Source organism: Rhinoderma darwinii, chromosome 1 (genome assembly GCF_050947455.1).
Source record: "Rhinoderma darwinii isolate aRhiDar2 chromosome 1, aRhiDar2.hap1, whole genome shotgun sequence".
NCBI classification, from domain to species: Eukaryota; Metazoa; Chordata; class Amphibia; order Anura; family Rhinodermatidae; genus Rhinoderma; species Rhinoderma darwinii.
Window position 1 is genome coordinate 127,770,883 of NC_134687.1, and position 144,179 is coordinate 127,915,061.

At 41.6% G+C, this 144,179-nt stretch overlaps 1 protein-coding gene across 4 annotated transcripts; it reads right to left on the minus strand.

Moving 5' to 3' along the window:
* Positions 1-10,587: 10,587 nt before the first annotated feature.
* Positions 10,588-115,961, minus strand: DCLK2 (doublecortin like kinase 2). Of its 4 annotated transcripts, XR_012883018.1 has the most exons (18): positions 115,019-115,960; positions 98,454-98,788; positions 62,939-63,041; positions 61,582-61,677; positions 58,241-58,291; positions 54,054-54,148; positions 51,598-51,664; positions 48,464-48,572; positions 46,891-46,948; positions 40,170-40,289; positions 38,827-38,973; positions 33,166-33,299; positions 32,756-32,833; positions 29,399-29,495; positions 28,118-28,198; positions 25,305-25,418; positions 19,479-19,567; positions 15,290-15,374 (listed from the first exon to the last, which is right to left on the minus strand). XR_012883018.1 is itself a non-coding variant. In XM_075860362.1 (17 exons), exons 1-17 carry the CDS (start codon positions 115,431-115,433, stop codon positions 15,231-15,233), a joined length of 2,244 nt encoding a protein of 747 aa, XP_075716477.1. In that variant the 5' UTR covers positions 115,434-115,959; the 3' UTR covers positions 10,588-15,230. The 4 variants fall into 4 exon arrangements, 3 of the variants coding, with proteins under 3 accessions (XP_075716477.1, XP_075716478.1, XP_075716479.1); XM_075860362.1 differs by lacking the exon at positions 19,479-19,567 and having other exon boundaries at positions 10,588-15,374; positions 115,019-115,959; XM_075860363.1 differs by lacking the exons at positions 19,479-19,567; positions 58,241-58,291 and having other exon boundaries at positions 10,588-15,374.
* Positions 115,962-144,179: the final 28,218 nt, after the last annotated feature.

The window sequence follows — 144,179 nt, forward strand, 5'->3', positions numbered from 1 at the left end:
GGTGGAGGAGCCTTAAGAATAATTTTAAAGAACTAGGCTACAAGCTGAAGGGAAGGACCTCCAAGGTTGTATTCTCAGGAATACTGCCTGTGTCATGCGCATCACAGGAAAGACAGCGGGAACTCAGGGAGTTAAATGCATGGCTTAAGTTTTGGTGTAGAGGAGAAGGCTTTGGGTTCCTAGAGCACTGGCCTGACTTTTCATTTGGGTACAAACTGTATTCTGCAGATGATTTGCACCTAAATGGAAGGGGGTCCGCTGTGCTGGGGGAGATAATTCTAGCTGGGGTGGTGGAGTATTTAAACTAGGGCTGAGGAGGGAGGTCAATGTAGAAAAAAAAAGGGGTAGTCCGGTTAGAGAGGGGTCAGACTATATTGGTGGGGGGAGAAACAGACTGTGGGGAGAGGACTAGACAACAGGATAAGGAGATCCTTTTGTTACAAAACAGCAGTATAAATAAAAATTCCAAAATAATGTCAAATCACATTTCTGATAATAAAAGTGAAAAACTGAAAGGCAAGTTAAAGTGTATGTTCACAAATGCCAGAAGTCTAGCAAGCAAAATGGGGGAGCTGGAGGCTTTGGTACTGGAAGAAAATATAGATATAGTTGGTGTTGCTGAAACATGGCTGGACTCTTCACATGACTGGGCTGTAAATCTACAGGGTTTTACACTGTTTCAGAAAGACAGGACAAATAGGAAAGGTGGTGGTGTATGTCTGTATGTGAGAAGTGATTTGAAGGCGAGTGTGAGAGAGACAATAGTGAGTGAATACTGTGAGGAGGTTGAAACCTTGTGGGTGGAACTAGAAAGGGAGGTAATCACTGAAAAAATTACTTTTGGTGTAATTTATAGACTCCCCAATATAACTGAGTAGATGGAAGGTCCGCTATATAAACAGATGGAGCGGGCTGCACAGGCGGGTACTGTAGTAATAATCTGAGATTTTAATTTCCGGGATATTAATTGGTGTCATGGTTCAGCTTCAACTGCAAAGGGGAGACATTTCCTCAACCTGTTGCAGGAAAATGTTATGGGCCAGTTTGTGGAAGACCCGACTAGAGGTGAAGCTCTGTTGGATCTGGTCATTTCTAATAATGCAGATCTTGTTGGGAATGTCAATATTCGTGAAAACCTTGTTAACAGTGATCACAATAAAGTTACATTTTACCTATACTGTAAAAAACAAACACAGGCTGGGAGGGCAAAAACATTTAATTTCAAGAAGGCCAATTTCCCCAAGATGAGGGCTGCAATTCAGGATATAGACTGGGAAGAACTAATGTTAAATAATGGGACAAATGATAAATGGGATATTTTCAAATCTACTTTGGGTAATTATAGTGCAAAATTTATTCCTACAGGTAACAAGTATAAACGACTAAAATTAAATCCCACATGGCTTACACCTTCTGTGAAAGGGGCAATACATGACAAAAAAAGGGCATTTAAAAAATACAAATCAGAGGGTACATCTGTAGCCTTTGTAAAATATAAAGAGCTTAATAAAATCTGTAAAAATGTAATAAAATTAGCAAAAATACAAAATGAAAGGCAGGTGGCCAAGGATAGTAAAACAAATCCCCAAAAATTCTTCAAGTATATAAATGCAAAAAAGCCAAGGTCTGAACATGTAGGACCCCTAAATAGTGGTAATGGGGAGTTGGTCACAGGGGATCAAGAGAAGGCAGAGTTACTAAATGGATTATTTAGCTCTGTATATACAACAGAAGAAAGAGCAGCTGATGTAGCCGATGCCAGTGCTGTTAATATATCAGTTGATATACTAAATTGGATGAATGTAGATATGGTCCAAGCTAAATTAAACAAAATAAATGGGCACAAGGCCCCCGGGACCAGATGGGATACACCCTAGAATTCTTAAAGAGCTTAGTTCAGTTATTTCTGTCCCCCTTTTCATAATATTCAGAGATTCTCTAGTGACTGGTATAGTGCCAAGAGACTGGCGCAGGGCAAATGTGGTGCCTATTTTCAAAAAGGGCTCTAGGTCTTTCCCGGGTAAAAAAGGGGGAGAAGAAGCCTCCAGCTCACCTTGTGTGTAGACTTGCACTATTGACTGCGCACGGGTCCTCGTGTCGGCACACGATGAAGAGATAGTGGAAAGGAAGGAGTTGGATCCAGCGCTGCTTTGAATAAAACGGAAACTAATTCCAAGTTTAATTCCAATGTTAAAACAGGATAAAAAAAGAATGATGTCCTGAAGTGCAGGGAGAAGTTACAATGGTATAGGAAGCCTACGCGTTTCAGACGCCTCCTGCGTCCTTAATCATGGCTGGGTTACACCATGCCATGATTAAGGACACAGGAGGCGTCTGAAACGCGTAGGCTTCCTATACCATTGTAACTTCTCCCTGCACTTCAGGACATCATTCTTTTTTTATCCTGTTTTAACATTGGAATTAAACTTGGAATTAGTTTCCGTTTTATTCAAAGCAGCGCTGGATCCAACTCCTTCCTTTCCATCTTCCCCGGGTAATTATAGACCAGTAAGCTTAACATCCATCGTGGGGAAAATGTTTGAGGGGCAATTGAGGGACTATATACAGGATTATGTGACAAAAAATAGTATTATAAGTGACAGCCAGCACGGTTTTACTAAGGACAGAAGTTGTCAAACTAACCTGATCTGTTTTTATGAAGAGGTGAGCAGAAGCCTAGATAGAGGGGCCGCTGTGGATATAGTGTTTTTGGATTTTGCAAAGGCATTTGACACCGTCCCTCATAGACGTCTAATGCGTAAATTAAGGACTATAGGTTTAGAAAATACAGTTTGTAATTGGATTGAGAATTGGCTCAAGGACCGTATCCAGAGAGTTGTGGTCAATGATTCCTACTCTGAATGGTCCCCGGTAATAAGTGGTGTACCCCAGGGTTCAGTGCTGGGACCACTATTATTCAACTTATTTATTAATGATATAGAGATTGGGATTAATAGCACTATTTCTATTTTTGCAGATGACATCAAGCTATGTAATATAGTTCAGTCTATGGAAGATATTCGTGAATTGCAAGCGGATTTAAACAAACTAAGTGTTTGGGCATCCAGTTGGCAAATTAAGTTTAATGTAGATAAATGTAAAGTTATGCATCTGGGTACCAACAACCTGCATGCATCATATGTCCTAGGGGGAGCTACACTAGGGGAGTCACTTGTTGAGAAGGATCTGGGTGTACTTGTAAATCATAAACTAAATAATAGCATGCAGTGTCAATCAGCTGCGTCAAAGGCCAGCAGGATATTGTCGTGTATTAAAAGAGGCATGGACTCGCGGGACAGGGATGTAATATTGCCACTTTACAAAGCATTAGTGAGGCCTCATCTAGAATATGCAGTTCAGTTCTGGGCTCCAGTTCATAGAAAGGATGCCCTAGAGTTGGAAAAAATACAAAGAAGAGCGACAAAGCTAATAAGGGGCATGGAGAATCTAAGTTATGAGGAAAGATTAAAAGAATTAAACCTATTTAGCCTTGAAAAAAGACGACTAAGGGGGGACATGATTAATTTATCTAAATATATTAATGGCACATACAAAAAATATGGTGAAATCCTGTTCCATGTAAAACCCCCTCAAAAAACAAGGGGGCACTCCCTCCGTCGGGAGAAAAAAAGGTTCAACCTGCAGAGGCGACAAGCCTTCTTTACTGTGAGAACTGTGAATCTATGGAATAGTCTACCGCAGGAGCTGGTCACAGCAGGGACAGTAGATGGCTTTAAAAAAGGGTTCGATAATTTCCTAGAACAAAAAAGTATTAGCTCCTATGTGTAGAAATTTTTCCCCTTCCCTTTCCCGTCCCTTGGTTGAACTTGATGGACATGTGTCTTTTTTCAGTCGTACTAACTATGTAACTATGTAACTTAGATCTGATCGGTAACAGCTCGATCCTGCACCTACTAATTTAAAAGGGGTCGGCCGATGCTGGGGGGCCGGGAGTATAATGCAAGGGGGGGGGGGATCTGGGTGTTTTACTGACAGCAGCGGGCTCTATAGGGGGAAATAATCCCCCCATAGAGCCCTCACTAGTTACTATACTGAAAGTTTAGGGGGGTCTGAGCCCCCCCTATAGAGCCCATCTGCAGTAAGTCAGAGACTCAGACCGCCCCCCCCTGCATCCCCCTATTCTTCCATTATAATAACGTGAGGGCTCTATGGGGTGGATTATTCCCCCCCATAGAGCCCTTGGCTGCTAGTAAAATGCCCAGACCTCCCTTGCAGTATACTCCTGGGTCCCGGTCCCCCAGCTACGGCCGACCGACACCTTTTGAATTAGTGAAGGCAGGAGCGTGAGTGCTGTAAGTGGCGCTCAGTTTTTAATACAGGCCACTGCTCACCTCGTGCATCTCGTCACTTCTCTTCTCGACCGCTCCTTCTGCAGACTTGCTCCTCTCTGGCGGCGCGTGCGGTGTACAGAGTCAGAGAGGAGTGTTCTTACAGACGTGCCCATCATGCGGCACGTCAGGTAAGTAAAATAAGGTATGCCCCTTACCCCCGGTCCAGTCCGTCCCTGGTTCAAAATGCCGCCCTCCATTTTCGGATAGGTGGCGCCGCCTGAGGCTGTCGGCTCACCTCGCCTCATGGCAGGTGCGGCACTGCCTCTATCCTTTCATAATACCCCCCCCCCATCTAGCATTTATCACCTGTATAGATACCAGAATACCCCATCAAAACTAAGTTTAGCTAGGTTTTGGGATTACCTAATGACTGACCTCCTCACGCTCTAGAATTAACCCTTATGTGTCCACACAATGATGGGGGGCATGATCTGTAATCAGGAACCTTAACCTGGAAAGACATGTCTGTTATTTGCTCATAATTAGGTCACACCTGTGTGGGACCCTGCGCAGTCAAGTGTTCATACCTCCCAAAGGTCACAGATCCAGCGGGACAGTCCTGGATTTCAAGTGCTGTTCCACTGTCCCAGGAGGTCTGCCGCATGTGTTGCTGCGGTCACCACTCCCCTCTCACCCTAATACTGTGCTGCCAGCGTGAACACGTCATGCTGCACAGTTTGTATTTCCGGCTGCCTGCTCCTGCCGCAGTTCTGAGTTGAGGCCATCCGCATTGGATAAGAGGAGTGCTCTGTAAAATTATTTTGACATTGGTCTGCTGGAGGAAGCTAAGAGCAATTGGGTGTGCTTGGGCAGGGATTATTGGTGGCTAGAGATGTGGCTTAAAACATTGCCACGCCGCAGTCTTTTCTCCATTCATTAAAAGTTGGGCGGTATAACTATGGGGGCACTCTAATTCATACAATTATTTTTTGGGCATTATTACTGATTGATGCCAATATTTGCAGAGACAAATCGTGACTGGAAGGACTGTTCATGAGGGGGTCTAGCCCAAATTGTAGAAGATGAAGAAAAATCAGACAATCAGCGAAGATGTCACCTGTGGGTCACTGGATGTAATTGTTGTGTATTTTGCCTATAACTGTGTCTGATCAGTGGTGTACTCTCCTGTATGTTCTGTAGCGCTAAATTAAATTAAAAAAGTAATTTTCATCCAGGAACCATGTCTTTTAAGACCCTAAAAAAAGCCCCTGATAACTTACATACTATTTCTCCAGGATCCTGTGACAAGATCTCAAGACCCTCCTAAGTTACAACAGTATGTCTCCTACGCTCTAAAGTGGCCCATCCCGGCTGTACGGCATATCACAACATCCCATAATGACCAGATGATGAGACAGAAGAACTCATATGCTAATTCAGTAGTTGGAAATGGGGAGAATGTGCTGCTGTGGGGGAAATTCTGCTATGGGGAGAAAAAGATGTGGTGTTGGGGTAAACGTGATGCTTCCAGGGTAATGATAGTATGTGATTCTGGGGGAGTGAATGATATCCTAACAGAGGTAATGGGAGAATATGTGTTGCTACTAGGGAGAATGTAGTGCCAATTGAAGAAAATGAATGTGCTGCTGAGGGGGGCGGGAGAGTCTGTTACTGTAAGTTCAAATAGTTACGAAGCTGCGAAGAAAATCACATTATATCAAAAACTCATATATTTTCTGAAAGTAGACACCTTGCACATTGTAAAAATGCCACCCAAACTCATGGTTGCCTTTACGCTTTGATGCAAAATTGCTTTATGTTGTGTAGAAAATGCACACAAAGTCATGTTTGAGACACACAACAACTCCTAAAAGTTAAGATGTGCAGAGTTCATACATGTCATTTTAGTCTATGTTTACATGCACATACAGTATCTTCACATATTCCCCAGAACTAAATAGACCAAAAATATCGATCTAGATCCCGATAAACATCCAAGTCACGGAGTTGTCAAACGTCCTTATTAGGCACAGAAGATGATTCGATGTACAACTGCTTATCTTCTCCTAGTAGAAAAAAAAAATACACCCCTCCCTAATGTGACAATCAGAGAATACATTTCCTCTCTGATTGGTAATATGGCTGATAGCATTAAGAAAAATTCCTGTATGAAAGATGACAGTAACAGCTTCCTCTCTCCCAACTCCCCTTACAGGTAAACAAAATAACCAATACAATATTTTCACCTTGCTCTCTGACTTCAAACGAGAGCTGTGCCATAAATAGTGCACCTAGAGCTTTGGTATTATTTGAGAGCTAAGATCTGAGCTGTAGCCCTTATATTTTAGTTGCTGCAAGTGTTAAAAGACATGACATATTACATATGTCCTTGGCAGTGAAAGGATTAAGGCTCCAGAACAGGTGGTGACATCACAGGCGATGAAGTCACAGTACTCGATTGGTAACATTACATGTGGTGCTGGCCCTATAAATTGTGCTCATGGACCCACAGCTGTCAGACAGGTACGGTGGTTACACCCAGGAGCAGGGGTGTCCATACAGGAAGGAAGGTTTGCCCATAGTACCATACCGTGTAATGGCATTGCAGGCAGGCATGATGTCACAAGGACCGTCACCCCTTATGATGTTATGGCGGAAGGTTGTCAGGCACGTTCTTATATTCACACTGTATGGTGCTATGAAATACATATAACTGCTCGTTTTGTGAGTGTGTCTTATTGATTCAGAGGAAGTGACACATTTGCTGTGGAATGTCAAACCTGTCTGCACCATGGACACTTTTAATCTGGCCCTATTTGGTGGACTATTGAAAAAGTAGAGCAGAGGGGGAAAAAAGTTGTTGCTGAAGGAATTATCCACTATTGTGTTACTGTGTACCTGTGATATTTGCATTAGATCAAATATTTTATTCTTTGGTTAAATGTGTTAGAAAACAGGTTTAGAGAATGGGACTGTATAACTGATTCACTATGTCTAGGCTTTAACTCGGTCATCCCATAATAATGAATTAAATTAATAACTAATATCCGCTTATTAATGTAACAGTCTCCTTAATGGCTCATGCACACAGGTGTATTATGACTCTGTGCATGAGTTGTATTCTGATAATATAGCAAGCAAGTCATAGAGAATTCAATTTTCTGTAACTTCCCTGACAGCAACCAGCAGAAACAGCCAAAGTCTACTGCTCCATAGACAGGTTAGGAATAAAAAGCTGTAGCTGCTGCTAAAAAAAAAAGAAAGATCCCAATATTTTCTGATGTGTTATTCATTTCTCTAGTACAAAAATTACAGCAACACGACATATGGAACCCAAATATCTGCAAACTCTGAATTAAAGCAACTCCGTATAGGCTTGTTTATGTATCGTACTGAGCAAAAGTTAGAGACCGGCCTTTTCTTTATTTAATTCCAGTAAAAATGTCTGTTAGGAATTCTTCAGCATCAATAAACAAAGCAGAAACGTGTTTAACAGAATGTTTATACAGAGGCCTCAACAACTAAATGTAATATCATTTATCAACATTTTGTGTCCACTCTTTGCCTGTATAACAGTCTCTTTTTTTTTCAGGAGATTTCCCCTAAGTTTTCTGCAGAAATCTGCAGGACTATTTTTCCATGTTTCTTGGAAACATCTACAAATGTTTTGTCTTACAAGTTATATGTTCCTTTTGCTTCTCATGATCCAAGTAATCCCAAAAGATGTTGTGGTCTGAGCTGTTAGTGACCAGTCCATTGTTCTGAGAACACAATAAGATTCTTTGTTTGAAACGTCTTTATCACACTTGGGGTCAATTTCTTTGTATAATAATTTTTTATTACTGGAGATGGTATTGTACAATGTATTAAAGAGGACCTGTTACATCTCCAAATAAATGAAACTGGCAGTATACGTTAATTTCTTCCTGACCCATGGTGCACTTTATTTTCTGTGTGCCTCCATTCCTCTGGTATCCTTCCTATTATTTTTTGCTCCCACTATGCAAATGAATGAATAAAGAGTCTACACAGCCCAGAGTGAAAACCTGAGTTGCTCTGTCACTGTTCAATCAACTGGCCAGGTCTGGGCTTCCATTATTGGGATGCAGATCTGTCATTTGACATAAACAACTTTACAAGGACTGCACTCAACAATGACCGAAATAAATCCAACATGGCAGATTAACTTTACCACAGATATCTGTCATCGATCAAAAAAGGAAGATACAGGCAGCACATCTGAAAAGTAGGAACTTTATTCACCCTTTCATGTTTGAGTAAGGCTTCGAGGAGCTGAAACGTTAGATGGGTGAATAAAGTTCCTACTTTTCAGATGTGCTGTCTGTATCTTCCTTTTTTTACATTGTGTGGGACGGTTGGATCCAGTCCTGTTGGGCTTGCACTCATATTTTTTTCTACTTATCCTGTTTTTTTCGGCTGTTCAAAATCCCTGACCACACCAGATAATCGGTTGAAAAGGAAGAAATCTGTTGTTTTAAAGGGAATGTGTCACTAGAATTTTTTTTTTTTTCAGTTATGCAGTTAGTATATAAGTGATTACACATTGTTTTAATTTTTTCACAAGTCAGGAAATATTATAAATTAGATTCTAACATTTCCATGTGCTGGTCACTAGATGGAGCAATTCCCAAAATTGCAGCATTGGCAATGTGGTAAAGCAACCTCGCTCTAGTGTCCTCACACAATCCCCCCTCCCTTATCCTGGCTAGTGCCAGGAGAAGGAGGGGGTTGAATAGTCAAACCTCCTACACTGTGTGCCGCCATTTTCTGAGCGAATTCACAGTGCAGGAGAATTAGATACAGTGGTAATCAGACAGTATAACTCAAACATAATACACACATCACATACACAAACATAACTTACCAGCTCCTGCCGCCGCCTCCTCTCCTATACCTTGCGTCTTCGTTGCCTTGAACATATGGCCGGAAGCCGCGACCGGAAGTCGTCATCTTACTGTTCGGCCTCGGCTTCCGGTCCACATGAAAATCGCGCCGGATTTCACTCTGCCAGAGACCTTCCTTTTGGTCTGTGTGGGAAAGGCGCTATAGTGAATGGAACGGCTCCCGTTCGCATTCTCTATGGGGATGTATGTGCCGTATTCCATCTCTGTATGTGTCGTTAATCAACACATACAGAGATGAAAAAAAGTGATGCTGACCAGTGGGCATTTTGTGGCCGCATAAAAGATACGATTAGCCGATGAATGTTTGTTTGCTCATTCATTAGCTGATTTTTGCCCTGTTTACACAGGGCAATGATCGGGAAAGAGCGTTAGAATAAAGGCTCGTTCAACAGATCATTGGCCCATGTAAAAGTTCTTAAAGGGTAACTAAACTTTCAAAAAATAGTGACATGTCAGAAGTTTTGATCGGTGAAGTCCAAGCACTGAATCCCCACCGATCGCTTAAACGAAGCAGAAGAAGCACTCAAGTGAGCGCTGAGCTGCTTAGTTTCTGATTGGCTTTTCCCGGAAACGTTGTACGGGCTCAATGGGAAGTCTATGAGCCCCTACACCAATTGCTCGGCTTTCCAAGAAAAGCCGATCAGAAACTCAGTGGCTTAGCACTCACCTGAGTGCTTCTGCTGCTTCGTTTTAACGATCATGGGGGTCTCAGTGCTCAGACTGTCAGAAGTTTTTTGAAAGTTTAGTTATCCTTTAACAGTCTTTCTGTGTTTAGAAAGGAGTATATATGCCATGTGTGACGTTCAAACAGGTTTTATTCATATCTGAAGCAAGAGTGATGCTTCTGTTTTTTCTCATATTTTCTTATGCCTTTCCTTATGTAAATGAGTTATCTTATATCTAATCTCCTTAGAAACATCCACATTAGCCATTTTCACATTAGGAAAATATTTAAAAGCAGCCAAAGGTGCGTTTGGGTAGTTGCTTGTGTGAATGTGTCTCTGAGTAATAGAATGTCAGTGAGTGGGTTTAAGAGTCAGTGCACAAAAGAGTGGGAAAATTAAATATTGACAGATTTGATATACTTACTTACATTGGAGGCTTTTTAAGGTTGCATATGGATAGATAAACCATAAAATATGTCATGCCCACAAGTATTTAATTTTTCACTAGTCTGTTTGTAAGTCTATTCATGGAAAAAATCTTCTGTTAAATATTGATTTGTTTTATGGTTTTACTAGGATAGCTATGTTGTATTGTGTTGTTTGTTATTTATAATAGAGCAATGCCTCTCACGATCACTGACCACAAATATTGGAATAATCTATGCAAAACAAACAATAAAGAAATACAAACATTCTTCCATGAACAGGATGTTTATTGGAAATATTTTACATCTCTAGTACAAAATGAAAGCCATATACTGAGAGGTTCTAAAACATAATGTCCGCAAAAATGAGTAGCAAATACATGAACAGATAATAATACCTTGTGAAAATGTACCTGTGCACCCGAAAAGTGCAATACTGGCTAAAATAAACAACCAAATGACTAAAACGAAAACATTCATATGGAGAATCTTCAGACAATATTACGGCTTTCTGCGGCGCCCGGCTTATTATAAATTGATACAATCAGACTGGAGAATGGTTGTTTTTAGAAGAGGCTTGACCTATCTTATGGGACTGTTGTTTCTGGTAGGTTAATTCCTAGATACATTTTTATTTTTCTTGTTTTATTGGTATTGTTTTATTTTATTTTATTGTTAATCAGCAGGATGAGTCTTATAAAGTGCAATTTACATTATCAAGTATATTGGAGATACTGTAAGAGATCTTATCTTTTCCAAGTGAAGGTATGGTTCATAAATCGACCTCAGTAACTTCTACTTATCAAAAATATTGATGTGCCCAAACTGAACATCATCCAGCATGTTCACTGCATTAGGAAACACGGTCAATTATATGAGCAAATTGCTATTTTAATAAATGTACGTTTTCTATCTATTTCCTTATTAAAATATGAAGAAAGAAGTTACAGTTAGGTCCAGAACTATTTGGAAAGTGACACAAGTTTTGGCATTTTAGCTGTTTACCAAAACATATTGAATATACAGTTATATAATCAATATGGGCTTAAAGTGCAGACTCTCCGCTTTAATTTGAGGGTATTCGCATTCTAATTTGAGGAAGGGTTTAGGAATTACAGCTCTTTAATATGTAGCTGCCTCTTTTTCAAGGGATCAAAGGTAATTGGACAATTATCTAAAAAGCTATTTAATGGGCTGCATGGGCTATTCCCTTGTTAATCCATTATCAATTAAGCAGGTAAAAGGTCTGGAGTTGATTCCACGTGTGGCATTTGCATTTGGAAGCGGTTGCTGTGAACCCACAACATGAGGTCAAAGGAGCTCTCAATGCAAGAGAAACAGACCATCGTTAGGCTGAAAAAAAAATGTGGAAATCCATCAGAGAGATAGCACAAATGTTAGGAGTGGCCAAATCAACTGTTTGGTACATTCTTGGAAAAAAAAGAGCGCACTGGTGATCTCGTGAACTCCAAAAGGCCTGGACGTCCACGGAAGACAACAATGGTGGATGATCGCAGAATCCTTTCCATGGTGAAGAAAAACCCCTTCACAACATCTACCCAAGTGAAGAACACTCTCCTGGAATTAGGTGTATCAATATCTAAGTCTACTATAAAGAGAAGACTTCATGAGAGCAAATACAGAGGGTTCACCACAAGGTGCAAACCATAAATCAGCCTGAAAAATAGAAAGGCCAGATTAGACTTTGCCAAACAACATCTAAAGAAGCCAGCCCAGTTCTGGAACCGCATTCTTTGGACAGATGAAACTAAGATCAACCTGCACCAGAATGATGGGAGGAAGAAAGTATGAAGAAGGCTTGGAACGGCTCATGATCCAAAGCACAGCACATCCTCTGTAAAACATGGTGGAGGAAGTGTGATGGCATGGGCATGCATGGCTGCCAAAGGCACTGGGTCACTACTGTTTATTGATGATGTGACTAAAGACAGAAGCAGCCGGGTGAATTCTAAAGTATTCAGGGATTTACTTTCTTCTTAGATTCAACTAAATGCAGCAAGGGTGATTAGACGTCACTTCACAGTACAGATGGACAATGACCCAAAACATACTGCGGAAGCAACCCATGAGTTTTTTAAGGCAAAGAAGTGGAATATTCTGCAATGGCCAAGTCAATCACCAGATCTCAACCCGATCGAGCATGCATTTCACTTGCTTAAGACTAAACTTAAGACAGAAAGACCCACAAACAAGCAACAACTGAAGACAGCTGCAGTAAAGTCCTGGCAAAGCATCACAAAGGAGGAAACCCAGCGTTTGGTGATGTCCATAGGTTCCAGACTTCAGGCAGTCGTTGTCTGCAAAGGATTCTCTACAAAGTATTTAAAAAAACCAAAAACATTTAATTTATGGTAATGTTAATTTGTCCAATTACTTTTGAGCCCGTGGAATGAGGAGGCCGTGTAGAAAAATGGTTGCAATTCCTAAACGTTTCACGGGATATTTTTGTTCAACCCCTTAAATTAAACCTGAAAGTCTTCACTTCAATTACATCTCAGTTGTTTCATTTCAAATCCAATGTGGCAGAATGCAGAGCCCATGAAGATTGTGTCACTGTCCAAATAATTCTGGACCTAACTGTATGTATTGGTAGGGATCTTGTGCACAACCTTTGGACATTATCTGACCACAATAGTCAACCTATAGAAGACCTGTCAGATAGGCTGTAAATCACGTAGCATATAATTTATTTTATTTTGGGGGATTTTACATAACTATAAATACAATTTTTGTCAAATTTAAACTTTCGTGCAACGAAATATTTTTTTAATTTGTGATTAAGCGAGTCATCTTTTTTTCTTTTTTTATACTATATCTACGAAATATTCAGACTTCTGAGGAGTTGAAAATGACACACAGTCTTGGCAAAATAACAATGAAACAGACCTTTAATTATTTATTGTATGGGCAGGCAAATTTTTTTAAGAATGTATTTGTATTAGTAGAAGACATTTTTGAGTTGGATTGTATCCATATGGGTGTTCCTGTTTAGCTCTCTGCCTATGATTTCACTCATGTTCCATGGCCGCTCTGCTATAGGCATGCTCCTCTGCTCCTGCCATGTTTATAGACCAGCAAAGACGAACCTGGTTGTACTGCTAAATGCAGTTACAATGTAAAGTAAGGAAACCTCTGTCTACTATATTCTTAAAAATATTAAAGGAGTGATACACAGATACATGAACAGAGAGCTAAACAGGCATACCTATGGATACTACTAAAAAAAATCATTTGAAATTTGAAAATTCTCATTAGACCCGCTATGCTTATGGCTCCCGTTCAGCCTTCGAAGATGATTAGACCCAAAGGCCAATAGGGTCTATGACGTTCCCATTATAGTTACTATAACTAGTATTAAAAGATAATGGGGCAGATTTATTAATACTGTCTTAAATTTAGACAGCATAAAACTAGACGGTGCCAAATATATCACAGTAGCGTAACCTGCTTGGTAAATTTGATGCACTTTTCTCTTCCACTTCCATACGCCACTGCTTAGCTTACATACTTCACACCAATATTTTTTTTTAAAAAGGCACACGTCAATAATAAATCTGGTGCATTTTACGACTCCCCTTACCCACGTACTCTTTTCTAGACACTTTTCAAAATTGTCTAGTAAGGGCAAAAAAAGCATCTAAAACACAAAATAAATCTGCCGCATGGCATGTATGCCTGTTATTTGGCGCAGTTTGAGCCAGAATTCGGGCACAGTTTGCTTAGTAGATCTCCCCCATTGAATGTTCTTCTCCATTCCAAGTCGATCTTTACTGAAAACCGTTTTACAGCACACATACTCTACAATAGCAAATCAGATGTCCAAACTTTTTTGGCCATTGTAGCATGTGAGGGCAAATCACCCATGATTGTCTTTACCTCTTTAATATGTAGTGATTGGCAGACTCCTATGATAATTTGTAATAAAAGAAGGCCCCCATGTATATAGTAGCACAAGTACAAACCATGCACTGCAGCCGGCTCTAAACAGGTATTGAGTTCACCAATTTGTGTTGCAAGTTGCACAATATGGATGTGTTAAAAAAGCATAACTATATGCTTATGTATGTTTAATGCTAGAGTTTCCTATCCAGTATGACTATGAGAGGCTAAATTAGCTCAGCCCCTTGCACAATCCCACTGCTTATCTGGATATTGAGCAGTATTTTAGATAGAATTTTTATTTATTTCAGTTGCATTTCTTTTGTGGAGATCAGGTTTTGTACCTGGTTGTTGTGACATGCAGCAAAATTCTACATTCCATCCTGTAACAGAATAATTAGCAAGTTATTTTTACATAAATAATTGTAAGATCCAAACAAAGAAGTCAATGGAGGAACAAATCTTCAAATAAATATCCACTTGTTAAAACCATGTACCCTTTTCACCAGCCAAGGTCCTGGAATACTGCAGAATGGTAAGACTTAGCCCATTACACTGTAGCATTTGTAGAATCCGGAGTCTGATTTTATGATTTCTTAAAAAACTAAAACTATTAGTTGAAAATAAACAAAGTGAACCCGGGAATACTCTGTACTGCCCACCCAAAAAAAAAAAAAAGAACTTCTATTGTCAATGCAGAAAAAAATATGTGCTGCAGAGATCGTCTTCATAAAAGCTTAGTAGTGTTAACAAATCAGTAGCCATTTGACTAGCACTTCAACTTCAGAAACTAAAGTAGCTATTCCTTTTGCCCAATGCATTCTTCAAAAGTCGGGATTGCTCAAGTCCAATTCTAACACACTAATGAAACCTGGTGGAAGCCAGTAAGTGTTTCTCAGAAATAAAAAAGCAAACGTGTCATAATGAGAATAGCTATCGCCCGCAGGGTTTGGTCATCAGTTAACCTTATGGTAGGTGATCACACTGCCCAGTAGACAGTCCTCTGCTGCAGGCTTGAATCCCTCACATCAATTTGGTAGACCCCAAATCCAGGTGAAGGTCATCAGCCAATGCAGTCACCGTGCTGGTTTTCTTCTGGTCAGTGGTGCCATTTTTATCACAGCGTTTACAGCAAACAATCTGCCCTTGTTTATCAAGAGCTGTGTTCTGTAGAAAGAAATGGAAACAGAATTAGAAAACATGAACATTTCATAATATTATGGAGACATTGATTATACGCATGCAAAAGAGAAGGAAAAATAATAATGAAAGACTTCCAAAAAGATCTTTGATGTGATCTAACCAATCTCTTTAGATGACTCTGGTTTCAGTCTGATCTCCTTGTGTAGTTTTTTTGCTTGGACAATATTTCAATATTGGACACTTTCTCTGTATCTAATCTTAGTATTAGATAAATTCACAAATTATTAGATTTTGCTCCATTTCATCCAGAGATGATTACATATACAGGACTGTGAAAAAGTTTTAGGCAGTTGTGGAAAAATGCTGCAGTGTAAGAATGCTTTAAAAAATAGAAGTGTTAATAGTTTTTTTTAAGTAGTACAATACAAAGTGAATGAACAGAAGAGAAATGTAAATCAAATCAATATTTGGTGTGACCACCCTCTGCCTTCAAAACAGCATCAATTCTTCTAGGTACACTTGCACACAGGTTTTGAAGGAACTTGGCAGGGAGGTTGTTCCAAACATCTTGGAGAAATAACCACAGATCTTCTGGGGACGTAGGCTTTCTCAAATCCTTCTGTCTCTTCATGTAATCCCAAACAGACTCGATGATGTTGAGATCAGGGCTCTGTGGGGGCCATATCATCACTTCCAGGGCTCCTTGTTCTTTTTTACATTAAAGAAAGTTCTTAATGACATTGGTCGTATGTTTGGGGGTCATTGTCCTACTGCAGATTAAATTTGGAGCCAATTAGACATCTCCCTGATGGTATTGCATGACAGATAAGTATCTGTCTATATTTCTCAGCGTTGAGGACGTCATTAATCGTGACCGAATCCATTTGCAGAAATGCAGCCCCAAACTTGCAAGAGACCTCCTCCAAGCTTCACTGTTGCTTGCAGACACTCATTATTCTACCGCTCCCCAGCCCTTTTGGCAAACAAACTGCCTTATGTTGCAGACAAATATTTTAAATTTTGACTCATCAGTCTAGAGAAACTGCTGCCATCTTTCTGCACACCAGCTCCTATGTTTTTGTGCATAGTTGAGTCGCTTGACCTTGGTCGCAGTTCTTCCATGAAAACCACTTCTGGTCAGATTTCTCCGAACAGTAGATAGGTGTACCTGGGTCCCACTTTCTGCCAGTTCTGAGCTGATGGCACTGCTGGACATCTTCCGATTTCAAAGTAAGTAAGCCTGATGTGTCTTTAATCTGCTGCCCTAATTTTCCCTGGCCGACCACTGCGTCTACAGTCTTCTATATTGGCCATTTCCTTGTGCCTCTTCAAAAGACACTTGACTATAATCCTACAAAATCCATGACTTTGTGCAAGTGTACCTAGAAGAATTGATGCTGTTTTGAAGGCAAAGGGTGGTCACACCAAATATTGATTTTGTATTTTGTTAATGAATTAAAATTTTGAAAGCATTCTTACTTTGCAGCATTTTTACACAAATGCCTAAAACTTTTGCACAGTACTGTATATTGTCAGAACTTTAAACTGTGAGTCATTTTATGGGACACTTTAATTTGTTTGGTACTATATATACTATATGTATACTATATATTTTTGAGAAAATTACAAAAGTGTAAGGTCATAAAGAACATGCCATTAAACATTTTGGATGGGAAACAAATTCTCATTAAACAACGTGACACTGATCGTTTTAATGGAAGAAACATGAACAGGTTGAACTGACTAACAAAGCTGCAGCACACCTTCATGCGACACAATACATTAAAGGGGGTTTCCAGCTTCAGCAAAAAATGTTTATTCATCGTATAATAAAAAGTTATACACTTTTCTTGTATTAATTCATTACATTTTTCAAGATCTGCTTGCTCTTAGAGAATTGGATACTTTCAGGGAATGAAAATCTGTCCTGGTCAAGTAATAGAAACATAGGTGAACGAATCGCTACAATTACAGATATCAGGACTCTTTCTTGTAACGATCCCTGCACTTGTGTGACCATCACATGATCAGGACCAGGTTTTTGTCCTCCAGAAGTAAACGATGAAAGTTCCCTTTCATTGACAACAAGAAGAGATCTTAAAAACTGTAAAGTATTGATACAAAAAGTGTATTCACACTGAGTTTTTTGCAGGCGGAATTTCTGCCTCAAAATTCTGTTTGGAAGTTTGAGGCAGATTTTCCTCTCCCTGCACGCCAATTTTCGCTGCGTTTTTCGCCCGCGGGCATAACGCCGCGAAATACGCTTTCTCTGCCTCCCATTGAAGTCAATGGGAGGTCAGAGGCGTAAACGCCCGAAGATAGGGAATGCCGCTTCTTTTTCCTGCGAGACGGTTTTACCGCTCGCGGGAAAAAAGACGCCTCCGCCTCCCATTGAAATCAATGGGAGGCATTTTCTGGCCGTTTTTGACGAGTTTTTTGGTGCGGTTTCCACGTCAAAAAACTCAGTGTGAACATAGAAAGGTGGATAATTTTTTATTGTACAATGAATGAGCTCTATTTTCTAAAACCAGGAAATCCTAATAACACAAACAGCACATCTAGTCAACAATAAATAATGGCTACTCACATAGGTGCCATGCAAAGGGTAATATTAGCAGGAAAGCCAACAAGCCACTTCTCTTCAAGTGAAACTTGACATAAGGTATGCCGCCTGCAATTACGGTTTTATCCACAGGGCGGAAAGCCATGCCCACTGCAATGCTTAGTGTCTGAATCTGGGCCTTGAGTTGTTTTATATCATCATTAGCCAAAGAGGTTTTCTTTCTATTCAGAATGAATGGCTTGACAGTAAACCTCTGCTTGGGGCTACGTATTTTTATGATCTCACAGTTTATATACTGTATACGGTCATTATTATATCTCCTTCTTTCTAGTGGTACAGGGTATTATGTTATGCATTTATATAGCAGATAAAGCATTGCAGATGCAGTTAGTACATACCATTGTCCTGGACCTATGTAGAGGGGAAGCAAGGCAGGCATTTGGAAACAGGAGGGATGCAGGAAAGAAGCAAGGGATAGAAACTAGACTTACTAAAAGCAGAGTCAACAACACTGAATAAAATAGAAACAACAATGTATTCACATGTATATACAGCACTACCAGTGCACCATCCTAACCCTAACAAAATGAAATCGCACCGTGTGTTGATAAGATAATATGTAGTGTCTGTCCAATGTAATGTAATCTAATACAATTAATAAAACTGTGTCGGGAACATCCACTGCTGGCAATGTCTAAAAAACATAAATGTATGTAACCATAATTTTAACAAGTAACAATACAAAAATTTACCGTATAAAGAAATGAATAAGAAAAAAACATAACCAAACTATGATGTACTAGGGCACAAAAAATAAGTGTACCCCTCGCTTGAGTGGCTGTAATTTTACCTAGCTGGCAGAAGTAACTTTATATAATCATTCTATTTAGGGGGATTTTAGACTTTTTTTTCACAACACAGATCAATCTTAACTGCAAACAAATAACCATCTCATCTTTTTTAAGCCATGGACATACTTTTATGCTCTTTAGAGAAGGTGTCCTGCTTCCTAGCTTTCTACAGGTATGTAGACAACTGTCCTTCAATCTTATGGAAACAGATTACACAGCAAGTACTATTACTAGTTATTAACAACAAAATATATCATTACTGTTAAATTAAGACCTGCCATTCTCTTTTCAATGGAAATAGGTGGAAGATGATGCGCCAGGACACGTGACAAATGTTGGCTGTATCGTGATGCGTCGGGGCGGGATTGCAGGACGCAGTTGGAAGAGGGGGTACATGTGTTCATTAGGTGGAAAACCTCTTTAAATATAAATACCAGGTATATAAACTGACTAGATAGTTGGCTATTAATACAGGGTATTAAAGAATAAAAGAGAACGTACAGGTGGCAATTATATGATAACGATGAAATCTGTTCAGCATCCATAAATTCTGTTAAGTTAGCAAAAAATTATTTTCGCAGACATTTGTGAAGAAAGTGGTGCCAATTTAGACCTCCCGCTGCAAGAATTGAAGAGCAATGTGAAAGAAATAAGCAGAGAAAAGGGGCATGCAGAACAGTTCTTATTATAGTGTAGTACAATATATCTGTATACCAAGCCTCTGCTTCCTTCTCATCGTCACTGGCCCAATGTTAATGCAAGATATGGAGGTCAGAAGTTCCTTGTTACAAGTCAAACTCAAACTGTGAAATGAAATGTAGACAGCATCATCTGAAAGCTTTTCAAAACTAAATAAAAATAGTTTTTTTGTTGTAGTTGCTAAAAGTTTGTGTCCTTAAAAAAAGCATGTATGTACTGGTATAAAAATATTGGTATGTGCACTGAACTGTGTCTAAAATGTACAAATTGAAAAATAGAATTGTGGAAAAAGGAAGCTCTGTGTAGGGTAACACAGCCCATAGGAAAGGTGGATAGGTCTAGTCTGACTTGGGCTCTCCTAGCAGTTGTGTGAGCTGTCTGTATTGTGTGAATGCTTGCCTATATTGTGTGTATGCTGCCTCTTTCAATACTACATAGAAAAAAAAATCTTCACGGTTCATTTACATGCCCGTATTTTTTGTGCATACTAGGACTGGATCACAAAGGAGTGTAAATTTAAAAAAAACATTTACCTTCCATAGTCCCAGCTGTATTTTTTTTTATAAACCAGAAATAGGATTGGATACCACCATGGGCAAGACAAAAAAAAAGTGCAGACAGGAATACAGGCCATAAGAATGGGTTGGGGGTCACACATGGTCATTGCAGAGTGGTGCATGATCATTTAGCATTATAAATATAGTAAATATTCTTACTCTAACACTCACTGTGGCCATACAGTATATAGAGGAGAGTTTAATATCTGTTTATGTGAGTGCAGAACTGTGTGGCAGCCTTTATTGCTGCAGTGGTGTGTTTGCAGGGTGTAATGCCATGGCCGGCCTTAGCTACATGCTGTAAGGGGGGTGCCAGCGGGTGAATTTCTCCCGCTCTGCGGCTACTGCTCGGGGCGCCAGCGAGCAAAGTGTCACTCACTGTCCTCACTACTGGCTTCCCCGTCCCGCTCCCCCTCCTCGTCTTACGTCCTGAGTGATGATTAGGCGTGATGACATCACTCAGGACGCAAGACAGGGAGGAGACTATCTTACCATGCGTTCCTGGTCTGGCCATTTTCCCAGGGCTCCGCTCCAGCAGCGTCAGCGTGCACAGTGCACTGTAAGAAGCCCAGCAGGTCAGTCAGACTGTGGGCTTTGGTTGTATGGAGGCACTGATGGGGGTCTAAAAATGGCAAATGGGAAGAGGATTCAGTGCCACCTTGGTGCCTATTTGCTACTTATTGCGCCTTTAGTGTCCTGTTCAGTGCCCCTTCAATGCCCATTTGTCATTTATTGTTCTTCTGTGACAGAGGGTGCTAAAGGGGCAGTAAATGGCAAACATGCAACAAGGGGGAACTGAACATAAGGACACTAAAGGGGAAATAAGTGGAAAATGGGCACCATGGTGGCACTGAACGACACTGTTCATAAATGGCAGATGGGCACATTGTTCAGTTGCTTCATAGTGCACATTTACCATTTGTTTCCTTTTTAGACCCTGTGCACATTACGTTAAAGGGGTTAAAAATAAATTCTGTTGAAGCAGTGGAGAAGTTAAAATAAAAAAGAACTTATACGTACCTTTCTCCTCCCAGACGTTCCTGCGTTGGGGGCTCCCGTCACCTCTGTTCACTGTTTGTAAACAAAGCAGCTGCAGCGATGATGTACGGTCGGCGTGATGTCACCACTGCAGCCGCTCTGTATACAAACCGAGAATAGAGGTGACGGGAGCCCCCAACGCAGGAACGTCTGGGAAGAGAGAGGTAAGTATGGGCTGCTTTCTTATTTTAACCCTTTCAGGACTGAGACATTTTTTGCTTTTTCATTTGTTTTTCACTGCCCGCCTTCCTAGAGCCATAACTTTTTTTTATTTTTCCGTCAATAGGGTGGTGATTATGTTTTGCGGCATGAGTTGTAGTTTCTATTGGCACCATTTAAAGTACCATATGATGTACTGGGAAACTGAAAAAAATTCTTTGTGGGCTGAAATTAGAAAAAAACTGTGATTCCTCCATAGTTTTTTTGATTTCGATTTTACAGCTTTCATAGTGCGGTAAAAACGACAACTTAAAGAGGCTCTGTCACCACATTATAAGTGCCCTATCTTGTACATAATCTGATCGGCGCTGTAATGTAGATTACAGCAGTGTTTTTTATTTAGAAAAACGATCATTTTTGAGGGAGTTATGACCTATTTTAGCTTTATGCTAATGACTTTCTTAATGGACAACTGGGCGTGTTTTACTTTTTGACCAAGTGGTCGTTGTGGAGAGAAGTGTATGACGCTGACCAATCAGCGTCATAGACTTCTCTCCATTCATTTACACAGCACATAGTGTTCTTACTAGATCACTATGTGCAGCCACATACACACATATTAACGTTACTCAAGTGTTCTGACAGTGAATATACATTACCTCCAGCCAGGACAGGATGTCTATTCAGAATCCTGACACTTCGCTAACGTTTGTGTGAGATTTACAGCAAGGCAAGCACAATCTTGTCTTAAATAACAGTTTACAGCGTAATCTCGCAAGATTATGTTTGCTGTGCTGTAATCTCACACAAACGCTAGCGAAGTGTCAGGATTCTGAATAGACATCACGTCCTGGCTGGAGGTAATGTATATTCACTGTCAGGACACTTGAGTAACGTTAATGTGTGTGTATGTGGCTGCACATAGTGAACAACGCAGGATCACTATGTGCTGTGTAGATGAATGGGGAGAAGTGTATGACGCTGATTGGTCACTGATTGGTCAGCGTTGTCCATTAAGAAAGTCATTAGTATAATGCTAATATAGGTCATAACTCCGACCACATTATGTGCAAGATAGGCCACTTATAATGTGGTGACAGAGCCTCTTTAACTTTATTCTGCAGCTCAATACGATTACGGTGATACCAAATTTATATAGGTTTTTTTATATATTTTACAACTTTTACAAGGAAAACTATTTGTTAAAAAAAAAATGTTTCACCACATTCCGAGAGACATAACTTTTTTTTATATTTTTTTCTAAGCGATGTGAGAGCGGTGCAACTTTTTGGTAATTTTTTATGACGTTTTTTTAGAGCTAATGTGAACAAAAAAAGCGATTTTAGCTATTAACTTTTTTTTTTTACGGCCTTTACAGTGTGAGTTAAATAAGAAGTAATAAAAAGTACCAACATTGCCCACTTGGACAGCCGTTTTAATAGTTTTTCCTGTTATACAAAAGATAGCCTTTGAGTAAACGCAGTAAGGGCCAGTTCACACATTGTGTAAATTCGTTGCAGAAAATCCGCAGCAAAACAGTAGTAGCAAAGTGGGTGAGATAAAACAAAGCTCATCCACATGCTACGTAAATACTGAGCGTAAAAAACTGACCTGCGGTGCAGAGTTTTAGTCTGCAGCATGTCAATTGTATTTGCGTAAACGCACCTTATTTGTTGCGGGTTTTCCCCATTGTATTCAATGGGAGGTAAATTCTGCAACAAATAGCAGTTGTTGCGTTTTTTGCAGCGGGTTCGCAGCGATCCTGCCGCAAAAAACGGCACTAAGAAAACAAACAATATATTATACTTACCTAGGAATCTGTGTTTTATCCTCATGTGACCTCCGCTGCAGCCAATCACAGGCTGTAGCGGTGGTCACATGGATGAAACGTCATCCCAGGAGGCCGGCCCTCTGACATCATCCAGGCCGGCCTCCTGGGATGACGCTTCATCCCATGTGACCGCTGCTGCAGGCTGGCTAAGTGCTGCAGTTTTCCGCAGCAGACATTCCAGGTGAGACACTGCCCCACAGTTTGGTGCGGTTTTTCACCCAAAATTCCCTGCGGAGCACAGGGCGGATACGCTGCGTTCTTTTACACAGCGTATCTTCCCCGTGTGAACTCCGCCTAAGGCATAATTTACACGAGCGTTGCGCACCTCGGACGTGAAAAACGGCAGCTTTTCACGCCCGAGGTGCATCCATGATCGGCGCTGCGGGACGCGATGTCTCGCATCCCCCATTGATGAGTCTATGGAGGGATGCGTGAAAAAATAGGACATGGCCTATTTTCTCACGGACCCTTCACACGGTCCGTTGAAACAACGGCTGTGTGAACGGCCACATTGAATTACAAAGGTCCGTGGGACGGCTGATGTTTCAACGGCCGCCACACGGACGTTTAACACGCTAGTGTAAATAAGGCCTAAAGGTAATTTCACATTACATCCTGCCCATCCGTGTAATGTATGCACCGGGAATGCTCCCAGAACGTAAGGTAAACCGTCCCATACACCTGATGGAGGTTAAAAAAGCCTCAGTTCGGGTGGTACTGTGCTATTTTATGTAGTGGTGTCCAGTAAAAAAAAATTATACTGCATGTTTTTTGTGTCCATTTAATGTATGCGCCAGGAGCTTTTCCGCCGCATATGATAAATAGACAGGCAGGACGTAATGTGAAAACAGCCTTACCAAAACATAGGCCTTGTTCACACTGTGCCAAAAACGGCAGAAAAATCGGAGGCAGAACGCTCCAAACATCTGCCCATTGGGAAAACGGCGTTCTGTTCTGACGGGGCTTTTTTTACGCGGCCGTTTTGAAAAACGGCCGCAGAAAAATACGGCCACGAAAAAGAAGTGCATGTCACTTCTTGAGCCATTTTTGGGGCCGTTTTTCATAGACTATAGAAAAACAGCTCCAAAAACGGCTGTTAAAAACGCGACTTTGAATAAAAAAGGTCTAAAAATCAGGAGCTGTTTTCCCTTGAAAACAGCTCCGTATTTTGAGAAGTTTTTTATTTTGTGGGTGAACATACCCTTAAAAACACTAGTGTTTTTGTTAAGTTCTTTTTAAACTACAGGCGCTTTTGACGCGTATTCATCGCGTTTTTTGCACGGCTTCGGCGTGTTTTTTTCCCGCTCGATCAGAACTCCCATTGACTGTAGAAATTAGGTGAATTTTCAGTGCGTTTTACGTGCAAAAGAATTGACCTAACACTTCTTTTTTTACGCGACACATTTTTAAACAAAACGCGTCGCATGCACTTTCGGCGCGCTATATCATTGATGTCAATGGGACGCTTAAACCAAGCATTTTTTAAGCGTTTTTATGTGTGACAAATGCGCAAACAAAAGCACCAAATGCCGACAATACAGAACAATGATCTATGGAGTGGGGGGGGGGGGGGGCACCAAAGGGCAATTCCGCACAGGGCACCCTGTAGCCTAAGGCCGGCCCTGTGTAACGCTAAGTGACATAGATGTTTAGCCTGGGTACGGACCTACTTGAAAGATGTTACTATGAAAAGGTAAGTGGCTTTATACAGTTTGATCGAATGCTGTACTAAGAACCTCATGTTTATAAAAAAAAAAATATTATTTTAGTAATAACAGCTATTTTTTTTTTCTCTTTATCAGGTGTTAAAAATTTAGTCTGGGTTCACAATTACTCATATACCCTCAAATGTTACAAAAATTAAGTGGTGCGCTGACCATTTTATATCCTCTAATTTTGGCCATTTTTGCTGTACACATAAAATAATGGTTTGCCGCTTTAAGATGTTTAGAGAGTATGTTTATTAATGTTCACATCTGCATCAAGGCTTTCCAATATTCTGCTTCATCAACGAAAAACAGGAGCCACCATGAGTTTTCGTCACTTTGCCTGCTGCGCTATTTTGTTCGGGGACAACAATAGAATCTGTGACAGTGGCTCCTGATGGAGCCTCCGACACAGATGTGAACAGAGCCTTAGGAGAAAAAAATGTTTCACAGAAACCGACATCAACTTGTAGTAAATGCATTGTTCTTTTACATGTAAAGCTAATAGACACATGCGTCATCGAGCCAGCCTTTAAAGAAACAGACTCACCATAATCACAGACACTGCAGCGGAGGTGTTATTATCCTTCGGTAAGGAGTTAAAATGCTGTTTTAATTTACCTGTGACTTCAACCTGCATATTATTACCCAGTGAGGCATCATCCTGTATATAAAAAAAAACAACCAGGAATTATTATATGGCATTGTAACCAAATATATAGCTGCTGCCCACACTCTAGTTCACACGTTTGATATAATGTATATTAAAGTGGATCTATCTTGAACATATACTGCCCAGGATATTATCATGACAGGTCCGACTAAGAATTATACCAAATGGCACAAGAAAATAAAGTGCCATTGGGATAATAGCCAAAAAGAAAGAATACAGAGGACACAAAGTTATGTGTCTGCTGTATTCATGTGCTCGGCCACCCCTCACCAATGATTGATGGCTACTGATGAATCAAATTGCTTCAGTCATTGATGTGGGGGTGGGTGAAGTGCCAAGCTCATGAATAGGGTGGACTCGTGTCTATGAGTTGGGTGTATTTTTTCTTAGCCGCGATTTTCCAAATGGCACAATATTTTCTTTTTACTCTTGGTATAACAGCTAGACTGACCATCATGTTTATATGCTGCCCATTGAAAGGGCAGCATATTTTCATGACAGATCCGCTTTAAAGCTAAAAATGTACAGAAAGTTTCTGTTACAAATGAACCATTTGTTAACATTTCATTGCGAACTTACATCAAGGTACTGGATGTGCTATTATTTAGAAATGCTATAGCACTGTTGTTTTGGACGCCATATGCCACTGTTATATGGGCACTTTATGATATTATTTATTATTTGGGCAGAATTTTTCCCCATTTTTATTCTTCCAAAAATGGCAGGAGGCACAGTGTACCCAGTGACCTCCACAGAATATTTCCACATCTTGTCTGCTGCACTCCACCGCCTGAACTTTTCAAACCCCCAGCAAATTATTATGTAAAAGATAACCGCAACATCCATGAAAAAAATGTATCAAGGCCTTCATGAGCCCCTGCATGTACCAGGACTGGAGGCTTACCAGATACAAAAGTACAAACAGAATATTATGATAGTCTATAGTGGATGTCACAATTACTTTTATGGGACCAATGACCATTTATTTTCTTTTTAGGGTTTATGTTCCAGGCTGTTAAGTGGTTAACACTAGATGTCACACATTTGTAAATATAATGTACTCTGAGACTGGTCTTACCTGTTAATATTGTATGTCTGTCACATTTACAAATTTCTTTATTCCTAATATTCCCTAATGATCAGATGGGTTTATACATTCCCTTCAGTTAAAATCTTAGTCCATGCTTTCTCCTAGCTTAGAACTTGTTTTCAATGGACACTAAGATTTTTACAATATTGTTATCTTTGGTCTACAGTTATGTGAAAAACTAAGGACACCTAATGTTAAGTTTTTTTTATTGTTTATTCTATTGTATTTATTGTGTAGTATAGGTAGAATTTCAGAAAATATTACTGTGGAAGTTTTAGTCCAAAGCTGGCTATACACTTAAGATTTGGATCGGCCACAATGTGTAATAACTATCTGGCCGTCAACATGCCAGACTGAAATGGTAGATCAGGGACAAAGTTAAACAAATACTGTGGTAAAAAAAACAGAATGCTTTTGATAATTTTGGACGACTTTCATCTTATGTGTATGGTCTGCTTAAGTTCCTATCACTAAAGCGCTAATTTATATCAATAAGCCCCAAGGATCCTGGTTAAATGATAAAATTAGACTAGCACGCTTGCCTTTATTCATCCCGATACCGAGCTAACTACCTCATAAGCTAGACCTCCCATATCTCTGCTTGAATCTTCTATGCAGGATATCCAGTGTTGGCAGTCTTTATTTAGATTCAGAATCTGAAATTCCAGATAAGCAGTTGAACACATCTGCACATCAAAATTCACCCCGATATGGTTGTTCAAATAAATATTACATAACACAAACGCTACACACTTTGGCGTGTGCTATGATGTAGGAGTGGCTATAAGATTATTGGAGAGTAAAACTGGGCTACTGAATTTCCCATTTAGTATTTCTTCACTGAATTTATCTCAGATGTCCAGACTATTAATACCACAAAGTACTAAAAAATGAGACGGTATTCAGGTGGTTAATAACTAACTTATAACCTCAAGTATATTGCCAGTAGAATTCAACCCCAATACTAACTCTTCTACAAATGTGACCTATGGTCTGTGATATTCAGTATACGGTATGCTCTTGGGAGTTATCAGGGAGAAGTAGTAACCCAGACAATTCTTCCAACTTTTTGTTTTTTAGCACTTTTATGTGTGTTCTGTGACAGTTTCTCTACTATAGTTTAATGAAATATGTACATTAAAATGACTCAACGAATTCTTGAATATGTTTATCATTCTCTTTATTTTTTAAAACATATTTTTGGTAATGGAGTAATGAAGATTATTTCACTATTTTGCCTTTCTTTTTTCTTTATCTGAAGGTCCAATTTTTTATAAAACAGGTTGTCAAATTTCTAAACTGCTGATGAAAATCATTTTGTTAAAGGTAACTCTGCAAACCTTTCTTCTCTGTTTCTTTACCAGACGGACGCAATGTTTCGGGCTATACACCTGTATGAACATTCCGTTAATTACATGTTTGTAAGGAAAGAATGGGCAAGAAACTAAGCAACAACTATTCCATGTAACTCATTTACACTACATTACATGATGCAAAATGGGAAAACAGGAAGGGATATATATATATATATATATATATATATATATATATATATATATATATATTTTCTTAAATAATATTATAAGGGGATTGTACTCACAGACACCCAGGGGTGAGAGAGGATCTGATCTGCTGTGAACCTGTCTTCTACATTTACTTGCAGCATACAACTGATCAGCTCCTAGAAAAAAAATGTCACCATTACTTTTTGTAATACTGATTTCAATGTGTGAGACCTGCAGTCCCCTACATTAATATCTGGAGATCACATTGTTGACAGCGGGCCCCATTCTAAGCAAGCCAAGTATCACGTGCACACGATAATGATACTAGGATGGGCAGATTTCTTTGCTGATCACTCTGTATGGAACCTCCGCATAAAACTTGCACCCATTCTAAACTGAAATTGATAGATTTCTTGACCACTAACTTAGACAGATCAGATGATTAGATCTTTTACTTCCTGTTATTTGATCTGGTTATAAATGGAATTAAAACAGTTGATGTTTCCGCATTACTGTAAATAGCTTATTTTATTACAAAAATAAATATACAGGGCGGGGGTGTCACATTTTAATCCTAGTTTACTTATTAGGCACAGGAGTTCTAAGTTCAGACCCTTTGGGTTGATCGGATGAAAATTGAAATTCTTCTGGCGAATTCTACTGAGATTACAGGTTGCCATACAACAAGCTACAGTAAAGGCTTCAGCACCTATTTTGTTTCCTGCAAATAAAGGATATTTGTAGGTAGGTGTCTATCCAAATGTAGAGTACAAAAACTAAAATGCACAATTATTGGGCTAGAGCTACCAGACACAGAAATGAGTTCAATTTGGATTTCTTTGCGGATACTGACATGCACTGTGCAAATTAAAATAATCCACATAAATGACACTATGATGAATGCAGATAAAAATATATGCATTTAAATCAATATTTCCTGGCATCCCTTGTAGTTAAGTAATACCAAATAATTATAAATGACTGATTTTGTACACAATGGAATCACATGCGGGCACGTCAAATGCTCATTAAAAAAATGACTGATGACAAACCAGCGGTCATTTCCTATTCCAGTCTCCTTAGGCCTCTCATAAACATTAGACATCCAATTGCTTGAGGTCATGGATGTCACATCACATCTCCAGACAGCCATCATATAAGTGACTGAGGCTACAGACTGGGTCTTGCACACATAATACAGTGACCTATAAGACCATATTCGGGTATGTGCAAAACGTGAATTTTTTGGAGAAAACCAGTTAATACAATTTTTTGCTTACATGCACTACTTAAATAACTGGACATCTCTATAGTATTAGTGTCTACTCTGGATATTGAAGTTATTCATTTCGAAATCCAATATTTTAAACTCAAACCTTTGCAGTGTCCGTAATGTTATCCCAGTAAGGGGAGGGGAATTCCAGCTTTCCAATCAGAATTTGATCAAAAAGATCTTCCTGTAGATTATTCTCACTGTGAAGAAAATAAATAATCCATAATTCTGAGCAAAGGTTATGACATTTCACATTATGACATTTCCAACTCTACACATAGGGCTACTAAGTTGTCTTGTGATGTCACTATCTCTAAGATATTAGTTCTGTCTATATACCAGGACGGTTCATTGATTCCAAGTGATGCTTCTAATCCACTCTGAAATGGTTGCAGACTGATATGATCAGACATGTTTCTTAAAAAATGACAACAGAGCTTATCTGTCAAACTCCGTAGTAAGACTCAGAAAAGTATAATCTATGTATATATATATATATAGTAAATGTCTGTGCTACTAGCACTATGTAGAACAATGGAATAGACTATTTGCAAAAATAATAGACCTCATTTGCAAAGTTAGAATTGTACATATATATATTTTGTGTGTGTGTGTATATATATATATATATATGAGTGTGTGTGTGTGTGTATATATATATATATATATATATATATATATATACACACACACATATACATACACACATAGGAGTGGGCGTGTTAGAGGAGAGACAAGGCGGCCAGGCAGCGCAGAAAATCTTAGAGTGAAGGAAGAGGTGTGCACGACGAGATAGGAGGAGGGGGGCGTGTTCTATGATTGATGACGCTACGTGTCTTTGCTAATACAGCACTTCCGACTGTGTAGAGACACGGCGCGTCATCAACTACCTTTAGGGTCTATTCAGACAACAGGGTCCGGCGGTTTTGGTCCGTTTTCTCGGCCATTTTGCATCCGTTCCGGGCCATGCTTCCTTTTTTAACGGCCGATTTTAACCCGTTTTGCATCCGTTTTTTTCTTTGTCCGTTTTGAAAACGGATGAATTTCATTTGTAAATTTTCTGCCACACACTTCCCTCTGTAGATAATGCCAAAACTACCCTCTGTAGATAATGCCACACACTACCTTCTATAGATACTGCCACAGACCCCCTGTAGGTAATGCCACTCAGCGTCCCTGTAGGTAATGCCACACAGCCCCCTGTAAGCAATGCCCCACAGCCCCCTTGTAGGTAGTGCCACACAGCCCCCTGTAGGTAGTGCCACACAGCCCTCTGTAGGTAATGCCACACAGCCCCCCTGTAGGTAATGCCCCACAGCCCCCCTGTAGGTAGTGCCACACATTCCCCCTGTAGTTAGTGCCACACAGCCCCCCTGTAGGTAGTGCCACACATTCCCCCTGTAGTTAGTGCCACACAGCCCCCCTGTAGGTAGTGCCACACAGCCCCCTGTAGGTAGTCCCACATAGCCCCCCTGTAGGTAATGCCACACAGCCAGCCACCCTGTAGGTAATGCCACACAGCCCCCCTGTAGGTAATGCCACACAGCCCCCTGTAGGTAATGCCATATAACCCCCCTGTAGGTAGTGCTACAAAGTGCTTGTACATAGTCACCCCCCATAGATGGCACCACCCTACTTTCCTGTAGGGGATGGCTCTAGGAGAAATCCCTCACTTCGCTGTCCATATATGGACAGTGAAGGCAGGGACTTCTCCTGGAGCGGAGTCCCCAGCCACATCGCTGGGGATTCCGCTTCAGAAGTCCCTGACGTCACTGTGTCCATATATGGACAGTGAAGGCAGAGACTTCTCCTGGAGCGGAATCCCCGGCCACATCGCTGGGGATTCCGCTTCAGAAGTCCCTAACGTCACTGTGTCCATATATGGACACAGTGAAGTCAGGGACTTCTCCTGGAGCGGAATCCCCAATCCCGGCCACAGCGTTGCCGAAGCTGTGGCCGGGGATTGGGGATTCTGCTTCTACAGGGAGCAAAAAAATACCCTCCTCCTCCTCACATGCACTTCGCACTGTGAGGAGGAGAAGGAGAGAGTGAGCGACGGCAGACACGGCTGTCACACTACACACCGACACCAAATAGTTCAAATGTGCGCATGCGCAATGGAAAATACACGGCTGCTGAAGACGCAGCCATATCATTTAACAGAGCATGCGTGGTGGGGTGTGTGTCAACCACGCATGCTCTAAGCAGATGGGGAAACACGTGGTACAGTTACGTCATTTGTGATGTAACCGTACACTGTGAAAGCCGGAAACAGGAAGTTAGCTAGCGGAGCGAATGGACGGGTTTGCACAGGAAGTGCAAATTTTGGATTACCAAGCGGTCACATGACGGAAGATGGGATACGCCACTACATTCATCTGATCAAACGTAAGTACATTGCAAATTTATATGTTTTCCATTGTTTAGTTTAACTAAATGTAATTTTTTGCTTCCGGAAAACCCCTTTAAGGATTATTTTCTTTAGACCATCCAGAGCTGCTATTCTTTGTCAAGGAAAGAAACTTACAGGAGTCCATGGTTTTTCCTCCAAGTGTGAAGGCAGACACAGGGACAATAAATGCTATTCTCAGGACCCATTAATAAAGTCCTAATATCCCCAATTCTTGGAATATAAGATGGAGGCGTTCTAACACTTTCCAGTAATTTTTAAATGACAAATCTTCTGCATTATATACTTTCTGCCATGGAAGGAAATAAAGGGCAGACGTGATAATTATCAGCAGCATAGTCTAATTTTTCACAATTGAAAATTGGATTCACACCCGGCAGATTTTGTTGCAGAAATTTCTGCAAATGATAAACAGTTCCATTTATCAAAATGGAACTTGCAGAAATCCCTGTGCTTGCTGTAGAAACAACCACATTCAGATGAATGGAACTGATTTTCACTCGCAGAAATTTCTGCAACAAAATCTGCCGCGTATGAATCCACTCTAAAACTGCAAAATGTTTGAAATGATCTACATTTATTAGACTGTTTATACTTTTAGGTAGGGCTGGGCGGTTATGACCTAAATAAAAATCATGATTAATTGAACATGTAACCTCAATTACGATTAATTAGGCACCACCCCTCGTTGCATACCACGCCCCCTATTTGCATGCTACGCCATTGAATTAATATTTATCCCCTGAGCCTGATGTATAATACTGTACATAATATACCCCCTGACACTGCCTCACAGTATATTGCTCCATAGTGCTCCTCACACAGTATAATGCCCCATAGCTGTCCCAAAACAGTATAATGCCCCTACAATCTTCAATAACTTTTATGAAAAGTGACATTTGTGTGGACTACACAAAAGTTGCAGTCAGCCTAAAGAAAGATATTTCTACCACTAGAAAATATATGTCATTGTATGCATTGAATACACTGTCTGAAAGCATTAGTAATTCAACATTTTACCATAACAAAAGAGAAAATAAAAAATATTACCTTCGGAAAGGTGGGAATCCACAGAGTAAGATATATGTGATCACTCCAGCTGCCCATATATCAACTTTTAAACCATACCTAATAAAGATAAATAAAACAAAGCGATTCACAACAACTCTCACCATCCGAATAATGCATAACCTATGAACTATGCAGGCAAGAGTAGGCAGCAAGAGTCCATGATTACAACTATACCATATGAGCATGGTACCTATAGCATGCAGTGGATAAAAGGTTAGGAACTAGACTCACTAGGATAGCAGCTGTTATGTCTGCTACCCAGATAGTAAAACCATGGCATGGTCAGAATCTCTGTCACACACATTTTATTCCAAAAACATGCAAGCATCCCAGTAATCCCCATAATCCTTGAATCATGCAGCAGACATGTTACACATTACTGAACTTACCCAGTCTCTGCAATTATTTCTGGAGCAACATAAGTTGGTGTACCACAGACGGTGTAGAGCGGCCCATCCACTATTGTCGCCAATCCAAAGTCTCCAAGCTTTAAAGATTTAGTTTTATCAGGGTATTCACAAACCTCAATGAAAAAGAATACATTAGCGTAAAAAAAATAAAAGAATTTTAAATCCAGTCTCTTTTTGTTATACTGTAGGTCTTCATTATTTCACCACAATGCCCACATTGCCTCTCATTGTAAATGACTGAGAGAAGTACCCTTTCTAAGGGTATGTTCACACACAAACTCAAAAACATAAGAAAATATGGAGCTGTTTTCAAGGAAAAACAGCTCCTGATTTTCAGACGTTTTTGAGCCACTTCCGATTTTCGCAGCATTTTTTACGGCCGTTTTTGGAGCTGTTTTCTATAGAGTCAATGAAAAACGGCTCCAAAAACGTCCCAAGAAGTGTCCTGCACTTCTTTTTCCAAATATAGGGTCTGGGCTATTCAGACCAACACATACAGGCCACCTGCTTAGTATAAATGTTCTCTGCCACACACAACTTGTTTTTCTCTTGTCTGAAACTGCTTCCAAGTTCTCTTGCTGCTAGGCAGGTTCTGGTTGGCAAATGGAGCACACTTCTGTTTGCCAACCAGAGAATTAAAGAGGGCACAACCGGTAGAAATGCATGGAAGATGCAGATAAGGCAGAAGAATTAACATACCAGAGGACTGACAAATACTTTTTTTTATATACTTTATATTTTTCAGCCCATTACAAGTGAATCAAAATAACAAGTCAATATATAAATTTCTTCAAGTAAATGTTCGCTTGTGGGAAATACAAGAGAGATAACATACAAAGGGTTTATCTTATACAACGTAACAGTTTAATTTGCTTATAGAAGTGGATTTAAAGATTCTTATAAGTCTACAGTTCTTCAAGAGATCAATGCTGTATCATTAAAATGATGCGTAGAAAATCCCTCCTATATCCTCCAAAATGCCAATCACAGGGCATAAATCCAGGCTTGGTCTCTAAATAATCCATTTAGGATTTATTTTTAAAATAGTATTAGCCCCTATTTAAAACTAACTCCAGTTATCTTCTTATAAACTGTCACTTTAGTTTAGTACTTAATACAGCCAATGCTTATCAAAGAAACCTGTCTCGATCAAGTCACGCAAAGTCTGGAAAAACATCAAGCTAAGGGCATGTAAAGTACTGTAAATCCCGAAACTTCTACAAAACGGTAAAAAATAACATTGTCGAGAATGTGCAAAACACTGATTATTTGCTTAAAAGGCAATCTGCCCACACTGTTCAATATCAGAGAGGGCACAGATCGCCAGGCCTGGTAAACAGCAGGACCATTACAAATGAAATAGTTTTTGTATTTTTTATTAGAGAACTGCTAAACCACATACTGAAATAATAATCTGACTTCTTCATCAAGTGCTTTTCTACAGAAATAAATTCACGTCTGCTGCGGCTGGTAATATAATAGTGTTCACTGATTATTCTTCATGAAAAAGGCAGCGGTAACAAATTCTCAGCTTTAACAGAAATTAGAAATTCAGCTACAATGCATGAATACATGAATTCTATGGGCTACCATTGCGTACAATAAATACATGAATTATATGGTGATTTTGTAAAACTAGGACTTGGTTTTGACAAAGGACCTGACAAAGCTACAGGTTTAGCGAAACCTGCATCAAGGTATTCGGTCTTCTCGATTCCACACACAGTGAGGGATGTCGATGGGTGAGTTTCCTGGAGATTGGTGAATACTTTTGGTGCCTATTAGGCATAGTGGCTTTATGCGTGGACACTAAATGTGTCTTTAACATTGTACTACTGCTTAAACTCACCCATGATCTGTTAGGGCATTTATTTATTTATGGGGCCACATGCCTTTGACATTTTGATTTAAATGCTATACACTATATGGGCACAATGATTTTATATGGTCATGTGCCTCAGATCTGAGTCACCATATGTTGACAATGACTTTTTATGTATGTAAGCTATTATTAGCATAAATCTAAACTATATATATATTATAACCGAAAAACACAGCATGGATCTAAATAGCCCAACAGAAGTACCCTGCGGCTGTCAGCAAGCAAGAAATTAATTGATGTAATATGAGCTAGATCCTGGGGCGTGTACCCACATAAGCATCCAAAACATAAATATATAACCTACAAAAGAAGATGCCTGAAGACGAGAAGTATATGAAATTGAGAAAATACTTTATTGAAAAACAACATATAGACGTACAAGGATAAAAAACGAATCCATAAACCAACAGGTTAAAAGGACATACAGGCCATGCAGCTCATAAGGTAAGTAATGTATAAATATAGATGCATGAAAAAATGCCTGGTAATGGACACTATCGCTATAACATTTATCACTATGACAAATGAACCCCTGCCCAACACAGTTAGTATCAACATAAAGTAAAAAAAAGCATAATGAGATGATTGTTAAAGCAGGTAAGTGTGAACAAGGCAGAAGGAACACATTGCTAATAAATGAACGAATTGTGATGGGAGAACGTACCCATAATAAGTCCAGGACTGGAAGCACAGCAGTATGTCCACCCCAACGCGCGTTTCGGCGCTAATGCCTTCGTCTGGGGGTAGTGCTGGACAATGTACGTGCCACTTTAAAAAGGGGGAGGCCAGCCAATAGAAACAGAGTAACCAAAGTGAGGGGTCCCAAGAACGAAAGATATAAACATCTATACCTCGCTGTCTGAATACAGGTCGCTGCCTCGAGGTGAAGCAAGATGGCCGCGCCGCCGGAAACACCGCCGATGAGGGGCCGGATTCAGAGACACGTCACCGCGTCAGCTGACACGGTCACGTGAGTCCGAGATCCGACACGTCACCAGTGATGGAACGGAGGCCCGTCACTCGTCCACCCAAAGGAGCGACACAGCGAGGAAAGGGTAACCCTGGGATACAAAGACAGGATATATTGGCTGGTAGAAAAATATATGAAGAAATGTTAGGTGTTTTGGCCGAAATCAACTGTGCAACCATACAAAAAATATATATATTTTTGATGTATTAAAATAAATTAATAAACAGATGCAAAAAGAAGTGTGTATAAGTGCATAGCATAGGAATGAATTGTAACAATACTCCACAACACGAAATACAATATACATATATGTGCCAAAATGACATGTGGAGGATGGCGCTGTTCGTCACTTTCATATATACACACATGTCACCCACACGGTTTTTTGTTTTTTCATCCTCCACATGTCATTTTGGCACATATATGTATATTGTATTTCGTGTTGTGGAGTATTGTTACAATTCATTCCTATGCTATGCACTTATACACACTTCTTTTTGCATCTGTTTATTAATTTATTTTAATACATCAAAAATATATATATATTTTTTGTATGGTTGCACAGTTGATTTCGGCCAAAACACCTAACATTTCTTCATATATTTTTCTACCAGCCAATATATCCTGTCTTTGTATCCCAGGGTTACCCTTTCCTCGCTGTGTCGCTCCTTTGGGTGGACGAGTGACGGGCCTCCGTTCCATCGCTGGTGACGTGTCGGATCTCGGACTCACGTGACCGTGTCAGCTGACGCGGTGACGTGTCTCTGAATCCGGCCCCTCATCGGCGGTGTTTCCGGCGGCGCGGCCATCTTGCTTCACCTCGAGGCAGCGACCTGTATTCAGACAGCGAGGTATAGATGTTTATATCTTTCGTTCTTGGGACCCCTCACTTTGGTTACTCTGTTTCTATTGGCTGGCCTCCCCTTTTTAAAGTGGCACGTACATTGTCCAGCACTACCCCCAGACGAAGGCATTAGCGCCGAAACGCGCGTTGGGGTGGACATACTGCTGTGCTTCCAGTCCTGGACTTATTATGGGTACGTTCTCCCATCACAATTCGTTCATTTATTAGCAATGTGTTCCTTCTGCCTTGTTCACACTTACCTGCTTTAACAATCATCTCATTATGCTTTTTTTAACTTTTTTTTTACTTTATGTTGATACTAACTGTGTTGGGCAGGGGTTCATTTGTCATAGTGATAAATGTTATAGCGATAGTGTCCATTACCAGGCATTTTTTCATGCATCTATATTTATACATTACTTACCTTATGAGCTGCATGGCCTGTATGTCCTTTTAACCTGTTGGTTTATGGATTCGTTTTTTATCCTTGTACGTCTATATGTTGTTTTTCAATAAAGTATTTTCTCAATTTCATATACTTCTCGTCTTCAGGCATCTTCTTTTGTAGGTTATATAAATCTAAACTAGCTCATAACTTGCTCAAAAATGATTGTTTTTAAAAATAAAAACCACTGCTGTTATCTACATTAGGGTATGTGCACACGATGAGAGGCTTTTACGTCTGAAAAGACAGAGAGTTTTCAGGAGAAAACAGCTGCCTCGTTTCAGACGTAAATGCTCCTCCTCCGCATTTTGCGAGGCTTCTCTGACGGACGTAAATTTTGAGCTGTGCTTCATTGAGTTCAATGAAGAATGTCTCAAATTCCGTCTGAAAGAAGTGCCCTGCACTTCTTTTGACGAGGCAGTATTTTTACGCGTCGTCGTTTGACAGCTGTCAAACAACGACGCGTAAATGACAGGTTGTCTGCACAGTACGTCGGCAAACCCATTCAAATGTATGGGCAGATGTTTGCCGACGTATTGTAGCCCTATTTTCAGACGTAAAACGAGGCATAATACGCCTCGTTTACGTCTGAAAATAGGTCGTGTGAACCCAGCCTTACAGCGCCAATCAGATTATGTAGGAGATAGGACACTTATAATCTGGTGACAGAGCCTCTTTAAGTGCTATGACATTTTATGGCCATTTTTTTCTCCTTTTAACTGATTGTGATTTTCTATAAAAAATTTTACATTCAATGTCTTAATAAATTGAATCTATGCATTTATATACCTTGGGCGATTGCATTTCTTTTTTTATTTGTGGATAAAGGAGCCCATTTAATTTTGGAGAGGTTTATTTTGTAGGTTATACAGATCTCCTGACATGTCTGTTTACGTAAATACTTAAATTCCCCATGAAGAATGCTGGAGAACTTTGCATCCTTGAAATGTATAAATAAATTGACAACTGGGTGTTAGCATTCCCCCTGTTAAAAGAGCGTGTCCCTACACAGTCTGGAACTGAATGTACTGATTGGACAGTGTAAAACTGTGTAAGGACACACCTCCAACTCGTAACACCCAGTTGTCAATTTATTCATACATTTCTAGAAGGAATAATAAATGATCGGCACAACGAAGAGTTTTAAGAAAATATGTTCCAGAATTTTTATTTTATGGGGACTACGACTACATGTATTTTGTAAAACAGACATATCAGGATAGCTGACACGTCCTCATTAAGTCAGTTTACCCTGTCAAGTTTTTTAAATGCAATCTTTGATGGTCACAAACAGGGTCATAATTGCGTCTTTGAATTAACATTTCCCCCAGGTAAGAGGGGTTTTAGAATACTGATGTAACAGTGTTTAAATGTTAAGAACAACTCTAGTGACAGAGCCATTGCAACCAAACCAAGCGAACATGCAAAATATATGGACATTGCAAATATTTGTGTTCGTTTAGATCAGCTTGTAAGTTATCTATTAATTTCTGACTTACCAGAAGGTTTTCAGGCTTGATGTCTCTATGGACAATATAAAGGCTGTGAAGATATTTCATAGCGCTAGCAAGATTATATATCATTGCACTTGCGTCTCGTTCTGTATACTTTGTTGAAGATGTGATTGCGTCAAATAAGTCTCCACCCTAGCCGTATGGAAAATGGGATTATAAAACATATTAGAAATTAGGAAAACATGTTCTCGCAAGCAGATATAGAGAAATCCCAGAAGTTGCGGTCAGCAGAGGTCCAAGTGCTGAGAACCCCATCAATCACTAGAGACAAGGAGTACAATCACTCTGCTTAGCATTGTACCCCTTCAGTTCTCATAAACTTTTCTAGACAGCACTCTTCTGCACTAGTTGAAAGTTGCAGATGGGCCAAAGATAGTCAGAAGCTTGTTTCAATGATAGGTACACTGTAAAATGGCAGGTCGTTTCTCCACAAAAATATATATATTTCAGATGTTTTAGTAGAATAAAGCATTTCCTAAATCCCCATTGCTGCACTATCCGATCCAGTAAAAAAAAACTGAAACTTGACAAAAACCAGTGGACCATTATATTTCATGGGGAGAAAACCAAAATGGATCCTTATGCATCATGACAAATCCATCTAAAAGTAAAAATGGATGCCATGACGTCAGTGTGAACAGAGCTTAAAAGTGGTTGTCCAGGATTAGAAAAACAGGTCTCTCTTGTGGAAACCCCTGGATGTAGGTTGTGTCTGGTACTGCAGATCAGCAGAATAGAGCTGGGGTACAGTACCACAGACAACAGTGAAGTTTTTGGAAGAATTCAACCATGCTTTTCTAATCCTGGACAACCCCCTTAAACTGGTTTTTGAAATGATACATTACGGTTTCCACTACATATGTTACATTGGTCCAAAAAACTCTAAAGACTAGTAATAAATGGATTTTTCTGTGGTATTTTTCCAAGAACCATGAAACATATGACACCTTCAAACCATGCTTAACTTGTTATAATTTACTTTGAATGTTATTTGATTCTTAACAAAATTATTGAATAATTACAAACTAAATTAAAACCCTATCATATGAGATATTTCCAATAAATATTTTAAACATATATATACTTCATCTTATGCTCTAACAAGATTGGAAGAAAATGAAGATAAAATAACAGAATATATTAAGTTATTTGTACATTGCTTGGCCTTCTGTTCCTATCATATCAATGTTTAAATAACTGTTCAATTTAGGGGTTTTCTTAAGCAATTACTGGATATACTATATCATCCTATTTACAATCAGGTAATCTTATTAAATCCTCTGTGGAATGGCCATTTATGATTAATGAAATTTGAATAATCCTCTTACCTTGACTAATTCCATCACCAGATAGAGCTCTGTTGAAGTGTCCATCTCTTCTATGAGCATAATAATATTGGGATGTTTAACTTGGCGAAGTATTGACACCTCATTCTCAATCAGATGCTCCTGAAGTGGTCAGAAGTCTTGAATTAGAGGTATTATCATTTAAGACATTAAATTTAATTAATTAAAATGACCAATGCTTCCACTGACATGCATGCTTGGCTCGGCTTGGTATCATGGCCATATAAGAACAGTCACTCTTCAGGATGAACAGTTTACACATGCTCCTCAAAATCTATGGAATCTGTAGAAAATGGTCAGGCAAATGAAGTATGCGGAAAATCTTTTGCTACATTTAGCTAAACAACTGACCAGAAAGAGCTGCAACACATTACATAGTACAGTAAATATTAAATATAAGGTATCTTCTTGTTTCTGAGTGTTGCCTGTCTGTAGTTATGAAGAGGAGTTTATAGCTACAATAGTTATGGACCTGGATACAATAATGTCCCATCATAGATTTGGAGATAAACTCTCATAGCGCCAGGCTAATATACAGGCAGAAAATGGCTTTGGCAACTATCACCATACTGAAGAAATAAGGCCTTGTTCACAACAGCTTATTGCCTTCATTGGAGGTATATGTCGGGAGGACGTATAACTCCAATGGAAGGCTGCAAAGTATCCCACTGTATAGGCATACAGAGGGATATGTTGGCTAAATGCCCCTGACAGAGCGCTAGCCAAAGCGCATATATGGACAGTGATGTCAGGAGCTTCAGAGCCAAAGCATCAGAAGCACCGTGGTCGGGGTCATCTGCCCTGGGGAAGCTTTACAATGCTGGAGTCGCGGAGCAGAGCTAGAGAATCGATCTGCTCCAGGACTTCGACTGTGGGGAAGCTCCTGAAGTCACTGTCCATATATGGACAGTGACGTCATGAGCGTCCCCAGAGCCAGCATCCCCGGGCCGGGGGCTTCTCCGGCCCTGGGGAAGCTCCCCCACGTATACAATTAATGTATGCCAGTGACAGATGCCATACAATAGCATCTACCACAAATAGGCTCCCATGTTAAAAAAAGAACATATACTGCTACGCTTCTTTTGTGGGATCCCTCATGATGGAATAGCGTAGTCTACTATGCTATTCCAGTCTTAAAAAAAAAAAAGAGGCATACTGACATATACCATCCGAACGGAGGTCAAAAGGACACTGTTTTTGCCTCCGTTGAGATAATAGAGCCCTATGGACACTTTTAGCGTGTACAATGTTGCTTTCCGGACGTACACAATAAACTTAGTTCAATAACGAGATGTCAACTAGGCCTAACTAGTGGATAACACAAAACTTTATGCACATTGGGTCACTAGAAAGTGTACACTTTAATCTGTGAACTCCATTGATATACCATCTTTGTAAGCAGTCAATGTGAATAGTATGTTCTACGGGTCTTACAGACTAGCCACAGAGTATAACAGAATAGAATGAAAATATAAGTTACAGTAACTAAAACATGATAAGCCATTTGCTGATAAAAATAAATCTGAATGACTTTTAATGTGAATGAGTTTTAATATATCCTCTAAATAAATCAGTTGCTAACACTAAAAAGCTTTTGCACTTCTCCACAAGATGAACCACAAGAAAACAATGTAAAACTGTGGCTATTGTAACATACAAGAAATTGTAAGGAAAGTTTAGGAAACTCTCAGGCCCCTTATCAAACACGTCCAAAAAACAAAACATGATACTTTATTTTCATGAGTTGCAAATCCCATCAAAGACTATGAAGATACAGTAGTAGATAAGAAGATTTTTACAGACAGAAGACAGACAAGATGATCAGCTTCATTTCATTACACACTGTTACATGATCGGGAAGTCAAGGTAAGTATCAAGAGAAAAGTCACAAGAACTGCTCAGGTGTCCTCAAGGTGTTTCACTATTCACTTTTCAAGCTATCAAATGTAACTCAATTTAGTAATTGCTGGCTATAATCCAAATCTGCAGCTTGGGCCTAGGTTTAGATGTGTTCAACATGCAGCATCAGTGACAACCACTTTTCTTACATTCGGTGATATGCAGAACATGCGTGGACAAACCCATTGGTCTCAGTGTATAAATTGAAGGGGGTTTTACACTGGGTGATTATCGGTAGACGAGCGTTCATAGAACGCTCGTTGCCGATAATTGCCCTGTGTAAACCGGGGAATGATCAGCAGATGAACGAGAAAACGATCCATCATCTGCTGGTCGTATCGATTTAAAAAAGCTAAATATTATTGTTGTCAGCAGCACATCTCCCTGTGCAAACAGGGAGACGCGCTGCCGACATGATAATAACAAAGTATTGGGACGAGCGATCGGAGTAACGACCGCTCGTCCCCATCCATAGCTCCGTGTGACAGGAGCAAACAAGCGCCAATCAACGATGTTACTGTGCGGTTCCCGGTGCACACTGTCGGCGACAGTGTGCACCGGCAAACGAGAGGCCAGCTGTCCCTGACAGCTGACACTACACTATATGCCGATCAGCGGCTTATTTCCGCTGATTTCGGCAATTAACCCCTTAATTGCGGTGATCGATTGCAATCACCGCATTCAGGGGTTTCTAGCACATCGACAGTGGTTTGCAGATGGCTAGCATGGCGACCGAAGGCCAAGTAATGGCCTCCGTGTCTGCCATGTACGGAAGCCTATCAGGACCAGCCTCCTGATAGACTTCCTGTCAGAGTGACAGGACGTCACTGCCGTACGCGATGCGCACTGTCGATGACAGTGTCTGTGACAGTGTGCATCGGGAACCAGGAGGTCAGCTGCCCTGACAGCTGACACTCCACTGTTGCCAATCAGCGGCTCATTGCCGCTGATTTCGGAAATTAACCCGTTAAATGCGGGGCTCGATTGCGATCTCCGCATGTAGGGGGTTTGTAGCACATGGGGGGCGGCTGATGCTTGTGATGGCACCCGGGAGCCAGACAACGGTTTCCGGGTCTGCCATGTACGGAAGCCTATGAGGACCAGCCCCTCGTAGACTAACTGTCAGAGTGACTGTGACGTCACACTGACAGTTGGAATACATTATACTACCTAGGTATTGTAATGTATTCTAGCAGTGAGCAGAGCTGCAGGTAAAAAAAAGAAAGTGTAGAAAGTAAAATAAAAGTTAGTAAAAATGTTTTACAAAAGTGTAAAAAGAAAAGATTTTCCTATAATAAGTCTCTTATTATAGGGAAAAAATGAAAACGTTAAAAAAACAGTACACATATTTGGTATCACCGCATTCGTAACGACCCAATCTATAAAACTATAATGTTATTTTTACCGCACGGTGAACGCCGCAAAAAAAACAAACTAAAAACAATGCCAGAATCACTATTTTTTGGTCACCACCCCTCACAAAATATAGAATAAAAAGTGATCAAAAAGTCGCATGTACCCAAAAATAGTACCAATAAAAACTACAACCCGTCCCGCAAAAAACAAGTCCTTACACAGCTTTTTTGACTGAAAAATAAAAAAGTTACTGCTCTCAGAATATGGTGACACAGAAAATAAATGATTGATATAAGTGATTTTATTGAACTATATACATATGGTATTGCCGTAATCGTACCGACCCGCAGAATAAAGTAAAATTGTCATTTATAGCGCATTATGAACGCCGTAAGAAATAAAGAATTTAACCCGCTAAAATCACTGTTTTTTGGTCACCAAAGCTCTAAATAAAATGTAATAAAAAAGTGATCAAAAAGTTGCATGTACCAAAAAATGGTACCAATAAAAACTACAGCTCGTCTTGCCAAAAATAAGCCCTCACACCGCTCAATTCATGGAAAAATAAAAAAGTTATGGCGTTTGGAAGGTGTGGAGTGAAAAACTAAAATGGAAAAGCAAAAAAGGATCAGTCCTGCAAAGGCTAATTAATTTCTATTAAAAAAATTAATTACTACCACATGTGGGGTATTGTCATACTCGGGAGAGATTGTGTTACAAATTTAGGGCGACTTTTTCTCCTTTATCCCTTGTGAAAATGAAAAAATTCAACATTTTAGTGGACAACAATGTTTATATTCATTTTCACGGCCTAATTCTACTAAATTCTGCAAAAAACCTGTGTGGTAACAAATGCTTACTATGCCCCTAAAAAAATTCCGTGAGGGGTGTAGTTTCCCAAATGGGGGCACTTTTGGGGTGTTTCCACTGTTTTGTTCCCTCCAGGGCGTTGCAAACGCGACATGGCACTGAAAACCAATCCAGCAAAATCTGCGCTCCAAAATCCAAATGGAGCTCCCTCCCTTCTGAGCGCTGCCGTGGGTCCAAACAGCAGTTTATTACCACATATGGGGTATTTCCGTAATCGGGAGAAGATGCTTTACAAATGTTGGGGTGCATTTTCTTCTTTATTCCTTGTAAATATTAAAAATTTCTAAGTTTTTCACAAAAAAAGTAGATTTTCATTTTCACAGACTAAGGCCTCATGCACACGACCATAAAAACTCCCGTTATTACGGGTCGTAATCACGACCCGTAATAACGGGCTCATAGACTTCTATTGGCGACGGGTGCCTTCCCGTTTTCTCACGGGAAGGTGCCCGTGCCGTTGAAAAAGATAGAACATGTCCTATTTCAGGCCGTAATAACGGCACGGACAGTCCATAGAAGTCTATGGAGCTCTCGTAATGACGGGTGGCTACATGTGTGCACCCGTCATTACGGCAGCGTTGCTAAGCGACGTCAGTAAATAGTCACTGTCCAGGGAGCTGAAAGAGTTAACTGATCGGCAGTAACTCTTTCAGCACCCTGGACAGTGACTACCGATCAGTATAAACCTGTAAAAAATAAAAATAAAAGACTTTCATACTTACCGACAACTTCCTGCTTCCTCCAGTCCGGTCTCCCGCCCGTTGCCTTGGTGACGCGTCCCTCTCGACATCCGGCCCGACGTCCTGGATGACGTTTCAGGCCATGTGACCGCTGCAGCCAATCACAGGTCAATCACAGGCTGCAGCGGTCACATGGACTGCCGCGTCATCCAGGGATGTCGGGCTGGATGTGAAGAGAGGGACGCGTCACCAAGACAACGGCCAGGTAAGTATGAATTTCTTTAACTTTTATTACAGAAAAGGCTGTCCCTTCTCTCTATCCTGCACTGATAGAGAGAAGGGGCTGCCGATTAGTGCAGTGCTATTTTGCCGCCAAAAACGTGCCCGTAAATACGGGTGGAATACGGGTGACACCGGACCCATATTTACGGGCATGGGTTCGTAAATACTGGTGCAAAACGGGTGGAATACGTGTGACACCGGACCCGTATTTACGCCAGTATTTACGGGTGGGAAAAAATACAGTCGTGTGCATGAGGCCTTACTCCAATAAATATAGCAAAATACCTGTGGGGTCAAAGTGCTAACTATACCCCTAGATAAATTCCTTGAGGGGTCTAGTTTCCAAAATGGGGTCACTTTTGGGGAGTTTCCACTGTTTTGGCACCACAAGACCTCTTCAAACCAGACATGGTGCCTAAAATATAATCTAAAAATAAGCAGGCCCCAAAATCCTGTAGGTGCTCCTTTGCTACTGAGGCCGGTGTTTCGGTCCATTTTATTCCTAAAAACTGCAGGACCTGGGCAATAAATATTGAGTTGTATTTCTCTGGTAAAACCTTCTGTGTTACACAATTTTTTTATTACAAATTAATTTATGCAAAAAAATTTGTACATTTGTAAATTTCCCCCCTACATTGCTTTATTTCCTGTGAAACGCCTAAAGGCTTAAGAAACTTTCTGAATGCTGTTTTGAATACTTTGAGGGGTGCAGTTTTTAAAATGGGGTGATTTTATATGGGATTCTAATATATAAGGCCCTCAAACCCACTTCAGATCTAAACTGGTCCCTGTAAAAATAGCCTTTTGAATTTTTCTTGAAAATGTGAGAAATTTCTGCTAAAGTTCTAAGCCTTGTAACGTCCTAGAAAAATAAAAGGATGTTCAAAAAACAATGCAAATATAAAGTACACATATGGCAAATGGTAACTAGTGACTATTTTGTGTAGTATTACTATCTGTTTTACAAGCAGATACATTTAAATTTAGAAAAATGCACATTTTTTCTACATTTTGGTGTTTTTCACGAATAAATATTGAATTTATCGACCAAATTTTTCCACTATCATAAAGTACAATATGTCATGAGAAAACAATCTCAGAATCGCTTGGCTAGGTAAAAGCATTCCGGAGTTATTACCACATAAACTGACACATGTCAGATTTGAAAAAATCGGCTGTGCCACAAGGCCAAAACAGGCTGCATCCTAAAGGGGTTAATGCCAAAACAGGCTGCGTCCTAAAGGGGTTAATGCCAAAACAGGCTGTGTCCTAAAGGGGTTAACACTTCCAGATTCTCCTCCCATCCGGATTCCTATGCGTCTTACTGTTACTTCCTTTGAAGAATGGATTTGGAGCTTCATTACAGTCCAATAGGACATACTGGGGGAGATTTATCAAAACTTGTGCAAATAAAACTAGAGGAATTGCCCACATCAACCAAACAGGGTGCATTATTACTTTGTGTCCGTGCCTGGAATTGTATAATTTATATGAACTACGTTGTAGTATAGAACAGGACCTCTCATTCATTACGCCAACACAACATTACACTAATGATCCACATATAAATAAAGTTATTAATATAAAGTAATTGAAAACACTAAAACCTGGGTTACCTTTCCACAGCACTTTGCCTTGTCTATGATTTTTAATGCATACTCCTTTCCTGTAGACCTGCCAAAAAAAAGAATATATACATCAAATTAGGAAATGGATAGTATTTTTTTTTATATAGATTCGGCTACAGGCGAGGTCATATTTTAATGTGCTTATAATGGAAGTGGAAACCTCATCTAACAAAAAAGTAACAGAAAGAATATGTAAAGTCTGTTTTAAATGAGTATTTTTGGCTACAAATCTCACACTAATTATCACTTCTAAGTAATTCCGTGTTAGAAGCTGGGCCTGTGTGACTCATATTGTCTGTTTTATTTAAGACATAGATTGGTTTTAGGGCTTTGACATGTCACAGTTAACGTCCTATTTTAAAAGTGTTCACAGGGATGAGTACAAAGCTACATTTTGTTATATTAACCAGTTTTTACCAAATTTAAAGGAGTTCTCTTTATCACAGACAACCCTTTTTATATGAGAGCAGTATTAGGGTATGTGCACACAGTAGCAGGCTTTTACGTCTGAAAAGACAGACTGTTTTAAGGAGAAAACAGCTGCCTCGTTTCAGACGTAAATGCTCCTCCTCGCATTTTGCGAGGCTTCTCTGACAGCCGTAAATTTTGAGCTGTGCTTCATTGAGTTCAATGAAAAACGGCTCAAATTACGTCTGAAAGAAGTGTCCTGCACTTCTTTTGACGAGGCTGTATTTTTACGCGTCGTCGTTTGACAGCTGTCAAATGACGACGCGTAAATGACAGGTTGTCTGCACAGTACGTCGGCAAACCCATTCAAATGAATGGGCAGATGTTTGCCGACGTATTATAGCCCTATTTTCAGACGTAAGGGTATGTGCACACGATAGCAGGTATTTACGTGTGAAAAGACAGACTGTTTTCAAGAGAAAACAGCTGCCTCGTTTCACACGTAAATGCTCCTCCTCGTAATATACGAGGCGTCTGTGACGCTCGTAAATCTTGAGCTGCTCTTCATTGAGTTCAATGAAGAACGGCTCAAATTACGTTGCAAAGAAGTGCCCTGCACTTCTTTGCCGAGGCAGTCAATTTACGCGTCGTCGTTTGACAGCTGTAAATTACAGGTCGTCTGCACAGTACGTCGGCAAACCCATTCAAATGAATGGGCAGATGTTTGCCGACGTATTGTAGCCCTATTTTCAGGTGTAAAACGAGGCATAATATGCCTCGTTTACGCCTGAAAATAGGTCGTGTGAACCGAGCCTAAAACGAGGCATAATACGCCTCGTTTACGTCTGAAAATAGGTCGTGTGAACCCAGCCTAACTCTAGACATTTCCCCTACAGCAGCCACATATTCCAGTTGGTTCACACTGCTGCAGCTTGTTGGTCCGCCAAGCACATCTTTTTTAGACTAATACAGTTTATTTTTTCGTCTCTGGCCACAGTGCCACTAGTGGTGACTTTTTAATTTACACTATCAGAGAACTGGGCAGAAGTGGTTAGCAAACTCACAATCTACATATTATACCTGTGCTTTGTTTTACAGAGTTACAGGTTATCAAAGACAGTAGTCGCATCCGTCTATACATAAAAATACGCACCTTTCAACACATTCTTTCACAACAGCAAAGTTGCCATCTCCAATTACTTTCCCTATTTTATATTTCTCCAGGATTATGGAAGCATCAAGATACCTATTTCCGTTAAGTCCTTTGAAAAAAAACCCCCAAAAAAACAGTTAACTGTTTGTGAAACACAACACCCAATAACAAATAGCACAATAGTTTATTGAATGGACAGAACATGACACCAAACAAAGACACTACCTTATTTAATAAGATTTTGACAAATTTAACCTTCACTAAAATAGAAGGTTAGTTATTACTTGAGCTACATATGGAGGTAACACCAACTTATAGACAGGGGCGTAACTAGGAAAGACCCCCCTCCCCCGGGTGTCACACAACCCCCCCCCTTGTAGATAGTGCCTTTTTTACAAACCCCCCCTTTTGATAACGCCATACAGCCCCCCTGTAGATAACGCCATACAGCCCCCTTTGTAGATATCTACAGAGGGGCTGTATGGCGCTATCTACAGAGGGTGCTGTATGGCGTTATCTACGGGGGAGCTGTATGGCGTTATCTAAGGGGGGACTATATGGCGTTCCGTACAGGGGGGGTGTATGGCGTTCCCTACAGGGGGGGGACTGTATGGTGTTCCCTACAGGGGGGGGGCTGTATGGCACTATCTACAGGGGGGGGCTGTATGGAGCTATCTACAGGGGGGCTGTATGGCGCTATCTGCAGGGGGGCTGTATGGCGCTATCTACAGGGGGACTGTATGGCGCTATCTACAGGGGGGACTGTATGGCGTTACCTACAGGGAGTCTGTATGGCGTTACCTACAGGGGGGGTCTGTAGGGAACGCCATACAGCCCCCCCCTGTAGGGAACGCCATACAGCCCCCCTGTAGGGAACGCCATACAGCCCCCCCCTGTAGGGAACGCCATACAGCGTCCCCACCTGTAGGGAACGCCATACAGCATCCCCCCTGTAGGGAAAGCCATACAGCGTCCCCCCCTGTAGGGAATGCCATACAGCGTCCCCCCCCTGTAGGGAACGCCATACAGCGTCCCCCCCTGTAGGGAACGCCATACAGCGTCCCCCCCTGTAGGGAACGCCATACAGCCCCCCCCTGTAGGGAACGCCATACAGCGTCCCCCCTGTAGGGAACGCCATACAGCGTCCCCCCTCCCAAAAAAATGCGACCTACAGTGTGTCCTAATAAAAGACATGTATCCCCTATCCACAGGATAGGGGAGACGTGTGATCGCTGGCAGCGATAGGGAGAACGGGGGACTGAAATTCCCCCCCAAGTTCTCCATGACTAACCTCTGACTTGCGGCGTTTGCGCAGCTCACTAAAAATGAAAGGAGCGCTGGTCACGCATGCGCACAAGCGGGACCGACGCTCCATTCATTTCTCCGGAGATGCCGACACAGACCCCGGAAGTCCGAGGTTTGTGATGGAGAACTTCAGGGGACTTTCAGTCCCCCGTTCTCCTTATCGCTGCCAGCGATCACACATTTATCCCCAATCCTGTGGATAGGGGATACATGTCTTTTGTTTAATGGCAGAGCGGGGAGATACCTCCCTGCTCTGCCGTAGTGTTCAGTGGCGTCGCGCTGTAGCAGCCATAGCGGCTGCTAGCGGAGCCTCCGACCATGGTGGGGGCCTGTGCCGGCGGGCGACACGGGCCCCCTCATGCCGCGGGTCCCGTAGCAGCTGCTACTGCTGCTACGGCGGTAGTTACGCCACTGCTTATAGGATTTATTTCATGGTTTGGGGTGTGTAACTGAACGCTTCTACACTGCCTGTCACCATCACTGTACTGTATTGTATATCAGTGTTTCCCAACTAGTGGCTTTGGAGTTGCTGTCGTTCTTGAGCCTCTTCAATGTGGCTGCCCAGTGGTTGGCAAATGCATATACTACTGTGTACCAGGGACACCAGGTCATTAATAAATCATCACTGGCATCACTTCCACCTGGGAATTTTCACACTGATCTTTCTGTTTACTTGTTTAATTTGCTCTTATAGTAATGGCTTGAATTATTTGTTAGTAAATGTAACATTTTGTTTATAGTTTTCATGTACATTATCTACGACTTCATTTATGGTCCCGATGCCTTCCATTTTACTCTGTACTTGTGATTCAGTTCTGCGTTTTGAACATTAAGGGTATAACACCTAGTTCACCTGTCTGGGAAGTTCATTAAATACAATTTCTGAATTTGACACATTGTAGTAAAAATAAGTTTGATGGGATTAGTTACAGAGCTAGAGTCTTGTCTGTATTAGGCACTGTTCTTTACATTTGGGCCTTCTGTTGGAGGTATACATCCGGAGGATTTCCCGATTCATACCTCTGACGGAAGGCTGCGATGTATTCCACTGTTATCAATAGGCACCCATTGTAAAAATTGTATAGCGCGTGATGTGGTTTTTTTTCAATGCATGCCTCTGTAAAGAACAGCATAGTGTACTACGCTATTCTATATAGTGAAAAAAAGTTGTGGCGATGGATACCAGCCCAGCGTATTTCAAAAGTGCACTCTTTTGGCATATGCTGGGTGAATACGAGCCCCCACGAACACATTCGGCATATTGTGCCAGGAACTTTCCATTAATATTGTATAGTACAAAATAATTTCACAATTTCTTAAGAGTATAAATCCCAGTGTTATAAAATATGTACAAAGTGACACTACATTGCATATTATGATAACAACCTAATGAAAGACTCACTGTTCTCTTCATTCATTGACATTATTATTACTCCTCTTTCTCAGAAATATAACTTGCCATAACATTAATAAATAAACAGATCGGTATTGGGAAAGAAATTGAATGCATTTATATAGGAGATGCTTCTCAGCATGGAACGGAGTATACATGGATCTGCAACCCTTCGTGGTTACCTATAGTGAATACACTACTGAATTTTCACCGGTGTTGGTGGACATTGCAAACTCATTAAACTCTCAAGAGTGTAATCACTATTACATAGACAATGCCTGGAATTTTTATGTATTATAAACAATACAGTTTTAATACTTCTTTTTAGTTACTGTACTAAACATTAACAAGACTTTTTCATGGTATTACATGTTTGTTCATCAGGATTATAACTTGGCCATGGGAAGGTCTAGTACCACTGTCTTACTGAACTTACCTTCAGGACTATCAGGACCTTCAGGAAGACCATTCACATTAGAAATTGATCCTGAATGAAGCGAAATCTAGAAATGTAAAGATCATTTGTTACTATACAATGTTTATGGCTAACAACTGCATACATTCCTATTTAGGAAATCCTATTCAACTGCTCTTCCAGACCCACGTATGTAAGTAAATTTGTATGTCGGTGCTCCGCCACAGTACCTATAAAGATGGCTCTTCTGAACACATTGCTTTACTGGTTTTTACTACCGGATGTGGAAACACTGACATAACTGCATGAACAGCTCTTATCTCCACAGACATTGCTCTGGCCCAATATGGAGACTAGTCAGAACGGCATTGCTAGAAAGAAGGGTCTCTAGTACTTGTCAGAGCACCATGCCCCTTTGGCTCCTGTTGGACTTTCTCGGCTTCACTTGGGAGAAATAATGACAGCCTGTAGACTGTATTGCATCGTGATGACCCATCTTTGTTAAGCTGAGATGAGGTCTCAATACATGGGCCAATAACAGTTTCTATATGTTACAAATTAGTTATGACAATATGTTTATTTAAAGTCCACTGCAATCTTTCCATTTTCATGATCATTTAATCAAACTACTTATTATGTATTAATTATGAAGAAATGTAAACTTAGAATAGGTAGCCAATTTTAAGCAACTTGCATTTTACAGGTAGGTACATTGTAAATAAAAAAAAATCTTGAAACCTATAGATCACCTATCACAAACTTTTTTAAAGAAACTCTAGAGCATTAACACAACTTTCCTCCATAGTGCGCAATTTATATAAACTTCAATGTATCAATTTCAGCTGCTGGAGGAATATTTACCAGTGAGTTATGTTTACATGTAGAATCCGTAATGGTTTAATTGACAGTATTGGCTTTACTGGTGTAAGGGGTTTGTGCAGATGTAGGTTGGTTGGAATTGTCCCTCAACCATCTAGTGTTTACAAGAGCAGAAATACAAAATCTACTTATACAGATGCACATTTTGGAAAACCTTCCATGATCAATTAAACTCATCCTGACATTGTGTACATCACAGCCACAAGGTAGGTTGAGCTCTTGCTCTAGATTAAATTAAAGGGAAGATAATAAAAGTTCCCCCCGCTGAGACCTCAGATCTGCTAAAGTTGAATGGTCATATTGTAGGCACATATAGGCATATTTATACACCGGGATGGTGAGCCTTATAAAGCAAGCAAGACTGTTCTGACAAACAAAACATATGATTTATAGTAATGCTGACACTGGAAATCTGCTGCCAAATAGCAACAGTGCAACCATCCAATTATTTATTTGGCTCCCTTCACTAAACTCGAGAAATAGAAAAACAAATGAACTTGCTATGAGATAAAAGCACTAAATGTGTTCATTATTCAGTGTTGTGGAATATATTTCTACTATGTAAATAATTAAAGAACTGTATCTATTTACATGACTTCTTCATTGCCAGACTTGGGGTTCTAATTTAAAGGTTCCTTCCCCAAGAAGAAATAATCCAAGGCTCATCAGTAAATAGATAAGGCTGGACGGCTCGAGGACGGAGTACAGTACTAGAATGAACCAGCGCCAAGAACAACTTCTCAACCATTATATAGAGCTGTACGGGAAAAGCTCGGTTTTCAGAACTGTTATTTGGACTAGCAATTTTTTTCTGTCTGTAAGGAATACGTTCCTTGAGTATACGGTACAATGAGTATGTTTCCGCTTTGTATAGCTGCAGTTTGTCTGCCAATATAATTTGTGTTACTGAGTATAAATTCAGGTCCTCCTTATCATGTCAGATATTAGGTATGTATTATCTGCCAATGAATTGTTATACAACATAAATGTACATATATACTACTGGTCAAAAGTTTTAGAACACCTCAATTTTTCCAGTTTTTATTGATATTTACACAGTTTAGTGTCTCAAATGTACTTTGAAATGAAAGCATAGAAGAAATAAACAAGTTAAGGGCCTGTTCACATCAGCGTTGTCCTTCCGCCGAGGGGTTCCGTCTGAGCTTTCTGTCGGGGGAACCCCTCAACAGAATGGCAAACGGAAACCATAGCTTCCGTTTGCATCACCATTGATCTCAATGGTGACAGATATTTTGCGAATGGTTTCCGTTTGTCATCGTTGTGAAAGGGTTTTGTTTTTTTTGACGGAATGAATAGCACAGTTGACTGGTTAGCTAATACATAAATCATTTATATTTTTATCAATGTTATTTATTACTTTTTAAAAATGTTCAAGTCATGTTAGAATGAGACAGTAGTAGAGGTGAGGTGTGTATATGGCACTTTAGAAACTATTTTCTTCCTATTGACTGACAGGTTTGCATATTTTTCCTAGGGAGTATTGCGGGAATATCCCCTCGCTTCCAGTTGGTTGATAAGGAGAACCAGTCTTTGAGCGAGGTTACATTAATCATATATTTTATAGCTTTTTATCTTACCTTTAGACCTCGATAACTTCCTGGACTTGTTGGTGATGAACAAGAAGATTTAGTAGATTTTGGTGTAGACAGCTGGCTACTTGGCGTTCCATTCACTAAGACATAAAATAACACTGATATCAGTAGTTACAAACCTCGCTGAGCTATTTAAAACATGTGGCGCCAAAACATTAAAACAAACACTCTTTAACAGGTTTTATATTCCAGCATAAAAAAAATATTCCCAATGTGGTATTCGATATTTCTGGAAACATGCATTGTGATATTTTCAAGACCAGCCATGGTACGCTGCCATCATTCTCTTTTAGTTGTGTTGTTTTAGTTAGTCAGTCACTTTATTGTGTTAGGCCTCATGCACACAACCGTGCTTTTGTGGCTACAATAAATTGCAGGCCCATTTATTTCTGTGGCCCCATGCACACGACCGTGGGGGCCACAAATCCGGACCACAAAAACGCAGGACATATTTTACAGTACGGAATTGTGGGTTCACCAATACTGGTGAATTGTTTTGGATCCGTGAGTCCTGATGACACACAGATGCACAACAAAGGTTTTCAATGGACCCGTGGTTTTGCGGACTGTAAAATCAATGCGATTGTGTGCATGAGCCCTTACACTTAAAGGGGTTGTCTGGTTTTAACAAATAAATGTTTTGTCTAATTAAAAGTTACACCATTTTCTATTGTACTTTCTGAATTAATTCCTCACGGTTTTCAAGTTCTCTGCTTGCTGTTATTCAGTAGGAACCTTCATTATTTACTTCCAATGGATAATATTCTGTCCATGGTCATGTGATAGACACACAGGTGGTGGGGTAGTTAAAAGCCACAGCTCTGATGCACATATGTAACTGTAACGAGCCGTGCACCTGTGTGTCCATCACATGACCATGGACAGAATTTTATCCTCTGGAAGTAAACAATGAAGGTTCCTACTGAAAAAGAAGAGATCTTGAAAAGCGTGAGGAATTAATACAGAAAGTATATGGGAAAACTGTATAAATTGTAATTATACAAAAAAAAATAACTTTCATTTGCTGAAATTGGACAATCCCTTTAAGGAGAACTTATCATCAGGTCAGACCCATATAGATTGTGAGATATTTCTGATGCTGTAATATCGCTGAACCAGTGTATACAATTTGCCACTGCCTCTTGCTGGTCACCTGGCTGCGACATAACTTAGAACATATGGTAATGAGAAGATCTGGCAGACGCTGCTCTTCTTTTTATTCTCTGTGAAGTGCTCACATCCTTTGTCACTGTCAGCTCTGCAGGTGCGGAAATATGACCTGTGAGCCCCCTAAAGCAAGCTGTTGTCCAGTTTCTCATAAGGGAAATTGTGGCAGCATGATCTTTTGTTTCACCAAAGTATGTCAGGAGTATTCAGTGAGCTTAAAAGTAAGTGGTGTAACTAGAGGATATGAATGACAAGCTATTACTATGTATCTCAACATATCTAATGTATCTAAAACGTTTTGTGCTCCCTCCATTGCTGCAACTCCTCATGCTTGAAAAACCTAAATTCATACCATCTGTGCAAAATAAATATATGAAATGAAATGATTATTAAATGTTTAAAGTAAATTCACTCTCATGCTTATGAAAGAATAAAAGCATACCTAACTAAACCATTGTATGTGTGCACATATAGGAGGATTAACACTATTATATGACTTGTATATGGCCTTCTTTTTTTTTTTTTTTTAGCAATTTTTACCTCTGCAGGTCCTATCTCTAATTTTCAGCTGTCTCTCAGCTAGTGGGCAGAGCCTAAATGCTGTCATGTCTTCTATACACTGCACACATAGGAGAGCAGGATTCTCCTCTTCTATCTCTATCACATATCTAGAAGCTGCGGCATCATAGCACTGTAGCTGAGAATCCAGCACTGGGATGACAAAGAAATCTTACCAGCAGCCTGTGTCTTACTCTGCTTCTACTTCCTCTCCCTGCTCCCCCCTCCATAGACTTACATGCAGCATGCCTGTTGCTGACTCACTCTCACTCTCTGCTCCCACCTCCCTACTCCATAGACTTGTATAGGAAGGAAGTGAAGAGACACACCCCCAACTTCTGCAGCCCACCAATTCTGCTCTATAACAAGGGACAGACTTTACTTGACAACAGGGGTGGACAGCAGATTACAGGAAGGCAGTAACTTCCCACAGAATTTGCATGGATAAAACAACTAAATTGTAACAGTACGTAAATTACAAAGTTGATCTATATCAGGTAAACTATTAGATAATCATAAGTTGTTTGAAAAGTTAGTGTCCATTTAAGCAAATCTGCTACCATAGTCCTGGCATCTGGTTAGATTTGCAGAAATCCTGGGCCATGCTCTACATAGAGCCCCTAACACCCATAGTTCCGTTTTATGCCTTTGCTATGGTATCTGCAAAGCTCCTTTCATTTTGGTAGTGGATAGAAAATAATAGAAATGTATGATGCAACTGCTCTTGAAAAACTGAAAAGATCCACGATTGCTATGTTTTGTCAGACAAAAGTGACAAGCAAACCAAATCTTTTGAACCAAATATGACAATAGAACATGTTTATATTTTCAGAAGAAAAAAACGCAGAAATTAATGTTCAAGGCAAGGTTCACACATCGCAGTTTAATTGCCAGTTGTTGTTTCTAGTCTCTTTTTTAGGAACACCAGAAGCAGCTGCACAAAAAAATGAAAGTTCTCTTTTTTTTGTCCAAGGGCCTTCATTCCAGTTTCTATGAGAATATACCGGGTATGGCTCCATAGGACAGAGTGTAGGGACACTATGTGCCACCATACGATCTATGCACATGACTTTACCGTCTACAGGATTGCTAATAGTTTTGTTTCCGGAATGAATCACCCGCATTTTCCTAAACAACTATATAAGTTCATGTGATTTGAGTGAATACTGGTAAAAAGAGGTTGTCCACCGGAGACCACTATTTTACATTTAAATGCAAGATAAATCTACATAAAATTTTCAGTAACTTTCCAAATACTTTGAATTACTTATAATGTAATAAGTTATAGCCTATATTGCAGTCCAGAGCTGCATTCAAACTTGTGCAGGCTTCAGAGCTGAAATCTCACAGCATGCCTTGACTGATCAATGTTTGCACAAGGCTTGCTCGGGTTATATGTTTTCTGGAAAATGTATACTTCGCCTCAGTTTAGGATCCACTCCTGTTTTTTCGCTTTAAAAATAAATAAGGATAAAAGAACTGCATCAAAACTGCCTGCAAAGTGTGAACTGCGCCTCCGTTCACTTAAGATTAATTAGTCATGTGCGAAATGAACAGCTGGCATACAAACGTGGAAACAAGCAGTGGTGTAAATGCCACTATAAAACAGCAAGGAAAATGTGTGTGCTGCGATGGTTAAAGAGAATCTGTCACTAGTTTATTAATTCCCTATTAACTAATCTAATAGGCGCTGTGATGCTGATAACTACAATGTAATTTTTTTTAAAAAACGTTTATTATTTGCAAAGTTATGAGCTTTTTTTTCTAAATATGCTCATTTGGCTATACTTGCCAAATGGGAGGTTACTCTTTCTTTTCACTCTGGGCGGTGTAATGTTTTCTGTATGACGCTGTCCAATCAGCATACAGCTTCTCCCCCTTCCCTGCCCAGAAACACAGTGTGATCATATTTCTATACAGCTTCCATTCCTGACTGTGTTTTCATCTGGTGAGATCTCCAGTTGTTTCACAGCTAGAACTGCGATCTTGATGCTCATCTTTCATATTCCACCAGAACCACCGTTCTAGGTGGTCTAGCCGGAGATGTGGCTATTTCAAGTGATCCCCTTCCCTCCAGCCTCAGTCTCTCACACAGTGTGAAGCAGCTTCATTCTGATAGGACAGCGTCAGAGGCTGTGACGTAGCTCCACCTCAGGAGAATCGCTGGTGGTGACACCCACTTGTCTAGTATAGCCTCATTTGCATATTTAAGAAAAAAGCTCATAACTTTTAAAATAATAACCGTTTTGGGACACAATTTTCACTAGCATTATCAGTGTGACAGCGACTATTAGATTAGCTGGAAGATTGGGCATTACTAAACTAGTGACAGATCCTCTTTAAAGCTCAGATGTTACGCAGAACAGCTTTATGGAGCTTGACAGAAAGGTGATCTGGCTGGCGAGATAATAAAGCCAAGAAAGAAAGCCACAATCAGAATGGCTCACCTGGGGACCTTGCTGTGGAATAGGCACTGGAGTAGTAGCCAGTCCTCCTAACTGCATTCATTTTATATCAAGGGTAAACAAGGGTAAAGATATCAAGAAAATTCATTAATTTACAGTTTCTATCTATAGAATGCAAACAGTAAAAACCAGCAAAACATTATCTGGATTATCTCTTTTTTTTTTTTTCAGATTTTCAATGGAGTTGCAGATTTTATATCACTTGTAGTTAACATTCAATGGGAGCAGGGTCAGCACTGCAGTCATCACACCAGAGGACATCCTTACAATGAAGGGTAACACTGGCCATACACATTAGATAGAAGTTGGTTGGACCCTCTGATTTCAGTGTGATCGGTAAAAATCTAAAGTGTATGGGGCAGCCCAAGAGCTGGAGACAGATAACATGGGATCATACCATTTAAAATAGGTGATAAGGACCAACACCCCCCCCCCCCTTTGCACATGGGCTATAAAAATGTTGGAAGCATAGAACATATCAGGCGAGACTTAAAGAACCTCATTTTTATTGTCTGAAGGGAAAGAAGGGAAAAGGGGCTTGAGTGAAAACTCTAAATATGTTAGAGGTTTAAATAAGGTTTAGGAGGAAGTGTTTTTAATAAGACATTAAACACAAAAACTAGGAAGCACAAGCTAAAATTAGTTAAGGGAAAATCAGAAGTCATGTTAGAAAATATTATTTAACTAAAAGAGTAGTAGATGCTTCGAAAAAACTTTCAGCATATGTGGTTGGAAAATCAACAGTAAGTGAATTTAACCCCTTAATAATAATGCCTGAAAAGGCCTTAAAGGGGTTTTCCCATAATCATTATTTATCACCTATCCACAGTATGGGTGATAAATATCTGATCGGTGGGGGTCTGACCACTGGGACCCCTTCACCGATCATGAGAACGGGCTTACCTTGCCATTCCTGGGAGCCCTATAGGAATGGAGAGGTAGTGCGCATGCTCAACTACTGCTCCATTAATTTCTATGGGGCTGCCAAGCACTGTCTTTGGCCGCCCCATAGATGTGAGTGGAGCTGTGGCTGAGAATGCACACTACCGCTCCATTCCTATGGGGCACCCAGGAACAAAAAGGTAAGCTCGTTCTCGGGATAAGTGGGGGTCCAAGTGGATAGGCAAAAAATAATGGATTATGGGTAAACCTCCTTTAAAGGGGTTTTCCAGCCACTTAAAATTGATGGCCTATCCTCAGGATAGGCCATCAATCGCTGATGGGTCGGGGTCATATGAGGGCTGCTTCCCCTTCATTTCTTCTTGCTCACTGAGCAATCTTTGACACGCATTTAGCCGCGATTCACAGGTATTGCAGCCTCTTCTCCCAGTGAATCGCCGCTAAATGCGTGTCAAAGATTTCTCAGTGAGCAAGAAGAAATGAAGGGGAAGCAAAAATGAAGGAGAAGCAGTGCACTCCATTCAAAACAGCTGATCGGCGGGGGTCCCGGCAGTCAGACCCTGACCCATCAGCTATTGATGGCCTATCCTGAGGATAGGCCATTAATTTTTACTGGCTGGAAAACCCTTTAATGGCCAGCAAAATGTTTTCATTTTGCCTTCCTGCCTTTCAGTTCAGTAGCCATTACTTTGAATTTTTTAATTCACGTGGCTATATGAGGCCTTGTTTTATGCGAGGGAAGCGCAGTTTGGGGGTAAAAATACCTTTCTGGGACGTTTCTGTCATTTATTTATGCGGGTGACTATATATAAAAATAGTTTTTTTGTTTATTTTTTTAACCGTTCACATTTTATGCTAAATAAACTGTTAAATTAATTCTTCAGGTTATTACGGTTGTGTACATACCTAATATGTGTAGGTCTTTTGTCCTAATGTAATGTATGGGCAATAAAATATATTTTATACAAAATAATCCCTTTTTTTTGTGGACTTTTCATTATCATTTGAATTTTTTTCTTAAATTTATTTTTTTTGATCCCATGAAGGGATAACTCATTAACAAATTTATTTTATATTATAATGTATTAGCATACTTCTGTATGCTTATATGCTTATACATTATACTGTGTCACTATGACACAGGCTGCCGTTAGGGCAACACGTAGTATGCCCTAACAGCAGGCTTACAGAACAGACAGCTCTAGGATCCTTTCTAGATCTAGTTCAGAGGGTTCCCCAGTCTCAGATTTTGTCACCAAGAAACCGATCGAAGAGGGGAGTCCCCTTCGATCATGCCCCGGCATGGACTGCGGCGATCAAAAGGCTAAACGGCTGGGATCGAAGGTTCCTCAAATCTCGGCCATATTCAGGAGGCTGCTCTAAATACAGAAGCTGTCAGTAACAGCACCTGCTTAGAGCATGAGCTCTTACTGTAGCGATCATACAGCCTTTTCTATAGCGACAGAAAAAAAAGTCGCTACAGACTTGGGGCCTCCACCGCCCGCCATTAATAGACAGTGAGTGGTCGTAAAGGAGTTAAACATGCCTGGAATAAACATATCTATCCTAAGATAAAAATAAAGAGGAAATAATATAAGAACACTGTTAGGATTTTAACCCAGAAACTCCAGTGTCACAGGCAGCAGTTCATCTCACTGCCGCATGCTACAACCTGGTGCCACTTATCTGTGTGCCGAACGTGGATTGTTTCCTTACACATCTCTGCCTCACGATACAACCCGTTGCCGCTTATCTGTGTACCAAACTTGTATTGTTTCCTGACCGCATCTCTCCCTAACACTACAACCTATTGCCTCTTATCTGTGTACTGAATGTGGATTGTTTCCTGACACGTCTCTGCCTCGCGCTACTACCTGTTTTCACTTATTTGTGTACTGAACTTGGATCGTTTCCTGACCACATCTCTGCCTAAGACTACAACCTGTTGTGGCTTATCTGTGTACCGAAAGTGTACTGTTACTTGACTACTCTTGCATTTATCACCCCCTGTCATTGTTTCAGCCACCGAACTTCGAATCTGCTACAAGCCTTGATAAGCAGATTAGATGGACCAGAGAGCAGAGGCGTATAACCGCTAGACAGGCAGATGACCCATGCTGCTGCATTCATGAGAGATTGAAGCAGAGCCAGTCTGTTTAGTGGAATGGCAGTTTAGTGTCACATTAGTCTAGACGAGAAATGATTAGTGCTTGGATGAGTGTGTTACCAGTTTCAGTAGCGATGGATATGACAAATGTTTTTGGGTGAAGACGACAGGATTTGGCAATAGATTAAATATGAGGAAGAAAGGATAGGTCAGAGTCCGGTATAACTACAAGTCATTGAGTCTGATATCTAGGGAGAAAGATGAAACATGAACAATATAATGGTTACTATGTAAAAGCAACAACAATGCCCATTACCTGTTCCTGGAGATTTGCTGCGCCGAGAAGTCCCAGGACTCTTGGAACCGGATTGCCTCTGGGAGCGAGAATATGGAGTTTTCATAACATGACATTCTGAAACAAGATAGAGACAATAAGTTCCTGTGGTAAAAAGCAAAAGCAACAGAAGCCTGCTCCGGGGGAAGTGAGGAGGTGGGATAAGCATGTATTACTGGTAAAGCATGAATTAATTAAGCATGCTTTCAATAAAAAAGCCTGTTAAATTTTAACCTCGTACCGCAAAATGATGTACGTCATAGAAAGCCTTTAGTTAGGCCAAACTGACATAGCTGTACGTCACAGAAGCTGTGCCCGTGCGATCACTGCGGGAGCCGAAGATGATTGATAGTGAAACCTCTGATCCCGGGAGTTTTACCCCTTAGATACCATGGCATCTATAGTGTTTAAGAGAGGGAAAGGACTGTCATCTTATAGGAGATGGGTTGCCATGGCAGTTGGGGCCTAACAAAGGAACGGAAGGTCTGGCATCGCAATTTCTAGTGCAGCAGTGTAAGTTCAGGGAGAGCTGTTTGTAATCAGCAGCAGATCCTTCCTGCACAGTAAAAGTTCAGACTATAGTTTTTGCCTCACATGGCTATATTGATGAAAAAATAAAAAAGTTATGTCCAACCAAATGCAAAAAATCTGTGACATCATTAAAGGTTTAGTATGAACTGAAGAGACCCAAATTATGCGTCAACTATGTTGATTCGCATTAAGACTTCATTCACATCTGCATCTGGGTTCCGTTCATGGGTTCTGTGAAACCTTTCCATTAGGGGAACCCATGAACGGAAACCATAGCTTTCCGTTAGCATTATTATCATTATTATTTCAATGATAATACTTGCTAATGGTTTCCGTTTGTCTCCATTCTGTAAGGTTTCTGTTTTTTTTGCGGAATTAATAGTGCAGTTGACTTCGCTATTGATTCCGCAAAAAAAAAACTGAACCAGAGACAAACGGAAAACATTAGCAACAGAAGAATTACCATTGAAATCAATGGTAATGCAAACAGAAAGCGATGGTTTCCGTTTATGGGTTCCCCTGATGCAAAGGTCTGACGGAACCCATGAACGGAACCCCGATTCAGATGTGAACAAAGCCTAAGATACATGAATTTAATGTCTACAATAAAAATATGACATTTTCAGGACAGTGTTTTCCAATTTTAATTTTACGGTTATAAAAGGTTTAATAAAGTTTATTTAAAAAAAACAAAAATGAATTCACACTAAATAACAAAACAAAATAATTTGTTTCCATAAAAAGGTTTTATTTTTCAAAAGGGGTTAAAAAAATTATGTATATTTGATAAACTTGTGATGATAATTACCATTGTGATCCAGAACAAAGTCATCCTGCGCATATCGGTATTTATCCGGTCCACAGGCTATAAATACATCGTCATCACCAAAAAAGTCTTGAAGACATGTAACCTAAAGAAATGTCAAAAGAAAAGAAGTGTCTGAAGCACTATATATATATATATAGCGTTATATACTAGCATCAATATTCTACTAATCCTGAAATCCCAGACAAAGAGCAGTTGTCATCTCAGTCTATGTGTACACATAGCCACAACAGTGCTCAATGATACTGAATGTGTAGGGATACCACTGATATAAATTACTTACATGCAGGATTGCTAACGTCTTAATGCAGAATGATAACAGTGCAAAGTTTTTATATGAAGTGTGAATATTTCAATAATTGTTGGATCCATTAGCTGAAAATGTCAGAGTAACAGCACCTCTTCACCTCTATTCTTCCCAAACTAACAGCAGAATTTTTGTTGAAAATCCCATGTACACTGCTTTTCATACAGTTATATCCCAGGCTGACATATATTTTTTTTATTTCTAGTGAAGCTGAAGTTGGAGCACAATCTAGTTACTTTCTCACCATTTCACTGTGTCTTTGTGAAGTGAGGGGAGTGTTCTTTTCCACTGATTTACTGGCAGAGAAAACTAAGAGGCATTGGGAGGACCATCTGGGTGACCAAGTGACAAAGAAATTTGTCACATAAGAGCTAATATGGATGATGATAGTTTTCAAAAAGAAAAAACAGCTGAGCTTGCAAGAGAAAGACTGAATACAGCTACACCACAGAAGAATTCAGAAACTCAAATATTGGAAGTAAGTTTTAATCATTGACCACGTCTGAGGCCCCTTGCACACAAACGTATTTTTGCGGCCGCAATTCACCTGTAAATCCATCCGAGCCGTGCACAACGCTACTGTCGTGTGCGTGAGGCTTGATGCTGTGCTTATAGTAAGACACTCTATGAATAAATGATCCGCAATAGGCAGCAACATTGGGTTTGTTAACATAACGGAGAAATGCAAATCAATGATATTCTTTAAAGCATCAGGTCTAATATACACTATATGGACAAAAGTATTGGCACACCTCTTAATCGTTATATTCAGGTGTTTCATTCAGTCTACCTTTGCAAATATTTGTGAAAAAATGGGTTGTTCTAAAGAGTTTACTGAATTCCAGTGTGGTACTGTAGTAGAATGCCACCATTGTAACAAGTCAGTTCTTGAAATTTCTTCCCTAGATACTCCACGATCAACTGTGAGTGGTATTATTGCAAAATGGAATCGTTTAGGAACCACAGCAACTCAGCCACGAAGCGGCAGACCACGTTATTTTACAGAGTAGGGTCGCCGAGTTCTGATGTACATAGTGCATAAAAGTCGTCAACGCTCTGCTGACTCAATAACTGCAGAATTCCAAACCTCCTCTGGCATTAACATCCGCACAAAAACTGTGTGCCGGGTGCTTCATAGCATGGGTTTCCATGGCTGAACCGCTGCATGCAAGCTTTACATCACATTGTACAATGTCAAGCGTCAGATGGAGTGGTGTAAAGCACACCGCCACTGGACTCTGGAGAAGTGGAAACATGTTCTGTGATGTGATGAATCACGCTTCTCAATATGGCAGTCTGATGGATAAGTCTGGGTTTGCAGAATGGCAGGAGAACGTTACCTGCCTGACAGCATTGTTTGGACTAGAAAGTTTGGTGGGGAAGGGATAATACTAAGGGGTTGTTCTTTAAGGGTTGGTCTTGGCCTCTTAGGTCCAATGAAGGGAAATCTTAATGCCTCAGCATACCAAGACATTTTGGATAGTTGTATACTTCTAACTTTGTGGAAACAGTTTGGGGAAGGCCCTTTTCTGTTCCAGCTTGACTATGCCTCAGTGCATAAAGCAAGGTCCATAAAGACATAGTTGGTTGAGTTTGGTGTGGAAGAACTTGACTGGCCCACACAGAGCCCTGACCTCAACCCCATCGAACACCTTTGGGATGAACTAGAATGGAGATTCCGACCCAGACCCTCTCATCCAACATTAGTCTGACCTCACCAATGTTCTTCTGAATAAGTGGGCAAAAATTCCCACAGACACTCCAAAATCTTGTAGAAAACCTTCCCAAAGGAGTGGAAGCTGTTTTAGCTGCAAAGAAGGACCAACTCCATATTAATGTCTATGGATTTAGAGTGTGATGTCATAAAAGCTCCTCTAGGTGTAATGTGAAGATGTCCCCTTACTTTAGTCTATAAAGATACATGTTGCCACCTAACAACATTTTGCCCAAACATACCCCTGCACTTATATGTGGTTCACATTAGTCACTACATGGTCAATAGGAGACAAATTGGGTAACTGGTACAAAAATACGCAATATTGAAATTATTGTATCCTAAACTAATGTGTACATATTGCTCATATACACAAAGAACAAGCTTTGTAAAATAATAATCGTACGTGTTTGCAATGTAAAATGACATCTTGGGACATATTTCGACATTGAGTGACTGTTGGCAGAATCTTTTAAGCGTATAATGAAATTACATACTTGACATTTGAGCAAAAAAGTGACATGTTGACAAAGCGTGATGCAGTATATGAATAATACTGTATGGGAAGCCCACATGTTATTTCCATGGCAGCAGTAGAGAAAAGAACAGTTGATACACCAGACATACTGTTCTAATAATATTGCTCTGCACTCCGCTTGGACAAAAGTCGGAAAACAAAGAAAAAAACCTTCGCAGAGGCAGATTGCCAACAAATTCTAAAAACAGCTGACTCAATGCAGCTGCACAATCTCAGAGAATACATTAACCAGCAGTGTGTAGGACTGTGTAAATGTCCCAATCCTGGGAGCTTAGCTGATCTGCTTGTATTCTTCAATCCTCTCCATTTAGCTAAGACTTTGATGATATTTCAGAAAATCACAACAATATGAATGCAGCACCATCATGCGATTTTAGCATGGCTAAAAAATGCTAACAAATATTTAGAGGACTAAAGTATGACACACCATCTCAATATATGTGAGAAACTATACAAAAGCTCAACAGGATGTAACGTTTTTCAACTCGAAAAAAATAAATGTTTGTTGTAAGCCTTGCTTTTCCCTTATATCACTAAAACAGGATGTGACTGAAAATTCAAGGAAAAGGGTCATCAATTTTATGACAAAAAGGAAGGGCTACTCTAAAATGGGAAATGATTTAAAATATATATACAATAATATCACCTTGGAATCTTTATTTAAGAATTTCCTCACAGTAAGGGAAGTCTCAACACCATAGAACACAGTCTTCCTGTATCTGTTTTTGGAACTGGTTCGACAAGAGAACAAAAACGTGTGCTCAGATTGCATTTAGGTAAACAATATAGGTGAAACAGCTATATAGATAGCCACTATATAGATAAAATGGATTGCTTGTATGGTCTGGATACAGGGGCTGCTCTAATTTTCCATTCTCACGTTGATTTGGACTTTACTCATTATACAGGGTGGGCCATTTATATGGATACACCTAAATAAAATGGGAATGGTTGGTGATATTAACTTCCTGTTTGTGGCACGTTAGTATATGGGAGGGGGGAACATTTTCAAGCTGGGTGTTGACCATGGTGGCCATTTTGAAGTCGGCCATTTTGTATCCAACTTTAGTTTTTTCAATGGGAAGAGGGTCATGTGACACATCAAACTTATCGAGAATTTCACAAGAAAAACAATGGTGTGCTTGGTTTTAACATTACTTTATTCTTTCATGAGTTATTTACAAGTTTCTGACCACTTATAAAATGTGTTCAAAGTGACGGTCACCTTGTTAAAACGTAAATAGGGCCTTTACTGTCCTATATGGGTCCTACCCATGTTTCAGCATAAGGAATCTCATTGCTTGTAGCTCATTCAGTTGTTATCCTCTACTACATAAAGGAGCACTAGGTTTGTTATTATTCCTTAAAGAGACTCACCACATTATAAGTGCCCAATCTCCTACACAAGGAGATCGGCGCTATAATGTAGGTGACAGCAGTGCTTTTTATTTAGAAAAACTATCAAATTTTTACCACGTTAGGAGCGATTTTTGCTTTATGCTAATGACTTTCTTAATGCCAAGTGGGCGTGTTTTTACTTTAGACCAAGTGGGCGTTGTACAGAGCAGTGTATGACGCTGACCAATCAGCGTCATGCACTCCTCTCCATTCATTTAGTCAGCGCATAGGGATCCTGTTAGATCCTTATGTGCTGTCTTATACTAACACAGTAACAATACTGAAGTGTTTAGACAGTGAATAGACATTCCTTCCAGCCAGGACAGGATGTCTATTCCCAATCCCGACACTTTTGTAATGTTTCTGTAGTACTTACAGCAGAGCAAGCGTAATCTCGCTGTAACCTGTCATTTACAGCGTGATCTCGCGAGATTATATAACAATCTCATATTGACAATCTATTAAGAAAATCCGCAGCAGTCTGGAGCTATACTGCACTTCTCACCTGTTGTAGGAATCATAGATTCTCCAAATACATTATCAATTCATGTGACATCTTACTTGGAAATACTTTACATTTTACATACATAGACATATCTGTAAGGCTCTGGTCACATCTGTGTTGAGGTTTACATTAACAACAGAAGCCACTACTCTTTGCCAAATTTGTAGTATGATGGATCCAAACAGAGCCCACTGAATGTTGGGGTTTCCATCGTTTTGACATGCTGCGCTATTCTTGTCGTCAAATGTGATAATGGCAGTGTGATAATATGGATGCTGTATTATGCACAATAGGAAAGAAAACTAGACCTTAATAAGTAGATCCACACAGCTCTCCAGTGACACCGCATCCTTTAAAACATATTTTAGGGAAATAAAATAATGACACTAATAAGATTCTGTCTTGATGATGGATAAGAAAATTGATGAAGGGAAAGCAGGTCATCTTTTGTGTGTGTGCATCCATGAGTGAAGGATTTGCTGGCCTTCCACAGTCTAATGTTCTGTTCTGCTGGAACGCCACAGTTGTCACAGTTCACATTGCTTGAAGACATTCAGCATTGTGCAAGGCTACCCACGACCTTCACATGCTTCAGTAACGGAATGAGATTTTGTAGCAACCTCTTGTAACCTGGTGCAGATAATGTTCTCCGACTGTCAAAGTAATTGCAGAGTTTGGCTACATTGGCACTGAATGATTTCACTTTATGTGTACACTCATTATTATGGGGTGGTATATTAAGGCTGGGTTCACACGTGGCGGAATTTCACTTAAATTCCGCTGCGGACACTCCGCAGCGTTAATCCGCAGCGGAGCCGTTTGTCCATTGACTTTCACTTTAATTTAGCAGTGTTCGTTTAGACGATGCGTAAAATTCCGCTGCGGAGCATAGGCTGCGGAGCGGAATTTGGTGTCCGCAGCATGCTCTGTCTGTTGCGGAGCAGTGGCGGACTCATGGCGGAATTTCTCCATTGACTTCAATGGAGATTCTAATTTCCGCAATGAAGTCCGCAGCTGTCATGCACATGTTATGTGTGCTGCGGATGCGTCTTGCTTTTTTAACTTGACATTTCTTCATTCTGGCTGGACCTATGTATTTCTAGGTCTACAGCCAGACTGAGGAAGTCAATGGGGCTCCCGTAATGACGGGAGCGTTGCTAGGAGACGTCTGTAAATAGTCACTGTCCAGGGTGCTGAAAGAGTTAAGCGATCGGCAGTAAATGTTTCTGCACCCGGGACAGTGACTACCGATCACAATATACAGCAACCTGTCAAAAAAATAGAAGTTCATACTTACCGAGAACTCCCTGCTTCTGTCTCCAGTCCGGCCTCCCAGGATGACGTTTCAGTCTAAGTGACGGCTGCAGCCAATCACAGGCCAAGCACAGGCTGCAGCGGTCACATGGACTGGCGCGTCATCCAGGGAGGTCGGGCTGGATGCCGAAAGAGGGACGCGTCACCAAGACAACGGCCGGTAAGTATGAAATTTGTTTACTTGCACTAGGGAAAGTGCTGTCCCTTCTCTCTATCCTGCACTGATAGGGAGAAGGGAAGCACTTTTCCCGCAGTCCGCAGCAGCTAGTCCGCATCAATTTTCTGCACATTTTGTGCAGATCCGCAGCAGAATCTGCAACGCAGATTCTGTGCGGCATTGATGCGGACAGTTGCGGAGGAAATCCGCCACGTGTGGTCATGCCCTAACAAAACAAGGGTAGCATGTCTACAGTGTGCTGTAAATCCTAGAATATACATAAAGAGATGCCATACTCCCGATTAGCAAATAGTCTCTTTAAACCAAATCTTTGTTTAATATACATAATGTTCTGTAATGTATTATATGTTCTATAATGTTCTAGATTTCTTCTAAATAAGTCTAAAATCCTTAGGATTGGTGTAGGCAAGTCACACCACTGTTATGGGGTACAGTATATATTACAAGTCAAAGCTGCATATTTTAATGAGACAGGACAGTGGATACACAAGGAGGCAGAGTTGTCCAAGATTTTATCTGTCACGAGTGGAAAAAACTTTTGGTGCCCAAGTCACACATGCTAAAGTGCACCTAAGGGTATGTGCACACGGCTTATTTTCGTCCGTTTCTCGGGACGTAGACGGCCGAATAATCGGAAGCAGAACGCCTCTAAACATCTGCCCATTGATTTCAATGGGAAATACGACGTTCTGTTCCTAAGGGCCGTTTTTTTACGCGGCCATTTTTAAAAACGGCTGTGTAAAAAACGCCCGCGAAAAAGAAGTGCATGTTACTTCTTGACCCGTTTTTCATTGACTCTATAGAAAAACAGCTCCAAAAACAGCCGTATAAAACTCAGCGAAAAACACGAGTTTGCTTAAAAAACGGCTGAAAATCAGGAGCTGTTTTCCCTTGAAAACAGCTCCGTATTTTCAGATGTTTTTTAGTAAGCGTGTGCACATACCCTTACAGTGCATCTAAACAGACAGCCACAGTATCGCCATAATAGTGCCAGACACAACTTCCCCATAACTCAGGTCATGCTCAGATCTTGATTCTCCAATCTAAACAACAGAGACTTTTTTCATTGCAGAAATTCCGCAGCAGACATTCTGGGCGAAAAAACTGCTCCACAATTTTGTGCAGTTTTTCAGCCTGAACTCCCTGCGGGCAACAGGGCAGAAACGTGTAAATTTACACAGCGTATACGCCCCGTGCGAACGTAGCCTAAGGCTGGATTCACACGAGCATGTTCGGTCCGTAAAGGACGGAACATATTTCGGCCGCAAGTCCCGGAACGAACACACTGCAGGGAGCCGGGCTCCTAGCATCATAGTTATGTACGACGCTAGGAGTCCCTGCCTCGCTGCGGGACAACTGTCCCGTACTTTAATCATGTTTTCAGTACGGGACAGTAGTTCCACGGAGAGGCAGGGACTCCTAGCGTCATACATAACTATGATGCTAGGAGCCCGGCTCCCTGCAGTGTGTTCGGTCCAGGACTTGCGGCCGAAATACTTTCCGTCCTTTACGGCCTGAACATTCTCGTGTGAATCCAGCCTTAAAGTTTACCTATTGTGGCAAAAAAAAAAATTACTCCTTAAGCAGCTGTAGATTTATATTCAATATTCAGCTGATAATTGTGCGTCAAAGGGCTCATGCACACAACCGTATTACGGATCTGTGTAAATAGATTTTTGGGGGACTGAGAAGGTACGAACATTCACACAGAATTTTTTGTAGAATCACATAAGTATTGTGGGTTATCCAACTCACAACACTCATTATATACTAGTCACAATAAAAAAAAAAGTTAAATCCGGTACTACCACCTATTGTGTTCAATCATAGAACAGAGTTCAGTCAGAGAATATTTACAGAGAGCCTGCAGGGAGGTGTAGAATCATATATCCAAATGTACTATTGGTTATTTAAGGATATAGCAAAGGGCGTGATATTGTGAGTCTTGTAATACAAATAAGAGTAGGGCGTTGGATCAAAAGCATATAAATTGGTGGAAATTATTCAGCTATCCTCCCAATACCTTATAGAACATCACGTTGTCAGAACAGGCAGGGAAGGGAGAACTATTGGAGGTGATGTAATAAAGGTGAGATCTAGTAATAAGGATTAACACCCTTCACAGAAGCTATGTAGGGTGTTGTGTGCAGGTTGCATTAGGGACAGGTAATGTTTCGCCTAAAGAGTTTATTTATTGAAAAACTTTCTGCAGCTAAAATTATTTAAATGATTAAAACGATCCAAATTATAAAAATAGATTTAATAGTAGTATTATCTTTCTTTAATCATACAATGGAAACAAATGCATCCTATATTATGTATTTTAGGCCGTGTTCACAAGGAGTGTATACGACACGCTTTTACCGTTTTTTAAGCACCGAAAAACACGTAGAAAACGCATGCTTTAAGCCTTCCCTTGACATCAATGGGAAAACGTATTGTAGTGCATACGACGCGGTTTTCTTTTTACGCTCGCATGTTTAAAAAACGTGTTGTGTAAAAAAAGAAGCGTTAGGTAAATTCTTGGCTCGTGAAACGCGCCTAATTCCCATAGTCAATGGGAGTCCTAATTACACGGCCAAAAAATGCGTCGAAAACGTCTCCAAAAACGCATCAAAAACTCTTGTACTTTAAAAAGTGCTTTTCCTAAACGCTAGCGTTTTTTACGTGTTTACGCGTCTTTTTTTTTTTTGGAGCGCCGTGTGAACAAGGCCTTATGCTATGGCAGTCCATACAGTGTAAAAATACATGGCTTTTTTTCTATAGATGAATTTCTAGGGTAACATTTGAACTCACTTCTACACTGAGGCTATGTTCACACGCTTAACAAAAAACGGCTGTAAAATACTGGGCTGTTTTCAAGGGAAAACAGCCTCTGATTTTCAGCCGTTTTTTAAGCATCAAGCCTTTTTTTATGCTTTTTTTTACTGCCGGTTTTGGAGCTGTTTTTCTATTGAGACAATGAAAAACGGCTCCAAAAATGGCTCAAGAAGTGACAGGCACTTCTTTTTTATGGGGCCTTTTTTTATGCGCCGTTTTTACAAATGGCGCATAAAAAAAAGCGCCGTGGGAACGAAGCACTGTTTTTCCAAATGAAATCAATGGGCAGATGTTTAGAGGCGTTCAGCCCCGTATTTTTAGCAATTTTTCGGGGAGTTTACGACCCGAAAAACGCCCTAAAATAGGTCGTGTGACCATACCCTAAGGGTATGGTCACACGGGCTATTTTCAGATGTTTTTCTGGCCGTAAATGTCCCAAAAAATGGCAGAAAACTCGGAAGCAGAACGCCTACAAACATCTGCCCATTGATTTCAATGGGAAATACAGCGTTCTGTTCCGACGGGGCGTTATTTTACGCCTCATTTTCAAATAACGGCGCATAAAAATACGCCCCGTAAAAAGAAGTGCATGTCACTTCTTGAGTCAGTCAATAGAAAAACAGCTCCAAAAACGTCTGTAAAAAACGCAGCAAAAAATGCTAGTTTGATTAAAAAAACAGCCCAGTATTTTACAGCCGTTTTTTGTTAAGCGTGTGAACATAGCCTAACCGTCCAGATGTGGTTCATGAATCCTTAAGGAGTTGTTGATTACTCTAATCAAGCAGTATTCTGCATCTTAATCATGTGAATCGTAGAACTGCTTTCATTATTTCAGCAAATGAGTCTGAGAATAAATTATGTCTTGGACAAATGTAATAGTCATGCAGGCACAATTTCTGTCAAATAGGGCGGTGTGACACAAAAGAGTCATATGCTAGTGTAGAAATGGAGCTCTAAGAATACATACAGATAAACAATATAATATTTCTGCATATTCCCAAGATGCCAAAAACTACTATGGTCAATTAAAACACAAAGGTACAGGAGTTAGCCGGAATTGTTTGCAGCTGACTTTTCCCCACCCAAGGTAATGTAATCTGCGTTCATTGATAATACTGTACCTTAAAGGGGTTTTCCACCTTCTGATAACTGATGACCTATCCACCGGATAGGTCATCAGTACATGATCTGTGGGTGTCCGACACCCGAACCCCGAACAGAGCAGCTGGTCCGGTGCCTCCGTGCATCGGACATACATGACGGAAGCAGTTGGCTCCGGCAACCGAATAGTGGCCGATTCAAGTGAATAGGAACAGACCTGCAGCACGGCCGCTATGCTATGTACGGAGCCAACTGCTTCTGGCTCCGTACATAGCATTATGTGCCATAACATCTGGTGCCCGCAAGTCACCGGAGCAGCTTAATGGTGCGGGGTCCGTGTGTCGGACCCGCACCGATAATATAGTGATGACCTATCCGGTGGATAGGTTATCAGCTGTCAGCAGGTGGAAAACATCTTTAATTTTAAAAAAAAATACACAAAGCAAATAAAAGGCACCTGTCATGCCTTTCCATCTTACATATAAGGAATAAACATTATTGAAATTTTGCTGTATATTTAAAGACATAGAAAATAAAAAAAAAGTCACTTTTTTTTTGCATGTAGCTCCCAGACTGCAGAGAAAATTACTAATATGTGTTTGAATGGTAGCCAGATGATGCCACTATAGCTCAGACATATTTTTTTATTATGTTGCCCAGCTCTATATAACACCTTTGTTTTGATGCTGTCTGAGTTTTCTGTGGGCGGTAACGTGTTACATTTCCCATGATTCCTCTCCCCTCTCACAGACATAGCCTATATTTACAGCTGCCTGCACGGCCCTTTATTACAATTTGTAAGGTAATGCTGTAATTGCTCACTGTTGGGCTTCGTTCACATCTGCGTCAGGGCTCTGTTCAGGCGTTCCGTCTGAGCTTTCCGTCAATGGAACCCTGACTGAAACAAACGGAAACCATAGGTTTCCGTTTGCATCACCATTGATTTCAATGGTGACGGATCCGGTGCCAATGGTTTCCGTTTGTCTTCGCTGTGCCAGGGTTCTGTCATTTTGACGGAATCAATACCGTAGTCGACCCACAAGTAAATTTACTAAAGAATGGATAAATAAAAAAGATTTGAGTTTTGGAGTGGGCAAGTCACAGTACTGACCTTAACAATATGGAGATGCTGTGTTATGACCTGAAGAGGGCCGTGCACACAAGACATCCCACAAATATTGATGAATTGAAACACATTTGCCGGGAGGAATGGTCATAAAATTCATCCTCAACGTTGGGCAAAGCTTATTTGCAACTGCAGGAAATGTTTGGAGGAGGTGATTGCCGCTAAAGTGGGATATACAGATTATTACATTTCTCCCGTATCAGCGTCATACACTTCTCATTGTTCCAGCTCAGCTTTTTTCACTGCACAGCGTGATTTTTACAGTGTGATTGTGCAGTGAAAGAAGCTGGGCTGGAACAATGAGAAGTGTATGAGGCTGATTGGTCACTGATTGGTCAGCCTCATACACTCCTCTGTACAACGCCCAGTTGGCAAAAAGTAAAAACACGCCCAGTTGTCTATTAAGAAACAAATTAGCATAAATCAAAATTGCTCATAACTTGGTAAAAAATTATCGTTTATCAAAATAAAAACCACTGTTGTTATCTACATTACAGCGCCGATCAGATTATGTAGGGCACTTATAAACTGGTGACAGAGCCTCTTTAAGAACAAATTTGCATAACACTTAAAATGCTCTGAGCTTTGTCAAAAATAAACGTTTTAAAAAAAACAACAACACATTACTTATCTACATTAACTGGTTGCCGACACAGGACGAGTATGCTCGTCCTGAGCGGCGAGCACTTCGCGCATTAGGACGAGCATACTCGTCCTGTGTGACAGCCGTCTCTGCCGTCTCTGTGTGTGCGATCGAGAGCAGGGGCAACGGCTGTAATACACAGCCACGGCCCCGCTCTGACAGCGGAGAGAAGAGAAACATCTTCTCTCCGCTGTTAACCCTTTGAACGCCGCGATGACAGCTGATCGCGGCATTCAAGGAGAGGGGACTGCACATTGATCGCGTCACAGAAAATAACTGTGACGCGATCAAAGCCCATAACTCATATGGCCAGACAGCCCAGGGTCCAGTGAAGGACCCCAGGGCTGTCTGAACATATTTCCTGTTGTTAGGGCATACTGAGGTATGCCCTAACAACTGACTGTGTACGATCAGTAACAGGCTAATGTACTGGCATATAGATATATGCCAGTACATTACAGTTACAAAATAAAAATCAAAATGATAAATCCCTTTATGGGATTTAAAAAAAAAGTTAAATGAAGGATTTAAAAAAAAAAGTTAAATGAATGTAAAACAAAAATAATGATAAATAAATAAATAAAAAGTAAATAAAATACACAGAAATACTCATTTTTTATAATAAATCAACTTTTTAAAATATAAGTCCCAAAACATGAAATAATATAGACATATTTGGTATCGCCACGACCGTAACAACCTGTACTACAAATGTATACCATTATTTATGATGATCGGTGTATGGTGTAAAAAAATAAATATTAAAACTGCTGCACAACTGCTTTTCTTTCTGCATTTTAATCTAATTAAAAATGTATAGAAATTAAACGATAATGTATTTGTACAAAAAAATGGTACGTACATAAAGTACAACTCGTCCCGCAAAAAACAAAGTCTCATACAACTACGTCGTACAAAAAATAAAAGCGTTATGAGCGTCGGGATGCAAAGAGGGAAATGTAAAAAAAATTGCTCTGTCCTCAAGGCTAAAATTGGTTGTGTCCTTAAGGGGTTAAAGCGCCTGTTAGATTAGGTAGAAGATGGGGCAGTTATAAACTGGTAACAAAGCCTCTATAATGTGCTCAATACATGACACAAACAGTACAACTCTCTGTGTGTCATTAGTTTCGTTAGATTCTGTTTGTCTTTAATTGTGACTTAGATAACAATCAGACCACAATTTATTAGTTATCAATGCGGAAATGCAGGTAATTCCGTAGGGTTCACTTACTATTTCTTCCTGCACTGTAAATCTTTACTTAATGTGCTCAATAAATGACACAAACAGTACAACTCTCTTTGTGTTATTAGTTTTGTTAGATTGTGTTTGTATATAATTGCAGAAATCTTGGAAATTCTTGCATCTGTAAACCTACCTTAAACCGTATGCACTCTAATTTACATATAGAACTTTGCTGTAAAGATAAAGACATTGGTTTACTTATCTTTTACTGCTATGGAGTTATGCATTATTTATACAGAAATCTATATATTTATCTTTTTGTTAAGGATCTGCCAGGCACAGCTTCTGTATCCACGCCCATAGGTAATCAGTCTGCACCTGCTTCTATGTCTGTGAGACTGACTCCATCTTCCACCACTCAGGATGGCAGGCTTAGGAGTGGGAGAGCCTATCACAGCCTGGCCAGACGGAGCTAGCTCCCGCCCTCTGTCTATTTATACCTGCCTTTCCTGTTCCTCCTTGCTTGTGATTCTTGTTTTGTTTCCTGGCCCTGCTGCAGCTTCTTTAACCATTTGACCCTGCTTCATATTGACCCTGGCTTACTGACTACTCTCCTGCTCTGCGTTTGGTACCTTGTACACTCCTGGTTTGACTCGGCTTGTTCACTACTCTCCTGCTCTGCGTTTGGTACCTCGTACACTCCTGGTTTGACTCGGCTCGTTCACCACTCTTGTTGCTCACGGTATTGCCGTGGGCAACTGCCCCTTTTCCCTTGCTTCTGTGTACCCTAGTCTGTTTGTCTGTCGGGCACTTATTGAGCGTAGGGACCGTCGCCCAGTTGTACCCCGTCGCCTAGGGCGGGTCGTTGCAAGTAGGCAGGGACTGAGTGGCGGTTAGATTAGGGCTCACTTGTCTGTTTCCTTACCCCCATCATTACATAATCACAAGCCCATATATCTACTCTACCCTGGTCCCTCACACTACTATGGACCCCCTTGAGACCCTGGTTCAGCAAATGCAGGGTCTCTCCCTACAGGTGCAGGCCCTGGCTCAGAGGGTCAACCAGCCTGATGCTACCATGGTAGTGCCCCTCACCTCACCACTTGAACCCCACCTCAAGTTGCCTGACCGGTTCTCAGGGGACCGGAAGACTTTTCTCTCCTTTCGGAAAAGTTGTAGGCTCTATTTTCGTTTAAAGCCCCACTCCTCAGGTTCTGAGAGCCAGCGGGTGGGTATAATTATGTCCCGGCTCCAGGAATGGCCCCAAGAATGGGCCTTCTCCTTGGCTCCTGACGCCCCTGAACTTTCCTCCGTTGATCTTTTCTTTTCTGCTCTCGGACTCATTTATGACGAGACTGACAGGACTGCCTTTGCCGAGAGTCAGCTGGTGACCTTACGTCAGGGTAAGAGACCTGTTGAGGAGTATTGCTCTGACTTTAGGAAGTGGTGCGTAGCGTCTCGGTGGAATGACCCTGCCTTAAGGTGCCAGTTTAGGTTGGGTCTGTCGAACGCCCTGAAAGACCTGCTAGTTAGCTATCCCTCTTCTGACTCCCTAGACCAGGTTATGGCTTTAGCGGTACGACTTGACCGACGTCTCAGGGAATGACAACGTGAACGTTTTTGTGTTTTCTCCTCTGACTCCCCCATGATGCCTCCCGAGGTTGCGTTGCTTCGTTCTTCCACGGAAGACTCGGAGGTACCTATGCAACTCGGGGCCTCCGTGTCCAACCAACAATGTAGAGAGTTCCACAGGAAGAATGGTCTCTGCTTCTATTGTGGGGACGACAAGCATCAAGTGAACACCTGTCCTAGGCGTAAGAATAAGCAGCCGGAAAACTTCCGCGCCTAAGTGATCATCGGGGAGGTCACTTGGGCGCACAGGTATTTCCCGTAAATATGAAACGTAATCAAATCTTGCTTCCCTTTCAGGTCTCTTTTGGTGGTAGGTCTGCTACCGGCAGTGCCTTCGTGGATTCAGGGTCGTCTGCTAATATCATGTCTGTGGAATTTGCTATGTCTCTAGCTATGCCTTTGATTGATTTGCCTAAACCTGTCCCGGTAGTGGGTATCGACTCCACTCCTCTTGCTAATGGTTATTTTACACAGCATACCCGTTTTTGAACTCCTTGTTGGCTCCATGCATTTGGAGCAGTGCTCTGTACTGTTGATGCAGGGATTATCGTCCGATTTGGTTTTAGGCCTTCCCTGGTTGCAGTTGCATAATCCCACGTTTGACTGGAATGCTGGGGATCTTACCAAATGGGGTAATGAATGCTTGACGTCATGTTTTTCTGTTAATTCTATTTCTCCCCCTGAGGAGGTGAACACGCTACCTGAGTTTGCTCAGGACTGATGTTTTCTCTAAGGAGGCCTCCGAAGTGTTACCTCCTCATAGAGAATACGATTGCGCTATCGATTCGGTACCAGGGGCTAAGCTCCCTAAGGGTAGGATATTTAATCTCTCTTGTCCCGAACGTGAAGCCATGAGAAAGTATATCCAGGAATGCCTGGCCAAGGGTTACATTCGCCCCTCTACGTCTCCGGTAGGTGCTGGCTTCTTCTTCGTAGGGAAGAAGGATGGTGGTCTTAGGCCATGCTATGACTACCGTAACTTGAATAAGGTCACTGTAAGGAACCAGTATCCCCTTCCTTTGATTCCTGATCTCTTTAATCAGGTTCAGGGGGCCCAATGGTTCTCTAAGTTTGATCTACGGGGGGCGTATAACCTTATCCGCATCAAAGAGGGGGATGAGTGGAAGACTGCGTTTAACACGCCCGAAGGTCATTTCGAATACCTCGTCATGCCCTTTGGGTTGTGTAATGCTCCCGCGGTCTTCCAGAATTTCATAAATGAGATTTTAAGAGATTATCTGGGGGTATTTCTTGTAGTGTACCTTGATGACATACTTGTGTTTTCCAAGGACTGGTCCTCCCACATTGAGCATGTCAGGAAGGTGCTCCAGGTCCTTCGGGAAAACAAACTGTTTGCGAAGACCGAAAAATGTGTGTTTGGGGTGCAGGAGATACCATTTTTGGGTCAAATCCTCACTCCTCATGAATTCCGCATGGACCCCGCCAAGGTCCAGGCTGTGGCGGAATGGGTCCAACCTGCCTCCCTGAAGGCGTTACAGTGCTTCTTGGGGTTCGCTAATTATTACAGGAGAGTTATTGCTAACTTCTCGGTCATCGCTAAGCCTCTTACGGATCTCACTCGCAAGGGTGCTGATCTCCTCCGCTGGCCTCCTGAGGCTGTCCAGGCTTTTGAGGTCCTTAAGAAGTGCTTTATCTCGGCCCCGGTGTTGGTTTAGCCCAACCAAATGGAGCCATTTATCGTGGAGGTTGACGCGTCCGAGGTGGGAGTGGGGGCTGTCTTGTCCCAGGGTACCAGGTCCCTCACCCATCTCCGTCCCTGTGCCTACTTCTCCAGGAAGTTTTCGCCCACTGAGAGTAACTATGATATTGGCAACCGCGAACTCTTAGCCATTAAATGGGCATTTGAAGAGTTGCACCACTTCCTGGAGGGGGCAAGGCACCAGGTAACGGTCCTTACCGACCACAAGAATCTGGTTTTCCTAGAATCTGCCCGGAGGCTAAACCCGAGACAAGCTCGATGGGCGTTATTTTTTACCAGATTCAATTTTTTGGTTACCTATAGGGCTGGGTCTAAAAATATTAAGGCTGATGCACTGTCGCGTAGCTTCATGGCCAGCCCTCCTTCGGAGGAAGATCCTGCTTGTATTTTGCCTCCAGGTATAATCATTTCCTCTATTGATTCTGATTTAGTCTCTGAAATTGCTGCTGATCAAGGTTCAGCTCCCAGGAACCTTCCTGAAAACAAGCTGTTTGTTCCCCTGCAATTCCGGCTAGGGGTACTTAGGGAAAATCATGACTCCGCACTTTCTGGTCATCCAGGCATCCTGGGTACCAAGTACCTCATTGCCAGAAACTATTGGTGGCCTGGGTTGCCTAAAGACGTTAAGGCCTACGTCGCTGCTTGTGAGGTTTGTGCTAGGTCCAAGACTCCCAGGTCCCGACCAGCGGGCTTACTACGTTCTTTGCCCATTCCCCAGAGACCTTGGACCCATATCTCCATGGATTTTATCACCGATTTGCCTCCATCTCAATGGTGTAATTTTGGGTTTAATCCACGGTTCTCCTCCATTTCACCTGGTAGTTCCAACAATCCCGAGGTAGAGGTCGTTCATCGGGAACTGTGCACAGTCTGGGCCCAGGTTCAGAAGAACCTAGAGGCGTCCCAGAGCATACAAAAAACTCAGGCAGATAGAAGATGTTCTGCTAACCACTTGTTTATGGTCGGGGATCTGGTGTGGCTATCGTCTAAGAACTTGCGCCTTAAAGTCCCATCCAAGAAGTTTGCTCCCCGGTTTATAGGGCCGTACAAAGTCATTGAAGTCCTCAATCCTGTCTCCTTCCGACTGGAGTTGCCCCCATCTTTTCGAGTACACAACGTGTTTCATGCCTCCCTCCTTAAACGCTGCTCTCCGTCCTTGGCTCCCTCCTGTCCCCGTTCTCACCCCTGAGGGGGTAGAATTCGAGGTGGCCAGGATTGTGGACAGCAAGATGGTCCAAGGCTCCCTCCAGTACCTGGTCCATTGGAGAGGATACGGGCCTGAGGAGAGGACTTGGGTACCCGCCCAGGATGTTCATGCTGGGGTATTGGTCAGGAGGTTCCACCTTCGCTTCCCCAATAAACCAGGTCCATCTAGAAAGGGTCCGGTGGCCCCTCATAAAAGGGGGAGTACTGTTAAGGATCTGCCAGGCACAGCTTCTGTATCCACGCCCATAGGTAATCAGTCTGCACCTGCTTCTATGTCTGTGAGACTGACTCCATCTTCCACCACTCAGGATGGCAGGCTTAGGAGTGGGAGAGCCTATCACAGCCTGGCCAGACGGAGCTAGCGCCCGCCCTCTGTCTATTTATACCTGCCTTTCCTGTTCCTCCTTGCTTGTGATTCTTGTTTTGTTTCCTGGCCCTGCTGTAGCTTCTTTAACCATTTGACCCTGCTTCATATTGACCCTGGCTTACTGACTACTCTCCTGCTCTGCGTTTGGTACCTCGTACACTCCTGGTTTGACTCGGCTTGTTCACTACTCTCCTGCTCTGCGTTTGGTACCTCGTACACTCCTGGTTTGACTCGGCTCGTTCACCACTCTTGTTGCTCACAGTGTTGCCGTGGGCAACTGCCCCTTTTCCCTTGCTTCTGTGTACCCTTGTCTGTTTGTCTGTCGGGCACTTATTGAGCGTAGGGACCGTCGCATAGTTGTACCCCGTCGCCTAGGGCGGGTCGTTGCAAGTAGGCAGGGACTGAGTGGCGGGTAGATTAGGGCTCACTTGTCTGTTTCCTTACCCCCATCATTACACTTTTATTAATGAAGCTAAAATTACACATTCCCTTTAAGATCGAGAGTGTGAAAAGACATCGCGTCCTGGCTGGAGGTGATGTCTATTCACTCTCAAGACACTTCAGTAAAGTTAATGTGGGTGTATGTGACAGCACAGCGTGATCTCGCGAGATCACGCTGTGCTGAGTACAAATGGACATGCATGGAGAAAAGTGTATGACGCTGATTAGTCACTAATTGGTCAGCGTCATACACTTCTCTTCACAACGCCCACTTGGTCAAAAGTAAAAAAATGCCCAGTTGTGTATTAAGAAACGAATTAGCATAAATCTAAAATTGTTTATAACTTGCTCATAAATGATCGTTTTTCAAAATAAAAACCACTGCTGTTATCTACATCACAGCGCCGATCAGATTATGTAGGAGATAGGGCATTTATAATCTGGTGACAGAGCCTCTTTAAAATGTAAAGTATTCAAGTCTCTTATATACAGTATCTCCTCTATGGGGTAAGGCTCTTTCTTCATGCTTAGCATTACTGATAGCCTCATCATTTTACATGATAACGTGATGGAGGACAAATGCTATTTTAGATTTGCAGATTTAGTAGCTCAGCAGAGGTATAGGAGTGACATGATGAATGGGTTGTGTATACTGAAACTGTCATTTCATCAGTTTAAAAATATCTTTCCATGAATAAATTGTAATAAGCAACCTATCCTGCAGTCCTCATGGGAGCATGCAAAAATAGCTGAAAGCCCTAATTTCCCCGTGAATAAGTTAAGATGTTCCTTCCTCTTAAATGGTGGATTCTGAATATGTTATTGGTAAACTCTAAAGAGTGGAGGAGATATTTGGTTTAATAAATTACATAAACTATAATGTGTTGTATTTCAAAAAGTTGGGGCAGATATCTTCCTGGGCACAATTGACTTCTGCCACTGAAAAGCATAAGGGGGAAGGTTCTTCTGAGAGTGTAAAATAATTGTAACTCTTACAACATAAGGTGCTTCATATTCTACCATGGTAGCCATTAAAGTGGATCTGTCAGCTGTATCTGCTGCCCTAGGTAGGGCACCATATTACAGAGACAGGCCTGTTACTAGTCCAATGTATTCTTTGATGACTCCTATTAGTTAAACGGCACAATATTGATTTGCTCCATTTTGGCTATTAGCAGAATGGACTTGTCCCTGCAATATGCTGCCCTTACCTAGGGCCCTTACCTAGGGCAGCATATTCAGCTAAAATATGCACTTTAAGTTATATTAAGGTATGACAAATTTTATATAAAAATAATACAACAATTAATTAGTTAAATCAACTCAATGTATGTATTCAGGCAAGAGAACATAATATTAAATATACAGTATATCATTTAAAGCATAACTCTTAGTATAGGACACAACATATGAGTTATTTACAGCATATTTCTAAGAGACTAACTTCTATGTACCACCCAATGCCTACTTGCACAGTCGGCCCACTAGTAAAGAATACAATATAGCCGTTTCTGGTGCTAGTTGGCATCACCACACCTCTAGCTACAGTACCTGAGGCAGGAGGACTTGATGAAGGTTTGGCACCTATCTCCTATTCATGATCATTGGTTGATTAAACACACCGTTGCATGCTAATGTTGTAAGGCCTATGGAGCGAGGATCAAGGAACAGGTTGTCACCACCAAATCAAATAAGGGATGAGATCAACCTCGGATGTGCCCCTACACTACAGCCACCCAATGGCAGCAGCATGGTCAACCTCTATGGTATGTACACCCTTGGCATACAGCCTAATAGAGGAAACAGTAGAATACATGTCTTTTTTGCCGCTTCTACAAGTTGACATTAAGTTTGCATGCTGGCCATGTTGTATATGTCTGTAATAAAACATAGCTAAATTTACAAGCTTACAAGCATTTGCATATCTGGGCCCGTTTCACACTGCTCATATCTCTCTTAGTTTGACATATATGCCGGCAAAAACTCCTGACGTACAGCATATGTTTCACGTAGGCTCTGATGGAAGCCTAACATTGACCTCACCGAACTCTCATGACCCTTTTCATGTCGCATCCTTTAAATGGACACTATTATAGCCTATGGGTGATGAATGCGTCTGTTAGGCTCTGTTCGCATATGCGTTCGGTTTTTCTATTGTTCTGCTCTGTCATAGGTAAACAACGAAAAACCGGAGCCGGCGCCGCAACGTAGCCTCCGACACATGTAAATAGAGTCTTGGGCATCCATTTAACGCCTTCCATCACCCATAGGCATGCATTTAACAGATACATTATAAAAAACAATTGAAAAGCTTGTCACATATCTGTTTAATGAATGCCTGTGATGGATCCAACAAAGAGAGACGATGCAGCACATCAAAAAAATTAGGAATTTATTCACCCAAATATGCAATCCAATAGGACCTTTCTCAAGCATGGACACTGCACAGTACGTAGTAGGAATGCCTCTCCCTACCATGTTAGAAAAATATATATGTTTAACGTATACGTTTTTTTTTACTGGATGACTGAATATAATAGTGTAGTTTACTAACTATTCTATCCTACAAAAACTATCCTGCAAAAAAAACAAAAACGACATAACTAAAGTATAATACCTGACGGAGGCCAAAAGAACACTCTTTTGGCCTCTGTCGGTATAATGGGAGGCTACGGGTAGGTTTGATGTATGTGTCAGATGCTTCCCCGACGCATACGTTAAGTGTACAGGGAAAAAGCAGTGTGAAAAGGGCTTTAAAAATGTAAATGATTAAAACGTTATAAATCAAAAAAACACCTGAACTTATGTTCATTATTATCATCCACTGTTGCACAGTAATGCATAGAAGATAGTATTTTTGCAACAACTTAAACAAACTGTGCTGGGATAATGTAAAACGATGATCAGTTCTATGAAAGTAAATGAATTGAAAGTCAATGAAAGCTGCCTGTATTTGATATTTATCTCACATATTTTATTTCTAAGGTTATGTTAACACCTGCGTTGCGTTCTGCGCCGTCAGAGTAGCAGAACAACCGAATAATGGAAGCAACGGTTCCCTTGCACAACGGACACCGTCAGCGGCAGACATAACCTATTGACTTCAATGGGTTCTGTTGGCTTTTCGTCTGGGTATCCGTGATTTTACCGGACACAATAGCTCAGCATGCTGCTCTATTGTCTCCAGTAATCTCTGCCGGATCTGCGACGGAGCCTCCAACGCAGATGTGAACGAAGCCTAAGTGTAAAATAATCTAAAATACATGCTGACAGTGCAGATTTTCTAGATTTAAATTCATTGTCTGACGCATGGAACAGGTCATTTACTCTCAGCATGCTATGCCTTTTCATTATTGATCCCAAGCCTAATCCGCAAAATATTGAGTGTTAAAAAGGATGCATCAGGGTGAATATAATTCATTTAAAGCTGTCGATGTGTTACCGATTTCCAGACAAAAATAAAGAGACTGCTTGTAACAAAGGGAGCTCAGAGCCTGTACAAGTGCCTTACAGAAGCCCCGTAACGTGTGTTTAGTTGCTCCTATTTACACATAATTAAGGCTAATTCACCGGCGCCTGAGTCATCCCACTCACTTTCCATATTATATAGAAGGGTTACAAAGGGCTTGACCAATATCCTAGCGCACAATGCACCTGCTAAACCAGCCATGGTCTGAAAGCCTAGAAATCCATGCTGAGTCAGAAGGAAACGCCACATGAGACGCTGTTATCCACAACCACGAGTCAATTAGCATGTTCCAAAAAGCAGATTACAACCACCATTTATTGTACACAAAATGGAATATATGACTAATAATAGGAAAACGTGAAAAATATAGTGTGTAAAGAAGTCACATAATACAAGAAATAGATTTGGTCAAAATGAAAATTAAAAATCAATTTTTACAGTCCCAAGAGCATAATGCATCATTCATCGCATTGTATGGGTCTTCAATGAACACTCTACTCTGCCACCTGCTTTATATCACACAAATATCCCTTACATTTACATAAACCGCAAGTCTTCTAATAAGCAAACTGAAGAAAAGCTCAAACCCCCTTGGCTTTACCTATTTATTTATTTTTTTTTTAAAGAAAGTAGTATGTATGCTATGTGCATAATGAATATTTGATATAGCAAAATGCACCCCTTGTGATAGGGTCTTTTCACATAGTGTAGTCAAATCGCCACAGTTTTGTGAAAACTCCAACAAAAAACACTGCACTGTGTGAATAAGCACATAAGTACGGATATAAGCATATTAGGGGAACATAGGAATTCTACAGCTATCTTCAGTTGAAGCCTCAAGTCGCGAGTCAAGGGACTATGACCAGGTCACCAGGTTCAGAGCATAGGTCTATAGCCATTGTTTTTAAGTAACACCGTTATATGTTAGTATTATCTTGTTGTGGAGAAAGACAGTTTCTTCAAAACAGTGCCACAAAGCCCTAATAACAAAGCCAGTGTCTTCAAAATAGTGCCAGTTAGGCTATGTTCACACGGAGTATTTTGGGGGAGGAATATCTGCCTCAAAATTCCGTTTGGAACTTTGAGGCAGATATTCCTCTCCCTGCACGCCGATTTTCGCGGCAATTATCGCGCCGTTTTTCGCCCGCGGCCATTGAGCGCCGCGGGCATAAAACAGCGAGATATACGCTTTCTCCTGCCTCCCATTGAAGTCAATGGGAGGTCGGAGGCGGAAGCGCCCGAAGATAGGGCATGTCGCTTCTTTTTCCCGCGAGGCAGTTTTACTGCTCGCGGGAAAAAGACGCCGACGCCTCCCATTGAAATCAATGGGAGGCGTTCTCGGGCCGTTTCTGCCGAGTTTTGCGACGCGGTTTCCGCGTCAAAAAACTCTGCAAAATACCCCGTGTGAACATAGCTTATTGTGCCCCAGTTGCAAGAGCCCTAGTGCTCCCAAAACCGTTGTAGCATCAAATGCCCATAAAACAGTTTCAGCAATACTCCTAAAACATTTTGAGTAGCTGCAGTGCCGGCAATACAGTTGAAGCAAGTACAGTGCCCTTTAAACTGCTGCTTAAGGCCCCATGCACATGGCCATGCCCGTAAAACACGAAAAAACTGACATGCTCCATAATTCCCGATACAGTTCTACAGCACGGACACCCATCCATAGCGATATGGAAAGGTGTCCACGGCCAATAGAACTAAATGGGGCCGTAATTACATCCCGTAATTATAGCACGTTATTACGGCTAAATTTACGGTCGTGTGCCTTAGCCGGTGGGCAACATTTAAAAAGCAAAATGTAACCAATAGAATTTACTAGAATAATTTTGCAATGGGCTAGCAGCGTTTAAACATTATACATACACTACATGGTCAGGCTGGACACCCAGTCCAAAGACTAACACATCCCATTCGACTGCTATACAAATTTTTAAAAATCTGATATATGATACAGTATGAATATGTATTTCTCTCGCTATAAATATATAAATATATATATATATATATATATATATATATATATATATATATATATATACACACACACACACACACTACAATATATTGACAAAAGTATTGGGACACCTACACAGTACACCTCACCTACAGGAGCTTTTATGATTTCACATTCTAAATCTATAGACATTGTTAATCCCCCCATTTGCAGCTAAAACAGCTTCCACACTTCTGGGAAGGCTTTCTACAAAATTTTGGAGTTTGTCTGTGGGAATTTTTGCCTATTCACCCAGAAGAGCATTTGGTCAGGCACTGATGTTAGGCGGGACGGACTGGCTCGCAATCTCCATTCTAGATCATCCCAAAGGTGTTCAATGGAGTTGAGGTCAGGGATTTGTGCAGGCCAGTCAAGTTCTTCCACACCAAACTCAGCCAACCATGTCTTTATGAACTTTGTGCACTGGCCACAGCTATGCTGGAACAGAAAGGGGCCCAACCCGTTCTCACAAAGTTGGAAGAATAGAATTGTCCAAAATGTCTTGGTATGCTAAAGAATTAAGATTTCCCTCCACTGGAACGAAGGGGTCTGGAACTAAGGGTCCTGAAAAACAACCCCTTAGTATTATCTCTCCTCCACCAAACTTTACAGTTGGCATAAATCCAGTTAGGCTGGAAATGTTCTCCTGGCAATAGCCAAACCCAGACTCGTCTATCAGACTGCCAGATAGAGAAGGGTGATTCATCACTCCACAGAACACGTTTCCACTGCTCCAGAGTCCAGTGGCGACACACTTTACACCACTCCATCTCACGCTTGGCATTGTGCTTGGTGATGTAAGGCTTGCATGCAGCTGCTCGTCCATGCCATGAAGCTCCAGGCGCACAGTTTTTATGCTGATGTAAATGCCAGAGGAGGTTTGGAACTGTGCAATTGAGTCAGTAGAGCGTTGGTGACTTTTATGCACTATGCACACTGCAACCCCACCCTACAACTTTACGTGGTCTGCCAAGTGGCTAATATGCTATGGCTCCTAAACGTTTGCAATAATACCACTCACAATTGATCTTAGAATATCTAGGAGGGAAGGAATTTCATGAACTGACTTGTTGCAAGTGTGGCATCACAGTACCACACTCGAATTCAGTGAGCTATTTAGAACGACCCATTCTTTGACAAATGTTTGTAAAGGCGACTACATGGTTAGGTGCTTGATTTTGCTGTGGCAATGGGACTGAAGGAAACACCTGAATTCAATGATTAAGAGGTGTGTCCCAATACTTTTGTCCATATAGTGTATATATATATATATATATATATATGTATCTTCCATTTTTTTTGTTATTTGCAAGTCTGCTGGTACCATTAATGGCAACTTGTTTTATAATCCGTAAATAGCTATTGATGTTCTCAATCTGTGTGAATACAGAATAAGCACAAAGCCAGGTTTTATGCTGCAGATTTCCCATAGGATTGTTCCCAGTTGCGACAGAACATGATACGCCACAGTGTATGGTTGCTGTAGTAACAATGCAGAGTAAGAAAATGATTCCATAAGGATTCACACAAGCGTTGCGCATCTCGGACGTGGAAAACGGTAGTTTCTCACGTCCGAGGTGCATCCGTGCTCTGCGCTGCGGGACGCAATATCACGCATCCCCCATAGACTAGAGTCTATGGAGGGATGCGTGAAGCGTGAAAAAATAGACCAGTCCTATTTTCTCACGGACCCTTCACACGGTCCATCACACGGACCTATATAATTCAATGTGGCAGTTCACACGGCCGCTGCTTCAACGAACCATGTGAAGGGTCCGTGAGAGAATAGGACATATCCTATATTTTCATGCATCCCTCCATAGACTCTAGTCTATGGGGGATGCGTGATATCGCGTCCCGCAGCGCAGAGCACGGATGTAATTCGGACGTGAAAAACATGAGTTGCGCAATGCTCGTGTGAATCCGGCCTTAGTTAAATCTGTTTCTGGGAAAGAGGAACAACCCAATATCACTCTCATTACAGCTCCCACAAGGGTTGTCACCCAATTCTCCAGGACTCTGAAAAGAACACTCCGGGCAAAACTGAAACACTGTGTAACGCCGCGAGCAGGGCCTCAGTGGGCAGTACAAGACACAGTGATGCCCTCAAGGCACAGGACTAGGCATAATGTGTTTTCCTCACAATGTTTTCCATAGGCTTCTCTATAGGACTTCAAAAACGGCAGGAAAAATGCATGTACAAAATAGCACAAAATAAAAAAAACACACCAAAAACGCACGTATTATAAACGTCAGCAATGAATGTCGTTTTATTTACATACATTTTAAAACGATGCAATAAGTAAGCCATATTTCTCAGGCTGATATACTAACATTTACTGCATAAAGAACACATTATATGAAAAAAAGGTAAACATTAAAATTACATATTTTACTAAATATGCATTAAAATGGGTTAAATCAACCACAGATGAAAAACAATCTTTAAGTGTATGAAGAATAAGTATATATAATCAACACAAACCAGCAGCACATATGGATTACTATTCTGTGGTAGAAAACTACAGTATAAGGGGAGATTTATCAAAACTATTGCAATAGAAAAGTGGAGTAGTTGCCCTTGGAAACCAATCAGGTAGCTGCTCTCATTTTAAAAAAGGCATTTGAAAAGTGAGATTGGGAATCTGATTGGTTGCTATAAAAATTAATGAAATAAATAAATATATATAATACTATTCACTTGTTTTCTGTGAAGCCCATTTACACTTGCAGTAATATAGTGCCCACTATTTTAGGCTTATTTCAGTCAAACTCTGTGTAGCATGAGAAATTGAAGAATCCAGCAAAGATCATAACAGGAAACATTCAGCATCCGAGAATAAAGCTGCAGCCACTGTGAAAAGCAATGATAGATATGGTGAACTCAGGGCCACGCAGCGGCTTCCAGCAAAACCTGATGTGACACATGACATCTGCGGGGGAAGATTTTACAGACTAATTAACTGCTAATAACAGGACGCTCAGTGGGACACAATGTATATTGACCACAATTTACAACCAGGTCTGTGATTAGCCTTTAAGATGGCAGATGGTATGCTAGACTGATAATCAATGGGCATTAAGTATTCTGGATAAACAATCTACTGCTAATGGACTACCAGAAAAGACTAAGATATATAAGGAAAAACAATCATTACAATAGGCAACAAAATCATCTATAGCTAAGTGCCACATACAAATCTGTGAAATCATCAGAAGATATTACTGGGTAGGTTCACCTTCATTAAAACTACTATATACCGCTGATTGAAATCACGTTAAAAGCAGGAGTGCTCTGATAACAGAGAGTGGCAGCGGCTGGCAACTAGTAATGTCCTGTCGGGATGTCAGCTGACACAGGCTGTTCTATGATAATCTGTGTCTGTCACTCCCGAGATGAAATAAACTGTAAACAGCAGTCAGCGTCTACTGACAGGGCAACCAGGGAGATACTGAGGTCCCCCGCTAATACCATTTATAAATAGTAACCGTATATAAGGGAGTCGTTGTTTCTGTAACTTCCTAATACTGTATATAAGCGCACTCTCACAGAAGACAGCACACTTGTCACTTACTCCCCATGTGCCGCGTGGCTGACAGCTCCATATAACCAGTAGAAGATCCAGGACACCACAGCAACCAGAGTCAAAAGTGAAAAACGTTGCTGTATTAGTGACCCATAAATACAGTGCAAGGAAAAGCAAATATTATCTATAGGCGACTAATAAAACAGGAGTTTTTCACTTTTTGAATCCTGTGGATGATGTGGCTTCCTGTTATTGTCTACTATAAAGAATTGTGGTTTCACAGAAGCTGAACCTGTACATTAATGAAACCAAGGCCTACCTTCATAAACATATGTCTATAGGTGAAAGACAGACTGCGCCCTACAGGCATCTATCTGCTGCGACGTCACACTGCAGCACCAGAAAATACCAGCGCTGTAAAGAAGTGAACTGCACCCCCTCTAGTTCAGTGCCATTAGAAAATACTTGGAAACTTTCCACATCAGAAGTAACCGCAGAGTCTCCATCTGCCATGCTTACATTTTCAACCTGATAGTTCTTTATCTCCTGCAGTTAACCTTGTTTCATGGATTAGATTTTCACAATCTGTCAATACTTTGTGGTACGTTTCACGCTGGTTCCTACGTATATAATGCAAAAGTAACGCACCCAAAGACTCCAGTCCAAAGGCCCTTTTACACGGGCGAATGATCGGGCAAACAAGCGTTCATATGAATGCTTAGTCCCCGATCATTGCCCTTTGTAAACAGGACAACAATCAGTCGATGAATGAGCAAAGGCTCGTTCGTGGTCTGGTTTACTAGTTTATGCAGCATTAAAAATCATTGTTGTCGGTCGGTAGCACATCTCCTTGTGTAATCAGGGACATGATGGACACGTATGGGGACGAATGATCAGGGTAATGAGCGCTTGTCCCCAGACATAATCAGTCATTGCACCTTCTGAAAGGAGAATACGAGCGCCGATCAACGTTGATCGGCGCTCGTTTTCACGGCCCATAAGACAGTCGTATAAATAGTGCTTTTTTTTTTAATCAGATCATTTTTATTAGTTTCCAACACAGTAAACAAAAAAGAAAAACTTATACAAAACATCCCCATAACGAATACAGTGAAGCACAAAATAACATTTTTACATACATACAAGAGGTTTCATTACGCACTGTATATTGCTCTTGAAGACACTTTTCTCCTTACATTTATATGAGCTATCTTTTTTATTTTTTTACTGTGGCTGAGCGATTAAATTGGCAGCGCTCATTCATTAAACTCTCAATCACAGATTAGAATTTGGTTATGGATTACAAAATGTAGCCTGTAAGTAAAATCCTATTAAACTAAAGGGATTATATACCACAACAAAATAAATGCCCAGAACTGAAAACAATCTGGATGGCATTTTGTTGAGCTTTTATACGTCAACACTCCCAAGAATTTATTTCTGAGTATGTTTATTTCTGGAGATTGTTACATTTGTTGGGGTACCCAAAGTACTATCCTTATGAATATTAGGAAGATAGCTCAGTCTACCGGGGCAAAACTAAGCAGAGTATCTAACATCACATCAAACATTTCTTTAACTGTAATTGACACTGGCATTGTACCTACCTCACAAGCACTCTGACTTGACACAACCCTTTGACTTTGCCCTGAAAAGTGCCGTTCTTTATAGCTTGACTCTGAAATTTCTGTAACTTTGGCCAAAGATGACAATGCTGTCATTGAAATCATTGGGACTATAAAACCATGACAGCTTTACTCACGGTTATGTGTCAATGACATGTGAGAAGTTGTTTAAAAGGTGCAGACACCCTTTAAGATGACACCCTCTTTACTCTTGTACAACTTGGCAATTAAAGGATTTGTTCAGGTTTAGAAAAACATGGCTGCTTTCTACCAGAAACAGTGCCACACCTGTTCTGTTTGTTTCTGGTATTACAGCTCGGCTCCATTACAGTGAATGGGGCTGAGCTGCAATACCACACACAACCTGTGGACAGGTGTGGCACTGTTTTCTGAAACAAAGAAGCCATGGTAGCATCAGTAAGGGAGGGAGCAACAAGCTCCTTCTTCTTCTACTTGGGTTAAATATACAGCGTAAGTCGCATGGCCTGAACAAAAAGTGCCAACCTAGATAAATTGGCAGGTGTAAAAAGAAATAAGGAAGATTGATGGGCGTATCGCAAGCTCAGGAGGTAAAACTATGGAAGTACAATCTACAAACTGTGGGAACTGTCATATGAAAGAGTGTTAGAATAGAAGGAAGTATTTTAAGCATGTTCTTAATGTTTATTCTAAGTAACTATCCCCAGTCCTGCTGCACATAACTACATTTCACAAAAGTAGGCAAGTATGTACAGAGGGATTGTACAGAAGAGGAAACAAACTCACACCGGCCTGAGACTATTGTTTGACTGATGTAGCCTGTCAGCGGATCCACCCAATATCGGCAGGATGGCAAGCAATCTAATGTGTATGGAGGAACTTTCCAACAGCAGATGGGAGAAACGAAGATTAGGCATATTGAACGTCATCATGCCCAATCCTTTCGCTCTGCTGAGACATTGTCCTCTCCCCTATTAAAATGCACATTCACGCTTAGCTGAGGCCGAGCCTGCATGTTTATGGGCAGATCGGGGGAGAAAGGTGTTGGCCGAACGAGGGTTTGGCTGACAACTATCTTATGTGAATAGTCATCTTAAAAAGGCTCTGTCACCACATTATAAGTGCCCTATCTCCTACATAATCTGATCGGCGCTGTAATGTAGATTACAACAGTGGTTTTTATTTTGAAAAACGATAATTTTTGACCAAGTTATAAACAATTTTGGATTTATGTGAATTAGTTTCTTAATAGACAACTGGGCGTGTTTTTACTTTTGACCAACTGGGCGTTGTACAGAGGAGTGTATGACGCTGACCAATCAGTGACCAATCAGTGACCAATCAGCATCGTACACTTCTCATTGTTCCAGCCCAGCTTCTTTCACTGCACAATCACGCTGTAACAATGGGGTGGAACAATGAGAAGTGTATGACGCTGATTGGTCACTGATTGGTCACTGATTGGTCAGCATCATGCACTTCTCTGTACAACGCCCAGTTGGTCAAAAGTAAAAACACGCCCAGTTGGTCATTAAGACACTAATTAGCATAAATCTAAAATTGTTCATAACTTTGTCAAAAATGATCGTTTTTCAAAATAAAAACCACTGTTGTTATCTACATTACAGCGCCGATCAGATTATGTAGGAGATAGGACACTTATTATCCGGTGACAGAGCCTCTTTAAAGTGTCTTGAAATATAAAATGAACAAGTTGTAGTAGTCTTAGAACACACCCGAAAAAATTATTCTCAGGTAGAATATGAGAAGAAAGACCAAATATGTGTTTTTATGATGATCCCCCCCTCTATGGGTTTTGGAGTACTTAATACAATTGTTCACTACAAACAATGTAAGGGCAGGTTTCCTCCCACTTTAACTTAAAACTTAAATAACTTAAAGCTCCTAAACCCCAATACAAAAATCTCTAACGGGCCCCGCACCCACCATATTCTATGTATAAAACTGGTGTTGTCTTATGTGACAGCCTTTGAGTCCCCTCAGACATCGGGGCCCGTATACAATTGCTACCTCTGCACCCCCTGTAGTAACGCCACTGCTCCCACAGTGCAGAGAAGTACAGTAAATCTAGTAGTTGTAGAGCGTGTCCTCACTAATGTCACATGACGGAGGTCTCCGCATTCTGCGTGCTACAAAAGTCTGTGTGACATAACCCATAGACAGGAAAGGAAGAGTCACTTTTCAGCACAGAATACTGATCTGAAACTCCTGCTATGGAGATGTGGGCAGCTCCCCATTACAGAAGTCCATTCATTCCAATTGTTGCTATTCAGAAGAATAGAATGAAAGCAACTGAACTACTGATCTTTAGTCACTTAGCTATATAATCAGGAGCAATACATTCAGGTATACAGGAACCCTCATTCTTAATGACTGTCCCCTAGTGACATCAATTACTTCTAAGGAATCAAAAACTGAAGAACATTTTGCCCATGAATGTTCCTTATATTTTTGTATTCCCTTGAGAATTCATACCAACTACTACATAATAGGGAGAAAGACAAATAAGTATATTTTTAGCTCCTAAGGCTATGTTCACACGGAGTATTTTGGGGGAGGAATATCTGCCTCAAAATTCCGTTTGGAACTTTGAGGCAGATATTCCTCTCCCTGCACGCCGATTTTCGCGGCAATTATCGCACCGTTTTTCTCCCGCGGCCATTGAGCGCCGCGGGCATAAAACAGCGAGAAATACGCTTTCTCCTGCCTCCCATTGAAGTCAATGGGAGGTCAGAGGCGGAAGCGCCCGAAGATAGGGCATGTCGCTTCTTTTTCCCGCGAGGCAGTTTTACTGCTCGCGGGAAAAAGACGCCGACGCCTCCCATTGAAATCAATGGGAGGCGTTCTCGGGCCGTTTTTGCCGAGTTTTGCGACGCGGTTTCCGCGTCAAAAAACTCGGCAAAATACCCCGTGTGAACATAGCCTAAAGAACAAGGATTTCCAAACCTGCTGTTAATATTATGGGCAGGACACGTGAGCTAACCACTGGCATTTCACCCACACATAAAAGTGAAACACACTACACCACACTAAACAACTAAAGGCAAAAAAAACATCGTTTTTGCTATATTTTATACTAAACTGCTGCCACTTATATTATATTGTAATGATGCTGGTAGTATTTTATGTGACACCATCCTACTTAAAATATCCATGATTAAAAGGACACAGTGCACAGACAAATCAATCTGCTAACATGCAGTCTGTCTGTATCCGTTAAACAATCATGTGCCTAAAGGGGTTTTCTGGGACTTGGAAATTCCAAAAATTGGAGAGCAATATTGTTTTTAGATTAAATAAAGTCAATCCCATACCTTTTTTTGTGTTTTTCTTTTTTTTAGTGTCCAGTTTTTTATGGCGTGTGCCGTCTGCTTCTGTTTAACAGTTCCGTATTAGGGACGTTTTAGACGTGCAAATTCCCACATAGCACTGCAGCGTCTCAGCGTCATTGTGGTATTCTTGGTGATGGTCTTGAGGGGATTAAAACAGTGCCTGCGTCAGAGCTACTAAGGCGCAAGCGAGTAGCTTCATGAGAAAACCCTGCCCCGTGTATGGCATGTGAGAGCTGATATAGTGTACTCAAGTTCATGCTCACTGCGCATGCATTGAAGCTACTGCGGTCCAAGCGCAGTAACTACAGGAGATAGCTCTATGTAAGCCACGTGAGCGATGATGTGCCGTACATGGGGGCAATGCCGTCATACAGGAAAAAACATGTGACAAATGGATATTACATCACAGTCCCAAAGAAGTGGCAGCGGGATCACGTGATCACGCATGTAATCTGGACTAAGAGGGCATATCTGAAATGTAAGTGAATTTAAAAGTGACTTAAATTGGTGGAACGAGAGGAAATATAAAGAAAATAAATCTTGGAATGACCCTTGAAATAAACAATACTTAAAAAAATAAATACAAATTATTTTGTTTTTATTAAATAGGAGTGGCCAGACGATACTTGGAAATGAGTTTAATGAGGCATGTGTTGTTAAGATGCTTTCTAATCCGTTTTTTGTCTGAATTATTGGAATGGAACTGCAGATTTATTTTTTTTCAAAACCGCAAGTGGACGTCCACTTTCTCAGCAATCCAATTGTGTTTATATGTGATTATTCAGAACTATTACAAGTCATTTATTGCGCTAGTCTCCGCCTATGAGCCAGTAGGAGCTTTTTGCCCCATTCAAGCTCCAGGGCCAGGGTGCAACAACAACCTTCGTACCCCTTGTACTTACAACCCTGTGATCATATACTTGTCTACTTCTCTAACTTACTCATCAAGAATCGTAGGAAGTGGCTTGATATGATTCTCCAACTGAGATCAAACATTTTTTGACAATAGGAGCAGAAGATGATAGAGGTTTTGGATGCTCTGTAGCAGTGGTTCCCAACCATTGGCTACAGTAAGTTTTCAAAATTAACTATTGTAAACACATACCCTAACCTCTGAACCGTGGCAATTTGTATAGTATAATACAAATTTTCTTCTGTATGTACCACTTAATACATGCAATACCACTTGTACCACTTTCTTCACTTCCACCACATGTTTCTTTATGTTTAGAATCTGGCTCGCGACCATCGCTCTAAGTTTAATGTGGCTCACAAGGTCCAAAATGTTGGGGACCTCTGCTCTATAGAGTATCATGGCTCTTTTGTATTGAAAATAGTTGGGGTTCTGGCCTATCAAAAGATTATTAGTTGGAATTCCTCTCTGATTTAGCTTTTTGTTAGCCGAAGGCTCTCTAAAAGTCTAATATTCAGTTTCCATGAAAATCTAGAAAGGGTTAACTATAGGTGAGCCCAAACAACACAGATGCCAAAAGTTATGGGGGGAGATTTATTAAGACTGGTGTTTCATACTCCAGACTTAATTTAATGTGCATTAACGTAAAAAGTCTAAGGTAGAAATTAAAATCTACGTCTGCTATGAGCGTACATTAAGGCGGGATTCACACGACAGGGATTCCCGGCCGGGTGCCGGCCGTTCATAAATCGGCCGGCACCCGGCTGCATTAGGAATAATAGACCCCTAATGGGGCTATTCACACGACCGAAGTCTATGGGGCCGGGTAATACACGGCCATCACCGGAATGTGTCCCGAGTGATGGCCGGGTCTACCGTCGCTCGCGCACTCTCTCTCCTCCTCCTCACAGTGCAGAGTGCATGTGAGGAGGAGGTTCTTTTATTGCTCGCTGTAGGAGTCGGAATCCCCAATCCCCGGCCGGGGATTGGGGATTCCGCTACAGGAGAAGTGCGTGACTACACTGTCCATATATGGACACAGCGAAGTCACTCACTTCTGCAGCGGAATCCCCGACTCTATGGCCGGGGATGCCGCTACAGGAGAAGTGAGTGACTACACTGTCCATATATGGACACAGCGAAGTCACGCACTTCTGCAGCGGAATCCCCGACTCTATGGCCGGGGATGCCGCTACAGGAGAAGTGAGTGACTACACTGTCCATATATGGACACAGCGAAGTCACGCACTTCTGCAGCGGAATCCCCGACTCTATGGCCGGGGATGCCGCTACAGGAGAAGTGAGTGACTACACTGTCCATATATGGACACAGCGAAGTCACTCACTTCTGCAGCGGAATCCCCGACTCTATAGCCGGGGATTCCACTACAGGAGAAGTGAGTGACTACACTGTCCATATATGGACACAGCGAAGTCACGCACTTCTGCAGCGGAATCCCCGACTCTATGGCCGGGGATGCCGCTACAGGAGAAGTGAGTGACTACACTGTGCATATATGGACACAGCGAAGTCACTCACTTCTGCAGCGGAATCCCCGACTCTATGGCCGGGGATTCCACTACAGGAGAAGTGAGTGACTACACTGTCCATATATGGACACAGCGTAGTGACTCACTTCTGCAGCGAAATCCCCGACTCTATGGCCGGGGATTCCGCTACAGGAGAAGTGAGTGACTACACTGTCCATATATGGACACAGTGACGTCACTCACTTCTGCAGCGGAATCCCCGACTCTATGGCCGGGGATTCCACTACAGGAGAAGTGAGTGACTACACTGTCCATATATGGACACAGCGTAGTGACTCACTTCTGCAGCGAAATCCCCGACTCTATGGCCGGGGATTCCGCTACAGGAGAAGTGAGTGACTACACTGTCCATATATGGACACAGTGACGTCACTCACTTCTGAAGCGGAATTCCCGACCTGTGGCAGGGAATTCCTCTTCAGGAGAAGTCAGTGACTACACTGTCCATATATGGTATGTTCACACGGGCTATTTTCAGCCGTTTTTCGGGCCGTAAACGTAAAAAGACTCCCTGTAAAAACAAGTGCATGTCACTTCTTGAGACGTTTTTGGAGCCGTTTTTCATTGACTCAATAGAAAAACAGCTCCAAAAAAAACGCAGCGAAAAACACCACTTTGATTAAAAAACGGCTGAAAACTCTTGACAACTGCTCCGTATTTTCAGCCGTATTTTGTTAACCGTGTGAACATACCCTTATGTGCCTTTTGTACTCAACAAAATAGAAGGTATTCAAATTCTTTTGTCCGGAATCACATTGCACATGTAGCCCTGTAGAACTAAGCTACTGTATAGTGGAAAAAAAGTTCTGACCTGTCCAATCTAACATCAATATCTGCTACTCATCCACGCATACACCACTTATAATGCTTCTTAAATACATATTCACTTACCTGTTTTCCATCTAGAGTACACAGCCTCTTGACAACCCCTGAATCCAACTTTATAGCATCTGTGATGTCTGTTAAGACTTGCTCAAAGGAGTGGGCTGTCTTTTTATTTAGAAGGATGCGAACAGCTTTACGTGGCTTCACTCCACTCCGGATGACCGTCACAAGCTTGGGTTTAATGAAGTCCTTGCCTTCTCTCATTTCATTCTTCAGTGCAGTTAAGGATGACAAAGATCGACCTGATGCAGTCCTTACATTCACAGACCAGTTGGGACTTGTGTTTCGATTGTAGTCTACCTTTCGATAAGATTCATTTGAAGCACAAACATAGCTTTCTCCTGAAATCAGAAAACAGCAATGGAAAATAAATGACCCGCTCCTAGAATTAGTGGTGACAAGATGTGTTTGATATAAAATACTATAAACTCACCAAAGGAAATCAAATAAAACTGGAGTGTGTAACAAACAAGTCCAACAAATTAATGGATCATAATAAAACAGACCGTTTTATATTAATTACATTTTTCCTTTACTTTTAGAGCTGCAGTCCTTTGTGTCTATGGTCATGGTATTGATGAATTAAAAACTAAAATCAATACATGCTATGGAGTAAATGACTGAACTATCATACATTTGGCTATGATCAAGGGCAAAGGGTGGAAGAGTAGCAGATTTGTTTACATGCCCTTTGTCCATATAGATAAGATTTAACTATATATCTCTATAGGCAAATCCAATATTTATGGACAAATAAGTATACCTTCTCCAACATCCCACTGAGTTCAGTGATCAAGGGAACAAACTTTTACAAAGAGCATATTACACGGTCTTAGCAGGTCTAGTTCTTTGTTATTTCAGCAATAATAATGTACATGGAAAGAGCTTTATACTCCTTCTAAAATGCAGTCCTTTCCGAGAAGCTTTATACACTTTACATCACACAAGAACAGAACACAGTGGGGCAGATTTATTATTAAGCCTTGTTCACACGGTGCTCAAGAAAAACGACGTGTAAACGTGTAAAAAATGCTAGCATTTTTATAAAGCGCTTTTTAAAATACAGGCGTTTTTGTTGTTTTATTACACGTTTCGTGCACACATTTTTTGCACGGAATTAGGACTCCCATTGACTATGGGGATTAGGTGCGTTTTCGGCGTGTGTTATGCGCCAAAGAATTGACCTGAGACTTTTTTTTTACACGACGTATGCACTAACAATGCGCTTTTCCACTGATGTCAATAGGAAGCTTAAATGATACGTTTTGATGCGTTTTTCAGCACGTAAAACGCGTAAAAAAAGTAGCGCATACATGCTGTGTGAACAGGGCCTTACTGTCCTAAACTTAGACAGCGTAAAACTTAAAAGGGTATTCAGGTTACAAAAAGTTACCCCCTATCCGTAGGATAATAAGGGGTAACTAGCTGATCCGTTCGGACCCTTACCGTTTTCAAGAACGAGGAGCCCGAAGTTGCCCGAACCCCAAGTTTGAACTGAGCAGCAGGTCGCTCATGTGCACTGGCGGTCCATTCATTCTCTATGGCAGCGCCGGAAAAAGCTGAACACTGCACTCGGCTATTCTAGCGCTCCCATATAGAATGAATGGAGCGGCAGTGCGCATTAGCGACCTGCCGCTCGGTTCAAATTTGAGGTTTGGGCTACTTTCGGCTCCCAGTTCTCGTAAACGGTGAGGACACCCACCGATCAGCAAGTTAGCCCTTACCCTAACTTGTTGTGACCGGAATACCCCTTTAAAACAGGCAGGCAGACAATGCACCATATTTATCACAGTGGCACACACTGTGAGATAAATTGGCTAATTTTGCTTGACATGTTAGACACTTTTCTCTTCCTTACACCACCTCTTGGTTGGCTTACTTTAGACCAGGGGCGTCAAACACGCAGCCCCTGAAGATGTCCTCTGCGGCCTGCATAGCTCCCTTGGGAGAGGAGAGAGCAGGCCGAAGGAGGAATTTGCCGGCGCTCCTTCATGACGTCATGAAGGATTGCAGTCTGTTGGTTGTAAGTGAGCAAAGGCCACAAAGCCCCCCCGTAGATAGTGCAACCCCACCTGTAGATACTGCCCCCCACACCCTCCTGTAGATTGCGCTACATTCCCCTAGGGTCATACCTCCCAACCGTCCCATATTCAGGGCGGAGTCCCGCTGTCCCGGGGGTATGTCCCGCTGTTAACTGTATCTGCATCCTCAGGACGCAGATACAGTTGAACCCAATGCTGAAGCAACGAATCCTCAGCTCCCTGCTTCAGCATTAGTTCAGAGCGGAGGAGAAGAGGGAGCTCCTCCGCTCGCCAAGCACTCCGAGGGCACAGCGCTACTTTAAGCACTGTGCCCGGGGAAGCCTTTGATGTCACTGTCCATATATGGACAGTGACATTAGTGGCTACTCCAGGAGCAGAATCCCCATTGCCGACGCTCTGGCAGGGGATTCTGCTCCAGGAGTAGCCCCTGATGTCACTGTCCATATGTGGACAGTGACATCAGGGTTTCCTTCTAGGAGCGGAACGCCCGGCCTATGCTCTGGCTGGGGATTCCACTCCTAGAGTGAGTCCCAATGGCGCTCTCTACAGAGGGGTGGCGCTATCTTCAAGGCCACTGTGGAATTCTCTACAGAGGGCACTGTGGCATTATCTACAGAGGGCAATGTGGCAGTATCTACAGAGGGCACTGTGGTAGAATCTACACAGGGACTGTGGCAGTATCTACAGAGGACACTTTGGCAGTATCTACAGTGAGCACTGTGGCAGTATCTACAGAGGGCACTGTGGCAGTATCTACAGAGAGCACTGTGGAACTATCTAAGAAGGGGCTGCCCAATCTTGACATTCTTGTGTCTGCCAAACACTGCCAACTGAGCTGCCAGACTGCATTTAGCGTCACTTAAACTGGAAAACTGGATTGTTAAAATAAGGACGTGAAGTGAACTCGCAAATTTCCGGTAAGTTTAAAGGGAACCCGTCACCAGCATTTCACCTATTAATAAATACCTGGTGGAAGTGGGTGAAAATTCTTTTTATTCTTACCCTTTAGTATCTCCTAAGTTGGCGCTGAACCTTTATTATTCAGTTTTTTAGTGTTACTGTGCCATATGCTAATGAGCATAAAAGAGTCATATCTTCATTTGAAAAGATTCCTGTCTTCATTCCTCAAGCCTTTCAGAGTTAACCCCGCCTCCTTACTTTTGAGTGACAGCTTACTTTTGATTGACAGCATTTAGGGTGGGCCAGTTTTTGGCAGTGGGCGGGCATAAGAAGAGGAACGAACAAGGCTGCTGGATTATTACAATAAAAGCCGCAAAATGTTTGCAGACCTTTATTCACGTTCGGAGGAGGAGTTTAGGACAGGGGATAACGGCAATGAACTTTTGACAGCAGCGGCCAGTGTGGGGTGAGTAGAGTTCAATAGGTAAAATGCTGGTGACAGGTTCCCTTTAAACCTAGCATTTTAAGCCACGCCACAAAACTTTTTTAAACTGTAAAGTAGGGCAAAAAGTGTATAAAACATATAATAAATCTGCCGCAAGGTATGTATAACAGTTTTCTGGAGAAAATTAAGACCGATTTCTGGCACATTTAGCTTAGCAAATCTCTACCTCAGTTTTAAGAACCGTAATATCTTATAATTACAAAATTCAAATCTAAACAACAAACCTTCTTTAATTATATATTTCAGTTATTACACTATTGGGGAATTTATTAAGGCTGGTGCTTCATACGCGTGTAAATTCAGTGTAAATCTGAACTGCGCTGGAGTAAAATGCGCCAAATTTATTCTTTGCGCCAGATAATAAAATGTACGCCTGCTATGAGCAGGGGTAAATTTGCACTATAATTTATGTCAATTTCTGTCATAGATTATAATAAATCTGTCGGTACGCGGGAAGTCACGACCCCTCCTACTAAGCCTTCCCTACTTTTCTCAACACTTTTGAAAAGTGGCAAGAGAAGCTTTAAACAGCAAAAAAAACAAAACACAATATACTGTGCAAATATGGGGTGCGCCATAACTTGCAACTTTTAATGCCATTTAAAGCAGTTAATAAATTCCCCGTATGTTTACATTTCTAAGTGCAACAGAAACATTACACATGGCCTTCTTGTACTGTGCAAGTACATCAGTGGCGTCGCTAGCACCGGGCATCCGGGGCTTAAATCCTGGATTAAATACTCCAGAGACAATTAGTGGTTGGGAGAACTAGTTATGGTGCTCTGTCCCGGATGAAAAAGAAAAGGGAAATTGAACGACTCTAACCAGAGAAGACGTCACCTGTGAGTCACAGAATGTAACTGTACTATATTAGCTTACATGGTCTGCAGTGTGCCTATCTCACTGTATTTTTATTCTGTAACAGTAAGGTGTGGCACTTTTATTTAGTAACAGTATGGTGGTATTATTCAACTATGTGTTGGTAATATGTGATCGTGGTTTGGCGGTATTATTCAGTAACTGTATGGTGGTATTATTCAACTATGTGATGGTAATATGTGATCGTAGTGTGGCGGTATTATTCAGTAACTGTATGGTGGTATTATTCAGTCACTATGTAGTGTTAATATGAGATCACGGTGTGGTGGTATTATTTAGTAACAGTATTGCAGTATTATTCAGTCACTATGTGGTGGGAATATGCACTGATGGTGTGGTGATATTATTCAATAACAGTATGTGGCATAATTCAGTCACTATGTGGTGGTAATATGTGGTCATGGTGTTGAGGTATTATGCAGTAACAGTATGGTGGCATAATTCAGTCACTATGTGGTGGTAATATGTGGTCATGATGTGGAGGTATTATTCAGTCACTATGTGATAATATGTCGTCATGGAGTGGCTGTAATGTTTGTCCGTTGTATAGTGGTATCATCGGTAATATTGGCCTTAGTATACTGGGTTTTGTTCAGTAACAGTATGGAGATATTTGTCTTGTACAGTGGTATTATTTTTGTAACTGCACTAGTAGTCACTAGTAGTGATCAGTTTTTTCATAATATAGTGGTGTTATTCAGTAACAGTATGGCGTATTATTCAATAAATATGTGTTAGCTATATGTGGTTATGGTGTGGAGGTATTATTTGGCCTTTGTATAGTGGTATAATTTGCTAAGTGTATGGCTGGTTTATCTATTGATACAGGCTCCAGGCCCCACAGCACTAATTTCCATTATAAATTAATATCCGGGGACAGTGTACTGATGCGGTGGTGTATCTAAGCTTATCACGTGTTCTAAAAGTCTTTAATATATATATTTTTTGGGGGGGTTAGGGCAAAATCTATGCTTTGGGGGTTGGTGTCCTTGATCTTTTTAGACCCTACCAATGCCCCTTATGTAGATAGACAACCAAATGACGCAGGACGAGACTCAGATGTTCCAACTAGATTTTTTCCAAATGCCATGCTTCAATTGCAAGTTACACTGACTAGGAGGTCTGCGTTGTAAAGAGCAGTAATACTGCACCTGTCAATTCACATGGCGGATTTTGCGTGGCGGGTCCATCGGCAGGAAGATTCCTCCTCCCATTGACTTTAATAGAAGGTTCGGGCGGAAACCGCGCGGAAGATCGAACAGGTCGCTTTTTTTTCCCACTATCTGAAAAAATCAGCTAGCAGGAAAAAGAAGCATCTAACTTCCATTGAAATGAATGGGAGGCAGAGTTTTGGGTCGGAATCAGCAGCGGACTCTGCCGCAAAAATTCTGCAATGTGGACAGGGCCTAAAGGTGGTTTTACACAGGCAGACATTGCCTGTAATTACCACTTTAAAAACAAGCACGGATCGACAATACAGCTCGTCAATCGGCGCTTGTTGCTACCTTTAAACGGAGCAATGGTCGTTTAGTATGGGCATGAATGATCGTTACTACGATCGCTCTTCCCCATGCCTTTGCATCATGTCGGCAGCACATCTCCTTGCTTACACAGGAAGATGTGCTGCCGACTAGTAACTATTTTTTTAGCTGCATTAAAGGTACGATCAGCCAATAAATAAGTGTTTGCTCGTTCATCAGCTGATCTTTGCCCTGCTTAAACAGGGCAAAAATTGGCAAGGCGCGTTCATATGAACACTTGTTCGCCTAATCATTGGTCCGTGTAAAAAGGCCTTTCTATGGGGCCCTACTGTACCTCCGTGTGCCTCCAATTTCATACATAGGCATATGGAGGTATTTTTTTTTCTATTGAATGCCGTTTAAAGGAACTAATTCTCCCCTAATATGTCACCATACAGAGCACCCTACGGCAGCACACGGAGTGTCTACTGCGCCTCAGCTTCTGCGCACGGCTCTGCTACATGCATGTGGCCTTACTCTGTTATTTATTAAAGGTTAATAAACCTTTGTTACCTATGAGTGAACAATTAGGCATTGAAATAAGCGATTTCAAGGATCTTAGATATCAGTGGCAAATGTGTTTTCTGAGAAGCTCACAGCATGTAACTAGAGAGTTTATTTCAATGGACCATACTAATGTGTTAATGACAGTTCTATTAATGCATTCAATTAGTTGGCAGCACAAAGCCGTGCGGATACGTAACCTCCAGGTGTCTCTGACTCATCTTTTAAACCTGTTTATAATACTTTTAAAGTTCATAACATATTAAATTGTCAGTTATGACTTATAAAATCTAATTTGCACCCATGAATGTGGTATTCTATGAAGTCATAAAATGGAAGTACAGATATTAACTACATATTTGATGCTTTGAATATTTTTGATGCATGGATTACACTCTTACATCGCTCATGGAAAATTCCAATGCAGATTTTTAATTGGACTTTAGGTCACAGTACATGAATTCCAGGCAGATGTAAAACGTATCTGTTTGGGGTGACTGCAGGACCGACATGAGTATGCCCTAAGCCCACACAGAAAATATAGAATGCTGGGGCATCATTGAGGGTTCAGGCCTAGCATGCCAATGCAGTACTTAGTACTGCTTGTTTAATGTCCACCTACACCCTTGGTTTGGGATCTTCTCGTGTTGTAGAGTTCTGCCTACCCATTTAACATTCCACCATGTCTGTTATTCTGTACCATGCAAGAATATCTATCTATATATATATATATATATACACACATCTTAAATAGTAATGTTGTTGGCTATCTCTAACCATTGTAGATGTAGGGCCTCTTTCACACCTGCGTTCAGCTTTCCGTTGTTCTGTTCTGTTAGGAGCAGTTCAGTTGAATTTAGTGGGTTCCATTGGGTTTCCATCAGGGAGTCTGTGCTTTTACCGGAAACAATAGTGCAGCATGCTGCGCTATTGTTTCCAATATTGTTGGTCGGATCAGTGATCCTCTCCTAACGGAGTATCCAATGCAGACGTGAACAAGGCCTAAAGGCACAAGTACAAGTAAGGGACTGTTCAAATCTGCGTTGGGGGCATCCGTCGTAGATCCGGCCGAAAAAAGACATAAACAGAAGCGCAGCATGCTGTGCTATTGTTTCCGGTAAAACCACAGACACCACTATGGAAACCCAATGGAACCCAGAACTTCCTCTGATGGAGCAGAACAACAGAAAGTCGAACGCAAATGTAAACAGGCCCCAACTGAGATTGTTGGTGAGATGACATTTTAATAGGACCTTACATGTTTTTATCAGTGTACGTGCAATGTAATCTATGTGGATAGTTTCAAACACATACAGGTATTTATATATTGTTCTTCCTGTGCTGTATATCACATTGATTGTCTAAAAGATTTTGAGAAATTGCCAGGTCTTGTACGTTATATCAGTCAACCTGATATCTCACTGTGGATCATGGTAAGTTAATGATACAGATAATTGCTACACTATAAGGCCCAGTTCACACTGAGTTTTTTTTACACGTTTGATGCGGAAACCGCGCCAAAAAACGGCCGAAAAAGTCTCCCATTTATTTCAATGGGAGGTGGAGGCGGCTTTTTGCCATGAGCGGAAAAGCTCCTCGCGAGAAAAAGAAGCCACATGCCCTATCTTCGGGCGTTCACGTCTCTGACCTCCCATTGACATCAATGGGAGGCAGAGAAAGCGTATTTCGCAGCGTTTTTGCCCATCAGCGCTCAATGGCCGCTGGCGAAAAACGCAGCGAAAAACGTGGCAAACGGCGTGCAGGCAGATCAAAATCTACCTCAAAATCCCAAAGGAATTTTGAGGCAGAATTGTCTGCCTTCAAAAAACTTTGTGTGAACATACCCTAAGAAGAATTTAACCCATAGTCATGACATTCAACACATACAGGATTCTGTGACTCATGTAGTAAGGCTGGGTTCACACGAGCATGTTCAGTCCGTAAAGGACGGAACGTATTTCGGCTGCAAGTCCCGGACCGAACACACTGCAGGGAGCCGGGCTCCTAGCATCATAGTTATGTACGATGCTAGGAGTCCCTGCCTCTCTGCAGGACAAGTGTCCCGTACTGAAAACATGTTTTCAGTACGGGACAGTAGTTCCACGGAGAGGCAGGGACTCCTAGTATCGTACATAACTATGATGCTAGGAGCCCGGCTCCCTGCAATGTGTTCGGTCCGGGACTTGCGGCCGAAATACGTTCCGTCCATTACGGACGTAACATGCTCGTGTGAACCCAGCCTAAGGGAGCAGAGGTTCATTTGTAACACTGGTAAAAAAAATTACTTCATAGCCAATAATCAGGGACGTCATAGAAAAAATGAAGAAAAAAATTCAAAGGCAGCGCAGAGATAAGATATAATCGCTGGGAAGACTTATTATGTAAACTATGTTCTCCATTATTGTTGGTGTTGACAAACATTGCAGCTACTAAACTACTACTAAGTTCAGAAAAATAGATCAACAATGCACACACATTATTTTATTCATGCCAGTCCATAATAAGGCTTCATACACATGGCTGTGTTACGGATCCGTAAAACCGCGTCTATAGACTTCTATGGGTCTACACTGTGCCTGGATTTGTGTGAAATCTGTAAGAAACAAATAGTGGTATATTCTATGGCATGCTGTATTAGGGCATGCCCAGACGTGGCGGAGTTCTTCCGCCACTGTCCGCATCAATGCCGCACACAATTATCATATTGAAATTGTAGAACTGATGTATCTACTATGAAATCCATTACTCATTGACTATACTGTAACAAAAGAATGAAAAATACACTTTATTTCTACCAGAAAAAACAGCACAGTTTAAAACAGGAGCGTAAATTCTTTACCATAAACTCTACATGCATACAAAGGTCGATTAACATGAGAGGTCAATTAACCTACAGGTATAATTTTATCTCCATGGAAATGCCCAAAAACCTACACCAACATATATTCCTGTTTTTTGGGATTCTAACTCCAGTTACAAGAGAAGTAAATTGAACATGCCAAAAAGTATACTAAAAATGTCAAGTACTGGGTAATTTTGCCCCCACAAAAATCGATATTAGCACTGAATATACACCACATAATTGTTCCAATGTGATGCCAGAAACCTAGTACAAAGCTTGAAGCTTTGCTAATGGAATAATAATCACAAGAAAATGAATTTGTGCACCAAAGTACATGTGAAAAGGAATCAATAGACCAACATTTATAAAACTGAGATCAAGTAGTTGCATCTAGCCATTAGCTATTCTGTAAGTGTAAAAAGAGATCATGAACATCCTTTATCAAACATCGCAGCCAATTACGCAGGAAACATTGAGATCACATTTCAAACGAATAATTTAAACTCCTGCGTTCTCGCACTACAAGTCACATCTCCAATTTCCTTCTGACTCCTCCAAACTGAAAAGTGAAGAGCCGCACAGGAGCCTAAAATCACCTGGCGATATCATGACGTAGTGACATGTCAGAAGTTTGTATTGGTGGGGGTCTGAGCACTAATCGCTAGAGCGAAGCATTTATTTCCGGAAAAAGCCGAACAGAAACTAAGCAGCTGAGCGCTCACATGAACGCATCAGCTGCTTCGTTCTAGCGATTGGTGGGGGCCTCCGTGCTCGGACCCCCACCAATACAAACTTCTGACATGTCACTATGAAATGTCAGAAGTTTGTTGAACGTTTAGCTACACTTTAATATTTTCAGCGGTCAGAGGTGGGTGAAAAATGATTTCTATATAACCTATAATTATCTTCTAAGTCGGCTTTGTACCTTTAGTATTCAGTTTTTTAGTGTTCCCGCACCGTATGCTAATGAGTATAAAAGAGTCATATCTTTAGTCGAAAAGAGCCATATCTTTGTTTGAAAAGTCATGTCTTCATTCCTCAAGCCTCCTTACTTTTGATTGACAGCTCCTCGCTTTCCCCCAGCACACACGAAATCCCGCGCGTGCACATCCATGTCCTGTTATTTTGCGTGCACACAACGGGACACCATAGCAGTGCATGCGCAGTAATTAGATTTAAGGCCCGGACGAATCAGGGAAGGGTGTCAGACCATACATGACTGGCAAGCGCGCCCTATCTCAGAAGAGATTTCGGCATTCAGGGCGGGCCAGTTTTGACGCTGGGCTGGGATAAGAAGAGGAACGAACGATTATTACCATGAAAGGCGCAAAATGTTTGCAGACCATTATTTACGGTCGGAGGAGTTTGAGAGAGAGAGGATAACTGCAATGAACTTTTGGCAGCAGCGACCAGCAAGGGGTGAGGAGAGTTCAATAGGTGAAATGCTGGTGACAGGTTCCCTTTAAGGAATTAAAATGCTGCTGGCTGGCACTGTGCTGACATTGTCTTTAGGGTCAGCTCACACGTTGCGTTTTCACTGCGGTTTTTACTCAACAGCATTCGTTGCGGAAAATCCACAGCAATTACAGTAGCAGCAAAGTGGATGAGATAAAACAAATCTCATCCACACACTGCGTAAATACTGAGCGGAAAAACGCAGCACGTCAATTGTATTTGCGTAAACGCTGCTTAGTTATTGCGGGTTTTCCCCATTGAATTCAATGGGGAGGTAAAACCCACTAAAAATAGCAGTTGTTGTGTTTTTTGCAGCGGGTTCACAGCGATTACTCCGCAAAAAAACACAACTCAAAAAAAAATTAATCTCATACTTACCCAGAAATCTGTGTTCCTCCCTCCAGCACAGCCTTCTGGGATGACGTTTCATCCCATGTGACCGCTGCAGCCAATCACAGGCTGTAGCGGCGGTCACGTGGGATGAAACATCACCCCAGGAGGCCGGCCTGGATGATGTCAGAGGGCCTGCCTCCTGGGATGACGCTTCATCCCATGTGACCCCCGCTGCAGCCAGTCACAGGCTGCAGCGGCCTCCTGGGATGAAACAAATTCCCTGCGGCGCACAGGGTGGATAGGCTGCGTACTAGTACGCAGCCTATCCGCCCTGTGTGAACACAGCCTTATTGTTACCATATGTAAGGCCTATTTGGTAAAAATATATAATGGCAATGGCATTACTGTGCCAGGGTTACTGTATGACTTGTGCTGTACCTGAGCTTCTGCTATGTGACAGTATCGTATCAGTTTTCTGGTACTTTTATACAGTATAAGTACTAATTATATACATTATTTTTATTACACAATACTTTTCATGGCACCATTATATCGGCCCTGCTGGTATATGTTATATGTACCAAATTTCATGAATATAGTGGCGCAACGTATGGCATAATTTTTTGGGGTCTGTACTGAATTAGAATTTTCATGGTTGTCTCGTAACTAACTGCACAGTCCTATTTATACTGACACTTTATAGCAGACCTATATTGATGCATGCTATGTGGCCCAGGAGTGGAGACATGTTCAATGATAGTCAACAGACTGACAAACTAGGAGAGAAGGTCCAATTCTAGGAAACCAACTGCAACCTGGTCGTTGTAGCCGGAAAAAGAATCACCTCTAAGGGTATGTTCACACGGCTTATTTACGGACTTAATTCGGGCGTTTTCCGCCTCGATTTACGTCCAAAAATGCGGCTCGATAGCATCGGCAAACATCTGGCCATTCATTTGAATGGGTCGTACGATGTTCTGTTCCGACGGTCATTTTTTTTACGCCCCGCTGTCAAAAGGCGGGGCCGTAAATAGACGCCCGCGTCAAAGAAGTGCCTGTCACTTCTTCAGACGTTAAATGGAGCCGTTTTCCATTGACTCCATGGAAAAACAGCTCCATTTACATCCGTAATTGACGCAGCGAAAAAGTGCCTCAACATGCCATGACGGCTGAAATTACGGAGCTGTTTTCTCCTGAAAACAGCCCTGTAATTTCAGCCGTAACGGCCGCTGCCGTGTGAACATACCCTATTAAAGAACTGTCTCACTGGGTTATTTCACATTGCTGTAAAAATTATAGTGACAACTTTTTTTTTTATTTCTGCAAGAAAATTCACTTTCTAGTCAGTTGTTGTGATGTCTAGGAGATCAGAATATTAATCACAAGGAAGTCTTTCATGTGCCTATCTTACAAATTAGTACAAATGTTTCCAAGTACAAGGCATGCAAATTAAATGAGATCCTTTTTAGTCTATCAGATGTATTGAAATGGAAGTAAAAGTTCAGGAATGCAATAAGAAAACAGCAGCAAACGCGTAAATCCTGATCTGTCACTTTATGCGGAAACAGAATGCTGTCATTACCTCTCTATGTATTAAATATGGGATAATGTATCTCCTCCCCGCTGCATATTGTAAGTGTTCACAAGTGTTCACACGCCGAGGATTGTTTTTGGAATTACGTGCGGGTTTTGCCCCTAAATCCACACAGAATTCACTGCAATTCGGCCTGCAATGCCTGTGAATGGGCTTTTTTATTCCCTTTTCAAACACTACATAAAAGATATGCGTGGAATAATGACCGCGTCATGGATTTTATAAATCGTATTCCTTAGTGTCATTAAACATCAAAGGAGCAAATGCACATGTAGAACTGCAAATCGGCCAAGGATTTCTGCAATAGATTTCACCGAAAAACCACAACGGAATTTGCTTCTGCATATCCTGACCATGTGAACACGGCCTAAGAAGATTAGTCAACAAGAGTTCCGTCACCATATAAGAGCATGAGGCTGAGTGGTTTTATACATGTCCCATAATTCTGAGGTGCCTTCTAATATTCTTAATAATTTACTGTAGGGGGATATTAGTTCTTATAATGTCCATCTCAGCTGCTGCTTTTACATCTTCTTGAAGAGGAAGATTCCCCCAAAAGGTGCTAGCGACACTGCCTCCTATATAGTACCCCATAAAGTGGCAGACAGTTCTCCACAAAAAGTTCTAGCCATACTGCTCCCATATAGTGCCAGCCACAATGCCCCCCTCCAACCATGCCAAACACAATGTGCTCAAGAATGCAGCTGCCGCTGTATACTATAGTCACGCATGTTTCCTTGGCACTGTTCCCCTCACATAGATACATGTGAGTGGCCAGTCAGCAGCTACTCGAACATAACTTCTTGGTAAACCAGTGCTCACCAGATCACGTCTGCTCTGTTTTTGCATTTTCAACCTTTTTTTTTACTTCTATTGGCAAAAATTGTCCGCACTTGTCCTGTCAAATCCAGTCCTGAGCAGGTTTTACTTAGCATAGAGTTTTTGGAACTGTATCCATGTAGGTCGCAGGCTTCATGCTACCTGCCGGTATATACTAGTAACCAGTGCCATGGCAAAGTAACCCTAATGATGAGCAAGAGATGTAAGCCAGCAATACCACAATTTTATTTTGCTTTTGTAGCGAAACTTTATCTATAGCACACAGCCTCTTGTGCTGTAATCCTAATGCTGCTCACTAGCCATAGCCTTTTATAGAACAGTTTGTGACTTTTCTAAAGTATAAAACAGTGCTACTTGCCCTCCAAAATTTACATCTGCTTACAACAGGTGATATTCCTTATGTTAAGCTTTGAACAGACACCTATTCACACCACAGTAAATTCTATGGATAGAAGAGAAAGAAAAAACACACTGAAAGCAACTTTCTGTCAGCAAAGAATTATAAGAAATACATGGCAGCAGACTGTCTTCTGGGAGATTCTTCTTAGTGAAAGATCCAAGGAGAAAGGCTACTGTTGCAAAGTGATCAAATATGGAAAAAGGTGGTGATCCAAGCTCATAGACTAAATTTAGAATATCTTCTGATACACATCTGTGACATGGACTTCCCCTTTAAGTAACCTGCTTTGGCAGCACAATCTCTGTTGTAAAGTGGTTACCAAGAAGAAAACTCAAGGACGCGATTTTCTGGGGTGTGTATCAATATTAACACATTTTGTAAGGACGCTTGACACTTCTCCACGTACATAGTAAGTCTATGTCAGTAGCTTGCCCGGGCAGTATCTCTTCCTGGCGGACAATCCTTACAGCATATGTGAATAATCACACATACACATTACAAGTAGAAGTCCCCATTATCGCTGTTTAATCCATTTTATAGCAGGGACCATATCAGAAAAAGCCAATACTATACATACTCTGGGGGTTGTCTAGTATATATATATATATATATATATATATATACATACATATAGATAGACAGATACTTCACGGGACAGGTCTTTGGCACATTTTTGGGGATGGAAAGGTATGCAAATTAGTCACTACTCGCTTGTATAGTAAATCTTTATTGAAATAAGATAATTGATGGCCACAAAGCAATATAATTAAAATACCCTTGAAATAATACAAAGGGTAACATTATATATCTGAATAAGAATTGGGTGGAAGTAATACATTTGTGATGCCGCAGAAATAAAACACTCCATAATAAACTACAAACTGCAGGCAATATAGACAGATGAATCCAGGACCACCTGCTGACTGCAGGATTACAGAAACTGGCTGTGAGGCAGGGAAGCCTGAAAAGACCAGGCACGCAAATTCACGATTTCTGGTTTCTAACTGCCAAAATTACAGAAGCCATAAAAAGGGACAGAAAACCGCAAATGTACAATATCCAATTAGTGCTTAAGACTCATAAATGGATTTGTTTAATCTGCGGCATCCACTGGAGACTCCTCTAATTGCCTGTGATGTCAGTGCATGCCTCTTGGTGCATAAACAAGCACAGTATATGGCAATGGCTTTCCAGTTATTGATTCCACGTCACGTGGAGTGGGAAAAGCCTATATAGTCATACAAGAATGCAGAGAGCTGAGCTGCTGTATGAAACATCTCAGGACAAGCAAGCTCTCCCTTTAACCCATACAGCTGACACATTGAAGCCGTCCATCGTGTTACAATTTTTTGGGAATGCCACGACACTTGCATGGTAGTGCTCTTGTTAAATATATATAAATATATATATATATATATATATATATATATATATATATATACATACACACACAGTGACTGTGTCTTTTTATTGTTATTGATATTTAAATTGTGAGGTTAAGCTGGCAAAAGACATAATGGATTGTGTCATGGGGTCCAGGTCCATCTTCTGTAGCACCCAGCGATCAACTATTATCACCAGGGACTGAGTAGGATTGTACAGTGGCCATTGAAATAGTCTCTTGTCAATGTAATGCATGGTCGGGCCGGATCGGACAGAGTGGGAGCCACTCTTACAGAGCATGCTCATAATGGGGGTACCTAACAGGGATACCTATGATGTCCATATGCCCTAATATGGACAGGGGTTATCTTTATGAGTCAGGTCTTTAAGATACCAATTTTTTTGGTTAATCTGAAGATTTGACATTAAAGGGACATACATTTTTCTATCTTATGAACAGTTATCCATATGGAAAATAGTTTGAATTTGGGAAATACCATGACTTTGTATTGAACTTCTTTTGATTGAGAGTATAAAGTACAATCATAGGGGCCTATATATCAATGTCATTAAGTTATATTTGCACTGAAAAGGATGGAGGATTCATGCCGAACACCATTTTTATCAAGCCCATCCCCCTACTACTTTTTTCTGACACCTACAAAATTTTGGGGGTCTTGTCCTTCAAGTCATATTCTGTGTGACTTATAAAAGTTTTAGCCACTTGGTTTATACTGATGTAGCTCTGTAGCGTGCCGTATTCCACCTAAGGGCGCATGCCATCTTGGGTAATATGGCATATGTTACGCTATACACTATATATACACACTATATATATATATATATATATATATATATATATATATATATATAAATACACACATACATACATACATACACATATATATATACCCCTTGCCAGCTAATCATGGAATCAAAATCGTCCGGATAGTTATTAATTCTCACGTCTTTGACCAGCTTTGGGATGCGATACGGTAATGTATGGAACAATATCTAAACCAACATTATAGAGAGCATGGTCATCTCTACAACCTGCTGGGACTTTCTTGGTAGTGTATAGTTTTCTGCCAGCAGATTGTGCCTTCAGGTCTTGTCATGATATACCCCTGTGTATGACCAGCTTGCTACAGATGATGATGTGCAATGTGTATTCCCTCCCCCACCCCTTCCCTAGGCACGAGTACTACTTCCCTTGTCTGTCACTCACTCCCATCAGGAGCATGCCCCGGAATACTAATGCGTCACATTCTAAGACAGAGCCATTTTGATGAGGTGCCACCTTACACTAGGTGCATGCTGATGAGCATACACTGGGCAATGTCACCGGGCACGACACTGGCAGAGCAGTCTTACCTTCCTGCAGATCGTCCAGGCTGGTGATCTTCCTGGTGCCATCCAGCGTGTAGATGCAGCGCACTCCCTGCGGGAGGCAGACATTGTCACTCAGGGAGCGGGTCAGCTCCATCAGCAGAGCATCAAACGATCTGAAGCGCTCGGCGGACACGGCGTACGGCAGCCCCTTGAAGTAGCGGTCCCCATTGCGGTAGAAGCGCACCTTCTTGGCCTTCCTCTCGGAGCTGAGAGCCTGCAGGGTGCGGGTGCGGTAGAAGCTACAGTGGGCGCTATGCGCCGGGCTGGGAATTAATCCATTACCCCTGGGTCCTGATCCCGAGCTGCTGCCCTGACCTCCCCCACCTCTCCGCGGCTGTCTCTGTTTTTTCTTCCTTTCCTCGAAATGTTCCAGCTCAATGCTCCTGGCGCTGGCCATGGCGATTAATGACTGGACCCCCCTGTGATTCAGTCGCCACTTGTCCGCTATAGCAGAGCTGGATGGCTGCACACTGCAATGCGATGTCAGTGCGGCATCCTGGACCAGTAGTGAGTGCTGTGCGGCTCTATGTCAGTGTCACTGCCCCATCAGTCCCCTCTCTGGTGGGTCTATTACCATGGGAGGAGGACCGGTCCTCTGCAGCAGCGCCTGGAGACAATGCTGCCGATCATGCCTTACACTGAATGCAGCCAGACAGGCATTGTCTCCACGGCAGAGCCAAGGAGCGCTAACTGCTACCAATGGAGAAGCTGCACCGCACACACCCAGAAAGCTGCCTGATCCCTAGTAGTGGGGAGCCCGGGGGCCTCCGCGGCTTGTCAGCATGTAACCCTCCTCATATGCAGATGGCACTCACGGTGGCAACATCTACACCCCCGGCCAACGATTGGTCGCTTTTCAGCTGTGGAGGAGAACCCAGAGCCCGGCTCAGCCTTGTCTTGTGACGTCACCAGTGCTCCTTCTCCAGGAGTGCGGCTCTGCTGCAGTCAGGGGCCAGCGCTCTATTAGGATTAAGATAGGGATTCTGCTGCAGACGTCAATGCAGCTTCGCTATGACGTGGCATTGAATCATTCCTGCCCTGTCAACTGTGTTCAGAGGGTTAATATTCTTCTACATGTATAAGAAGTATCTATCTATCTATCTATCTCATATCTATCTATCTATCTATCTATCTATCTATCTATCTATCTATCTATCTATCTATCTATCTATCTATCTATCTATCTATCTATCTATCTATCATCGCTCACACTCTCTCTATAATAAGCATATATATGTATATATATATATATATATATATATATATATATATATATATATGTATTTATAGATAGGACCAACATATTTCGTAGAACATAAGGGTGTACATACTGTAGTGGCAGACCATGCAGCTGCTATGGTGCCATTGGATAGTGGGGAACCAGACCCCAAAATACAGACCCTGACCAGACCTCCTAAAGTATTACATACTCCAAACCAGACCTCCTAAAAACACTCTCCGACCAGACCCCTAAAGTAATACAGACCCCAGACTGATACTCACCTCAGTTCGTTCCTGGATCTTGTAATCCTCTTCACTCCCGGGCTTAATGCTTGGCTAGGATTTTGACACAAATTAGAAAAAAGTTGCATCTGCTTCACGCAGACCCTGGTGTAAAAAAAAATAAAAAATGGTGTCATTTTATCCAGTGTGAAAGTCAATGGCAGTATGTGCGCTGTGATGGATTTATCAAATAGGGCACAATATTTGTCACAATATACTGTATGTCTAGAAATAAGCCTAGCTATAACTTGGCTAAAATGAAGCCACTTTTGGTACATATGGGTCTGTGTGTAGCAGAGATGAAACTTTTTTACATTTTTTGCGTCCCCCCTAAATAAACGTGTCTAAATCCGCGCTAAGCATTGCTGGACTGCTGCTGGATATGCCATGCCCACTTTTACCAACTGATGTGCAGGGTGCAAATGATTTATAAATAAAACGCTATTATGGAATAAAATACAGCAAAAAAAAAGGAGCAAATTCATTGGAAAGTGTGAACCATTGTCGTAAAATGCATACGTTTATGAGGCCGCGAAAATGGCACACCTTGCATTGCAAGTTAATAAAAATTGTGCATGTGGAATGATACATTTGGTGCAACTTGCTAGACATGTTAGAAAGTTTCTACTTCCTTGCACCACCTCATGGCTGGCGTAATTTACACCAATATTTTGCACCACAAAATGGTGCATGCATTAATAAATTTGAGAAGAATCATAGGAAAGTCCAGCACCCTTGGTTTAAAACTTTCAATGCTTTATATTTTCATATTAAACAGTCAATAGCACGTGGCTTACATGTTTCAAACTAAGACAGCTCTTAAATGAAGTGCATTTTACGACTCTTTGCCACGTCTCTTTTCTAGACACTTTTAAAACTATCAAGGAAGGTGCAAAAAGTGACTAAAACACATAAAATGTGGGCATGCCATGTACTTTATTGTTTTGGCGCAATTTTGACAGAATTCTAGTTTACTATGCCACTTATTTACTAAAGATTGGCACTTAATAGCGGTGCCATATTTCTTAACGGCGTGCTTTATGTTGAGGAATACAGGGAATGCTACTCTAAAATGTCATACTGGTGCTTCACGCAGCAATACCTAATTATGTTTTGGGAGTGTGGAAAGAAACATGGAGTACCCAAAATATACCCACACAAACACAGGAAGAACATATAAACTCCATGCACTTGCTGCCCCTGCCCGGATTTAAAACTATGACCCGAACAATATATGCACCATACATGCAAATAAAGGTCACGCTGTTTCCATGCCAAGCAAGTTTCGAAGAGAGGAAAGAAGGGCCACAATGTGTAGTCATTTATTCAGACTTTGACCCCACAATAGAAACACCCCTGAAAACATGGTGCACATCACTCCAAAAATATGCTTGTTTATTCACATAGATAGATAGATAAATCTGAATAAACTACCATAAGGGCTGTATTTTCCACTAGGCACTGGAGGTCAAGTGCCTAAGGCAGCATTGTGAAGCAGCACTGGCTTTAAAAATATATATATTTTCCCCCAGCCCTCGCCTCCCGTCTGACTTTTTACCTGATCTCGTGGGCTATCGGCAACTAGCAGAAGCTCCTCGTTGCAAACAATAGTGGAAGCAAGGGAGCCGCCAGCTAACTGCCCCACCATCTACTGCATAGGATACTGGCTTCTTTATAGCAAGCAGTCTACATGATACAACACATGCTCAAAGCACATTGACATCATGACGTCAGCCCACTCGCAGCAGACTTCACGGGCAGCGGAGTAAAAGAGGCAACGCTGCATTTTTCATGGGAACAAGGATAGGTAAGTATTGTGTATTTGCCACTGTTATATAGGGGACCTATATTAGACACCTTGGTAGACCGTAATTTCATATGGGGTACTTTGAGGGGCCATCATTTTATATGTGGCATTTTGGGGGGCATCATTTTATAGGGGGCACTTTGGCTTTTATATTTTTTTATGAGGCACATTCGGGGCCATCATTTTATATGGGACACTTAAGTGGGCATACATTTATATGGGGCACTTTGGGTGTTAATATATATGTATATATGTGGCATAATTATATATTCAGCATTTAGGTGGGCACTTCAAAAAAATTTTATGGGGCACTTTGGAGGGCACTATCTATATGGCACAATTTTCTATGGGGTACTCTGAGAGACAATATATTCTGGTGACGGAGGGCAAAAGAGCATCCTTTTGGCCTCCATCGGGCTGGTACACATTGATAAGTGAGCCTATAGGTGATGGATACCACTGTTAGGAATCTGTCACAGGTATATGTTAAATGCACAGATTTAGCCATCTTTATCTCGACTTTTAACAAATTAAATACACAGTGACAAGAAACTTTAACTTTACTTTTTCAATGGCTTTAGTTGTGTGATATCACGTTGTAGCATGTTATCAGAGTCAAGATAAACTTGGCTACATCCGTAGACATCGAGAAGGTCCAGGGATATACCTGTCTATCTATGAACAGTTTTGTTGCTGGAATTTTCTGCATAGCTGCTCTGCCTGGGACTCCAGCCCCGGAGAAGCTTCTGATATCACGGTTTATGAAAACAGATTTAGTGAGCCAAAGGTAATATTTCTTTCAACATCAAAATAGGAGGACACTTTGTACAGGCCTATTCATTATTAAGGCAAGATTATAGCCAATATTCTTGTGCCAGAACAGACTTTACAAAAAAAAACAAAGCCAATCATGATGTAAGCATAATATCCTGTGGATATGCCATAAATGCGTTAGATTTGAATACTCATTTAAAGAAGAACTCCCATGAAAATTTTTATTGCTTTGCCCATTTGTAATGGGCATCTTGTACATGTAAATGATATTTATTTCCTCACCAATGTATGTCTCATAGACATACATAGAGAAACTGGCTTCCGGTCCACACATAAGACGCTGTGTGAATCGGCGAGTCAGTTTACAGATCACGTGATGGCACGGGGGAGTCGAACGAAGCCTATGTATTGAAAGCTAGACGCTGGGTGAGGAAATAAATATAATTCACATGTACAAGATGGCCATTACAAACCAGCAGAGAAATAAAAAATTTCTATCCCAGTTCTTTAAATAAGCAACCTCTACTTTGGTTTCAGAGCGGTCATCGAAAAATGGCCTTGGTTGTAGCTTTTTGAGTTAGACTTTCCTGTGGTGGTCTCATCATCCTGCCAGTGCATGTTGATATATGCCTCAGAAATATTTTCAAATGGACCTTCATTGCTTGGTTCCTCTTCTTCCAAAACCCCAGTCCTGTCTCCCACAAAGCCTGTCCAGGAGGAACTAATGCAACTTGTTATATTCTCTCTCTCCATGCAGGAACGCTCCTGGTTTATCAATTTTGTTTGATCCCTTGTAGCCAGAGGCGTAGCTAGGGGTTTAGCACACCGGGGAGAAACATATCTGAGTGGGCCCTAACCCAGTGGGCTCCCCAATGCATGTTTACAACTGAAGAGGCGCATTCTAATTATAGTGGTCATCATTCTGAATATGCTGCTATATTATCCATTCTTACTACAGTTTAACAGGTTCCCGACCGTTGGCTGTGTTTTTACGGCCAGCGGTCGGGGTCTCTAAAGTCCACCGTATAGACTAATTACGGCGGCAATTCAGAGACTGTGCACGCGCGATCACGTGCACACAGCTCTGTGCCCTGGCTGTTGCTAACAGCCATGGGCACTGGGCAGAGTGTCAGGGGCCAATCTTTTGGTCCCTGAACATGTGATCGCTGTGACAGCCAATCACACCGATCACATGCATTTCTATGTAAAATACAGTGTGCACGCAATCACGTGCACACAGCCCTGTGCCCATGCTGTTACCAACAGCTCTGGGCACTGGGCAGAGTATCAGGGACCAATCTGATGGTCCCTGAACATTCGATCACATTTGTTTTATTTTGACATTTCTGGCAGCAAATCTCCTGCCTTTTTTCTTCTCCTCACACATTATTTCAGTGTGAAGAGAAGAAGATACTTGAGAGAATTGCTGCCAAAAGAATACTGTGAAAAAAAATACAGTGTTACTCTTCAATACACTCTTTATAGATAGATTTCTATCTATCTATACAATCTATCCATCTATCTTTTTTTCTATCTATCTACCTTTCTATCTTTTATTATATTAGAATAGGCAGGTAAGGAATATATAATTTTATATATATATATATATATATATATATACAGTCCAGAGTAGATGAACACAGCACTCCAATGCTATAACAAATCAGGCCATGTGCTCGTTACCTGGGGGTGAATCAATTCCCCAAAATCCAATAGAGAAAAATGTAGAGCACAGTAACGGCACCAGGACTTCAAGGTAGATGAAAGCAAAAGTGGATTTATTTCACCTCAACACAGCAACGTTTCGGTTCAACATGGCTTGAGAAAGGTTCCTGTTGAACCGAAACGTTGCTGTGTTGAGGTGAAATAAATCCACTTTTGCTTTCATCTACCTTGAAGTCCTGGTGCCGTTACTGTGCTCTACATTTTTCTCTATATATATATATATATATATATATATATATATATATATATATATATATATAGCAATAGCGGTTTATTTTTTGTTAGCGGTAGTGTAGACATATATATATATATACCAGTTAGTTTGTGTGTTTATAAAAAAAACAAACACCTTTGTTTAGTTAGTGGTAGTGACATTATGGCGAGGAAGTTTTTTAGCGCTGAGGAGGCATACGCCATGCTGTGGTCTGAGTCTGAGACCGCATCAGAGATGGCGTCAGAGATGGAACCTGTTTTAGGTAGTGACGGTGATAGCGTCACTTCAGGTTCATCTTCAGGGGACGTTATCCCTGACGCAGTTGAAACTGCAGAACATGAAAGCGCAGGGCCTAGTAGCGCTGTAGCACGGGACAGCCTGGTCCCTCCATTTCAGGCTCTTGTATGGGCACCTGCTCCATCTTTTGGGCCTAGAATCCACGGATTTACTGCCACGCCTGGCATAACTGGACAATACAAATTTTGTCCAAATGGATTACTTCCATTTATTTATTACTGACGACATCCTAAATATGATTGTCCATAAAACTAATTTATATGCCGCTCAGTATATAAGGCAGAAATCTTCATCCACCCATGCCAGAGATCGGACGCCCACCAATTTGCAGGAATTAAAATTTTTTTTGGGGCTCACCCTAAATATGGGTATTGTCAAAAAGCCCTTCATTAGGTCTTACTGGTCAACAAGACCTGCCCAAGCCACCCAGTGTATTCTGCAGCAATGCTCAGGTCTCGTTATGAGACAATAATGATGTTCCTCCACTTCAATGACAACGCACAGGCCCCCCAAGTACCGATGCAAACCGTGATCGGTTGTTCAAAATAAGACCGCTAATAAATTCCCTCAATAATTTATTCCTGCAACTTTACACCCCTGAGCAGAATGTAAGTGTGGACGAATCCCTCCTCAACTTTCATGGAAGACTTAGCTTTCGCCAATATCTACCTTCCAAAATAGCAAGATATGGAGTTAAGCTTTACAAATTGTGTGAAAGCGGGTCAGGATATACCACCGCCTTCAGGATTTATGAAGGGCGGGACCGCTCAATAAATGTTCCTGGATGCCCCCCTGATCTTTCCACCAGCTGTAAGATCGTGTGGGAGATCATTCAGCCTCTGCTTCACAAGGGGTACCACCTGTGCGACAATTTTTATTCCAGTGTGCCCCTGTTTAGGCATTTGCATGCTGCAAGGCCTGGGGCATGTGGTACCATGAGCAAAAACCGAATTGGTTTTCTGCAGCAATTAGTGGGGAAGCGCATGGTAAAGGGGGACTCCTCTGCTTATGCATCTGAGGAATTGCTGGCGGTCAAGTACAGGGATCGCAAAGATATGTATGTACTAAGCACAATAATACCGCCGCAACAGTGGCAGTGAGGGGAAAGAGGGGCAACATCGGACAAGCACAAAACAGTCAGCGTGTCCGAATATATCAAGTACATGGGGGGTAGATTTAAGCGACCAGGTTTTACAGCCGTCTTTAGTAAAACGCAAAACAAAAACCTGGTACAAGTGGCCATTTACCTGTTACAGGTGGCAATCCACAATTCATTTGTGCTCCATAAAAAAAACAGAGGCAGAGACACATACCTGGATTTCCAGGAGAAAATTATTGAAGGCCTCACATTTGACGTTCAGGACACCAGAGAATGCCCCCAGTTTGAGGATGTCACGCGACTGACTGAAAGACATTTTATCACTCGCATTCCCCCAACACCAACTAGAAGCAACCTGCAGTAAAAGTGCCGCGTCTGCAGAAAAGACGGACACTGCAAAGATTCCCGATATTTCTGTCCCTCATGTCCCTCGCAGCCAGGCCTGTGCACTGACCCATGTTTTAAAAAAATACCACACTGTTCTGAATTATTAGATTTTAGTTAATTAGTTAAAAATATATTTGCCCTACATTACATTTTTATTTTTCCAATGATTTTACTCCAAGGGTGAGGGAGGGAATGGGTGGGGGGGGGGGGTGGATGTCATGTTCCAAACCGTCGGCAAACATCTGCCCATTGAATTCAATGGGTCTTACGGTGTTCTGTGCAGACAGGCTTTTTTTTTACGCCCGCGTCAAAGAAGTGCATGTCACTTCTTGGGACGTAATTGGAGCGGTTTTTCATTGTCCGTAATGGACGCCGCGAAAAACGCGTGCACTTGTCAAAACGTCTGAAATTCAGGAGCTGTTTTTCGTAATTGGCGTTGCCGTATGAACATATCCTAAGGCACACATATTTGGTATCCCCATGCACAGGAGAAGTGGCAGAATGTGAAAGGAGGTGAATTTTGTCCGTGGTCTATACTGTGTGTGAAAAAAGCTAGCATAAACGGACGCATTTGCTAAAAAAATGCTAATTTTATTTTGTTCCATCTTATGCAAGAAACTTTCAGAAGAAAACTGGACTTTCTAAAAATATGATAAACCCCTTGAAGGAAAACTGGACTTTCCAAAAATATGATAAACCCCTTGAAGAAGACCTTAACCGGTTAATCTTTTCTCTGACAGAGGAGTTTGCATTAGAAAGTGTTGCAGACCTCTCTGAAAGTCAATTAAAGGATATATAACCCCTATCATCCTGTATATAAAAGTCATCAGCTTTGTATATACTAGCCATCACCCCTGTATATAACCTTTATCATCCCTGTATATACAGATGTAGCCATCTTTATCTTGACTTTTAACACACAGTGACAAGGAACTTTTACTTAACTTTTTCAATTGCTTTTCAATGGCTTTTGTTGTGTGATATCACGCTGCAGTAAGTTATCAGAGTGAAGAGAAAGATGGCTATATCTGTACCAGCCATCCATCATACCTATATATCACTGTATATACCAGCCTTGATGGTATATACAGGGATGATGGAGTTTATATACAGGAATGATGGCTCGTATATACAGGACTGATGGGGGTCATATACAGGGATGATGACTGGTATATACAGGGGTGATGGGGTTATATACAGGGGTGATGACTGGTATATACAGGCATCATGGGGCTTATATACAGGGATGATGGGGGTTATATACATGGATAATGGCTGTTCCAGTCATGATCACTGTATATAACCACCATCATCCCTGTAGATACGAGCCATCATCCCTGTATATAACTCCCATCATCCCTGTATATACCAGCCATCATCTCTGTATATACCAGCCTGGCTGGTATATACAGGGATGATGGCTGTTATATACAGGGATGATGGCTGTTATATACAGGGATGATGGGTAATCCAGCCATCATCCCTGCATTAACCCCATCATCCACGTATATACCAGCCATTATCCCAGTATATAAACCCCATCATCCCTGTATCCATCCTTCCATTTATTGGGGAGGGGTGCTTGCTCGCCCTCTACTCACATGCAGGCATCTTCTGCTCATCTCTGGCTGGCCTTATCAGAGGTGTGCTCTAGCAGACGTGCCTAGCGTGTGGCACGTCTGCTATATTAAAGAGTATTGTGGCCGTGGAGGTCATGGTGGGAGCGGCGGGCTCCACCTCAGTGGGCCCTGGGCCACCGCTCCTACGCTAGCTACGCCACTGCTTGTAGCTGTCAGGGTATGCTGGGAGTTGCAGTTTTGCAACAGCTGGTGTGCCACAGGTTGGAGGCCACTGTGCCATAAAAAAAAAAAAAAGAATTACATAGCCTAGTTGACTTGGGCTAAATGTCTTCACATTTTCCTATAGCCATATACTTAAATTGATGGATGTACACAAATAATAATCCTTTGAGCTCTAGCAACCTATTGAAGTGAGGCCTTATGTACTTGACTGTATTACGGCTCAGTTTTGTCATTATTGGGGTATTCCAGGAATCAGCATTTATTATCTATCCACAGGATAGATGATAAGTGTCTGATTGCTATGGGCCCCCGCCAATCACTTGAACAGGGGTCTCTCGTTTCTCCTCTCTGCATGACTGAAGTGAGGAGAACTTTGAATAATGAGGCAGATGAGATCAGCGGTGCTCAAGGGCGGATTGGACATTGGCTTTATCGGTAAAAATCCTGGTAGGCCGGTCGGGTCCAGGGCCGGATTTCCAATTCAAAATTTTGAGGTGGCATAATAAGTAAAATTTGCAACAATGCATTTTCAGCTGTGGGTTTAACCCCGTCGGACGTCACTGCAGGTTAGGTCCAGAGCAGAGGTGGTACTCACCGCCAGTGGTGCAGGCAAATAGAGAATGAGAGGAGGCGGGGCCACAATAGAGAAGGAGGAGGAAGCGTGTCAAGTGGGGGCAGGCTGGAGCGTGTTAAGAGGGACGTTGGCGGCTCAATGCGGCCAGGACAGCAAGGAGATCAGAGTTGCAGCCAGAGTTTAAAAGAGGAGCAAAAGGCTGGCAGTTCAACAGGGTACAGGGATGACTGATGAAGCCAGGCTGAGAGCAGTCTGGAAGCACCAGAGGAAGACAGGATACATGTCAGAAGCCTGCTTAGATCAGCCTGCGTTGGTTAGCACCATGTGTGGCAGTCATGTGTGACCCTGTTCTACTCCCCCTACTTGCTGTTAAAATGTCCCGGGAGGGTCTATAAACAGGTGGAGAGGGTCTGTAAACGTGGAGGGGTGTGTAAATGAGTGGCCTGGTCTGGGGTCTGTAAACATGGGAGGTCTGATCTAGAGTCTGTAAGTAGCGAAGGTCTGGGGAATGTAAACAGGGGGGCTTGGTATAGGGGTCTGTATACAGGGGTTCTGGTCTGGGGTCTGTAAGCAGCGGAGGTCTGGAGTCTATACAGGGGGGTTTGGTCTGGGGTCTGTATACGTGGGGTCTGGTATAAGGTCTGTCTACAGGGGAGTTCTGGGTTCTGTAACAGGGTAGGTCTGGTCTGGGGTCTGTAAGCACTGGAGGTCTGATGTGTGTATACAGGGGTGTATGAACTGGGGTCTGTATACGTGGGGATTTGGTATGGGGTCTGTATACAGGGGGTTCTGGTCTGGGTTCTGTAAACAGAGGAGGTTTGGAGTCTGTATACAGGGAGTTTGTTCTGGGATCTATATATGGGGGGTCTGGTATGATGTCTGTATAATGGGGGTGTGGCCTGGGGTCTGTATACAGGGGGTTTCCGGCTTAGGGTCTGTATATAAAGTGTAAAATATTTAGCCACTACGTCAACATGGGTAAACAGGGGAGGTCTGGTCTGGGGTCTGAATACAGGGGGTCTGTATACAGGGGGGTTTGGTATGGGGTCTGCATACAGGGTGTCTTGTCTGGGGTCTGTATACAAGGGGGTCTGGCCTGGGGTGTGTGTATAGGTGGGTCTGGCCTGGGGTCTATAGAAATGGCTGAGATCTATATCTTTATTTAGAAGCTTTGGTGTGTGTGGTCTGTATTTATTATATGGTCTTGAGGGGGTTTATATATATACACTATTTGTGATGCAAATGCATGGGGGGCATGTTCTATATAAATTGGTAGGGATTATTGAAAACAATGTGTGGATTGCCATTTTGCATCCCAGTTTTTGGAGTCCCTAATGTCCCATCTCAAAAGTTAGAAAATATGCATAAGCCAATGTATGCCTATACAGTGGGATATGTCAGAGGGTGAATTATATACTCCTCATTCTAAAGATCAGTGGGGTCCCATAGGTTAGACTCCCACAGATCATAAAATTCATAGCATATCCTGGTGATATGCCATCACTTGATAAAACTGGAATACCCTTTTAAATATGTTCTGTCATGATTCCAATGTTCTTCCTTTGACATAATATTGTAGCATGCCAGTACAAAACGGAAAGACCCCGTTATAAGTCAATGGGATCCATTACTGTAAGGGCTCTGCCTACCATTGTATTTTTGCATTGGTCCCACCTAACAAAAATGTGGCTATCACTAAGGGTTTGCTTCCCCTGCCTACTTGTGTTGGCCCTGCATGCTGCCAATTTAGACCCACTTAAACATGAGGCCACTTTTAGATTTTTAGATTTTTTTTTCCAGGGCCACTTTAAGTTTCCAATCCGGTCCTGTCAGTGCTGCTCCGTTCAAATTCTACGCGACGGACAGGGACAGCCGAAAACATTGCTTGGCTGTTTCCGTCTGTCCAATAGATATTAAATGGAGTGGCATGCTTGTCCGCCGCTCAATTCAATCTCAGTGATGTGGATCGAAGACTTGGCACCTCCGTTCTAGTGTTTGGTGGGGGTCCCAGTGGGGAGGCCCCCAATAATTAGACTCTTATCACCTATTCTGTGGATAGATGATAAATGTAGTTGCAGGGAATACCTTTTTAAGTTGTCATAGAAAAATGACCTCGGTTGTAGCGTTTTGGAGAGTTTTTTCGGTCAGAAGTTTTTTTCTGTGGAGTTCTTATGGAAAAAAAATGTTGACATGCTCCATCAGATACCCTTTGTACAGAGGTATTCTCCCCTAGAAGGATAGCTGCATACATACAGCAGATGACAGAGCCTGTATGGCAGCACATGAAGGCTGTACAGCAGGGGCGTAACTAGGAAAGAGTGGGCATCATAGCAAACTTTTGACTGGGCCCCCCTCCCCTGCAACCAACGTCCCCACAACCCCTGCTCTCCCCACAATGAACATTTATCAGTTCTGTGTGCAATGTAAAAATACAGCTAGGCTGCCAAGTGTACTCCTTTTAACCTTTAGTTACAGGGTTCTGAAAATTATTACATACAGTTAAGCACTGATATTTCAATTTTTTTTATCACTTAATTATGCTATTTCCTAGTCATAATAGTTATTAAAAAAAACTTACCTGAAACTTAAAGCGTCGGGACAGGAAGGACCACACCTCTGTATATAGTCCCACACTACACACTTATCGAGTGCCACACCACACCCCTATAGATAGTGCCACACACCACCTTGTGGATAGTGCCACACAGCCCCTTGTAGATAGTGCCACACACCCTTGTAGATAGTGCCACACATACTTGTAGATAGTGCCACATACCCCCCTTATAGATAGTTCCACACCGCCCCCCCCTTGTAGATAATGCCAAACAGCCCCCCCTTGTAGATAGTGCCCCTCCAAACAAATAAAACAATTGTACTCACCTAGCCCCGTTCCTGCGACAAACAGAGCTGCTCTACAGCCTCCTCAGCAGCCTTTTAGATGCCGAGATGGGACCCTTGCATAGGCCGGCGTTATCTAGTGACGTCATTTCTCCGGCTTGTGCAGGGATCCTGTCCCAGCGCCTTATAGGCTGCAGGCCTAACGTGGCCTGCAGCTAGTGAATGGCAGAGCAGAGAGCTAGCTGCCTGCTCTACCATAGTATTCAATTGTATCTATTTCCTAAGGATGCAGACATAATTGAATGTGGCAGTCGCCCAGGCGGCACGGGCCCCCTCATGCTGTGAGCCCCATATCAGCCGCTTTGGCTGCTATAGCGGTAGTTCCACCACTGCTGTACAGCACCACACTAGTGAGCCATAGCATCTGTTCTCTGTTGTACAGGCTCATACATGTGGCTCTGCCGTGTGCTTGGGACTTAATAAGTTGTATTTACATTAATTCTCAGACATTTTAGATTCTACATTACTTGTTAAAGCGTAACTAAACGTTCAATCAACTTTTTATGTTCTAGCAGCATGTGTAATATAAATATGTTTTGTAATATACTTTATTAATGAATTTGGGCTCCTTTTTGTGTTATATGTGTTTTAAATGGCCGCTCTGACACTTTTCTACCACATTTTATTTTTTGTATTTCTCCTGTTGCTAGCAGAAATCCGTACACCGTTTGCATGTTTTAGTGTACGAATTCTGCTGCCGTAGGCCCCATGCACACGAACGTAAAAACGCCTGTAATCACGGGCCGTAATTACGGCCCGTAATTACGGCCCATAGACTTCTATTGGCCACGGGTACCTCCCCATATGCTTACGGGAAGGTGCCCGTGCCGTTGAAAAATATAGAACATGTCCTATTTCAGGCCATAATTAAGGCTCGTGCAGGCCCATAGAAGTCTATGGGGCTCCCGTAATTACGGGTGACTACGTGTGTGCACCCGTAATTACGGGAGCGTTGCTAGGCGACGTCAGGGGATAGTCACTGTCCAGGGTGCTGAAAGAGTTAAACGATCGGCAGTAACTCTTTCAGCACCCTGGACAGTGACTACCGATCACAATATAGATCAACGTGTAAAAAGAAATAGAAGTTCATACTTACCCACAACTCCCTGCTTCTTCCTCAAGTCCGGCCACCTGGGATGACGTTTCAGCCCATGTGACTGCTGCAGCCAATCACAGTCTGCAGCGGTCACATGGACTGCCGCGTCATCCAGGGAGGTCGGGCTGGATGTCGAAAGAGGGACGCGTCACCAAGACAACGGCTGGGTAAGTATGAATTTCTTTTACTTTTACTACGGAAAGGGCTGCCCCTTCTCTTTATCCTGCACTGATAGAGAGAAGGGGCTGCCGTTTAGTGCAGTGCAATTTTGCAGCGAAAACGTGCCCGTAAATACTGGTGCCATATGGGTCGAATACGTGTGACCAAGGACCCATATTTACGCCAGTATTTACGGGAGGAAAAAAATATACGTTCGTGTGCATGAGGCCTAAGAGTACGTGTGGGTGGTGGCCCCATCCTGACGTCAGATGTGCACGTCCCCATCGTGACGTCAGGAAGGTCTCTCTGCCTCTATACACTACACAGTTCTCTTTAGAGCGCATGGAAGAGACTGGTCTCTGTGATTCTCCCTTTTTTCTCAGGCAAAGAGTCTCAGGACACTGTTATCTGAGCTGATTAGCATCAGATAAGGCTAGGACTGCTCCGTCTGTGGCCCCCCCCCCTCCCCGTGCAAGCAACCTGCCGTCCTGTCTTATCTTCCCTGCACTTGCCAGGAAAACTCTGATTGCTTTCTTCTGGAGTGTGCAGAGATATTTACATCTCTGTATATAATGTGTTGTGCTGTGCATAGCTCAGAGCTCGCTCACAGTATTATAGCTCAGAGTTCATTGCCCATGAAAGATACAGACAAATCGTGACATCACCCACAGTAAGACACGCCCCTAGCAGCTGCCAGAATCAGGAAAAGTGAGAAAATAAATGTGGACGGTTTCACAAGGAAAAGAGCTGCAAAAAAGGTACTTTGAAGTGAAAAAAAAATTGCTAGGAGTAATGAAGTCACATAGAGGGACATAATAGCAGTTTAAATATTTTTTTTTTTGCAAAAGTTTAGCTACGCTTTAAATCAAGACAGTACACTAAAAATTCTACTTGCAGAACCCGTTTATTAATGAAGTAATAATAATATTTACAATTATATTGCTCCATTTCAAGTTTCAACAAAACAGTCCTGCCCCCACCCATTTCTCAAGTAAAGATGTCATATGCAATCTGCTTATGAAAATTCAACAGGGGTGTGACATTTTATTAGAACGGAGGAGAAAAATATTTGTTAAAAGGAAACTGTCACTATGTTTAGAGCTACTAAACCACCAGAATGTCGTTATGCAGCTGGCGTTTAGTATTACAAACATGCTCACGTCAAGTCCAGCGGCGTCGGTGCGTCTGTGTACTGACCTCAAGTTCATCTGTGCAATTAACTTGCGCTCGACGCCGCTGGACTCATCTCTCGGATCTATCTCAGAAATTTGTCAATTCTAACTATTGCCGAAATGTCTGGTTTTGTCGCGGGCACGTGACAGGTTCCCTCTAAGCAATCATCATGAATAAAAACCTGTTTTACAATTGTGGGCAGTGTACATTTATTACAGGCCTCGTGTCTTTCTACATGTGACTTATGTACTAGGTCGATTAGAATAATTTATCATCCCTTGTTATTTTGGATTACAATAGCCTTTTTTTTATAACAATGTTAGTCTTTATATGAAACATAGCTAGGATATGCAACATAGGGCAAAATGACACAGGGAGTGATAGGCTATGAGGCACATTGCTTGGAGTTGATCTAGAGTAATTAATCATGCATGCATTTGTGCCAAGTTTATTTGTGTCGGACTGCAAACATTTTTTATTTTTTCCATGTTATCCCCTTGGCTGCCAGTTTCCAGTTTTGGGGTGTGGCTTAATTTGACAAGATACATATTCTAGAGTTTTTTTTAATTGATTTACTTTATGTTTTGCAATTACTTTTTCAGCTATTTGGAGCACTTTCTTTTGGCATGGGTGTATTCCAATATATAGTATTTTATAGTGCTATTTTAGCAGATTTAGCACATTTAAAAATGGTAAAAACTAAGCTAATATAATTGAGCTCATGCATTGCTTCTAGAGGAGAATATCTCTGTAATACAGAATCCATACGGTGGCACACAGAATGCCCACAGCTTCATAGTACAAAGTCGCAGAGACTTTGTGTGCTTTTGTACTGCCTGCCACGCATGGTTCTGCTGAGGCCTCAAAATATGCACTTATATGTTTAATGAAATCAGTATTTCCTGTGATTGGACACTGGTTCCCATCTATAAAAAGGATTTCTACTTGGATTAATAAACCTCAAGTGGTCATGTCTAATAAAGTACTGTATGGCTGACTTAGTGGACATTGTTTTCAAATATTAGACTCCACCATCATGAATTGTGATACATAGAACAGATAATGAAAGTGTAAAAATGAAAAAGTTAATATAAATTTGTAAAAACAGCCACATTCCCCCAACAAATATATTATTCTAATTACAAAAACATAGAAAACAAATTGAAAATTACACACCAGTCAGCCTATCTATTCTTTGTGATACACTCATACAATGATGATTCAGGTCAGGGCCTGAGTACGAAGCTTGGTGAGGAGATTATAATTGGACAAGGTAGATTGGGAAAGCCCAGTGAAGAGATTATAGCTCGATGACAGTGGAATAGTCTTTCAAGTTCGCTGTGATGTACTGTATGTGGAATGAAAGAACGTGATCCATACTATGTAGACTGAGAACTTAAGAAGTTTATAAGGAATATACTCCACAATATTAAAGGTGGCCATAGACATTAGATTAATTGCAGCTAAACCTGACAACTGTTACTGGATTGACTAACTCTATAATGTGTATAGGGGTCTCCCAGAGAAGGATCGGCAGTTGAATTTCAACATGTCACATTCTTTTGTTCTCAGTGGAAATAAGCCACTGCCAGAATACATGCACGACCGGCTTTGGAGTGTATGGGGGGGGGGGGATCAGGAGGAATAGCTGTCGGCTTAAGAGTGTTTGGTCGACAGCTATCTTATGTGTATGGCTAGCCTTATACATTTTATGCCATGTACTTTATGTACTTTTAGTCACCTACAAAACACTATGCAAATAACTTTGAAGTGAACACAGCACTAAATCAGCTTTACGGCCTCTCAATTCTCAGGATCGATGGGGCTCCCACAGGTCAGACACCCACTGATCATAAAGTGATTGCATATCCTAGTGATATACTGTACCTTCACTTTATAAGATGGGAATACCCTTTAATGCAAATTGTAAAATTAAAGCATAAACCTAATGCTAACGGGCAACTATTTTTTGCTAGATTTGAACCGCACCTTGTGAATGGGATATCATAAAAGCCCATTCACTACAGTGTAACGTCTAGCTGCTGCAGAAACTTACTGTAAAATAAAGAGGCTCTGTCACCAGATTTTGCAACCCCTATCTCCTATTGCAGCAGATCCTATTGCTGCAATGTAGATAAGAGTAACGTTTTTTTTTTTTAAAAACGAGCATTTTTGAGAAAGTTATGACCATTTTTATATTTATGTAAATGAGGCTTTCTAAAGTACAACTGGGCGTGATTAAAGTTAAGGTACAACTGGGCGTGTATTGTGTTCGTTACATCTGGGCGTTTTTACTTCTTTTACTAGCTGGGCGTTGTGTATAGAAGTATCATCCACTTCTCTACACAACGCCCAGCTTCTGGCAGTGCAGACACAGCGTGTTCTCGAGAGATCACGCTGTGACGTCACTCACTTCCTGCCCCAGGTCCTGCATCGTGTCGGACGAGCGAGGACACATCGGCACCAGAGGCTACAGTTGATTCTGCAGCAGCATCAGCGTTTGCAGGTAAGTAGATACATCGACTTACCTGCAAACGCTGATGCTGCTGCAGAATCAACTCTAGCCTCTGGTGCCGATGTGTCCTCGCTCGTCCGACACGATGCAGGACCTGGGGCAGGAAGTGACGTCACAGCGTGATCTCTCGAGAACACGCTGTGTGTCTGCACTGCCAGAAGCTGGGCGTTGTGAAGAGAAGTAGATGATACTTCTATTCACAACGCCCAGCTAGTAAAACAAGTAAAAACGCCCCGATGTACGCACATAATACACGCCCAGTTGTACTTTAACTTTAAACACGCCCAGTTGTACTTTAGAAAGCCTCATTTACATAAATATAAAAATGGTCATAACTTGGCCAAAAATGCTCGTTTAAAAAAAACAAAAAAACGTTACTGTAATCTACATTGCAGCGCCGATCTGCTGCAATAGGAGATAGGGGTTGCAAAATCTGGTGACAGAGCCTCTTTAAGCCAGAAACGCTGCAAAACAGAGTGTGAAAATCATCCTTTTTTGCCTTTAGCATACACTGCCTTGAAGTCATAAAACAAACCTTACTATTTAAAAATGTGCTACCTTCTCTAGGCAGTTGAAGTACGGTATGAAGGCGAGCAGTACATTTTGTCTATAATATAATGTACTACATAAATATTTATTATAAAATAGGCAGATTTTACCTTTTTTTTTTGTTAATAGATGGCATTGATGACTGGTCTATGGCTGCAGCTAATGAGTGAATGAAATAGCAACCCTGTATTCGAAATTGATGTATAATATTATCTAATCTGCATCTTTAACTTTCACCAAGTCGATTTTCTACTTTTCCTCTTTTTGTTGGTTCCTCAAGGTTGCGTTGAACAAAGCCTGCCCTTTTCATTTTGTATTTCATCTCCCCACGGCTGCTTCATTCATCACCATGGTTACTAAACGTGAAGATAAATGAGTACTTGGCTCACAATGGCAGAATTTCAGCATTACACTACTGTCTTTACTTTCACATACTAGGTAGACACAGAATGCATAGGAAGCATGAAAAAGAGTTAAGGTGACGAGAAACCAAAGACTTCTTCAAATTTAGCAATAATAATATGTATTTTTTGTACACTTCATGTTCTTCCAGAGGTGGGATTGATGTATCGATACATTAAACTAATTATTGTGAAGAAGAAAACCTTTGTCTAGTTTTTTCAAGTTTACACATGCATTTCTAAGGTAGCAGTTACCAGATATCACCCCAACAATTATAATGGAACACAAATCTCATCAAATCTACTTTGTTACCGGTGCACCTATTCACGGACACATATAAATAAATATGTAAAAAAAAAGTTTTTCAAATAACCTTTAGATGACATGAAGCTTACTGTTTGCGGAGGAGAAAAGACCAACTTATGAATGAGACGATAGGTAAGTGACCACTTTACTGGCCCAAACCTCTGAACACTAGTGACTAGGCACCAAACTGCTGGACAATGAAGACTGGTGCACTAAACCACTAAAAGAGTAGGGTACCAAATCACGAGACACTAGCTATTGATTACTTAACCAATGGACAACAGAAACTAAAAACAAAACCATTGAACTATAAACTGTTGAACAGCAGTAATTAAGATAAATACAATAAATAAAAAGAAACATAGATAGAATCCAATGAAACGGAAAGACTAAGGGGGCCAAAATAGTTAGCCCTGCTGTAATCTCTCCTTTATCCAGAAAAGGGTTTAGATCTTCCTCAGATTAGAATGGCATATTTATTTGATACAACAATGAACTTGTGCCATGTTCCACCTATATTGCCATTGATCTCTTGTATTTCAGGGTCGCCAGTGAGCTCCCAGGAGAAGGAACCTCTGCATTTCCAATTGCTACACACAGGGCTATACCTATCCCATAGCCAGGGATGCTTTCCTACACCATATTAACAGTAGACTAAGCTGCAGTCATGGGGAGAGCCTACATAAAAGTGCCCAAAGGTACCGGGGGGGGGGGGGGGGGGGTTGTCGCGGTTATTCGAGGTGTATCGTGCCATGGAAAATTATTCTAATATTAAAAGTAAACAATTACTATATTCCAAATACATGCTACATTAAAGTGGACTTTAAATAAGGAAAATCTCTGTCCAGAATATTTTAGTGTGGAATTCCACACTATGTATATAATTACATAAGCGTACATACCTACCTACCCACACATTATATTACACTCACCCATTACGTACAGACCTATATGCGCACATTCAATATCCTATGAGTGCTCAGCCCATTTAGTGAGGCTGTGCACTGACAGAAAGGTCATGCAGAGATATGGTACCAGGACCAAGCTCCATACATAAATGCAACACAAGAACCAAGCTCAGCACATAAATACTGCACAAGAACAAAGCTCAATACATAAATACAACACCAGCACCAAGCTCAATACATATATACAGCACCAGAAAAAAGCTCATACATATATACAGCACCAGAACAAAACTCAATACATATATACAGCACCTGAATAAAGATCAGTACATAAATACAGCACCAGAACCAAGATAAGTACATAAAATACAATACCAGAACCAAACTCAGTACATATATACAGCACCAGAACAAAGCTCAGTACATAAATACAGCACGAGAATCAAGCTCAGTACATATATAAAGCACCAGAACAAAGATCAGTACATAAATACAGCACCAGAACCAAGCTCAGTACATAAATACAACACCAGAACAAAGCTCACGACATATATACAGCACCAGTACCAAGCTCACTACATATATACAGCACCAGAACAAAGCTCAGTACATAAATACAACACCAGAACAAAGCTCAGTACATAAATACAATACCAGAACCAAGCTCAGTACATAAATACAACACCAGAACCAAGCTCATGCATATATACAGCACCAGAACAAAGCTCAGTACATATATATACAGCACCTGAACCAAGATCAGTACATAATACAGCACCAGAACAAGCTCAGTACATATATAAACAGGGCCGGCTCCAGGTTTATGTGGGCCCTTGGGCAACACAGACTTAGTAGGTCCCTTTGCGGGGGAACTCACGGCAGCAGTAAAATGGCAGAAATGTCACTTTGTGCCCCATATAGACGTTAGGCCCTATTTATGCCCCCATATAGAAGTTAGGCCCCGTTTATGCCCCCATATAGATCTTAGGCCCCCAGTTTGTACCCCCATAAATTTAGTGCCCTCTGTAGATAGTGCCACACAGCCCCGCTCCCTCGTAGTGCCACACAGCCCCCTCCTCCCAGGTAGTGATACACAACCCTCCTCCCTGGTAGTGCCACACAGCCCCCCACCCTGGTAGTTCCACACAGCCCCCCACTCTGGCAGTGCCAAACAGCCATCCTCCCTGGTAGTGCCACACAGAACCCCTCCAAAGCATCTTTGGAGTTCCCTCTAGGAGTGGAATCCCCAGCCAGAGCATTGCCAACGCTATGGCTGGGAATTCTGCTTCAGGAGAAGCCCCTGACGTCACTGTCCATATATGGACGGTGTTGTCAGGGGCAACCCCTGTGCCATAGTCCCGGGAAGGGCACTACTAGCACTCAGCCTGGGACTCTTGCTCTGGTCCTGACAACACTGTCCATATATGGAGAGTGATGTTCGGAGCTCAGCTGAAGTCCCGGTCAGAGCAGTAGTAAAGGCTCTGCTCCGTTACTCCGGCTCTGCGGAAGCCCCTGACATCACTGTCCATATATGTCTAGTGATGTCAGGGGCAACCCCAAAGTCAAGGTCCCGGGCAGAGGTCTGCTAGCACTCTGCGTGGAACTCTGCACTGCTCCTGACAACATATATATGGGCAGTGATGTCAGGGGCATTCCCAGAGACGGAGTTCCAGAGCAGAGCCGCTAGTGCTGTGCCTGGGACTCCTTCTCTCCTCCTGACATCACTGTCCATATATGGACAGTGATGCTGTAATGACAGCAACGTCAGCACACGGCAGCCAGGTGGGCCCCCCCAACGGTAGTGGGCCCAGGCACTTGCCCATGTTCGCCGGTTGCTGATGTCGGCACTGTATATACAGCACCTGAACAAAAATCAGTACATATATACAGCATCAGAACCAAGCTCAGTATATATATACAGCACCTGAACGAAGATCAGTATATATATACAGCACCTGAACCAAGATGAGTACATAAATATTGCACCAGAACAAAGCTCAGTGTAGTGTCCATGGCCACGGGCCGTCGGGTCTACTCATCTCCTGACGCTTGCAGCCATGGATCTGTGAGCGCTGGTCCCCATCTCCTTCCTAGGAGACGCCAGCGCTCACTTCCGCTCCGGTCCGCTGTGTCCTGTAGGGTGCGCGCGCACGCTCGTACCCGTTCTTAAAGGGCCAGCGCAATCACATGAAAACAATCATCATTAGAGATGAGCGAACTTTTCAAAAGTTCGGTTCGGCTAGTTCGCCGAATTTCACAAAAAAGTTCGATTCGGACCGAACTAGTTCGGACCGAACCTGTCACTTACGTGCGCCGAGCATGCTACTGTCTTGGGTGCTGATAGAGTTAATGGGCTGCACTAACTCTTTCAGCAACCTTCACAGTACATGCTCGGCGCGCGGAAAATACAATTTGTAATAAAAAAATAAAAATTATACGTTCGTACTTACTTTCCTCCTGTCCGGCCTCCAGCGATGACGTTTCATCCCTTTCGCCGCTGCAGCCAATCACAGGCTGTAGTGGCGGTCACGCACGGCAGAATGACGCTTCATCCCACGTGACCGCCTCTGCAGCCAATCACAGGCTGCAGCGGCGACATGGATGAAACGTCATCGCTGGAGCCCGGACAGGAGGAAAGTAAGTATGAACGTATTATTATTTTTTTTGGCATGTATGTATGTTGGCATGTATGTATGTATGTTGTCATGTATGTATGTATATATGTGCATGTATGTTGGCATGTATGTATATATGTGCATGTGTGTATGTATATTTGCATGTATATATTTGCATGTATGTTTGCATGTATGTATGTTTGCATGAATGTATGTTTGCATGAATGTATGTTGTCATGTATGTATGTATGCATGTATGTTGTCATGTATGTATGTATATATGTGCATGTATGTTTGTATGTATATTTGCATGTATGTATGTTTGCATGTGTGTATGTTTGCATGTATGTATGTATGTTGGCATGTATGTGTATATTTGCATGTGTATATTTGCATGTGTATATTTGCATGTATATATTTGCATGTATGTTTGCATGAATGTATGTATGTATGTTTGCATTTTATGTATGTATGTATGTATGTCGTCATGTATGTATGTTGTCATGTATGTATATATGTGCATGTTTGTATGTATATTTGCATGTATATATTTGCATGTATGTATGTTTGCATTTATGTATGTTTGCATGAATGTATATTTGCATGTATGTATGTTGTCATGTATGTATGTTGTCATGTATGTATACATGTTTGTATGTATGTATGTATGTATGTATGTATGTATGTATGTATGTTGTCATGTATGTTTGCATGTTTTTATTTTTGCATGTATGTTTATATATATATGTGCATGTATGTAATTATGTTTGCATGTATTTATGTTTGCATGTATATTTGTGCATGCTTGTATATATGTATGTATCTTTGCATGTTTGTATGTATGGTTTCATGTGTGTGTGTATGCATGTATGTATGATAGTTTGCATGTATGTATGTTTGTTTGTATACATGTCTGTATGGCCATGTATGATACTGTCTGCTGGCGCCCTGTATCTAAGTCAACTTCGTGGCAGGCTTCTATACATGGTATAACAGTCAGTATCACACATTAAACTGAATCTAAGCCTACGACATGTTTTATTTCATTTTTTTTTTTTTTACAGGTTTGGTGTTTGGACTACGTCGGTTTCGAGGACTACTTCGATGACGGGTTTTTTTTCTACAATAAAATGGTTAATGAGGGTTGTGTTGGGGGTGCTTTATTTCAATAAAATATTTTATCTATATCTTTGTCTTTTTCTTTTCAAATTTTATTACTACCACTTTAGTAATGGCCGCTGTCTGAGTGACAACATCCATTACTAAGGCGAGGCTTAGTGTTAGCCGGTGCAGAGGCTAACACTAACCACCATTATTACCCCGGTACCCACCACCACCAGGGGTGCCGGGAAGAGCCAGGTACGATCCAGTACTCGACCATCTGTTGTGATGGTCGGGCTCTGGGGCTGCCGCAGGCTGGTATTATGAGGCTGGGAAGGGCCAAAAACAGTGGACCTTCCCACCCTTGTAATGCTAGGCTGCAGCTGCTGTGTTGTATCTGGCTGGTTATAAAAGTGGGGGGGACCCCACGTCATTTTTTTTTTATTATTTATTTATTTTTAATTTTTTTAAAAAAAGACATGGGGTTCCACCCAATTTATCATAACCAGCCACAAACAACACAGTGTTATTAGCCTGGGAATGGACAAAACCAGTGGCCCTTCCCACCCATGTAATGCCAGACTGCTGCGTATATGGCTGGTTATTAAAAATGTGGGGGACCCAACGTCTAGTGTTAAATTTGTTAAATTCCAAAAAAAAAACGACGTGGGGTCCCCCCCATTTTTATAACCAGCCCGATACAACACAGCAGCAGCAGCCTAGCATTACAAGGGTGGGAAGGTCCACTGTTTTTGGCCCTTCCCAGCCTCATAATACCAGCCTACGGCCGCCCCAGTACCCGACCATCACAACAGATGGTCGGGTACTGGATCGTACCAAGCTCTTCCCGGCACCCCTGGTGGTGGTGGGTACCGGGGTAATAATGGGTGGTTAGTGCTAGCCTCTGCACCGGCTAACACTAAGTACCGCCTTAATAATGGACGCTGTCAATCAGCCAACTACCATTATCTAGGCACTAATAAAGTTTAAAAAAAAACACAAAGACAATTCTTTTTTATTGAAATAAGAAATCCCCAACAAAACCCTCGTTAACCATTTTATTAAATTTTAAAAAAACGTAGATCTACGCAGTAGTCCAACGAATCGAAGATGTAGTCCAATCGGTACATCAAAATCTGCAACAACATAAAAAAACAGTTATCATTGTGAACAATAACAATACTTCTACTCACCTACACACATATATACACGCACGCACACACAAACAACCATACACAAACACACATATACACAAACACACACATATACACACACCCATATACACAAACACACACATATATAAACACACACACACAAACATCTACACACAAACATATATACAAATACACCCATATATATACACAAACACACATAAACACACCCATATACACACATATACACAAACACACATATACAAAAACACACACACACAAACATCTACACACAAACATATACACATACACCCATATATATACACAAACACATATACACAAACACACCCATATATACACAAACACACATAAACACAAACACACATATAAAAACAAAAACAGACAAAGACACATACCCAAACACACACACTGTTTCTTTTAAATGCTGCTTGGGAACCCGCTCGATCCACTATATAAGGCTGCGCTATAGTGCAGCATTTAAAAGAAACAGGATCCTGACCTGTCCATAGAGTTTAAGGCAGCACAGAGTATTTCAGGAGATGAGCGTGCAGATTCAGTGCTGCTGTGAACTCTGCTCTTACCATTACGTAGCTCTCAGTCTGTTACCTCTCCTCCACTCCTGTCCTCAAGAACACCTTCACATGATTGAGAAAACGGGAAGGTACCCGTGGCTAACAGAAGTCTATGGGCCCGCTATTTCGGGTCGTAATTACGACCCTTAATAACGGGTGTTTTTACGGTCGTGTGCATGAGGCCCCGTAATGACGGGTGGCTACATGTGTGCACCCGTCATTACGGCAGCGTTGCTAGGCGACGTCAGTAAATAGTCACTCTTCAGGGTGCTGAAAGAGTTAACTGATCGGCAGTAACTGTTTCAGCACCCTGGACAGTGACTACCGATCACAATATAGAGTACCTGTAAAAAAAAAAAGACGTTCACACTTACCGGGAACTCCCTGCTTCCTCCAGTCCGGTCTCCTGGCCGTTGCCTTGGTGACGCGTCCCTCGCGACATCCGGCCCGACATTCCTTGATGACGATGCAGCCCATGTGAGCGCTGCAGCCAATCACGGGCTGCAGAGGCCTCTGCAGCCAATCACGGGCTGCAGAGACCTCTGCAGCCAATCACGGGCTGCAGAGACCTCTGCAGCCAATCACGGGCAGCAGAGGCCTCTGCAGCCAATCACAGGCTGCCGCGTCAGAAAAGAAGGTCGGACTGGAGGAAGAACAGAGACTCGTCCGCAAGACAACGACCAGGTACGTATGAAATGCTTTTTATTTTATTTTTAATCAGCAGCCTCTTTTCTCTATCAGTGATTGATAGAGACAAGTGGCTGCCGATTTGTATAATATTTTTGACCGGGTTCAGTCAAAACGGGTTCGGCCGAACCCGGTGAAGTTCGGATTCGCTGCGAACCGAACTTTTCCGGAAGTTCGGACCGAAACCGGGTTCGGTTGTCCCGGTTCGCTCATCTCTAATCATCATCATCAACTCACATGATTTCCTGGACTATAAGAAAGCCCCAGCCCTTCTGATCCTTGCCTGAGCATTGTTAGTATATCCCAAGTCTGTCTTGCAAGTGGAGCCTTAGTGTTTCCCGTTCCAGTTTTTACCAGTGCCCTGTTACCTATTCCTGTATCCCGCGCTGTGTTCTTGTTCCTGTGCCTACTAGTTGGAGTCGTGACTACTGCACATGCTGTTGTCTGCCACGTCCTGTGTCATCCACCACGTCCTGTGTCATCTACCACGTCCAGTGTGATTAGCCACGTCTGGCGCAACCTGCAGCACCTGCTGTCCCCAGTCTGGTGTTACCTGCTGCTCCCACCTCCATCTGTGCCAGAGCTGCGGCCACTGTCTGGACTATCCAGGTACCCTTGTGCGTGACTTTGTATTGCTGGGGTTCCCTGTTTGGCCAGCTGCCTCCCCGCTATGGCGGTGCGGCAGAGTGGGTCCACATACCCACAAACCGTGACACTCAGTACATATATACAACACCAGAACCAAGCTCAATACATATATACAGCACCAGAACAAAGCTCAGTACATAAATACAACACAAGAACCAAGCTCAGCACATATATACAGCTCCAGAACAAAGCTCAGTACATACGCCGCGTTCCAAATTATTATGCAAATGTTATTTTTCGCTGATTTTCCTAAATAGTCGACAGTCAATATAATCTTCAAGCCATCAACCGTTGGAGTATAATGCAAATTTTATTGAACAAATCTCCTAATGATAACAGATTTTTTTTAGAAGTAAAAAACTCAAAATGCACTGTTTCACATTATTATGCACAACAGAGATCAAAACATTTTAAAGGTTTTAAAGAGAACTAAAATGGTAATTTGTTGAATTTGCAGCATCAGGAGGTCATATTTACAGAAATCAAAAGCTCTTTCAATAAAAAAAAACTTAACAGGCCAAGTTCCATGTTAATATAGGACCCCTTCTTTGATATCACCTTCACAATTCTTGCATCCATTGAATTTGTGAGTATGTGGACAGTTTCTGCTTGAATATCTTTGCAGGATGTCAGAATACCCTCCCAGAGCTTCTGTTTTTATGTGAACTGCCTCCCACCCTCATATATATTTTGCTTGAGGATGCTCCAAAGGTTCTCAATAGGGTTGAGGTCAGGGGAACATGGGGGCCACACTATGAGTTTCTCTCCTTTTATGCCCACAGCAGCCAATGACACAGAGGTATTCTTTGCAGCATGAGATGGTGCATTGTCATGCATGAAGATAATTTTGCTACGGAAGGCACGGTTCTTCTTTTTGTACCACGGAAGAAAGTGGTCAGTCATAAACTTTACGTACTTTGCAGAGGTCATTTTCACACCGTCAGGGACCCTAAAGGGGCCTACCAGCTCTCTCCCCATGATTCCAGACCAAAACATGACTCCGCCACCTCCTTGCTGACGTCGCAGCCTTGTTGGGACATGGTGGCCATTCACCAACCATCCACTACTCCATCCATCTGGACCATCCAGGGTTGCACGGCACTCATCAGTAAACAACACGGTTTGAAAATTTGTCTTCATGTATTTCTGAGCCCATTGCAAATGTTTCTGCTTGTGAGCATTGTTTAGAGGTGGCCGAATAATGGCTTTATGCACACTTGCAAACCTCTGGAGGATCCTACACCTTGAGTTTCTCGGAACTCCAGAGGCACCAGCGGCTTCAAATACCTGTTTTCTGCTTTGAAATGGCATTTTAGCAGCTGCTCTCCTAATCCTATTAATTTGTCTGGCAGAACCCTTCCTCATTATGCCTTTATCTGAATGAATCCGTCTGTGCTTTGAATCAGCCACAAATCTTTTCACAGTACGATGATCACGCTTAAGTTTTCTTGAAATATCCAATGTTTTCATACCTTCTCCAAGGTATTGCACTATTTCACGCTTTTCGGCAGCAGAGAGATCCTTTTTCTTTCCCATATTGCTTGAAACCTGTGGCCTGCTTAATAATGTGGAACGTCCTTCTTAAGTAGTTTTCCTTTGATTGGGCACACCTGGCAAACTAATTATCACAGGTGTCTGAGATTGATTACAATGATCCAAAGAGCCCTAAGACACAATACCATCCATGAGTTTCATTGAAAAACTAATAATTAAATGTTTATGACACTTAAATCCAATGTGCATAATAATTTGGAACACGGTGTAAATACAGCACCAGAATCAAGCTCAGTACATAAATACAACACCAGGACCAAGCTCAGTACATGTATACAGCACCTGAACCAAGATCAGTACATAAATACAGCACCAGAACCAAGCTCATACATATATACAGCACCTGAACAAAGATCAGTACAGAAATGCAGCACTAGAACAAAGCTAAGTACATAAATACGGCACCAGAACAAAGCTCAGTACATAAATACGGCACCAGAACAAAGCTCAGTACATAAATACGGCACCAGACCAAAGCTCAGTATATAAATACGGCACCAGAACAAAGCCCAGTACATAAATACAACACCAAAACAAAGCTCAGTACATATATACAGCATTGTCATGTTCGTGGCTGCGGTCCGTCAGGTTCACTCTCCCCCTGAC

Bases quoted from the DNA above. Each gene is read 5' to 3' on its own strand.
- DCLK2 (XM_075860362.1), bottom strand. From the start codon at position 115,433: ATGGCCAGCGCCAGGAGCATTGAGCTGGAACATTTCGAGGAAAGGAAG. The intron at 98,789-115,018 runs GTAAGACTGCTC...TTCTGATTTCAG, and splicing joins CCTGGACGATCTGCAGGAAG to GAGAAAGCTATGTTTGTGCT. The intron at 46,949-48,463 runs GTGCGTATTTTT...TTTTTTTGGCAG, and splicing joins GTGAAAGAATGTGTTGAAAG to GTCTACAGGAAAGGAGTATG.